General features: G+C 39.8%; 3 protein-coding genes across 3 annotated transcripts; 2 read left to right on the top strand and 1 right to left on the bottom strand.

Annotated features, from left to right (window-relative positions):
• Positions 1–18,821: 18,821 nt before the first annotated feature.
• Positions 18,822–21,092, top strand: LOC124272548 (homeobox protein vent1-like). Its single transcript, XM_046707758.1, has 3 exons — positions 18,822–19,221; positions 19,686–20,017; positions 20,817–21,092. Exons 1-3 carry the CDS (start codon positions 18,822–18,824, stop codon positions 21,090–21,092), a joined length of 1,008 nt encoding a protein of 335 aa, XP_046563714.1.
• Positions 21,093–36,711: 15,619 nt separating this feature from the next.
• On the top strand, positions 36,712–90,070 carry LOC124272549. The gene is given in 25 exon segments (XM_046707759.1): positions 36,712–36,789; positions 39,296–39,765; positions 41,901–41,954; positions 45,525–45,768; positions 54,277–54,422; positions 57,639–57,656; positions 63,135–63,287; positions 63,801–63,981; positions 65,393–65,562; positions 68,059–68,202; positions 68,849–69,038; positions 71,190–71,302; positions 72,855–73,016; positions 73,664–73,876; positions 74,867–74,997; positions 75,966–76,126; positions 77,666–77,808; positions 78,246–78,427; positions 79,205–79,322; positions 80,490–80,665; positions 82,119–82,161; positions 82,164–82,276; positions 83,386–83,601; positions 83,855–84,456; positions 85,407–90,070. Coding segments are annotated over 24 exon segments (4,353 nt in total). The 5' UTR covers positions 36,712–36,789; positions 39,296–39,344; the 3' UTR covers positions 85,666–90,070.
• A 5,914-nt stretch (positions 90,071–95,984) lies between these two features.
• Positions 95,985–104,663, bottom strand: LOC124272550 (chymotrypsinogen A-like). The gene is made up of 6 exons (XM_046707760.1): positions 104,614–104,663; positions 101,706–101,888; positions 100,134–100,230; positions 98,387–98,576; positions 97,785–97,918; positions 95,985–96,304 (listed from the first exon to the last, which is right to left on the bottom strand). Exons 2-6 carry the CDS (start codon positions 101,849–101,851, stop codon positions 96,137–96,139), a joined length of 735 nt encoding a protein of 244 aa, XP_046563716.1. The 5' UTR covers positions 101,852–101,888; positions 104,614–104,663; the 3' UTR covers positions 95,985–96,136.
• Between the last annotated feature and the right edge of the window lie 10,476 nt (positions 104,664–115,139).

The following is a 115,139-nucleotide window of genomic DNA, read 5'->3' on the forward strand; positions in this document are numbered from 1 at the left end:
GACCTCCCAGAAACCTGAAAACACTGTTATTCATTAAATATCTATATCGAAGAGCACCATGCTACATATGTGTATATATCAATCCTTGGTACACTATCTACTGTTATACCATTGTATGGAGTTGTGTAATCATGTTATTGTGTTATGTTGTATTAAGTCACACCATACTTTTATTGACGACATAATAAATGTTCGTAGTGTTTAATCCTACTTGTATTCTTGTCTGTTTCACCTGATGCATGGGCCACTGGACTGTCTGACTCGCACCCACCCCGATATATTGTCAGTATGGTATATTCCTCCCTCGTTAAAACCCGCCGCACGGGTGGCCCCGTCGTCCAAGGCGCAGCAATTAGCTGTGCAGAGTTGCGTTACCTGGGGATGCCTGAAATCTGTGTTCATATGTTCAAACTCCGATTATGTTTCCAGGTCTGTCAACACCATACCCTTCCTCGTGGATTTCATTAAAGTGGTAAACGTCTGAGATCTGCATTACTTCGGGTTTCCCTCCCACATGCCGGGATCTAACTTGAAGACTTTAACACTCACTCACTCACTCACTCACTCACTCACTCACTCACTCACTCACTCACTCACTCACTCACTCACTCACTCACTCACTCACTCACTCACTCACTCACTCACTCACTCACTCACTCACTCACTCACTCACTCACTCACTCACTCACTCACTCACTCACTCACTCACTCACTCACTCACTCACTCACTCACTCACTCACTCACTCACTCACTCACTCACTCACTCACTCACTCACTCACTCACTCACTCACTCACTCACTCACTCACTCACTCACTCACTCACTCACTCACTCACTCACTCACTCACTCACTCACTGGATTGCTCGGCCCGGACTCGATCATTTTACAGACCACTGAGTTGAGACGTTGCCGACCACATACTACACAAAATTCACTCCCATTCAATTTCAATATCCTATATAAAATGTAAATTTACCACATTTTAATCGTAGTATTTTTGTTCTTTTAACTGCCGGCCAAATTTTCCTACAATCGCCAGCGGCTGAAGGGATGGTGTAAATCCAACTAGTGTCCATGCAGGTAGCAAAAGTCCCCATGGTTCCTAGTATGGTGATCTACCTTCGGTTGTTGGTGATCTATAGCCAGTGTTTTATATTGTATTGTCTTCTTTAATTGGAATGTTTTAGCTTTGCTCGCTAGTTTTATATTCATAACTGTGATCTCTAGTATGTTTACTGTCCATCGTCGACAGGTTTTAATCTTCAAAATGTTTTCACTTTTCATTGCATAAATTGTTTTCGTCACGATATGGCTGAGATATTGCCGATGTGACGTTAAATATTCACTCACTCACTCACTCAATATCCTTTACCCAACTTTCATTAAAAACGGAATGCTAAGCTGGCACGTAGACAAGTAGGCTCATTTTGACCGCATTTAGAGATAAAACTTACTCACGCCTTCCATCTTCCGGCTTGTCGTGGGTCCAGTAGAACATGTGCCTATACATGAATGAGAGACGAATCGATTGGTTGTCTTTTAGAGTTGACTAAGTCAGTTCATGCAATTTGTGGAATCCACAAACTTGAAAAGAGGAAACGGAACTGGAATAAACCGATTGTGTCCCAGACAGCTGTCATCCAAAGTCACCAACAAGATTGTTGTTCCGGCATTCTCTTCCCACAGAGGTTACTCCTATCATATCTTCCTACGTAACCTCTGTTCTAATACGGCCCTTTCATGGTGTGAGCGTTCAAGACTCGTGATTGGAGGTAATCAGATTTAGTTGTGCAATCAGCAACGTTGTTTCAAAAGTGATCATTCGCAAGGCCTCGGTAATTTCCGTATACTTCGAGAAAACTAAACCTCTTCCCCTGCGCGATGCGCAAACGTTTCTTCTAGACAGAACTCAGTCATGTTATGGCGGATCAGTGGCGTCTCCATCGCCCTCGTTGACAACGGACAAGCTAGCCATTAAACGTCTTGTATGTAACATCAACACAAGTCCCCGGCAGATGGGGGATATTTGTGGCCTCACATTTGCTTGTGTTAGTCAAGTTGAATGTAAGTCGATATAACACGTGTTCTGATTGGATAGAAAGAAGGGAGATAATTCGTGTTGCGATCTTTTGCCGCTAGGGGATTTTACGAGAACCGGGAAATATGGCCGTATTAGAACAGAGGTTACGTAGGAAGATATGACAGGAGTAACCTCTGTGGGAAGAGAATGTTGTTCCGGCTGAGCGCAGGCAAATTGTAGCGCAAATAGGGTTGCGCAACAAAGAAAATGACCAGTCTTCCCATAAGACTGGTCATTTTTCTTTGTTGCGCAACCCTATTTGCGCTACAATTTGCCTGTGGACTGAGAAGGCCTCAGATTACACAACCGTTATAAACATCACAACATTCATTGATTGGTCAAGACCTTGATATAAGTAAAATATCAAATAATGCCACATATAAGGCCTGCATGTTAACGGAGGAAGAAACATGCTAAATAAAACACGCAAGGCATTTTTCTCGCAGGCAAAAAACTGATAGTATCCCGTCGTTAAACATGAATCAAACCCCGATACAAGAAGTCCAAAATCATAGACATCTAGGTATAACTCTTGATAGTGATTGTGCCTGGAAAAGTCATATTGAAGATATTGTTGACAAAGTCAGTCCCATGATAAACTGTCTTCGAGGTTTCAAATATCGCCTTTCTAGGAAAACGCTCGAAACCATGTACAAGTCATTAGTGTTGCCGATATTTGATTCCTGTTGTCATGTTTGGGATAACTGCATGATCAATCTCTTCTCCTTGAGCGGTTATACCATATGCGGCGAGGTTCGCGGAACTAGTCATGAAATATTATATCTTGAATCTAAATTTAAACCATTAAAAGAAAGAAGGCGTGACATCAATTTGGTAAACTTCTACAAAATGAAATAACAATCTCGCCCAAGGCTGCTTATGTGACCTTGTGCCTAAAACTGTCTCAGACAATAGTCAATACAATCTCAGAAACAATCCCAAGTTACAAACAATAAACTGTAGGACAAAAACATATGAAAAATCATTCCTACCAGACACAATTAGAATTTGGAATTCGTTACCTGACGACGTCGCGAATGCTAATACAATAGGCGAATTTAAAACTCTGTTAATATATTATTAATCCAATAATTATCTTGACCTGAATTATGGTAGTCGATTTTGTCAGATTGGACACAGTCGCCTCAAGCTCGGCTGCAGTGATCTAAACGCGGATAAAGTCAACAGATATACTCATGCCAATAATGGTTGTCAACCCCTCCCCACCCCAACCCCCACACACACCCCACATCCCTCTCCAATAAAATTTGTTGAAAGGGGTGACAACCATTATTGGCATGAGTATATATATCAACTTATGCTGAATGCGCTTGTGGATACCACAATGAAAATGTTATTCATTATCTCTTTACATGTAAAGTATATACTGCCGTTAGAAATAATGCATTCTTTTATGTAAGCGGTCACAGCTTCCAAACTGTGTTATACGGAACACCGTCCACAACCAATAATGAAAATAAGAATATTATAGAGTCCCTCCACCAATTCATTTGCAAGACTAAACGATTTGATAAAATAGTCTAAACCAAATAATAAATAACCATTACCTTAACAAAATAATGAAAAGTAACTGCAAGCGGGTTGTTAATTAGAATCTTCAATGCACATACGATGTTACGATTTTAGTTTATTTCATTTTGTCTATTTCATTCTGTCTCTTTTGTCTAGTTCTTGTGTGTTCTATTTGTGTTATATTTGTACTGGTGAGGTATTCACAAAAGCAAAGCTTTGTTTGTTTACCAAACCAGATTCTTTCATGAATAAAAATATGTTTAAACCAGAAAACACGCATAAGTAGAGTCTATTACCTTTTGACTTGACTCCCGCAGACAAGACCTCTATACTTCGGTACTGGATTCCAAAGCTCCATACAAAATCTGTACAAGGAGATATACTACTGAGTCCATCAAATGTGCCACCACATCACTGTCTCAGAGATTAACCATAATCCTTAATACACCAAAAGGAACTTAATTAAAAAATCACAGAAAGTGGAAACAAGTGGAATTAATACATGAACATATCTAACACTCAAAGGATTATATTTTTGGCATCTAAGAAACGACAAAATTTTAATCGCTTCAAATAAGCTTGTTTTTTCAACATTGTACACTGCTACCTCTAAAGACAAACAAACAGCATTTGTCACTAAAGGTGCTGATCGTAGTTATACACCAGGGCCCCGTTTCACAAAGCTCTCGTAGGCCTAAGATCTCGTAACTTTTCTCGTAGCATTCGCACTTCCTATGTTACAGTAAAGCAAGTACCAATGCTACGAGAAACGTTACGAGATATTAGGCCTACGAGAGCTTTTTTGGCTAATTTCGAAGCTCTCTTAGCGCTAAGATAGTCGTAAGTGCCATACCTTAACATTAACTTTCGACTATCTAAGCGCTAAGAGAGCTTCGAAAATCTAGGCCCTGGTTACGGTAAACATAACGCACCAGTAACTGAAAGGATATCTACCACACATGCGTTACCTGACTAGAACCACAAATCAAAGGAAACCTATACTGTAGTCTGGAAGGTAAATTATTATCATTAATTGATTGAGTTTAGTTTTACGCCACTCTTATAGCATTATTCCAGAAATGGGCTTGCCATATCGCACCCATGTGGGGATTCGAACTCGGGTCTTCGGCGTGACGAGCGAACGCATTAACCATTAGGCTACCCAACCGCCCCGTATAAATCATTAAACAATTGAAAATGAGTACAACACAAATACGCTACACGGAACATGAGTATGTCGAAAGCCATAATGGTTAAATTCGGTTGGGAGGCCAAGGTATCTATGCAGCATTTGAACACAGTAATGGCTTGTAAAACCCACAATGTATAGTAGCGACACTGATCCTGGTTTTGAAGACCCAACCCAACTTAAAGTCCCATTCAAAATACACGGTAAATCATGTCCATGAAATATACTGGAGGTTCGTTTGTATATTTTGTTTACGTGTCAAAAAGAGTCAAGCAGGGATTTATGTGATCATGTGCATAAAGTTTACATTTTAGTGTGTGTTTTTTTCTATTTCCGACAGTACTTCACGGTTTAGTTTGTATGTCGTTTAACGCCGCATCAAGCAATATTACATTGTAGTCTAGTTGCGGGTACAACAACGTGCAGTAAACTTGGACAAAGTACCAACACTATGTGTCCCAGTCCACCCAGCTGTGAATGGGTACCTCGTAAGGATGAGAAAGCCACAATAACTCGGTGCACCTAGTGGCTGCAAGGGAGTTGAGATTGATAATACGACGTCCCGTTGAGATTGACATTCAATAATCGAGGGAAAAAATACCAGCGCCTTGAGCACGTACTAAAAAAAAATACTTTAGTTACATGGATATGTGCACTATATAAATATACTATAATAATGATAAAAAGAATATTTTTTTCTTAAAATTGTCACCATATTCATAATTCTTTTCTTCTCGTGGCACGTTATTCCAAACACAAGTCACAATAATTATAATTTGTAGTCCTAAACTGTAATACTGTACGTCAGGTCATTGAGTACATAAACCACATACCCTGTGTGGTTTTCAGCCAATCCAGCTGACGCCAATCAACAAACGCCATGGTATTACACCTCCTCACCAATCAAGACGAATGTCAATTATCTTTCCATCATCCTATTCAATAGATGTTTTAATAGCATGGCAATCGGTGGACACGATTACAGACAATCACTACCAGTGGGCTTGTCTACTTTCTGATGACGCACTCAGGCAGGTTATTGAAGAAAATATCATGAACTGTTGTTACAACAATGTACACATGTCATATCTTGTCAGCTAAACCGTTACACCAGTTTCTCCAGGTTGTAGGTGCCAGCTAGTAAGCGATATATCATATGGAACACATGAACTAGTCTCAAGAACTATGTTCAACGTGGCATCAATCAGGACTTTGACATCAAACCTTGGTTAACTTCGACCCTATAAAACAAGGGCGGGGAAGGTTTCATGATCATTTACAGTTTAACACCTGTATACGATTCCACAGTCAAGATATCAAACAGATACGGAGGTAACACACACCATGGCTGGGCTTGTGTCGAACTGTGTGAAGATGATTCTGAAGATAATTGTACAGATCATCTTGTACTTTCTCCGATCACCGAACAAGAAATGTTTAAAAGAAGCGAAAATGCCACGGTCACGAAATCCGACTCAGCAAAGGCCATCGTCCCCATTTGAACAGAATCACAAAAGGAATGAAGAACTCGGTGATGAATTTTCGTCCGTTATGAAAGGTGGTAAAATGCCACAATCAGGAACCCTGGCTCCACAAAAAACATTGTCCTCATCTCAACAACATCACAGAAGGAACGAAGAATTCAGTGATCACGTCACGTCGATTACGAAAAATGGTGAAGCTGCCAAAATGCCACGTCCAGGAATCCCGGCTCCACAGAAAACATCGTCTCCAGTTGAAGACTATCACAGAAGGATGGAAGATGTCAGTGATGTCGCCTCCACCGTTCTCGATATGGGAACATTTGCCCATAACGACGTTCACGGAGAAGAACGACATTTGGATCGAAAGCAGATCCTGGAGAATCTGAGAAAGGAAAATCGTCGCCTACACATGCTAGTGATGAAGAAACACAACATTGAGTTTGACTTAACTACGTCTACTGTTGTAGTGAAGTCCCTGGATGTGCTGATGAAGAAAAGGAAAACACCACTGTGTGTTGATGTATTATCTGCCACAGAAACAGATGATGGTGATAGTGATGACTTTTCACAAGGAACACTGGTTGGAAATGGCAGCGTTGGACCCACTTCATTACAACCAACGGATGCAGTTCTCCTTGAACAGACAAGAAGAAGCAGAGGTAGTGTGGTCAGCAGTGTTTGTGATGTCTCCGCAGAGACGAGAGTTGACGAAGACGTCGTTTCCAGATTAGAAAAAAATGCGACCATAAGAGTGGAGAGTGTAGCTGAGGTCTGCACTGTCAGAGACACAGATAATAGTGATGTTTCACATGGACTCACAGTTGGAGATGTCAGTTGTGAAGCAACTTTATTGCCATCAGCGAATGCAATTATCCTTGAACAGCCGAGTAGAAGTGTGAAGGGTGTAGGTAATGTCTGCACTGTCAGAGACACAGTCAATGATGACGTTTCACATGGACCAACGGTTGGAGATGTCAGTGGTGAAGCAACTTTATTGCAATCAGCGAATGCAATTATCCTTGAACAGCCGAGTAGAAGTGTGAAGGGTGTAGGTAATGTCTGCACTGTCAGAGACACAGTCAATGATGACGTTTCACATGGACCAACGGTTGGAGATGTCAGTGCTAGATCCACGTTCATTCAGGCCACGGATACATTGCTTCTGACACAAAGGAGAAGGAGCAGAGGGTGTGTGGTCAGCAGTGTTGATGATGTCACCTCAGAGATCAGAGTTCATGAAGTCGTCGTTTCCAGATTAGATAAATTGCTACCAGTGGATGCTTTACCGCAAATGACAACCGCTTGGACAAGGAACATGTTTGTGAATGTGTCTGACGTCGGTGTTACCACAATCGCGGATGAGACACAGGGTGGAACCGCCAAACAGATAACTGGAGCCGGAACCAGAAGTGTTCAAGCTGATGAAAGAATGGACGAAGAAACCCAGACAAGAGATCACACGGGAGATAGCGACAAGACTCAAGCAGAGAGCAAAAACATCAAGGACATGACTCGAATAATAAAATGTCAACAGAAGGAAAATGCTCATCTGAAAATGTACATTAACACCTTTATGAGTAAAGTGCTATATCAACGGACTTCTTTGCTCCGTAGATGATCGACTCTTGTAGATTGTACGTTTGTAAATAAACATATTGTCTATATGCAATTCCGTTTCGTTTTAATTTGTTGTGTTCATACTACAATTCTTTTAATGATTTTAAAAGCACCTGTATGTATGTCACTGGAGAATAAGAGAATCGACGTTATTTCCTACTTCCCGTGACAAACATACCCGATCATGGCGTTGTCGGTTATGTTTTGGATAAACTTTACCCGAGATAAGGTGAGAAAATTTGAAACTGCTCTACACATTGATCACGTTTTAAAGTTTATATTTGATAGAGAAAGTTCGCAGTCAGTGCGGTCGTTCAGGCCTCTATGCGTGACAGATCGTACAAAGTGGAAGTAGGTGTGATGGCTTAACACTTCACGCCCAGAATTCTTATAATCACTTTATTGCAAATAGATATCAGTGAGTGAGTGAGTGAGTGAGTATGGTTCTACGTCGCTTTTAGCAATATTCCGGCAATATCACTCAGGGGAACAATAGAAATCGGCTTCACACGTTGTATCCATGTGGGGAATCGAACCCAAGTCTTCAGCGTTCCAATATTCCAGCTATATGGAGGCGGTCTGTAAGTAATCGAGTCTGGACCAGACAATCATCAGCATGAGCATCGATATTCACAATATTGGGATACGATATGAAAACTAGGTCAGCGAGCCTGACCACCCAATCCCGCTAGTCGCCTCTTACGACTAGCATGGGTTACTCGTGCGCGTGCGTGCGTTCGTGCGTGTGTGTGGCGGGGGTGGGTGGGGTGGGTGGTTTGGTGATGGTTTTCTTGGGGATTCATGTGAATTTGAATGACCCCAACTCCCCACCCACCTTAAATTTATGCACAAAGTAAGCGACCCCACCCTCCATGTCAAGTACAAAATTAATTAACCCTCCCTTCCTATAATTTTTAGGCTTCATTTTTTGTATATTACTATGTACAAAATTGCTGACGAACGCGACGTTGAACCCCATGCCACCTCACGATCTCTCATAGATACCGCACGACCCAACACAGATACCGCACGACGTGTGACAGATACCTCAAGACCTGTCACAGATACCTCACGACCTGCCACACATACCTTTCGACCTGTCACAGATACATCACGACCTGGCGCACGACCTGTCACAGATACCACACCACCCGTCACACATACCTCACGAACTGTCACAGATACCTCAAGACCTGTCACAGATACCTCACCATCTGTCACAGATACCTCACGAACTGTCACAGATACCTCAAGACCTGTCACAGATACCTCACCATCTGTCACAGATACCTCACGACCTGTAACAAATACCTCACGACATGTCACACATACCGCACGACCTGTCACAGATACCTCACAACCTGTTACAGATACCTAACCACCTGTCACAGATACCGCACGACATGTCACAGATACCTCACCATCTGTCACAGATACCGCACAACCTGTGACTGATACCTCACCACCTGTCACACATACCTCACGACATGTCACAGTTACCGCACGACCTGTCACAGATACCGCACGACCTGTCACAGATACCGCACGACATGTCACAGATACCTCACCATCTGTCACAGATACCTCACGACCTGTCACACATACCTCACGACCTGTCACAGATACCCCACCACCTGTCACAGAAACCTCACCACCTGTCACAGATACCTCACCACCTGTCACAGATACCTCACAGCCTGTAGCAAATACCGCACGACCTGTCACAGATACCTCACGACCTGTCACAGATACCGCACGACCTGTCACAGATACCTCACGACCTGTCACAGATACCGCACAACCTGTGACTGATACCTCACCACCTGTCACACATACCTCACGACATGTCACAGTTACCGCACGACCTGTCACAGATACCTCAAGACCTGTCACAGATACCGCACGACCTGTCACAGATACCGCACGATACTCACCCCGATCCTGCTTTGATCATCATTACTGCCTGGGTTTTGGGGTAGACCAAACTGAATACACCTAACACCAATATCACGGGCTTTCTTTTGGTAGTAACGGGGCGATGGGGTAGCCTAGTTGTTAAAGCGTTCGCTCGTCACGCCGAAGACCCGGGTTCGATTCCCCACAAGGGTACAATGTGTGAAGCCCATTTCTGGTGTCCCCCGCCGTGATATTGCTGAAATATTCCTAAAAGCGGCGTAAAACTAAACTCACTCACTCACTCACTCTTTTGGTAGTAACCCACAAGCCGTAAAATAACTAAAACACACACTCACTCATCAACTCTGCCAACGCTGTCAGTGCTGTCTTATTCGGTTTCAAGGCTTGATTAAAGAGCTGAAACTGTGTAGAACAAGTAAACTGTGCATTTTTCTATTATCAAACATACTTTCTACTTTATATTATCAAACACACTCTCTTCTCACATAAAATAGTTTTAATACAGAAGACACATTGCCACAAATCACCAGGATGATTGTGAAATCAAATTGAAGCGCTCTTAAAATCTTTCATACAACAATAAATTTCGTGTGTATCATTCATTGTGCCAACTACACTAAGTGAGTGAGTGATTAAGGTTTTACGCCGCTTTTAGCAATATTCCAGCAACATCACGGCGGGGGGACACCAGAAATGGGCTTCACACACTGTGCCCATGTGGGGATTAGAACCCGGGTCTTTGGCGTGACGAGCAAATGCTTTAACCTTTAGGCTACCCCACCGCCCCCTTAAATAAAATGAAGCCAATCAAACGTTATCTTTCAGGAAAATGAAGGGTTATTACGATAAAAACATAATTGTTGTTGTTGTAACTCTACTATGTATTTAAGAAATGCTTAGTGTAGTTGGGAGCGGTGGGGTAGCCGAGTGGTTAAATCGTTCGCTCGTCACGCTGAAGACTCGGGTTCGATTCCCCACATGGGTACAATATGTGAAGCCATTTCTGGTGTCCCCCGCCGTGATGTTGCTGGAATATTGCTAAAAGCGGCGTAAAACCAAACTCAGTCAGTCAGTCATTTTATTGAAGTCACAAAATACAATATGAAGTTGAAAATATATCCTGCACACTTTTGAGTAAGAGGGGGGTGCACACTTCATTTTCACGAGAGTTTCTATGGTGGTCAGGCTAACTCGCTTGGTTGGCACATGTCATAGGTTCCCACTTGCGCAGGTCGATGCCTATGCTGTTGATCACTGGATTGTCTGGTCCAGACTCGATTATTTACACACCGCCGCCATATTAAACATCAAACCAAGCATCATGTTGTCCGTCTCTCTGTATGTCTGTATGTCTGTCTGTCTCTGATATCACATAACACAGAGGCATCACGAATCGTTTGATTCAAGTGTTTTAGCATGCAATATAACATCAATTGTAGTACATTGTTTGAAGTCAACAACAGGCATAATTCTACAACTGATCAAAAACAAGAATAAAATATTTGTATTGAGTGAAATCTGTGGCATTGAGCGTCCTATTAAGATTGGAAAAAAATATAACGTTTTTATTGTATGTGACCACCACCTAAAGAAAGCAATTTCCCATCTACAATACACATACCAGAAATCGTATATCTCCTTGCAATTTAATGACAAATTCTAATCACGTGTATGGGCGATGTGGTCATGTTCACGTGTAACTTGCCCTGTGTAAGCGACAAGTCAACGCGAGCGTTATTAATCTTAGATGATTTCCGATTAGTGTACTTTGATACACATGTGTCTAATTATCATCAAATTCCCGGAGGAAACCTAAAATATATGTGTACAGGGTACCTGTTTCTTTGACATCTGATAACCTTTCTGGTTTTTCTTGTTAAATTGATATTTTAGAAGACCGAGTAACATTTGAAATTATCTCCGAGGGCAAAAAGAAAAAAAACTTCATGTTTCTAAATTTTTTTAACGGGGACAGTCGTGTACAATGAAGTGCCTTTTATATTGAATTGCTATGTTACATATGTGTAGAGATCTTTATATTCGAGGGGAGGTGGGGTAGCTTAGTGGTTAAAGCGTTCGCTCGTCAGGCCGAAGACCCGGTTTCGATTCCCTACATGGGTACAATGTGTGAAGCCCATTTCTGGTGTCCCCCCGCCCTGATATTGCTGGAATATTGCTAAAAGCGGCGTAAAACCAAACTCGATCACTCTATATATTTCCCCCCGCCCTGATATTGCTGAAATATTGCTAAAAGCGGCGTAAAACCAAACTCGATCACTCTATATATTCGACCCGTGAAGATCCGGGTTAGAATTGGTCTTCAGCAACCCATGCTTGTCGTAAGAGGCAACTAATGGGATCGGGTGGTCTGGCTCGCTGACTTGGTTGACACATGTCGTTGTATCCCTAATTGCGTAGATCGATGCTCATGATGTTGATCACTGGATTGTCTGGACCAGACTTGAATATTTACAGATCGCCGCCATATAGCTGGAATATTGCTGAGAGCGGGGATAACAACAAACAATCAAGCAATATTTATTCTCGTTTCTGTGCCTAGTACAAATCAATACATACACACATAGCGCTTGGTATAGCAAATATATGATATTACTTAAGATTGTGTGATAAAAGTTGCAATTTTGTATGGTAGAACTGTAAGAGAATTAACAAGATTACAGATTAAATTGACTCTGAAAAATAAGGTAGAATAAAAACTATCACAGTGCAAAAATCATAAAGTAACATAGTAAAGAAAATGTACAAATGAGAGAGGGTGTAAAATGTGAAATAAAAACATAAATTCAAGATCTAACAGTAAAATAGAACGAACGAATGAATGAATGAACATGTAGTTGATCTATCGCGTATTTTGTAGTTACAAGTGGAATAAACGTGCTTCTATAATGTCTTCATGCGTATCTCATAAATTGTTATAAACCCGTGAAGGTCTGGGTTAGGATGGACCTTCAGTAGCCCATGCTTGTCGTAAGAGGCGACTAACGGGATCGGGTGGTCAGGCTCGCTGACTGGGTTGACACATGTCATCGGTTCCCAATTGCGCAGATCGATGCTCATGCTGTTGATCACTGGATTGTCTGGTCCAGACTCGATTATTTACACACCGCCACCATATAGCTTGAATATTGTACGGCGTAAAACTAAACTCACTCACTCATAAATTGTAATACCGAGTGACAGTATTGTCATCATCGCGATATTGCTGAAATATTGCCGATGCTATGTAAAATATTAACTCACTCACTCATTTGCACGTGTGTTTACAGAGTCAAGACATACGTTGAGGTGGTTTGATAACTGACTTTGTGTGCTGGCGATTAGGTGATCTGAGATTATGGGTTCGAATCCAGGATGGGTTTCAATTGCTGGAATAATACTGAAAGCGGCGTAAAACTAAAATCACTCACTTATTTGGGACGGTATGTAATACTGGGGCGGTATATATATACCGTATTTCCTCTAATAAGCGCTCTGTATGGAAGTCAGTTGAAAATTATAAGACCGGGCGCTTATTAGAGGAAATGCAGTAAGTTGCAAGACGTCCGTGTATAGTTTATGTGTCTTAAACGTAGCCCATTTTAGTGAAGTTGTCATCATATGTTAAGCTGAGAAATTCGTTAACACAAAGTCATATATAAAAGAAGAAGAATATTTTATTGGGTCACATGCTAATACCCGGTACATAATGACACGGTCAAACATTCACATAGCAACCGACCATTTGGCCTATATTATGAGACACATGTGTGTATGACAGTAAAACATTTAAGATAGATAAAAAATGTATATTGCACAAACATCACGCATGCAACATCATACCAATCCTTGCACACATATACATACCTACAATCATGCATGCGACAGACTCACCCACCCACACACTCACCCATCCATCCTGACACCCACCCACATATAGACGCAGACCTACTCTCAAACACAGACACGCCGAATTACTTGCACAATCACGTACACACGTGCATTCATGCACAAACACGTCGACACGCTCTCACGAAACACACATGCTATTACAGAAGAAGAAGAAATATTTTATTAATGACTTAAACATATTTATTTCCAATGAAAGGAACCGGATTAGTAAACAAGGATAAGCGTATATGAATACCGCTCCGGGATACAATGGAAGGAAGAGTAAACATGTCATGATGAATGTGCAATGTGAATAACAGATAAATGTTGCAAAAACGAGAAATAACGCCAATCATTGTTAAACAGTTTATGTCATATAAACAAAAGATTTAAAAGACAATTCTACATGGAAATAGTGAAATATCTGATCTCGATAACTTAGCCATCTTACAATCTGTTTACATCTTCATCACTTTCTTGTAGATTTGATACCACATATGTTTAAAGAATTGTTAGCTTTAAGACATATATCATGAAATTGCTTTCGAATTATTAATTATCATTTGATTGTACATTAACCTTATGGTTTGTCATACGATTGTCTTATATGATAATTTTGGTTTATTTACCTTTGCAAATTGATTTGGAGCACCATTAATATAAGCCTCTAGCTCGTTTGCCAATCCTTTCTTATTTCACGAATAATATGTTCAAACCAGTCATACCAAAAACCACATTAAAATTTTCGTTTACCAAATTTCGTCGATATAGACATGACAAGTTTTTGTAGCTATGAACACAGCTTATCTATTGAGGAGAAGCAGGTAACTTTATTTGATAGGAAAGGTTTAACCCCAATTAATAATGTAGGTGAAGATGAATAATCTTCAGTATGTTAACAGGCGACATCCACAATGAAAACACCTGATCAGCTTATAATTACACTACAAGATATTGAAAAGGCACCTGTGTGTGGACGTCAAAAGATTAACTGCCACAAACTGGTGATAACATTTAACTGTCACGTCAAGTACTGTCACTCCTGACTGGTGGCAATGGCTATGTCAACACCGATATGTGCATGCTCTGGCTCGTGATTGGCTTGAAGGGAAAACAATTTTAAACCTTGCGTTATTGTGAATAATTAACTAACTTCATTATGAAAAATATCAATGAAACAATATGAATTTTATTACACAAAACGTTATTTCTTAATTTATCTGAACCCTGGCCAATTTCAAACCAATACATATTTTTAACAGGTGTCTTTACTGACAAAGTACAATATAACATATGTGACAGCTTTCTAAAGGTTTCAGTTTTACACATCAAAATATTTGGTTACGTTTCACGCTTTTGTCCATCTTTTGCAATACAATATGGTCTTATTATTTTAAATCATTATGGAGTGGTCCATGATTTTATCATCAAGACACAGCGCTTTGGATTTTCGCAGAAACATAATTAAATTATCTCAACAACAATCTTCATATGATTGCTATATTTGTTTACAAATGCTTGTTAGACACACGAAACCGTCACTCTCTATTTATGTTTACTTAGAGAATAGTTGTATTTGATAATAGTCAGTATCGATGACGTTGCATGGGAGTTGAGTTGAAATTGGGTTTTACGTCGTGCTTGAGAATATGTCGCTCATATGACGACATGCATGCGTGTGTATGTGTATGTGCGGCTGCTTGTACTAGCCCAGACTTAAGCTGGTTTTATAGTGCTAGCCCACTGAGATACCATGCCGCAGTGAAGCAGGAATACCCCACTCAGACACATTATACTGACTCCGAGCCGACCAGTCCTTGTACCCATTAATGCCGAGCGCCAGGCAGGGACCAAAGTACCATATTTAACGTCTTTTGGCATGACGCGGTCGGGATCGAACCCGCGACCTTCCGCTCTCCGGGCGGACGCTCTAACCACTACACCACGGAGGCGGTCACGTTGCATGGGAGCTGTGTTAACATTTCCTGTAAAGCTCGTTCACCAATCCCAATTCATTTACATGACTAAAAATATGTTTAAACCATAAGTTTCATCGCTTGTTATCTTACTCGCACGTCGAGAAATAGACAGTTTCTTTGTTTGTTAGGTGATAGGTGCACAAATCTATACAAAACTAAATTGATAAATTATTAATGATGTTCAATACGCAGGTTGCTTGCTTTCTTATCATGCTGCATATTATTTAATATTTGTTGTATTCATGCATTAATGTAATGGATAGGTATTCAAATAAGCCATTACGGCTTGTGTCCCGATCCTTGTTCAATTTATTTTGAATAAAAAATGTTTACACTACAGAAAACTAAACAGTCATCAGCTATGTGTGTGACAATTTTACCAAAATTTGTTAAAGACGATCTTCCAGAACAGTGAGTGAGTGAGCAATATTCCAGCTATGTGGCGGCGGTCTGTAAATAATCGAGTCTGGACCAGACAAGCCAGTGATCAACATCATGAGCATCGATCTAAGCAATTTGGATACGATGTGGTTGGGGTGGTTGGTGTTTTTTTAGTAGTGTGCAAGGGTAAGTTGGGTTTTCAGGGTATACATTTCTACAGCGGTGTGGAAAATTGAGGTGAGAAGATATTTAAACACTTTTAACATGTTGGAATGAAAATTCAGCGGACGGGATGTGGGAAACTTACTCACTCACTCACTTATTATTTTATGTACGTGTAAAACGCACACTATGCATGCACGTCGCTGGTGGTGGTCTGGTGTAATAAAAATCCGTTCATCATTCTACATTCAGTAGGACCCGTAATTCTATATTTCCAGTGTTTGGGATTGACAAGAGTGGAGCCACAAGTTAAAATACACTTTTATTTACAAAAAAAAAGACATTCACGGTAATCACTTTTCAAGCAAGGAAGGTTCTTGAGACATAATTGTTCCCATAATTTTGCTAATGTACATTTTTAGGTGAGCATTTTGATACTGGAGACGTTTTATGGTTCGAATCATGTCTCTGATGTCAGGGCTCCCTGTTTGCTTCTTTGTGTCAGCAGCCTTGAATGACCTCGTTTTGGTTTCAGGGGTCTGTTGGGTGTCCTCATCTAGTTCCTGGTCTGCTTGGTCACCTCTGGTTTGAGGGATCTGTTGGACGTTCTCATCCTCTGGTTCCTCCAGGTCTCTGGCAGCGGAAACATCACCCACAGTCAGGAACATACTTCTAGTCGTGGTAGTGATCATCTGCGGTAAGGCATCTACTGATCGCCATTTTCCTAATTTGGAAACGACATTTTCATCAACGCTGACATCTGTTTCACAAACTTTTGAGATGTCGTCAACACTTAGGAACATACGTCTTCTTTTCGTCGTTGTACATGGCAACGATTCCATTGATGGAGGTCGTTTGGCACAAAAAGCAAGGTCTGGTGTCATCCGTTCAAAGGTGGTTTGATTATTCTTCACCAGTTCCATCTGAAGACGCCTGTTCTCACCTGCCAGTCTTTCAAGAATGATTCTCTGTTCCTCAAAGTCAAAATCTCGTTCTTCACAGGGAACGTCGTATTCGGCGAATGTTCCCCATGCGCTGTCGTGGACGTCTGTATCATTCGAGTTATCAGAGTGAACAGACGACACTTCACCACTGAAATTCATACCTCTTGTTGGACGTGCTTCAACTGGGGACGAAGTTCTTTGTCGATCCTGGCATCCTAATCGTTTTCTTGACGACTTTTTATCAAGTTTCTTGCTTTGTGGTCGGACACAGAATAAAATTACTTTTAAAATTATAATGAGAACCATTTTTACACAGTTAAACACAGCTCCAACCATGATATTTTAAATTTTATAGACCAGTCTTGGAAATATATGGATAGGAAAGATGGTATGTGGAGTGATGCAATTGCAGACCAAATGCATGTTTTATATCTATTGCTGAAATAAACCTTCTGAGGAGATGTCACACTGAAGTTAATCGTGTCACAAGACTATCATGTCTAACCTCAATGTTCACCATTAATTATCACATGATCGCCTTAAACATTCTGGCTTGTGTTCTGATACCCCAAAGTAAAGAATAGGACCAGTCTCTTGTCATCACAACCGTTAGTAGTATACATTTTACTGACATGTGAGGTTTATCAAATATTCCCTTAACGAACCCGCTTATCCACTCCGGACAACAAAAACAGAGCCGAAATCACCAGCGTCCAGTGAGATGGACACTGCTTAATCTCAATCAGCAGATAACGTAATCTGGATTCACGTGTTACACCTGTAATCAAAACATCTTCACGTGTGTCATCAGGTGATTCGAAAAGGTTAAGGAATTAACAAGCGCCTTGATCTATCTGTTGATTACAAGAAACTGTCATGGCGGCTGCTGATTGAGTTTGTTTACAAAGGTGATTGGTGGCAATAGCTGAGTCTACTCTGGGCGGTGTCACCTGCTAACTGCTGATTGGCTGAACGTTGTCGTCTGCCATATAAACTCCTACTCCTACTCGGTAGTCACTATTCAACTTTTTTACAACATCTACATCGACTGTTGACGTTTGCTCGAGGAACTCAAGAACAAGAGATGCAAGTAAGTGGATTAGTTTCTTGGAAAACTGATGAGGAAAGATACTTTCAAGAATTGACCCTAAAGATATGCTTTAAAAATAACGAAAAAATAAGAAACACTATTCAGTATGAATTTAAAAGGAGTTATGTGAAAATGTGGGGAACTTCATGTAACAATAATTGTATTGAAATCTGTAAACGTTCGTTGAAGTAAACCAGTATCATCGATCAACGTTCTAACGTCTTTGAATCTTTTGAAAAAATGTCAATAAATGTAAATAATTGTTTAAATTCATTAGGTAATGAAGACAGGGTCGATTGCGAATCGTTCAATTTTTCAGTAACCTGAAGTAAGGTTACTTTCAACTGATACCACTGATAAATTTACTCATGGTTATTTCGTGTATTTCTATCAGACTATAGATCAGTATATGGTCTCTTGTTTTTATTTGTCTTTCAGTCTCACACTGTCCCAATGTAAAACATTTGTTTTGTTGTTGTATAGATGGCGCCTTTCGCCCATTGTCATTAAACTAATTATGTTTTATTTTATTGATAGCCTGCTCCACTGTCAGAGATGTATCAGGACGGTTTGAAAACCGAAAACACCCCAAAACGGACTTCCGCTATAGTCCAGCCCATGCTGAGACGTCTTGTGAACATGAACTCAATGCGCCAAACAGCAGACGACAGCGAGGGCTCAGATTCCGCCATCACCCCCGAGTCGTCCCCGGAACAATATCCCCCGACTGGTCACCTGCATCGGTCACCCACCCGCATTGACCTACCACCCAGACGGAAAACAGCTTTCAGTGTTAATGATCTCTTGGGAAAGTCCGGACCAATGAAACCGGAAGTCCACCCGTCCACCCCAGTGTTTCCTGGACCAGTGTATATGCCTAAGATGTCCCCCTACCCTACATACCCGAGTGTCCATGTGTTTCCAAATAGAGCCACTGATGAGAGAAAATATCAAGGTAAGAGTTTCGATTAAAGTTTTGTGTGTTTTTTAAGTGACATCATAATGGGGAACACAAGACATGGGCTCCATACGCTCTACCCAGGTTGGGAGTCTAACCCGGGTATCCGGAGTGACGAGGAAAGGCTTTAAGTAGGATATCCCATTGCCAATATTCCGAGAAACAGGAATAATTTCTATATTTCATAACAGAATAATAACATTTGTTTATAAACAAATTAAAAATCGTATGATTTGTTTGAAAAATATTCATGAAAAGGTTTCATAAAGTATACATTGTTACTCTGCTGATAACATCCACGTTTTTTAAAACATCTCCCTGGAACAAATCTAATAATGACTGTGAAGATACCTAGTTGAATTTGTTCATGAAACGGAACGCGTGGTTATAAAGCGTTAAGCGGATGTATCTAAAGACACCGGGTGCTTATTAATTATAACACATGGTAACTTCTCATCCAGACACCACAGTATTGTGTAAGAAGGAAGATGCGTTTTCCGTAGACGACCCGCCAAAGAGGATCCCGTCTCCAGCACGTCCACGACGTAGCCTGACGTCCTCCCCGGAGTCTCCCATCTCCGACAGCTCCATCTCCGAGTCCAACAGCTCCACGGATCGCGAAACGAGTCCCCACCCATACAAGACCGTCACGGACAAGAAGAGCAACCGCACCAACTACACACCCATGCAGGTGCGACAGCTGGAGAAGATCTTCCTCGAGACTCCCTACCCGGAACATGAAGTATACGAACAGTTATCCAAGGATTTGTCCATCCCGGAACCCAGACTGAAGGTAAGGATCCTTATTCATTGCTTCATGTTTTACAGAATAGTTCCTTAGCATACCATCGATGCTGGTGCCCATGTTCCTTAGCATTACATCGATTCTGGTGCCCATCAGATGTAGGCGTCGTAATTTTCAATGACAATTTGTTTTTATTTCATGCGATCTTTTTGGTTCAAATTCGGTATAGCCAGCCAACTTTACAAAACAACAACAAAAAGATAATATTGTTTCTATATCAGCGTAAACGCCGTAGCTGGCCCAGTCGTCTCTGCAATTCGATATCAGAGTTGTGTCCCTTGGGTGCGCCAGGAACATGGGTGTCCATGTTTGTCAGTACTATACCCGTGCTCGTGGGTTTCAAACGTCTGAGACATGCATCACCATGGCTACCCCCTGCATTTAGCTGACACTCTGCGATATGACAGGAATACTTATAAAACCAGCATTAAATCCACTCCAGCATGAGCAATGGTATATAATGTTCCACTATCTCGCAAGATGTCTATTTCTAAACCTTACACTGATAGCAGAGCTTCCAACTCCAAGAGAGAAAACACCTTGACATGCCATGGGGCACATAGAAAAGTCTCTGAAAACGATGTGTTCAATCTCATTTGTGTGATTTTTAACGGATTTTAATTTTAATTGTTCATACTAACCCAGTTTGTTGTGAGATTTATCAGTTGTGTCGTGAGAGCATGAGAAATACATGCGTGAGTCTCAAGCCAAATGCGTGAGGGTTGTCAAGTATGAGATTGTAAAATGTTTCCGACATTTTATCATTTTTATTTTGTGTTACTTTCAGGTCTGGTTCCAGAACAAACGCGCACGATGCAAGCGTCGAGCGGAGGACAAGATCGCGTATAATCCTCCCTACCCCTTCCCCGTGATGCCCATGGGGTTCCCGTACGGAATGATGACAGGAGCCTTGGGATCTCCCGCTGAATCAACCCATCAAGCCTTACCCAAGTCGATGTTCCCCTACGCCGCGTCCCCGTCCCCCTTAATGATGTACCCAGGGACCGGGTACCCCCCACACCTGTATCCCTACCTCCACCCCCAGATGTACGTTCAGCAGTGAATGAAGGCGAATGTCATCTTAAAGTGCTTACATCATTGACGCTGTAAAGTAGTCCTGTGAATAGTGATGTTGTCTATATACTAGAGACTGATGTACATATTTGCTAAGGCACCAGAAAGGATGGAAATGGTATCGTCAGCCACTACGGAATGAACATCAATTTCGCTGGAAGTGGGAATCTTACGATAGAAGGGGATACTGTGTGAATTCTGATGTCATTTCACCAATTGTATGTATCTGTACATATATTTATTTATGTTTACGCGATTAAAATCGTAATGACAAAATGTACTTATGTTTTAAGTGCAACCAATGGATCTAACGTATGCTATATTTGGGATTACACTTTCTCAGTAAAGTGTAGATTCTTGTACCTTTGGATGAATCCCATCTGGGATTTAAACCACCTTATCGCCAGTACACAAATTGTAATCCCAAATATAACATATGACAACATTCTAAAGGCATTGTGTAATCACAACGGGTGGCTTTTGGGAACAAAATGTATCTGGGTGTGGTTGTACAAACGGTCGCGTACCGATCCGTCGAATTTCTGATTTCAAAGTAGTAAAATGCATTCGACGGATGAGCACTGTGATCTTAGCTATTAATTAGTTATCAAAACATTGGATCATACCAAAAAAAATGACACAAGGGGTGTTGATGGTTTGACTCTCTTTATTTTTGTACTTTTGTACCTATCTTTGCCTACTCATATGCGCAGAATTTTTATTTTTTGTGTTTCTGATCGCCCGACCGACCCTAATTATATTGCCGACCAAAAATAAAAAAAACAACACCGCCGACTAGAACCTAGAACGTACCGACTCGTCATAAAAAATGTTACCACACAAAAAAAAAGTTATGACCCTTGACAACAGACCGACCATGATGTCTGCTACTCGCATAGCAAACATCTGGTCTATTTTGCAATTGAAGTATCACCTTAAGTGGGAGTAGTGTCATCTTAATTTGATAACCTGTTAACATTTATGAACTCTATAAACTCATTCAAGCACAATATTTTTGCGTTAGATATAGAGATTACTAAATGAGTGTCTGTCAGATACCATTTATCTTACGAGTTGTTTCAAAACGTACTTTACGAGCGAAAGCGATTTAAATACGTTTTGAAACAACGAGTTGTAAGATAATTGGTATCTGACAGACACGAGTACAGTAATCTGTTTCTGACACACCATACAAGCCGACCCCTTAATTAATGAACTTAGACTCTCCCAATTCTTTATTCTCATAAACCACCTTGGTGGTACAACAGCATATATTGTAAACATATCTACAAATACAAATTCAAATTCAAGATGGCAGTAAACAACATATTAACATTTTTTTTCTGACAAGAGATGATAGATGTAGGATATATTTTGATAGATTTACTATGTCTCGAGATGTTTTTACAGATAATATTTTCGTGAACTTTGTTTCATTGGGAAAAGAGGTTAGGTGGGAGGGTAAATACTCTTTCCTCAAAGTATCTAATGCTTTGCAATGAAAAATATAGTGGTATTCATCTGCGATGCTTTTAGAAGTGCATAGTTGACACGTTCTCTCGTCCCTTGGAATATTATACCAGCGGCCCGTCTCAATAGGTAAAACTATGGTTACATGTTCTAAATCTCAATAATGGTAAAGAAATCCGTTTTGGGAGGAGGAGATATACATCAAAATTGGGAAATGGCTTTAGGTGCTGATAGTGTATACCCTTGGGACTAGAAATAATGTCATTGTGCCAGTTTTGGATAAATTGATCTTTAAGAATATGTTCAACTTTTGAGACCAGCCACTGGGTGGTACAAATTGAGGGATTTTCAAAAACATACGAGAGTCCAGTATTGTCTTATATATTTTTAACGTGCGAGAGCCAGGGATTATCTTTTTTATCTATTGATCTTTGAAGGGATAAATACTTGTAAATTAAGTTCGTAAGCTTAAAAACACCTTCTTGGTAAGTTAACTTGTGCCAAAAGTTAAATAAACGTTTATAAATCATGATTCTAATTGGGAATCTTCCTAGTTCCCCACACAGCATGAAACGAGGGGTTGAATTTCTTAATCCTGTAATGAGTCTTAAGAATTTTAAATGAATTTTCTCCAAAATTTCAAGGTTTTCGAAAGACCAGACTTCTGCACCATAGGTCAAATGCTAACAATAAACAGTCTAAAGGCAAGTCCCAGTGTGTTAACACGGTCTGAAATTCGATTGATGAACCCAGAACCACTCAAGCATGATTCGACGGATCGGCACTGCTGACTGTTCCAAATTCGACGTATTAGGCCGTAACCGTACAAACAGCCTTAGCGCTAAATTACCTTACCTCTGTAAGTCTTAACCTTAGGCCTTTGCTAAAGTTGACGTCTTGTTGTACGAATATAAGGTAGCCATAGTTCAAGGCTAGTCCGACCCGACCCTACAGCGAACACCATATCACATCTAATTCCTGTTGTGTTTCATTTAATGAAGCAATAGATTATACTAACAAAGAACCGTTCAGTGGGAATCATATTCACGCACAATGGCAAGTAAATCATGTCAACCAATGCTGCAGCTGATAGATATATCACACAGTCAAATTTGTAAATTTCTTTTACTCTTGTCGACTCGTCCGAACACCCTTGTCGGGTTATTCTGAACACCCTTGTCGGGTTATTCTGAACAGTCATGTCGGGCTATTCCAACCAAACGGTGTGCCTTAATAGAGCAGCATTTATATTTTCTGTGTTTCCCATCGCCCGACCGATCCTTCTAATTTTATTGCCGACCCACCGAAAAAAACATTTTTTTTCGTTCCAACACGCCGAAACATATAATACTCAATGAAACGCTGATCATAATAAAAAAGGATCATAATAAAAAAATCAGACCAACTCTGTGATTTGTTTGCAGAATTTATGTCCTAAAATTAAAAAAGTTGTTTAACAAACTATCATTAAAATTTTGACACAGTTCACTATTTGTAACGAAGGAGGAGTGCAGAGAAAGGGACAGACAGGTGTTAGGGAGGCACGTGCTTAAGTGCCGACAAAGTTATTGATTCATTAACATGTGCTGTGCCGTCTCCATCCTTTCTCGCACACCTGGCAGTCCCAACTGTGATTTGAACGGCCACTAACATTCTGCTCAGGATAACCCTGATAGTCGAGTGCTTTTAAAATCCTGTATAAAAAGCAGCAAACATGATAAAAAAATTGTACTTTTTCAGTATTTTGTGAAATATAACCATAAATGCAAATTTAATTTGCATTGAAAATAGATACGTTTTAAGATTATTCTTACAAGAATAAATGATAAATATATTTCATGATTTACTATTACATCACGGACGAAAAATTGATTGACTTCTCGTCATTTGTTTGATGACAAATTTGTCCACTTATCGAAACATACATTTGGTGTGAAATTATTAGCATTCTAAGTAATATTTATCGATTGATGTAAGGCAAGCGTTTTCACCATTCGTTTATTTGGGTTTAAAAGATTTGCAGCACTTTCCTAATATCGCCCATGTTCTGCACAAATTGCAGATCTGCAGTACTTATGGGGTCGATCACAAAACTGACATGTATGTATGAGGGGTGGGGGAGTTATTATTCATGTAATTACTTATTTCAACATGGACATAATGATACACGGGCTGTTGTAGTTTAAACATATCTGATTCGCGGTCTAATAGGACCATGCAAACACGATTATGTTACATGTATGTTACATTTCCTCCATGTTAGACCGCCTCCGTGGTGTAGTGGTTAGAGCGTCCGCCCGGAGAGCGGAAAGTCGCGGGTTCGATCCCCGACCGCGTCATACCAAAAGACGTTAAAATATGGTACTTGTTGGTCCCTGCCTGGCGCTCAGCATTAATGGGTACAACAAGGACTGGTCGGCTTGGAATCAGTATAATGTGTCTGAGTGGGGTATTCATGCTTCACTGCGGCATGGTATCTCAGTGGGCTAGCACTATAAAACCAGCTTAAGTCTGGCCTAGTACAAGCAGCCGCACATACACATACACACGCATGCACGTCGTCATATGAGCGAAATATTCTCAAGCACGACGTAAAACCCAATTTCACCTCACCTCACCTCATCCATGTTATATGTATGTTACATTTCATCCATGTTACATGTATGTTACATTTGACCACTTTCTAAATGGCATTGTGTAATCATGACTAGCACCCACTATGTATGAAATTTGAGTAATTAAATAACATAATCGTATCTATAGTTTGGCATGAAATGCATGTGGACCCGTTTTTTTGTAAACTGCTTGCAGAGGGAGGGAGCCAATGACCTGTAACAGCGGCAGTGTTGGGTCATAAAGGTCAACGTTCGTCGATGTAGGTCAGCTATGCACGTGACAGGTATAAAGAGGTGTTCATTTCTAGCAAATAGCCGGCGAATGACATCTCTGATGACCCTGATGTCAAAAGAATCTAACTTTGGATGCCTACCTTTTTGTACAAGGTTTTGTTTATTGGTTGTTGGTTTATTTTTCACAATTTTTAGCACGATGTTCTTTTTTCATGCCAAGAGCAACAGTTGTACGTTTCATGTAATCCGACACCTTATAAATCGGTTTGCTACGTTTGCTCTCTTTTTAAAAAAAATTCAACACATTTCTAATTAAACGTTTAGCATCACCTGAATAATCTTTCATGATGAAAGCTAGAAGTAGTCAATGTGAATGATCCAAACGGTCTATCACTGTGCAGTGCACAGGTAACTATCATGAACTGCACGTGCATTTACCTTTATGACCCAACACTGCCGCTGTTACAGGTCATTGGCTCCCTCCCTCTGCAAGCAGTCTGCGGTCTGCTGTTTATTTTGTTGACAGTTACATAGACAGATTCTTTAATACAAATGCATAAAATCGGTGATTTACAATGTGATTAGGTTGTCTGACAAAACATCCACTTGCACAGTTTGAGATCGATTGGGTCATTGGATGAAGAGATATTTACACAAAAAACGGGTCCACATGCATTTCATGCCAAACTAATACATGACGTGCAATGTGCGGCGGTCAGCAGTGCACACGGGAAGGAAGGCACTGTCATCAAAGTCGTGAGATTAACTGCCTTTGACATCTACATGAGGCCACGGTGGGACATGCCCCACTCGGCATGTTTCTGATAAGGAAACAGACTTATTTTGGAATTGTTGTATCTATTTTTTAACTAATTAGTATGACTTAGGTGGGACAATGTGACGACATGTTTGACCTTTACACAAGTGTTAGAAGATGAAAAGTCGGCATACCTGCAACACGTACTTTAGTTCTTACTATATATATGTGCAATCCAATATCAATTGTTATTTCATACGAATAGGTTAATGAACAGTGATTAATTTAACCTTATAAGTAAAACTGACAATCTTAATGAAAATGATTGATACATTTTATCAACTGAATATGCACACATTTTAAAAGGAATTGTCTCGTTCATTGAATTTGTAAATGCCGTTTTATGGACAAAACAATGATGTCGTATAATGATTGGCCAGGTACGCGTTTGTCACAAATGTTTTAAGATTCACTTGTTGTTGTTGATACATGATTGGATCTCCTGTACTGAAGAGTGAAGATTTCAACCCCAGTAAGGTTGCCGCTGAGTATCCTCCAAACCTTAAAGGCAATATAATTTTCTGTAATAAAGTTACATTTAAAATGCTTATAGAGTCTAAGTTTATTCAAACCAGTTCTGCCTCCCTCTCTATTCAACAATAAAGTCCACGAGGTAACAAACTCATTCATAACCTTATCCTCAATAAGTGTATATAAAACAGATGTGTTAATCTTAATGTAGACTCCCGACAGTAATCTCCCAGAAGTACGAGTGTCCACACTAACAAGGACCGGCATTACGAGGTGTTGTGACTGAATGGACAGTCGTTCTTTGTGATTCTGTCATAAATTGGGCCCGGTCCCCCAAAGCCGTCCCAGCGCTACGACTATCGTAGGATAACGTAATAATGTGGGAGTTACCTGGGCCCCGTTTCACAAAACTCTCGCAGCGCTACGACTGTCGTAAGTGTATGTTACAGTGTTGAGGGTACGACTGTTGTAAGTGTATGTTACAGTGTTGAGGGTACGACTGTCGTAAGTGTATGTTACAGTGTTGAGGGTACGACTGTTGTAAGTGTATGTTACAGTGTTGAGGGTACGACTGTTGTAAGTGTATGTTACAGTGTTGAGGGTACGACTGTCGTAAGTGTATGTTACAGTGTTGAGGGTACGACTGTCGTAAGTGTATGTTACAGTGTTGAGGGTACGACTGTCGTAAGTGTATGTTACAGTGTTGAGGGTATGACTGTCGTAAGTGTATGTTACAGTGTTGAGGGTACGACTGTCGTAAGTGTATGTTACAGTGTTGAGGGTACGACTGTCGTAAGTGTATGTTACAGTGTTGAGGGTACGACTGTCGTAAGTGTATGTTACAGTGTTGAGGGTACGACTGTCGTAAGTGTATGTTACAGTGTTGAGGGTACGACTGTCGTGAGTGTATGTTACAGTGTTGAGGGTACGACTGTCGTAAGTGTATGTTACAGTGTTGAGGGTACGACTGTCGTGAGTGTATGTTACAGTGTTGAGGGTACGACTGTCGTGAGTGTATGTTACAGTGTTGAGGGTACGACTGTCGTAAGTGTATGTTACAGTGTTGAGGGTACGACTGTCGTGAGTGTATGTTACAGTGTTGAGGGTACGACTGTCGTGAGTGTATGTTACAGTGTTGAGGGTACGACTGTCGTAAGTGTATGTTACAGTGTTGAGGGTACGACTGTCGTGAGTGTATGTTACAGTGTTGAGGGTACGACTGTCGTGAGTGTATGTTACAGTGTTGAGGGTACGACTGTCGTGAGTGTATGTTACAGTGTTGAGGGTACGACTGTCGTGAGTGTATGTTACAGTGTTGAGGGTACGACTGTCGTGAGTGTATGTTACAGTGTTGAGGGTACGACTGGCGTGAGTGTATGTTACAGTGTTTAGGGTACGACTGTCGTGAGTGTATGTTAAAGTGTTGAGGGTACGACTGGCGTGAGTGTATGTTACAGTGTTGAGGGTACGACTGTCGTGAGTGTATGTTACAGTGTTGAGGGTACGACTGTCGTGAGTGTATGTTACAGTGTTGAGGGTACGACTGGCGTGAGTGTATGTTACAGTGTTGAGGGTACGACTGTCGTGAGTGTATGTTACAGTGTTGAGGGTACGACTGTCGTAAGTGTATGTTACAGTGTTGAGGGTACGACTGGCGTGAGTGTATGTTACAGTGGTGAGTGTACGACTGTCGTGAGTGTATGTTACAGTGTTGTGTATGTTACAGTGTTGAGGGTACGACTGTCGTGAGTGTATGTTACAGTGTTGTGTATGTTACAGTGGTGAGGGTACGACTGTCGTGAGTGTATGTTACAGTGTTGAGGGTACGACTGTCGTAAGTGTATGTTACAGTGTTGAGGGTACGACTGTCGTGAGTGTATGTTACAGTGTTGTGTATGTTACAGTGTTGAGGGTACGACTGTCGTGAGTGTATGTTACAGTGTTGAGGGTACGACTGTCGTGAGTGTATGTTACAGTGTTGAGGGTACGACTGTCGTGAGTGTATGTTACAGTGTTGAGGGTACGACTGGCGTGAGTGTATGTTACAGTGTTGAGGGTACGACTGTCGTGAGTGTATGTTGCAGTGTTGAGGGTACGACTGTCGTGAGTGTATGTTACAGTGTTTAGGGTACGACTGTCGTGAGTGTATGTTACAGTGTTGTGTATGTTACAGTGTTGAGGGTACGACTGGCGTGAGTGTATGTTACAGTGTTGAGGGTACGACTGTCGTAAGTGTATGTTACAGTGTTGTGTATGTTACAGTGTTGAGGGTACGACTGTCGTGAGTGTATGTTACAGTGTTGAGGGTACGACTGTCGTGAGTGTATGTTACAGTGTTGAGGGTACGACTGGCGTGAGTGTATGTTACAGTGTTGAGGGTACGACTGTCGTAAGTGTATGTTACAGTGTTGAGGGTACGACTGTCGTGAGTGTATGTTACAGTGTTGTGTATGTTACAGTGTTGAGGGTACGACTGTCGTGAGTGTATGTTACAGTGTTGAGGGTACGACTGTCGTGAGTGTATGTTACAGTGTTGAGGGTACGACTGTCGTAAGTGTATGTTACAGTGTTTAGGGTACGACTGTCGTGAGTGTATGTTACAGTGTTGAGGGTACGACTGTCGTAAGTGTATGTTACAGTGTTGAGGGTACGACTGTCGTGAGTGTATGTGACAGTGTTGAGGGTACGACTGTCGTGAGTGTATGTTACAGTGTTGAGGGTACGACTGTCGTAAGTGTATGTTACAGTGTTGAGGGTACGACTGTTGTAAGTGTATGTTACAGTGTTGAGGGTACGACTGTCGTGAGTGTATGTTACAGTGTTGAGGGTACGACTGTCGTGAGTGTATGTTACAGTGTTGAGGGTACGACTGTCGTGAGTGTATGTTACAGTGTTGAGGGTACGACTGTCGTGAGTGTATGTTACAGTGTTGAGGGTAATACTGTCGTGAGTGTATGTTACAGTGTTGAGGGTACGACTGTCGTGAGTGTATGTTACAGTGTTGAGGGTACGACTGGCGTGAGTGTATGTTACAGTGTTGAGGGTACGACTGTCGTGAGTGTATGTTACAGTGTTGAGGGTACGACTGTCGTGAGTGTATGTTACAGTGTTGAGGGCACGACTGGCGTAAGTGTATGTTACAGTGTTGAGGGTACGACTGTCGTAAGTCTATGTTACAGTGTTGAGGGCACGACAATCGTGACGCTACGATAGATTTGTGAAATGGAGTCAATATTACAACTTATGTTCCAGGGTGCGGTTGTACAAAGCGATTTTAGTGCTAACGTCTATTCCTTACGACAGTCGTAGCGCTACGATAGCTTTGTGAAACGGAATCATTAATATTACAACTTATTTTCTAGGGTGCGGTTGTACAAAGCGATTTTAGTGCTAACTTCTATACCTAACGGCATGGCGTTACGAATGCTTTGTACGACGGCACTCAAGTATATCATTTAAGATGTACGTTCTGACGAAACTAATATTGCACACTCCCTGGATATACACATGTGTGATACATCAATATGACAAATATGTGAAACCCTGCTTTTCCGGCCCTGTTAATCAGGAAACTGCAAACCTGCATAATTATTGGACGATTCATTCAGCCATGAGAGTTTCTAGCACAATGGTCCTGTTCAACACTAACGCACGTGTAAAACATCAATATACACGTGGTGTCTCATTTGCTATACTGTGATATAGCGACGGATGCCTTCATTGCCTGAGAAGATCTGAGAATTGGTTTACAGCAACCCATGCTTGTCGTAAGATGCGACTAACAGGATCGGGTGTTCAGGCTCGCTGACTTGGCTGACACATGTCATCGGTTCCCAAATACCTAGGTCAATCACTTGCTTGTCTGAGCTCGATTCTTTACAGGCTTACGTCATACAGGTGGAAAATTGCTGAGCTGTTAACAACTTACAAACAAGCACAAAAAACGCCATTTCTCACGTGGGAATGTAAGCTTGACAAAATAACATGAAACATCAACGACAGAATAGCCGGTCCCGATTGTCCAGTGAAACAGATTCTGTTGTGTTCAAAACGAAAAAATAGTGGCGAAAACTACATGAATCAGTGATGACACCAGGTGTTCACGGATATATAGGCATGTTCTGCCCCGTCGGCAAGAAGGGACGGTGGGGTAGCCTAGTGGTTAAAGCGTTTGCTCGTCACGCCAAAGACCCCGGTTCGATTCCCCACATGGGTACACTGCTCGAAGCCCATTTGGCGCCCCCCGCCGTGATATTGCTGGAATATTGCTAAAGCGGCGTAAAACTAAACTCACTCACTCACTGTTAGCAAGAACATTGCTGAGTGCCGAGTTAAACAACAAACAAAAGCTGGTTCATTTGAAATACAGTTGGGGTATTTGGGAAATTTACAGGTTCTCTGTATAGAAGCCTCTGGTCATCAATACTGCTTCCAGAGGAAATGATATTTAGGTGTATACATCTGGCAGTTATTTGCTGAAATGTTTATTCATCACCTGCAAGTCTGATCCCCCGATCACAAAAGTGACTTCTTACGACAAACATGGGTGTCTTTGTCTCCGCTTTGGGTTTACAATTTATTTTCACGAACAGCTCCAAGCTATACATAAATTTATTATCCAAGCATATAAGGTATTTGATCAAGTACAACCGACTGCATTACCAAAAGAGTAAACTGTTTCCAGAAGTTACCAGAAAGTCATTCCTGTGTTACGTTCAAACAATGATATTTAATGACCATAAATGATCGCATTTCAAACAGATCAGATGGCAGTTGATGATATCAAAATGATTGAGTTACGTTTATCCCCCGGAAACGTGTCAGATTAACTTTTCAATTTGAATCCTGGTTCTTGCCCAATCGGAATTTTTTTTTCCAAAATAAAACTTTCCTGTGACAGTTCTCCAATGTCTAATATCAAATGTCAAAATTGTGCGTGAACCTGTTTCGTATAGGTTGAAGGGAGAGAGGCTAGTTGTACTAAATAGGTATAACGTCTAGGTATTTTGGTATGCGCCTGACTCGTGTCCACTCGTAACTTACCGGGACGAGTCGAATGGTATTTACGGACAGAGGCGACTGATAACGAATGCCACCGGAGTAGGAACCAGCATACATCTGACTTGGTTCATGCATGCATAGAATTATGCACATATACTCAACCAAATTAAAAACTTGACATCTGTGGAATTGGCCTTATATACGTACGCGCGTGGGGAATGGACAGCAGCCTTCGGTATGACGAACGACTACCCCACCACCACAGGCCCTCGTGTCTTTGCGAGGATTAAAGATAAATAAAATATTGTTTTCGAGATGACCCCTGACTCGAAATGCTTCACAGTACATATACATTATGTCATAATGGTTTGTACTGTGAAGCATTTCGAATCGGGGGGTCATCTCAAATTTTTATATATTTTTTTAAATAATCTTTAATCCTCGCAAAGACACGAGGGCCTGTGCCTACCACCCCCTTTCCATTTTTTTTAGCTTTAATGCCTCGGAAACCACAACGTCAATAGGATTTACAACATGGCAGGGAATGTTGATACTGCAAAAAGTATGCGGACACTTGACGTCATTTCCATAGACTTACATGTTATTTTAGTGTAGCATGAATAATTTTCATGAATTGAGTTTAGTATGTTTCTTTGGCAAATTTGAAATTATCTCTGCGCACATAATTTCAGTTCAATTTTCCGACCACTATTTAACTAATGACATCACGTTTATCAACTTACCTATGGTTCTACAATGCACAATCCCATAGGCCGCCTTGTTAAAGGAGTTCACGACACTGTACATATGTTGATTAAATTGTTTCCATTCGATAAATAAGCAACGGAAAATTAAACAGAAATTTTGTGATTGTAGGCACAGGGGCGTGTCACGCTTAGAAACAGCGTTAGAAAGACATAGGTATATAGACCCTACCCTAGTACAATATAAAAGGATCCTTTTATATAGTACTAGGGTAGGGTCTATATACCTATATGTCTTTCTAACGCTGTTTCTAAGCGTGACACGCCCCTGTGCCGGCAACTAGCTTACCAACGCCTCACGTCTCCGACCCCTAGAGACGTCAAGACACCAAATGTTCAAATGCTCAAACTGTACAATTTGTTGTTGAACGCGACGGTACAAGAGTGACATTTGACATGTAATAAATGGATGAAAACAGTTTTTGTTTCTGTATTTCAGTAATGGAGGTATTACTGTTTGAATTCAGCGTTAGGACCAGGTCAGTAAAGGGCGCCAATATTTGAACGTAGGGCGCCAATACACGAGATGAAGTCGCCAATATACGAAGCTATGTCGCCAATAAACGAAAGATACAGGCTTCCCATTCCATCCTTATTGGAGTGATATGTTGTGTAATGGAGGCAAGTTTAGGTTTAAGCATAATCTAGATTTGTCAACAAAATTTCGTGCAGAGGTTTCAAGTACAAAGAAGTGCATCGATTCTGGGTTTCGTCCAACAATAAGCAGCCACGCCGTAATTTAACGTTAACCGGGTTAGTTGATATGGTTATAGCAATATTCCAGCCATACAACGATGGAGGATATCAAAAAGAGGATTTTACCCATGTGAGGAATCGAACCTGGATCTTCGGTATGACGAGCTAACACTTTAACCACTAGGCTACCCCGCAGCCCTGGTATAACTGGAATACTGCTCAGAGCCGTAATAAGCCACATGTCGGAAACGCACTTTAAATCTCTAAATCATCCTCTGAAGCCGCGTTTTACCCAACTCTTTCTCTCACTCACGGATTGCGTTTCAAAGTTATGGAAGATGGTGTTCATTTTTTATTTCAATTTCCTTATTCTTAACGCTATACGTGAGGCTTGGTTCTGATGTTGATATCTTTACCAGCGACGAATCCAGTATCTATTGCTATATAAATAATGCAACGGCTTCCAGATGCAACTCACAGATAATGTTTCAAAACTGCCCCAAAGAATTGTACTTTGTCTCCTGAAACTATTACACCCTACTCGAATACACTCTACGTATAATCTCGAATACACTCAATGTATAATCTCGTGACAATTAATAAGACCCGATTTAAATTGCGTCTAGAGACTTGGATGACCAAACAATTATTAATTTCGAAACAGTCTTGGGGCAAGGATAACTTTTCGCCGTTTTCTCGTTATTTTTAATAAAAAATGGCGAATGTATTTATGTGACGCTTTCTTTCCCGTAAGGCTCGAATCATGTTCATCACGGTGCTAATTGTACAGATAATTCCCAGGAGCGCCATCGATCTGTCTTTTCTTGCAGTAGCGCATTGGCGGGCTCAACATTTCATCAGTGGGGCCGGGATTGCAACAACAACAAAACAGATGGAAACATTGGTGTATGATTTGCTGGCTATAATATTAAATCCGTTCACGTATGATTACTGTTTGTTTGTTTGTTTGTTTGTTTATCACCGCAGTCAGCAATAATCCCACTATGTGGCGATGGTCTGTAAATATTCGAGTCCCAGGATCTGACAATCCTGTGATCGACAGCATGAGTGAGTCAGTGAGTGAGTTTAGTTTTACGCCGCACTCAGTAATATTCCAGTGATCAACAGCATAGGCATCGATCTGGGTTGATTGTGGTTTTACTCAATGTAAGAAGGGGACATTTTGTTGAGTTATTAATGCACAATTGTGGAACTGAGGAAGATATATATCCAGACACAAGTCATGAAAACAGAGAGACAATTTGGCAGCAGTCGCTTTGCCGCTGTAACAATGACAAAACGAAAAGAGACATGTTGGCACAGTTGTCTAAGCTGCCGTGATCAGCTGTGCAGAGTTTCGTCCCTTGGACACGCCCGATTTCTATGATTGTGATTTTCGAATCCAGGTTTCACCCGATCATGTCTCTACTTTTGGGGGCGGGGGTTAGCCTAGTGGTTAAAGCGTTCGCTCGTCACGCCCAAGACCCGGGTTCGATTCCCCACATTGGTACAATGTGTGAAGCCCATTTCTGATGTCCCCCGCCGTGATATTGCTGGAATATTGCTAAAAGTGTTGTAAAACGTCACTCACTCTAGTTTCGTCGCGTCGGTTTCACCACGGTGCATGGTAATGTTATAGGTCTGAGACCTACATCAAATCCCCCACTTTAAACTGACAAGTCCTGGATATAACTGAAATACAGCTTAAAGAGAGGCTTATGTGCGTGTGCGCGCGTGAGTGCGTGTGTGTGCACTGTTGTGTGAGTACATTTTGCAGCGTTATTTCGAGTATAAGTTGGAGAATATCTGAATCGCACATAAAATATACCATTACATAGAATTTGCCCACAGCAGGTCCGCCATTTCCATTCCTTTAGACGCCATCACTAAAATTACATTCGAAACGCGGCATATGCTCACGGATATGCCCATGAATTTCAGGAACGTTTACTCAGTGTTACTAAAATAGTCATTCACGTCTCAGCATGTTGCTGGTTATCATTATGATTGTCAAATTACAGTTTTCAATCTGAAGATGGTGTATACTCTTCAGAGAGTTGCGTGCATGAAAGAATTTATCGCGCGTTAACGCTCCTAACCAGTGAATTGATTAATTAATAGCCACTGTGTGTGGTCTTACTTGTATTCACAAACCACTTCATTGTTTATTGATATACAGCGATTAGCAAACACACCATCCGTATCGTCAGGGACAGGCGCTTATGGGAGAGTGTTAACTCCTTTAATAATTCATACATGTACATCACGCGAGGCAGATCGTGTTTCTTTACCTTGCATGCATCGTATTACACCCTTTGACAGTCTTTGCGTATGTCTTGCATATTTAATTCATATTATTGAACTATGTATTTTATTTAAAATAACTGTTTTGTAATGTATGCTACTCTTCCACAAGAATTAATGTGAAGCGCAGCATAAGAGATTGGCATAATATATTTTTTATTTGAAGTTATCAGTTTAATGCTTTATTTTTATTTTGTTTTGTTTTTTGGCTGTTGTTTATGGTTTTTTGTTTGCTGGTTGGTTTATATTGTTGTTGTTTTTGTTTTTGGTTGTTTTGTATTTTTGTTGTTTTCGTTGTTGGTTTGTTGCTTTTTTGGGGGGTAGGTGTTTGTTTGTTTTGTTTGGGGATGGGGTTTGTTTTGTTTGGGTTATTTTTGCTTTTGAGGGGCTGGGGGTGCGTGGAGTTGATGTGATGTATGTGTGCGTGCGTGTGTGTGTGTGTGCGTGCGTGAATTAATTTGGAAACTGATTTTTTATTATTGGGATGCAGTCGTGGGACAAAATGTTACATAACGTGGGTGTGTTTGCAAGATCAATCTCACCTAGCTTCAATTTGCTTATTCGCTTAAATATGTAGCCTGGCTACTGTACGCCTACATGTTTAGCGTCCATGATCGACTGCTCGGTGCAATGGGTTTGGGCTACAAACAGCAGACCTAGATACTTCTATTTTTCTAACAAACAGAATATAACGTAAACATCCTGAACATGTAACCTTCAACAACTAATAGAAATTAGTATCTTACTTATTGTTTTTGAGCCCTGCAGTAGGCATATAGCTTCACTAAATCTATATTATCAAACAATTTACAGCAACATAGAAAGCCGTATCTAAGCATACACCACGCAATTATACATCAACAATAGTTCCGTCAGTAGCTTGAACATGTTATTCTTCCATCGCAGCAGTAATGTCGCGAGACCCATTATCTTAGATCTTATTGATTTGTGACTCGACAGACTGTCAAACAACAATATCACCAGAATGCTAGATCTCGCACTACTTGCGCCTGTTGTAGCAACGGGACCAGTCACTTCCGCGGTATCGCTCCGCTGCTTGACGCTTGATAACGGTACTTTAATTTCGTTTTATTGTCACCAAACAAGGTATTTAGAATATACCGCTCACCACATATGACTCTAAATAATGCCTTAGGTCTTGTTAAAGAGTAAAACAAAACACCGTCTGTAAATGTAATTGGGAACTTAATTACGTGGCCCTAGGTTTCAACTTAAGATTTGTGAATGCATGGTGTCATGGAAGTTTAGGGTCCCAGGAGAGGAACGAGAGAGGACGATCGAGACCTTATTATTGTAAGTGTTTTATGTTTGTTTACAAATATCATAACAATGTAAGGCCTAATTTCACAGATGAGTCTGCAGCCTCGTAATAATTTGATACTGATACGAGAACAGTAACTTTTAATGGATTAAGTTCTTAGTTGAAATAACATAGATCTCTAAAAGGCCAAGCTGTTAGCAGTACAGTGCTGTGTAGGATCCTCGTGTTTAAATAGAGGGCAAAATGCACTTACAGTCAATTGTTGATGTTTAGACATTTCTCTGTTGAATTCATTATCTGCTAAACAACCTGCTTAATTTCTATAATGTCAGTACACGCTTGTATTCTCATGCCAGTGTTAGGTTTGTGCTCCAGTAGAAAGTGGTATACTCCTGATAATAACTGCTTGATAAGAATTCATCCTTATCGATTGTCAAATGTTTTCAATTATGTCATCCCATCGATAAAATGTCAGCAGGATATTTCTATATTAGACATACAAACTCTCCCATAGATCTTCCATTTATTTCATTTAAGCATAAGTAGCTGAAATATTTTCCCCTTGCATCAGAAGAGCAGCTGGTATTTTTCTAGTTAATGTTCAGGCATTTTCTTTTTTCAGCAATGTCCTTGATTGTGTTGAATTAAGACATGTATGAAATGCAATTCATTTCTTGACAATACTGAGTGAAATACAAAATGGCAGCATGGGTGTTTCATATTCTATAATGATGGTATTATTATATTATGATAATATTGCCATATAGATGATACACAAAGGATGGATTTGTATCAAGTGACATTCACATATATTCTGGTGTGCCTATAAAATTTTAGAGTTTCAGTTAGAAATATACTCTTAACGCATCATCAGACTTAGTGACCATCCAGAAATACTGAATGTCTTCACCCTGGTAGAATATAACCAGTTGTAACTTTGAATCTTTACCTATTTCCTTTACGTTTCAGTCTGCTTTACCTTTTTCCATTTCTAAACTTCCATGCATATTTTGTGAATCTATCATGTTTAAGTGTTTTCAGTGAGTCTGTCACATTTATTTGTGGTTTCATAATATGCATTGTCACAGGGTATTGTGGTAAAATTATTTCTAAGGGCTTCCATTCATGCACCTGCACCTTGTTTTTACCGCACCATTGCAATTTTAACTGTATCATGGGCACTAAAGTTAAGGAACCCAGTTCCTCAGATTGTCAAATAATGCACATGGTCCTCTCTTGAAGGAAATACCTCCAGACTAGCATAATGCTTATTTTATCAGTTCCTGTTTATGACTGCAAGAACTAGCATAATGCTTATTTTATCAGAACATGGACCGTTTTCAAGTTTATTGGCCAAATGTTGAATATAACCAAATTGTGGATTTTAATTCTTTGTATGTCCTGATAAAAGCATACATGCAACCCACTTAACAATTCGGTTAGCCATCATAGCTAAGCAGCATGTGTTGAAAAGAGCTGTGATGATATAATCCTTTGACTTGTTTAAACATTCTAAAAGCTTTGGTGACACTTGATTACAAATTTTGATAGGAGGAATATTTTTTCAAAGTGGATTTGTTGACTTAGAATTGTCAGAACAACCATTGTTTAGACTGTCAATTCGGGTACAGTTACCATGGTTACAGATGGCCGCTGTCATGCTCATAGTCACAGTGGAATAGAAGATGTCAAGAAATAAAATACTGTCACTGTACCACTGTTCCTCATTTGATGTTGTAATGTATTTTTTAACACTGTTTGACATGATTGACACCCCTTCTCAAATAACCTCTCCCTGTGTTGCCATGCAATATTTTAACAGAGGCCAGACCAATTATATTTCTTGTTTTGTCCTCAGAAAACCTAAGGGCAGGAGGGAAAAAAATAAAAATAGAATCACCAGTCAAACTAATATTCCTTCTAAATACTCAAAGCATGTTACTTTTGGCAATTTGTGAAGTGTTATGGGGCAAAAAACAACCTTAAAACAAAATTTCTTGTATGTTTACATTTTTAGCCAATGAAAACATTAGGATTTTTATTTTTTTCTTATTCTTGAAAATATATGTCAGGCAGATCCGTAAAACAAGAAATAAGATTGGTCTGGCCTAAAGATATATCCACCATTTCCCAGACTGTTGTATAATTATTCATAAATATTTTTTTCAAGTGTCCCTACTGAAATAAGAATGTTTAATTGTTGACATTTTTACCATGTAGGCATCCAATCCAAAAACTTGTTTTATGTGACAGACAAACTTTGAATGCTTTGAACGTCCATATTGTAACAAACCTTTTATGAATATCTACCAAAATTCATAGTCAGCTGTCAACTTTACCGGTAATTAAGTTTGGTAAAGTTTTATGATCTGTGAAATTTTTCTTAGGATGCAATTTTCACTTTGAAGGCAAATTTGAACCTGATGAAAGCAAAAACAATTTTTTTTAAAATCAACAAAAAATATTATATGTAATCAGTTATGAATAATATCATAATTTGTATAAAATGGGCAGTTATCATGCATTTTCTATTATTAGGAAACCTGACATGAAGTAGCTGGTCATAGAGTGTCTCTTCCAAATCAACATGGAGGAAGGTGAGAAGACCACTCCCGAGGCCAGTAGCAGGGAGGCTGAAGACAAGCAGCCTGGCCAGTCATCTGGACGATCACTGACCACACCACCACCCAGGGACAGTACAGAGTCCAGCAGTGACACCAAGGATAAAATTGTTAAAACCGAAAATGTTGGTGCGGAACCGAAAGTCACAGATAGCAACATGACCAACAGCAGTCTTTTGGACCCTGAGTCTTTCGAAGACTTCAATACCATGTTTCAGCCGGCGCTAGGAACAGCCCGCACCAAAAGCCCCGATTCCAGTCGTCCTAAAAGCAGCAGCAGTGGAGAGATTATGTTTGAAGCAAAGCGAAGACGACGTAAAGTTGCATCGGGACCAAACGCTCATACAGTGACATTTACCGTTAATGTTGCCATGGCGATACCAACAGGTCAGTGCCTCCTTTGGAAACTTGTCATTTAGACTTTTGAATATTGTACATTTAAAGAAAGGGGTCTGTTTCATTGTTGCATGCATATTCCAACCCAGGAAAAGATAAGCATTCCTCAATGCATGTTCAAAGTATGATAGTAAATAGATTGTGGGCACTTTTAGCTTAGTATGAAATGTTTAAGCCCCCAGAAGGATTTTCAGAGCAATTCATCAGCAAATCTTAATTTTTTCTACAATACTTGAATCATGTAACTTTAAAAGGAGAAAATTGTGTATAATGTTTTGTTCAATGTTGTATTGTTTTTGTATAAATTTTAATTAGAACAGTGATTAGTTTTAGAATTAGCTGCCAGAAGTGGTTTGACTGTTGTGGTATTTAGATATTGTGGGTGTGTTGAAGCATATCAGCAAACAATAGTATATTATTGTGTTTTGTAGTAACTGTTTCTTTCGTTTTGTGATCGAAGAGGTAGTACCTGACCCCTCCCTCTCTGTAATCTTGAAAACACTTTTTGTCTATTTTATTGTCCAACGTGTTAAGCTTGAGAACATGAGGCATGTTTTTCTCCACTGACAGATAAACATGTCATGTCTTTGTATTAGGTCTGTTGGGTTCTCATTATACAGACTTAAACTGTTGCTGGTGAATATATTCATATCATCAAATCACACCATGACTCTAAGGACAGTACGAATGACTTATGTCTGTCATTTTAAACTGAAAAGGGAGATATTGAAACCACTTGAATCTATCAGAGTTTTAGCTTGGAAAGATACTTTGCGATTTTGACCCAAATTGTGACAATAGACTAATGGTCCAGGGCTCCAGTTAATTTTTCAACATCAGGAGTACGTACTTCTTATGTTTTCAATATAAGAGTACTGGAAAACTTTAAGAGTACATTTAGAGTACTGAATGGAATTTAATGGAGTATCAGTAATCTTGTGTTTGGCATCATATATGCACCACAACATTGCTACTCTTGTGTAAACAGGTCAATGAACAATACTTTTTCTGATAAATACGACTGTAAATGATTCTAAGACCGTACACCATTGCTGTGGTGCGTATCTGCTACGTTTTCCAAAATATTTCCTACCGTATCGTGCATATTTTTTATCCGTACATACGCTGATACGGCCCTTATCTGGAGCCCTGATGGTCATAATGTTTTTGGTAATTTTGATCATTATTAATAAACATTTTGTCCTAATTATGATAATTATTTTCGCCTAATTCTGACTGTAATGATCATGATGAGTATAATGAACAACTGACTGAAAATGTATGATAATCTTCAGACATTCATGAAGTGATAATAATTCATATTAGTCACAATGATATATCAAGATCAATGTGAAAATGCTATACATGTATTTTGATCTCTTAAGCTGCTCACATTTAATATAAATCAAGAATGGTGACATAAAAATAAATTGCTACAAGTTTCTGTAAAATATTGTACAGGGATTTATCTAGATCTACTCAGAGGGCAATATTCAGCCCAAATGGCTGTAACTAAATGTGTAAGTAATCAAAAACTGGAATTCATAATTTCCAAATTTACATTTTTATAGAGAAGATGTATTTCACTGAAAGCAGGACTATTATTATAACGGAGGAGGGTTTTATTGCTAAGCTTTAAGATTTTTTTAAGAAATGTAGTGTTAAATTTTGATTTCAAAATACCTGTAAATATAAGAAAATATAATTTTGAAGAAAAATATGCATTTTACAGCCTTCAAATGCCATTGTGTTTTGTTTTTTTGTGGGTTTATTATTTTTGGGGGGTGGGATGGGGGGTGGATTCTTGAAAAATCCCTGTCATGGATAAGTTTCTATACAATGTGTATGCAAGGTAAGTCATGACATTTATTGTGTTTATTTCAAAAGTCAAGTTAATGTAAATGACAATGATAAAAAAAATCATGATTTGTTGGGTTTCTTTACAGCAGATCAAGAAATGAGCTGAAATGTTATCGTAAAAAAATAATAAAAAAAACAAATCATGATTTGCTGGATTTTTTAAAGCAGATCAAGAAATTAGCCAAAATGTTGTTGTTGTATCGTACATAGGATTTCACTTCCAGGAAGTGACTGTTTCTTTAATTGCTATTCCCTGTAATATGCAGTAAAAGACAAGTCTGGACACGCTCGTCGACAAGGGACGCCTGTCCAACCTCATGGTAACCAAACAGTATTTAGGTATTTAAGTCGCTGCACCCCCTGCTCTGCAGTTCGCCATTCTCTCTCATTTATCCCACTTCTACTTTCAATTACACCGCAAACATCCACACGCAAAGCTTGCATGTTGATATCTGTCAATTCTGCCTGAAGGGACTTCGCATTTCAGAGCCGTTTTCCTTCCGTTAAGCTGGGGGAATTTCCTTGCATGACTGCAAACCGTTGCCAGCTATTTTCATTCAGCTTGTCTGTGGGTGATTTCTCGGTGGTTGATGTTAACGCTTGAATTACAGTCCCATGGAATTGTCGTTTACACTTGATACTGATAAAATCTAGGGCTTAATTTTGATTGATGGAAATCACACTTGCTTGTATTGTGCGTTACAAGATCTATATGTGATAAAGTAAGGAATGGAGTCGAATCATGAGGGTCTATTGTGAAGTGAATATTGATTAAAAGTTGTTGTGTAAATAGTATTCATATAGGTCAACCAGTCATGCATTAAATATATATTAGGCTATCATGAATAGGCTTTTAAAGGGTATTACAAAGATTTGGAGGACATATATCATATATTGATGTAATGAATATTTTCTTGTTGAAGAGTATTCTTGGGTTTTTTCTGTTTTGGTTGTCATGGTAACAGAATTTATCTGAATGAATATATTATAATAAAGTTATCATCATTTGAAGGATTATGTTACCCTGGTTAATATAAAGAAATATTATTTTCAAAATTATATTTTTTAGACACATTTTTCCTCATTGAACATTTTGATTACAAACAAATGAATTTTTTTTATACAAAAATGCTTTTGCCATCTTACTTTAATTTAGTCATTCAGCACAAGTTTCGTGTTTAAATGCACACATGTAGAGCACAAACTGCTTTCCACAGTATTCTGCGATATAGTTTAGATATACATCTTCATCTTTGTAACTTCATACACATCTGCTGTCTTCCAGCAGAGACCATATACAATGGTCTCTGCTTCCAGGCTTTCTTTCCGATACACATAGTGGCACATCATTTCTTATCTACAGCATCTAGTATAATAAAACCTTATCTAAAAGTAGGAAAGTTTTCAAAACTTGATTTTAAATAATCAAAATAGTACTGTATTTACTGAAGAAATGCAGTTCGCTCTACTCCCATGTTTTTTGGAATAAAGTACAGTTTTGCCCTGAACTATTATATATAGTTAAAGCATGAGGATCCTTTCGTCCTCTATTACATAGTTCTAAATAATAGAATTTCGAATGATAATACAGAAAGAAATGGGGTAACAGTAATTACATTTCAAATTTGGTGTTGGAGAATGGCCCATTCTTTCAGTATGAAAAAACTGGTTGGAGGAAGGGAGGGTTGTTTTTTTATGCTTTTTTTTTATTATAACCAAACATATATTTAATTTGAAGGCCTTATGTCCTGGGAACCTCAATGACCATGAATACACCTTCAAGCGTGATGTTAGTCATATCTATTTGCAAATGAATTTTATGAATATCAAATTTATAAAATTCATATTTTTAGAACAATTAATTATTTGAGGATCTTGTCAATATTGAAATTGACTAAGAAATTAAAAGAAAAATTCTGTTGAAAATATTGATAGCATATTTGTGTCTGCAGAATGTGGCACCAAAGTCAAGATGCTGATTATGCTTGAGGACATGTTGTCATCGCAAGGATGTCAATTGTCACCTCTACTCTTTACAACAGATTGAATTTATGAATAATTAAACACTCTCTGTCCGTTTATATGTAGCTTTTTTCCCCATCATTTCCTGTGTCACCCACACCTTTCTCCCGTATAAAGGCCTCTCTCCCTGTAGTAGCGTGATGGTTGACAAAGCAGGCGATGTGGTACTGTTAGATTTGATAATTCCTGCTGTATTAGGAAATAATTTTTTGATGGCAATAAAGAAAGGTAAGTGGACATGTTTTTATTTTTTCTGTTTAAGTAGATAAGCCTGTGCTTTAAGTCAATTTAACATTGAAAACTTTTGTTTAATCATTCTCAGGGCTATTACATCAACATTATATGCACTGTTCACTATGCCTGATGATTTTTTTGTGTGGCATAAAAGTTTTGTGATAAACTTTCCTCCAGAAGGTGTTTTGGTGTCGGAAGTATTCCCATTGGAACTTTTTTGGTTAAAACATGGAACGCCAGTTACATGCAATTTACTGAACTCTGATCTGTTGATGCCAAAGTACGGAGGTCTATGTTTTCTAAACATTATTCCTGACAAACCTTGAGTTAACCATGAACACATTTTGTAATTTATTTTGCCACCTGCTTTTTGACACATTGAGTTAGAATGTCTGCTTACTTTATTTTCCATATTCATAATAATTATGATAATAATACAAAGATGATTATGGTTTGCCGAATTCCACTGAAGTGAATAATCAGAGTTCTATATTATTTTTAAGAATTGCTACCCTCTTTCACTGTTTTTTTCTCAGCTTCCTGAGAAGTATACACTGTCATCTCCTATCGTAGATGAACATTCTTGCTTGTTTTGATTTCTGTCATCTTTGACAATATGCTTTTATGATTTTTTGTTATTAGCTCAAGCTGTATTCTTTCTTTTCTTCCTTTTTGTTGTAGCTGTAAAATTGCTGATGCAGCAGAATATATTTATCAGACATTTCCTCCCTTATTTTTTAAAAGACAATAATATGTAACTGAAAGGTGAATGAATATGTAATGCATTTCCATTCCTTTGTAATAAACACTATCCTTTCTTCAGTCCCACTGAGTTACACTAGAGGTCTCTGTTTAATGTCAGTTTGTTGAAGTCCATCAAAGTACAGTAGAATACTTTTATAACGAACACGGATATAACAAACTGACGGCTATATCGAACTGTTTTAAAAGTCCCTAATAAACCCTATATTATCATATAAAAAAAGTGAATAGCGAACTACGGATATAACAAACTAATTTCAGTGGTCCCTTGGAGTTCGTTATAAAGGTATTTTACTGTACAGATACATCCTTAAAACATCATTATAAAACATCAAGCCTCATTAGTCAGTCATATATATCTCCATTCTGTTCTACAAATACACTGGACCCATTCACTGCCATTTCTGAGTTCCAGAAGTGTTGTCACGATCTGTTATCACTAACTTAGCAAACCTTCCCTGAATATACAGCATGAAATCAACAACCAATATCTATTCTGAAAACAAGTTCAGCATAGATTTACATTTAGAATTGCATCCTTATACAAGAGAGCCCTTGATATGCATAATAAAATTAACAAAATTTTTCTTTTTTTAAATAGATGTTTTCTATGAACTGAGGGGAAGGAAGTCCTTTAGCTACGAAACATTGGGAGTCGTTTTTGAGATGGCACAAAACATGAGTCAAATTCAGATTATGACAATGCTTGTTTAAATTGAAAAGGAAAACTGTAATTTGATTGGACAGTTATTTTTAGCTATGTTAGCAAATAGATCCAAGGTAAAAGATAATAGAATGGAGATAATATGATAATATGTTGGATAATCACAGATAAACAGCTTGTAGTTACACGGTCATATTGTGACTTGCAGTTGAGGATGATTGTCAGCCCGATATAAAGGAGATGATGAAGAAGAAGAAGCGTGTGTTTGAGGCGCCGCGGGCCCAGAACTACTACCATGTGGAGTACTACCTGCTTCCTGACGAGGAGGAACTCACCAAGACCGACATCGTCACATATGGCATGGCAGCCAAGATATACATGGAGAGACACGACCCCCGCGTCATCAAAACGTGGCAAGACGGTGACGTCACGTGGATCGCCTGGGCCAATACGTAAGTACTCTGCTAATTGTTTAATCAACATTTAGCAGGGCTCCAGATAAGGGCCATATCGGCGTGTATACGTATAAAAAATATGCACGATACGGTTGGAAATAATTTAGTAAATGTATCAGATACGCACCACGGCAATGGTGTACGGTCTTAGAATCATTTACAGAAGTATTTATCAGAATATTGTTCATTGACCTGTTTATACAAGAGTAGCAATGTTGTGGTGCATATATGAAACGAAACACAAGATACTGATACGCCATTAAATTCCATTCAGTACTCTAAATGTACTCTTAAGTTTTCTCCAGTACTCTTATATTGAAAAAATAAGGAGTACATACTCCTGATGTTGAAAAATTATCTGGAGCCCTGATTTAGTTTAATCATCGTTGCCTTATTCTAAACATATTGTTTTCTCAAATGGTTCCATTTACACTTTGTTTACCTTATCATAAACATATTGATTCTTTAAATTGCCTCTTATTCTAAATGTTTGGAGAATGATTTCTTAGTCTTAAGTATTTACCAAAATAAATATTGTTTACAAAACATGCTGAAATAATTCTGAATATAACGTTCCCAGAAAATACATTCTCATAACAAACATATTGTCTCCTCAAATGATGCGTATTCTAAAGTGTTTGTTGCGACAAATAGTTTTCCCAACATACACAAATAAGTCCTAATTTTAATCATATTGTTCACTCAAATAAATTCTTATTAAAAGTTATGTCTGCTTGAATGTTATCTTATTGAAAATGTAATGTAATTTCCTTATTCATAAAATATTGTTTATTAAAATTAATCCTTTATGAAAACATTGTTTACATAAATAAGTCATTATCCTAATATGGTTGTTTACTCAAAGTAAACATTATTCTCAACATAGAGTTGATACTACTTAACATTTTTCTGCATTGAACTGAAAATAGTTAAATTTCAAAATTATTAATAAAAATAAGGCCACTTATATGCCACCGAACTCTACACCGCTGGGGCATGCTCATATTGCATACAATTGAAAAGATGAACAATTGTCAGCAATTCAGGATGGGTTTCTAGACCAGATTTAAAGGCAGTCGCAGTCATGGAAGGAGCTTCTGAGGTGAAGAGAGTTCCTAAGCACAGCGGCAGTGTTTTAATTGCACGCGACCAGAGCAATTTGTCACCTGCTGATGACTCTTGGGATACACTTGGGAACAACTGTGACAAATTCACACTCTATTTCCTGGGCCCTGTTCAACAAAATGATCATAGCGCTAAGATGATCCTAACTCCCATACTTTAACATAGATTTACGACTGTCAAAGTGCTACGATCGCTTTGAGGAACAGGGCACTGGACATAGGGAAAACATTAACAGTGTTTACTGTTATAATAGGATTATAATTAATATAATATTAGGGTAGTATTATATAATATAATTAATTATGTAGGATTATAATTTGAAAGTATTTAACTTTAAAACCATTCAATTACCTATGGATAAAACGTTAATTTATTAGAAAAGCAACTCTGTATGTATGTTTGCTAATCAATAGAAACAAGCTATGCAGTGGTTACAATCTAACTGTCTGAACCCTGTGGTCTGTTCCACAACCAACTGGAAGCTCTCCTTGCTCTTGTCAAACAAGCTCAGAAGACTGTATGTCAACCAGTGCTTGTGCCATTGATCGAATAATTGGTCGATTGATTGATCTCGCGTGCATTAGCGATTAGCTCAGGAGATTAATCAGTATTCATAAAAAATGAAACAACAAATTAAACTTTAGAAAATATGTTTCTTATTGTTATGTTTGTTAAATCAAGACATAAACAAGTGATGCAGTTTCCTGACTCGTAAAACAGCAATGTAAACAACATACTCGTGTGTGTGTCTAAACAGGAAGTATATCAATAGTCTTGATCATGGTATTAATCGGTGCACGATGTTATGATTGTGTCATGTTATTGCCTACGTGGGTTTTGTGGTGGGGTTTACGATTACAATCAATTGTTGATCGATTTCTGAGCTCCATTTATGGATCTACATGTTTTGAACAATAACCAGCACTAGTGTCTACATCTGCAGGTGAACTATTTCACATTCTATGGGAACAGCACAAGTACACCCCCAGATATCAGATGTTTATCAGATAAGATTTACGTGTCATTTATTCCCACTTATAATATGTCAATGTACTTAGTTGTCAATTAGTTGTGGTGTTGTGTGGTCCTGTGTGTAGAGCTCAGGTCACAAATCAGTTGAAGTTAAGCAACGTCTGGCGCGGAGAGTCCTTGGATGGGTGATCGTGTTTGGCAGCTTGACTCCTGAGAGTTTCTAGGACTTCAGTCCTGCCCCACAATGAAGTAGATGTGATACATGTGGTCTTACCTTAGGCAACTGAGTTTGTTCAAACTTGCCTCTGTTCACCTAGCAGAAAATGGGTACCTGGTGGGATAAGTCATGTGACTAACCTTCTAGCGCCTCACAGGCAGCTTGGGTTATCTGGGGTAATAATAATCAGATTTGAACATGCCCCTCCATGGTGCGGAATTCAGCACATTACGAATGCCCTTATTATTATCATAATTATCATATTTCAATACAAATGTAACTCACTGCTGAATGTAATCAGAGTAATGTAGCCTGAAATATAACAACATTCATATTTGTTCTTATGTAGTAGGGGCTGTGGGGTAGCCTAGTGGTTAAAAATAACAGGCTAGGTTGAATCCCCACATGGGTACAATGTGTGAAGCCCATTTCTATCCCCGCCGTGATATTTGTCAGTCAGTCAGTCAGTCTTATGTAGTAAAAATGGGATGATGTGCATTCCAGTCGCTGAAATGTCTTGACTTTCCACTGTACATCAGTTGTATTTTACTAACTTTTCACTCTGCAGTGACAATATGTCCTTGTTTGATGAAGATAATTGATTTAATACATTGTATCTTCTTTTATAACTTGGATCTTTTAACTTCTTGTTTTTCTAATTCAATAACGATTTGTTGACACTCAATTTCCAAAGACTGATCATAATGAAAAGATGAATGAAGGTTACTAAGGTAACACAAATACTATGGGTCTATGTGTCTGGGTATTAACTTTGGCCTTGACCCAGCCCTAGTCTACACATATTTATGTCTTCATTGAATGTACGTGTTTTAAGGATAAGGCTAACTAGTATTATTTACCTAGTTTTGAATCTAAGACCAGGGAGGTTCTCATGAAGTATTTAACTTTTGAATTAGTGACTTTTGAAACAGGACTGCTTGAATGTCTTCTTCAGACCACACATACCTATCGGACAGTGATACTGCTTTATGTTCCTTCCATTGTCTTCTAAATGCTACTGTTAGAATATCGTGAGGACTTAGGTCAAGGTCAGGAAATGTTTGCAGTTAATTGGGCTTAAATTATTATTACTTTAATTACAGTGAAACGGGACCTTTCTTAGAAAAGGCTGAGGCCAAATTAGTGAAAAGGTCAAGGTCAAGGTGTTTGTGAGACATGGTTAATTTGTTGTTGTCAGTTTCTGAGGCTTAGCTACCACTGCATGCCAGAAACTTTATAGTTACATGTATATTTGCAGATTGTACGAAATCAAATGTGGCATATTTCTCAACATGTAGGTAATTGTGAGGTTCTTGAGAAAAGTGGTTGTACATTGCAAATAAATTACTCTTACACATTCAGTACAGTTCTGTCATTAGGCAGATGTCGCATCTGATGAAGTAGGTCAAGGTCATTGTTGAAGGTTGGATTAAGTAAGTAATCACAAAGGTGATTTGACTGCCTGTGTGGTTTAAATAAACATGGGATGGGATTTGAATAAAGATGGGAAGGGATTTAAATGATGGGATTGTGTATTGATAGTAGTGAGTAAGTGAGGTTTTACACCACTGTTAGCAACATTACAGCATATCACAGCAGGGGACACCAGTAATGGGTTTCGCAGATTGTACCCAGGTGTGGAACTCATCTCTTAAATAGGTATTGGTTGTAGTGTGACCATCACAGTAGACTCACTCTTGACATCATAACCTGGGCACCGTTTCCTCAAAGCGATCGTAGTGCTACGATTGTCGTAAGTCTAAGTTAACGTATGGGAGTTACGATCATCTTAGGGCTAAGATCGTTTTGTGGATTGGGGCCCAGGCTCTTTAGTGTGTTTGATGGTGTTATCACAGACATTTGAGTGGGTGTTATCACAGACATTTGAGTGAGTGAGTTTTACACCGCTTTTAGCAATATTCCAGCAATATCACGGCAGGGGACACCAGAAATGGGCTTCACACATGGGGAATCAAACCCGGGTCTCCAGTGTGACACCTTAACCACTAGGCTAGCCCACCGCCCCTTATCACAGACCGACACTGATAGGATACGTAAACCAACCTCAGGGATACATGGATCGTAGTAGTATTGAGATAACTTGTATCTTTTCTGTCTTGATTTCCCACGATGGTAATTCAATTCAAATTGTAATTCAAAGTGAAAAGACCTTTCCTCTTACATGGCTTGATTATGAAGACTTAGTAACATCATCCTCACCGTCAAATGGTCATATGTCTGAATATAATTTACATAATGATTCACTTAGAAATGTCAAGACTGTCCATGATTGTTTGAAATAGGTTTATCTGGAGGTCGCCTATCAAAAGTCCAAGAGTGAGTGAGTAAGGTTTTATGCCACTTTAAGCAATATTCCAGCAATATCAATGAGAAGGAAGTGTGCTGCACGTATTGTCTGTTTAAATTTGTTTGTTGTTTAAAGCCACACTCAGCAATATTCCAGCTTTATGGCAGCAGTCTGTAAATAATTGAGTCTGGGCCAGACAATCCAATGATCAACATCATGAGCATCAATCAACTCAGTTGGGATACAATGACATGTTTAAACCTTGTCAGGAGCCTGACCACCCAATCTCTCGCTTCTTACTGCAGATATTGTACCCATTTGGGAAATCCAACCTAAGTCTTCAGATTTAACCACTGGACTACCCACTGTCCCAAAAGTCAAAGAGATTTGTGACATGATTCAATAATCTGTTTTTATTTAGTCTCAGAAACAACTAAAAAGACAAACATTCAGTCACATAATCATGGAAACAAATTTATTCAGTGAAATTCGTGCAAAGATTATGGATATGAAGTGTATTTAAAATAATCTTAGAACCACGAGGTCCAGAGAGAGGAAATATATTCCAGCAATATAAGGACACCAGAAATGGGTACATCGCAACCATGTGGGGAATCGAACCCGGATCTTTGGCATGATGAGCGAGGCTGATGTTTATGAGTTTGAATCCCATGGTTGATGGTTTCTTGCCCAGACATCACTTTACCCAGACTCACAGGTTTCACTAATGTTGTACATTTCATTACTGTGATATAACAGAACACTGTTCAGTAATACAGTGACCCAGATAGCATTCGGACGTTGGCCCAACGTTGGCAATGTTGGCAAAACCATTGCCATCGTTGGGCCAACGTCTGAATGCTATCTGGGTCACTGTATTACTGAACAGTTTTTATGCTTCTCTAATGAAGCTTAGACTCTTCGTTGGTGTTTTTGTTTGGGTTTAGACTTATGTTCTCTGATGTGATCTAGTTATGTGCTGTGTTTTACTGATCTAGTTACGTTATTTACCACTAAAAATCACTTTACCTCAGAATCAATCATGTCTCGCGACCTTTTATCCCAAGAGTTTTAGTCACTTTGACATTTTCACCGTATTTGTTTTTTCCCATTCGCTCTACGTCCTGATGCTAAATTTAGCCATCAATTATATCTTTTTTGTGAAATAACGAACAATGAACATGATATTAATTGATATTAAGCGATATTGATTAAAACAAATGGCAGTAGAATATTTCGACTTGATCAGATTTTGATAGGACATATTGGATGTCAGTCAGTCAATGTCATTTTAACTTTTGTAGTTGGTCTTGGTTGTTTTACGTCGCACTCAGAAATATTCCAGCTATATGGCGGCGGTCTGTAAATAATGGAGTCTAGACAAGACAGTCCAGTGATCAACAGCATGAGCATCAATCTACCCAATTGGGATACACGATGACACGTGTCAACCAAGTCAGAGAGTGTGGCGTTAAACAACAACCAACTTACTCTCCGACAAACAAACTTACACTCATTTGCAAGACATCGATGTATGTTAATGTAGTTTCACCTCAAAACAAGATATTGCCTACATTTGTATGACTGATAAGTACTTAGCCTCCCATGGAAGGGATTGTACTGTAATAATGAAATCATTTAATGTTGACACTGCATGATGTCAAAGTATTGTCCACAAAAACTTTCAAGAGTCAGTTGTGCAACAGTACATTACACTTGTAGAGAACACACTTGTAATAAACTGATGGTTATAATTAACAGCTTTCCTGGCAATTTACCATGTCAACTGCTGTAAACTGTGTATTTCATACTTTGGCACCAAATGAAGCCAGACCACGCGCCAATGAAAGAGCGCCATTGAAGCTCAGGAAAGATGAGTTGCTCCATCAAGACAGTGCATCAGTCCACAAACCTATTGTTGCCATAGCTACAATCCACAAGCATGGTTTAAACTCCTTCAGCATCCACCTTTGCTTGAGTCAGCCTCATCTGACTTCACATGCTCTCCTGTCTAGACAGATAGCCATTTGGAATCAAACCATGTCGTGGCACAGAGAGTGATTGAGTGAGTTTAGTTTTACGCCGCTTTTAGTAATATCCCAGCAATATCATGGCGGGGAGACACCAGTAATGGGCGTCATACATTGTACCCATGTGGGGAATCGAACCCGGGTCTTCGGCGTGACGAGCAAACCCTTTAACCACTAGGCTACCCCACCGCCCCCATGGCATAGAAAAGAACTTTTACGAAACAAGATCCCTCAGACAGCAATGTGTTTCAATGAGGATGGGTATTTTGTTGAAAAATAATTCATTTTCATGTCGAAGGGGATTTTGTTTTTAATTTTTTTTTAATGTCTTTAAGTGTGTCGTTCTTTATGAGGCTCAGAACCTATCAGTCAGTCTTTATATTTCCTGGAAAAACAGGTAGTAAAAAATCTAACATCAGCTTTAGTTCACCTGCCAGTTGTAGTAAATGTTTTTCACATTTGAGTCCAAATGAGTTGACAAAAGCAAGTCTATCATGAAAATGTTGACTTTTTAGACACCTGTACTTTGTCAAAAATGATGTATAAATGTTTGATGACATGAGAGCACATAAAACATGAACCTGCTCAGTAGAAAGTTTTAATCATCTAAAATACTCAAGATGGATGCCACTTCATTGTGTCCACAAGGGAGGTCTCGAGACATGCTCTGGGACTGATCCCAACTTAACAAAATGAAACGATTCCCAATACATGAAAATAAATGTGTGCGATAAGTGTGATCTGAACATTATAAATACATGCAGCTAAAAACAAGATTAAAAAATACATGGATTTCAATTTCCTATATGGATCAGCCTTCTCTCTATGTGTGGGGCCCAATCGTCACAGCAGAACATGACTACGTTGGTTCTGTAACGGAGATGTTTGATACAAGTAAACATTTCATCCAATTTATGACTCTGTTGGAATCACTTGGGGAGTTCTTGACAATAATCCATACTAATGTACAGCTTCTGATAAGAGTGAAATTGGACTATGTTCAACTTTTATCTGATTGCATTTTTTCTCGATCCGTTGTAGGATCTCTTCCTACACTAACGTCCATTGCCCATTAGGTTATTGGATGATCATTGTAAGGCTTATATACTATTTTCTTTTACAGTTTTGGTAAATTCTCAGATAATGGAATTTAAGGTATAGTTTTCTTTTGGAAACGTTGACAGTTAAACAGTACAGAAGTCTGCCCTGTCTCGATGCATGCTAGATGTAATTAGTCCATAGAGTAACAAAATTAGCCACAGTCGTGAAGCCGAGATGAAGAAAGTCCTCAGAGTTTTATATTAGATTAAAGTTGGTTATAACCCTCGTGGTGATGAGAGGCTGTAGTTGTTGGGTTTAATCACCGTCCGTCTTAATGGAATCTATAAATACCATCAAATTTATTGCAAAAATTAAATTACTGTCGGTGAAATTATACAAGCTGTGATATGGGATTTGTTTCCTCCCACACCGACGTCCATTCTACATCGTGTGATTTTCCTGATCCGATCCCTCATCCCATGGGATGGTCTTCCTTAAAAGCCGCGACATCGGAAGTGACTTTTAGCCGTTCCATATGCATTGCAGTCTCAATGGCAATTCCCTCCTTCTAAATGATATTGTGTCATATCTGAGAGACAGGCTTCACACAACAACAATGAATACTGACAGTTATTGATTTTGCGGTGTAATTGCTATGATAAACATTCATTTCTCCTGGCCTCACGTGTGTCTCGGAGCAATTATTTTCAATTATTTCATCACAGTGTATGACTTTCCCCATCGATCATGCTAGTTATTTGTAAACGAGCCATAAGAACAATGAGTTAAAATTGACATGTTTACTTTCACAGACACGTAGTGACCGTGACCAGGGAGGTTCTTCTCAAAATGTTTAATCACAAGATTGAACTCCGTGTGTGGGACACAAAGGATAAAGTCTCAACGAGAGCCAGATTTGATCGGCCGAAGGCGTTCCGACTCCCACAAGCGAAACCAGGTAAGAATGGCAGACAGTTCCTCTTTTGGCGCTCATAGTTACACAAGGGAGACAGGCATGAATTAGTTGCTACTATGATTTGTGTATTGATCTTTGAAAGTATTTCAGAATCTGCCTAAAGCTTAGAGTGAAAAAACCTGTTAGTTTCCCTTCTCTGGTTAAACACATGCATGAATAAGATTTTCATTTCAAGTTTGTCTGGTTGTCCGAGACGTCTTACTGGGTAGTTATCAGTTTGTAGTTGAGGCAATTGATTTATATGAAACCGTGTAAATATACATAGGAATAGCTCAGTATGTGCAGCCTTGATCATTCATGCAAGTCCGCTGTATGGAGACTTCTAAATTGTTCCGAGGACCAGTAGAACTCCAATGATGTTAGTCTTCTTGACTAGTTGTATACAAGGACTGTTTGACTGATTGATTCTTGACAGTTGTCAGTTCTTCAGTCTTGCACGCAAATTTAAACTGAATAAACAGAAATTATCAACATTTTGTTTCATTCATTCAAGAAACAGAAAAAGTCATTTCCGCTATTCTTCTTGACTATTCTTTAAATACTTGATTTCTTGGATGAATTTGGAAGAATATCCGTGACACATAATATTACAAAATAGAGTTCAATAACTAAGCGACAGGTTTATAATTTCTGGCAACTTTAATCATCATGTCATGGAATTGTTGAGCTCAGTTCTTCAGTCAAGTTCTTTCTCAGTACAATATGTTGTGAAGATCTGTGTTTAGCACCATCAAATATTGCTCAGCATACTTCTGTGTATTTAAAGGGACCTTTGATATTCCATTGTCCAGATGAAACTGTTACTGGCCATGACCTTGCTAATGAGCATAGTAATTAACTTGACAGCAGTGGTAAATATCTAAGACAAGATCACTTCTGGGATTCCTTCCCCTATTGAGGTTACTATTTAACTTACACGTAAAGGTCCGGGTTAGAATATTGATCTTCAGTAACCCATGCTTGTCATAAGAGGCCTAACGGGATCGGGTGGTCAGGCTCGCTGACTTGGTTGACACATGTCATCGGTTCCCAATTGCACAGATCGATGCTCATGCTGTTGATCACTGGATTGTCTGGTCCAGACTCGATTTTTTACAGCCCGCTGCCAAATAGCTGGAATATTGCTGAGTGTGGCGTAAAACTCAACTCACTGACTCACTCACTCACTATTTAACTTAGATTAATTTCCAGTTCGAAACAGTGTTAAACCCGACTTACTCCTTCGTCTTGAGTGTAATGTTAAGTTTGAATTTTAGATCCTCTTCTTGTTTGTGTTACTTTGGAGGACTGTAGGGGCTACATATTTGAAGCAAATATTTTTAAGTGTTACGTCAGGTGGTAAAAATGTCATTGCAATGGTAATTTTATTCAAAACATATTTTTAATAAAGCAATGAATTTATCAGTGTTATTGTTATTGTACAGCTGGATATTAATATGTATAGCGTGTGACTAGTTTTTGTAAATATTGATTTCTGTAGTCTCAGTTTAATAAACTTTGGCCATAAACAAAACTTGAATGTATACAGTATTTTCTGGTAAGACAAAGCATTTATGAATATTTTTATGGTTTGCTTATGGGCTTATCTGAATATGAGATCATTTGAGCAGAGTGCATGAGTGAGTGTCTAAGTTGGGTTTTAACAATATTCTCGCAACAGTCTACCATTATCAATCTTTTACATTTATGATGACAAATCCTTTATATAAGAATGGTTACAGACTTTATACGTCAATGTTATAGGTGAGGAAAATAGGGTTTAACTTCACATTTAAGATTATTTCATGTATATAGCAGTGTACATGCATGTTTGTTCATGCAAGCTTGTCAGGCTTTGTACCAAGTTATAGTGCCATCCCACTGAGATACCATGCCACAGTTTTACATGTATACCTCACTCAGACTCTATTCTCCAAGCTGTCCACCAATTGCCTTATTCTTCTTGAGCATCAGGCAGGGTGACAACAAGTGCCATCTTTTGGTTGGATGTGGCCAAGGGTTAAGGCCAGACCAATGTTATGTCTTGTTTTACGGATCCGCTGGTCATATTTTTTCAAGAATAAGAAAAAAAATATAAATGAATTTTCTCCGCTCAAACAATTAATCCTAATGTTGTTATTGGCCACAAATGTAAACTTACAAGAAATTCTTTTTAGACTGCTTTTTGCCCATATACATTTCACAAATTGCCAAAAGTAAAATACTATTAGTATTTAAATGGAATATTACTTTGACTGGTGATTTTTTATTCTTTTTCATTTTGCCTCCTGCCTTTAGGTTTTCGGAGGACAAAAATCCGTAAAACAAGAAATAAAATTGGTCTGGCCTAATGTTCATACCACAATAGAACCAGAACGATTTTCTTGGAAAAATAAAATCAGATCCTAGAGCTGGTTACTGCTGCATAGAGATTTAATGATATCCCATTACAGGTCACAGACGACCTTTCATCTGACCAATCAGAGAGCATCATTTACAAGATCACAAAAGGAAAAGGCCTAACATGTTTTCTAATCAAGCCATCTCGAAAAGTTGACGCGGGTCATTCTGAATGTCAGTCATATGCTCTACAACCCAGACATTGGCTCATCACGCCGAAGACCCGGGTTCGATTCCCCACATGGGCACAATGTGTTAAGCCCATTTCTGGTGTCCCCCGCCGTGATATTGCTGGAATATTGCTAAAAGCGGGAAAAACTAAACTCAGTCAGTCAGTCTACAACCCAGATAGATGGAAATGGAAATGATATGCTAGACATTTAAAACAAAAGAGACTCTCCATATCCCATAGGAAGTACTGTCATAACATCTCAGCAAGCTGTTTGACATTTCAGGTTATTCTCTCTTTTTTTTCAAAAGCATTGCATGGTACGGAAATCACCATTTTGAAACAAGTGTTATGAAGCTTGAGAAAGCTGCTTTTCGACTGGAAATGTTGAATTCTCGTATTCATTTCAATGATTGGTAACATTTTGCAAAAGGTCATTGTGACAGGACCAATAACAAGCAGTCCGCAGATCTTTGTCCCCGGCAGCAAGCAGTAAGAGCTGATTGTGGTGACACTGATGGATGTCTGTCTGAAGGGAGCAATATTTTACTGATGATAAAATGGCTGTCATATGATCAGATATACTTTTTATGATGTTGTCACTCTTTTCCACTTTGTGTATATTGTTTTGATGTGTTTTTATTCTAAAGCCAAACAGCCACCATGTGGTAAGTGATTAAGCTAAATAGTAGATGTTGAAATCGTAGAAATAGAGTTGACATTTTCTAAAGTATTTCCGTAGTATCTGACGTCTATTCTGCAGCTCAAATACTGTGTAGCAAAGACTCATAAGCTTTAACATTTGATACTGGGACTGGAGAAGTCGAAGATACAATCGTCGTAATCGGGATTGTGTGCAAAACATTAAGTTTTTCCCAGCTAGGTTGACAAATATTTCACATGCTGTTTGCAAGGTTTCTGTGTCTGTTCTCCTGTCTGTGATATCTTTTTCCGAAAAAATTCTTTTCCTTTTTCTATGGATTCTATTGATTATGAGAAACCCCCAAAATGGTAACTTATCATAAGGATATCCATTGGCTGTCATGTGAAATAGATTCAACACATTAGTCATGGTAAAGGTTCCACAGTGCAGTGCCAGCTTGGAACCATTCTACATCAGTCCAGTATATAATACGTCAGTACAGCTGGATGTACTTGCAGAACCAATGTGTAATAAAAACTTTGGAGTCGACTAACACGAACTTGGCTTGTAGCTTCATCTTCAGTAGCTTGTAGTGTATTAATATGGACTCTTGTTAGCATACTGGACCAAACAGAGTTTTACCAAACTTGGACTTGGGACAGGTTGTTAAAGTCGCAGGCAGGGGTAGTCTGTGTGCACTCAAATCTGCTATGGAATGACTTTGTGGGCTCAGGCATAGACATTATACTTACCTTGATTGTCTTAGTACTAAGATGACTTTGTGTTAGTGGGCCCTAGCTGATACAACATCATGCTTACCAATGATAGTCTTCCTAAGATGACTTTGTGTTAATGGGCCCAAGCTGATACAACATCATGCTTACCTTGATTGTCTTAGTACTAAGATGACTTTGTGTTAGTGGGCCCAAGCTGATACAACATCATGCTTACCTTGATTGTCTTAGTACTAAGATGACTTTGTGTTAGTGGTCCCAAGCTGATACAACATCATACTTACCTTGATTGTCTTAGTACTAAGATGACTTTGTGTTAGTGGGCCCTAGCTGATACAACATCATACTTACCTTTGATTGTCTTAGTACTAAGATGACTTTGTGTTAGTGGGCATCCTAGCTGATACAACATCATACTTACCTTGATTGTCTTAGTACTAAGATGACTTTGTGTTAGTGGGCCCTAGCTGATACAACATCATACTTACCTTGATTGTCTTAGTACTAAGATGACTTTGTGTTAGTGGGCCCAAGCTGATACAACATCATACTTACCTTTGATTGTCTTAGTACTAAGATGACTTTGTGTTAGTGGTCCCAAGCTGATACAACATCATACTTACCTTGATTGTCTTAGTACTAAGATGACTTTGTGTTAGTGGTCCCAAACTGATACAACATCATACTTACTTACCAATGATAGTCTTAGTACTAAGATGACTTTGTGTTAGTGGGCCCTAGCTGATACAACATCATGCTTACCAATGATAGTCTTAGTACTAAGATGACTTTGTGTTAGTGGGCCCTAGCTGATACAACATCATACTTACCAATGATTGTCTTAGTACTAAGATGACTTTGTGTTAGTGGTCCCAAGCTGATACAACATCATACTTACCTTTGATTGTCTTAGTACTAAGATGACTTTGTGTTAGTGGTCCCAAACTGATACAACATCATACTTACCAATGATAGTCTTAGTACTAAGATGACTTTGTGTTAGTGGGCCCAAGCTGATGCAACATCATACTTACCTTGATTGTCTTAGTACTAAGATGACTTTGTGTTAGTGGGCCCAAGCTGATACAACATCATGCTTACCAATGATAGTCTTAGTACTAAGATGACTTTGTGTTAGTGGGCCCAAGCTGATACAACATCATACTTACCTTGATTGTCTTAGTACTAAGATGACTTTGTGTTAGTGGGCCCTAGCTGATACAACATCATACTTACCTTGATTGTCTTAGTACTAAGATGACTTTGTGTTAGTGGGCCCTAGCTGATACAACATCATGCTTACCAATGATAGTCTTAGTACTAAGATGACTTTGTGTTAGTGGGCCCTAGCTGATACAACATCATGCTTACCAATGATAGTCTTAGTACTAAGATGACTTTGTGTTAGTGGGCCCAAGCTGATACAACATCATACTTACCTTGATTGTCTTAGTACTAAGATGACTTTGTGTTAGTGGTCCCAAGCTGATACAACATCATACTTACCTTGATTGTCTTAGTACTAAGATGACTTTGTGTTAGTGGGCCCAAGCTGATACAACATCATGCTTACCAATGATAGTCTTAGTACTAAGATGACTTTGTGTTAGTGGGCCCTAGCTGATACAACATCATGCTTACCAATGATAGTCTTAGTACTAAGATGACTTTGTGTTAGTGGGCCCAAGCTGATACAACATCATGCTTACTCAATGATTGTCTTAGTACTAAGATGACTTTGTGTTAGTGGGCCCAAGCTGATACAACATCATGCTTACCAATGATAGTCTTAGTACTAAGATGACTTTTGTGTTAGTGGGCCCAAGCTGATACAACATCATGCTTACCTTTGATAGTCTTAGTACTAAGATGACTTTGTGTTAGTGGGCCCAAGCTGATACAACATCATACTTACCTTGATTGTCTTAGTACTAAGATGACTTTGTGTTAGTGGGCTCAAGCTGATACAACATCATGCTTACCAATGATAGTCTTAGTACCAAGATGACTTTGTGTTTGGGCCCAAGCTGTGTTAGTACTAAGATGACTTTGTGTTAGTGGGCCCAAGCTGATACAACATCATGCTTACCTTTGATTGTCTTAGTACTAAGATGACTTTGTGTTAGTGGGCCCAAGCTGATACAACATCATGCTTACTTTGATTGTTTTAGTACTAAAATGATTTAGTTGACTCTATCTGATACAGCATTAAACTTACCAATGATAGTCTTAGCATTAAGATGACTTTGTGTAACTGGTCCCTGGTTGATATAGCATGTGATCAAACCCTGATGTCATAGGCAGCTGATCTGATACTGCGTGGAAACATTGTACACCACAGTGTCAAACCACCACCAGTCTTTCGTCCCATGTGTCGTACCTGGCATAAGTCTGAACCAATTTTTCCATGATCTCATATCTGATGAACCAAAAAAATGACTGTGATTTCCCAGAAGGGCCATTACTTCACACAATATGGCAATTTCGTGACACAACATAGATTTACCCAGACAATTTTTAATAAACTGGCCACAGGAAAGTACAACAAAAAATCAGGGCTGGAATCAGTCTTTAACAAATGTGCCAACATTGCCCGTGTTTATATGAAACATCCAGTTTATATCGTGCATTATTGATTCCGACTTCATGACCAAGCCGTGACTCCCGTTTGTAGGACGGTTGTAACTTGCCCCTCAATCTGCGATATTTATCTAAATAGCTTCTTGGAGAACACTTTATTATTGACCAAGCGAGAATGTACAACTAGGTAGCCCCTCCAGGCTGGGAGGGACATCGCTTGATGGCAGGCTCGGAAGATGAACAGCAGCGTAGGATCGATATGTGCAACAAGTTTTGATTTTGATTTGTTGTAGTAGAAGATGCTGGGATGGGTGCGAAATTGTTGTGTTTGGCATTTTGTAGTTTTGATTGATTAGAGTTGGGGCAGATGTGGATAGCGTCATATGAGGTAAGTTTTGGATCAAGATGTAGTCTGCTTTCATTGTCTTTGCGTTGTTTTTATATGTAGAGAGGGTATTTATGTATATCTAGATGTGTGTGAAATCTGGTCTTTTTTCTAGAAACTGATTCTATATTAGCTTTAATTCTACATTTCCTAGTGTGGCTCTAGATATGCTCGAGGAAATTAATTCAGCTTTATTAAAATGAGCATATTTTGCAAAAGTAATTGAGATCACCATGATTGTTTTTGCAACAGTATTTACTATGTATGCCGACTTTACTTTAGTGGTGTTAGCAGTAAGTAATTCATTTGCTGTATCGTGTCCTGGTTAACTCCAGCTCATACAACTCATGCACACATATTGTGAGGGTCAAGCATTGCAGCCCATGCATTTGGTTTATACAGCTCATGTTTACCAACCATGCTTGTAGTTAATGCAACCATTCATATAGATTATGCATCTCATTCCTTTTACAGGCATGAACACAGCTCATGCAACTGGCTCGTCCATTAACAATTCATGCCAGTGGGTTATGCAGTTCCTACATAACTCCATACAGTATATTCTGTTACTACAGCTCTATACCATCCTTACATACAGTTCTGTGTCTTACATCCCACTCAGCTCATGGTGTTCCTACAAGTGTTCCTACAGTTTGGTGTTCCTACCATCCTTACATACAGTTTTGTGTCTTACATCCCACTCCCAGCTCATGGTGTTCCTTACATACAGTTTTGGTGTTCCTACATGGTCTCTATACCATCCTTACATACAGTTCTGTGTCTTACATCCCACTCAGCTCATGGTGTTCCTACATGGTGTTCCTACCATCCTTACATACAGTTCTGTGTCTTACAACCCACTCAGCTCATGGTGTTCCTACATGGTGTTCCTACCATCCTTACATACAGTTCTGTGTCTTTCAGCTCATGGTGTTCCTACTACCATCCTTACATACAGTTCTGTGTCTTACATCCCACTCAGCTCATGGTGTTCCTACATGGTGTTCCTACCATCCTTACAGTTCTGTGTCTTTCATGGTGTTCTGTGTACAGTTCTGTGTCACCCACCCACTCACATACAGTTCTGTGTCTTACAACCCACTCAGCTCATGGTGTTCCTACATGGTGTTCCTACCATCCTTACATACAGTTCTGTGTCTTACAACCCACTCAGCTCATGGTGTTCCTACATGGTGTTCCCTACCATCCTTACATACAGTTCTGTGTCTTACATCCCACTCAGCTCATGGTGTTCCTACATGGTGTTCCTACCACATACAGTTCTGTTTCTACATACAGTTCCTACCATCCTTACATACAGTTTTGTGTCTTACAACCCACTCAGCTACCCTACCACCCATCCACACAGCTCATGGTGTTCCTACATCTCTATACCATCCTTACATACAGTTCTGTGTCTTACAACCCACTCAGCTCATGGTGTTCCTACATGGTGTTCCTACCATCCTTACATACAGTTCTGTGTCTTGCAACCCACACAGGTCATGGTGTTCCTACAGTGAGTGAGTGAGTTTGGTTATTACACCGCTTTTAGCAATATTCCAGCAATATCACGGCGGGGGACACCAGAAATGGGCTTCACATATTGTACCCATGTGGGGAATCGAACCCAGGTTTTCGGCATGATGAGCGAACGCTTTAACCATTAGGCTACCCCATCGCCCCTGGTGTTCCTACATCTCTATTCCATCCTTACATACAGTTCTGTGTCTCCACACAAACCATGATGCTGCCATGTTCCAGTGATTCAGAGTGTACATGTATGCCACATTGCCACTTCCAGGCGAGGACCTTGACGAGATCGGTGGGGTGAAGGCCAGCGTGCTGAAACAGAGTGGCAGCTTCTCCAAGATGCAGCCGAAGAAAGGGAGTGCGGTCCGTCCACTGCCAGTCACCATCACCTACACCAAGTCAGATGGAGCAGCCAAGAGGAGAGGTAACCTCCCATCAGTTAAATACCCCTTAGTTGGACACCTTAGACACCTGTGAGTTTTCCAGCTTAACACAACACAATGTACTTTCGAGTGATGGTCGAGTCCATGTTATTAAAAATATTTCATACAGAAAATATTTTATTTTTGACCTTTTCAGTTGACCTTTTGCTGTTTTTGTTTTTATTCAGTTTGTTAGATTGTGATTATTGCTTCATCAATAAAGCTTTTTTATGAAAGATAAAACACATGCTAATTTCCCTCTGTGGCAAAAAGGGTGTTCAGACAGTTTGACCTTCCTGAAAAGATGTCTTTCATTACAAAATGAACGTTGACAAATAGGACTTAATATGTTTGAACGATCCACAATGACCCTAACTTGAGACAAGAGAGCTAGTATGACCCCCAAAAGCTGAGGTCACCATCTAAGAGCAATGTCTCTTACAACAAGAACCCACAAGAGATACAGCCACTTTAATTAACTTTCACTAATGAAAAAGTATCTGCTTTCTTCGTAGGCCGCTTGAGAGGAGGGGAGGAGGATGACTTTGATGAAGACAAGCTGTCTGACGCAGGTCAGCGTGACCCTGACAACAAAGGGGAATCCCCAAACAACGTGTCTCAAGCAGAAGAAGCTGCCCCTAGCCCCAACACTCTCATCGCCGTGGCTAACCGCGATGTTGGGGGACAGGACATCAGGTACCGACACATTTAATAATCCCGCAACATCCAAAACAAATTGGATTCAATTAGCAAAGACATTTTCAACAGAGAAGGAACGATTTGTGAAAAATTCATATCAGAATGCTAGTTTGAATTTGGATAATTGAATAAATATCATTTGATCTCGGTTTGTTTTATGACTCACAGATGTTGTTTTGGGGTTCTAGTGACCTATTAAATCGATTTTAAATGTCAGTTTCCAGTGAGCAAAGTTTTCCCAGAGGAGAATTTAACATTTGCAAAATCGTTTTATAACAGATGTTTAGTTAGAATTTGGTTGATCTTGAGGTTTGAAATATTTGGATTTGAAGTGTCTCAGATGAAATATAAGGAGCCCGTAGGGATTTTTGTCTCCAGCAACTGATGCTGGTGTTGATGCTGGCTGTGAGAGAGGTGAGGTGAAATTGGGTTTAACGTTGTGCTTGAGAATATTTCGCTCATATGACGACGTGCATGCGTGTGTATGTGTATGTGCGGCTGCTTGTACTAGCCCAGACTTAAGCTGGTTTTATAGTGCTAGCCCACTGAAGGGCCATGCCGCAGTGAAGCATGAATACCCCACTCAGACACATTATACTGACTCCGAGCTGACCAGTCCTTTTTGTACCCATTAATGCTGAACGCCAGACAGGACCAACAAGTACCATATTTTAACGTCTTTTGGTATGACGCGGTCGGGGATCGAACCCGCGACCTTCGGCTCTCCGGGCGGACGCTCTAACCACTACACCACGGAGACGGTCTGGCTGTGAGAGATGACTTGATGGGTGATGAGGCTGGGGACGTGATAGATGTCATTGTACGCCAGCGGTGTGGACCATCGCTGCCCATTTAAACTGTCTGGTCTAGACTTAAATATTTACAGCCTCCTGACATATACGTGAAATATTGCTGAGTGTGGTGTTGAACAACATGTAGGACTTCTTAAACCCTGACTACATTTGTTTAGCCACAGGGTGATAAAGTGGTGAGGCACACAATCAGTGTATTCGGTAGAGCACCATGCCCCTGTGTAAGTGAGCTGTGAAGATCAAGGTGAGAATTGATCTTCAGGAACAAGTGCTTATTCTAAGAGGCATTTTACGGGACTGCGGCTTAAGGCTTGCTGACTTGGTTGATGCTTGTCTTCATATCTAAAATGTGTAGATCAATTCTCATGACGTCAATCACTGTATTGTCTGGTCCAGATTCAATTTACAGACTGCAATTATATAGCTAGAGTATTACTGTGTGTGGCATTAGACAACAAACCTATGTCAGTTTCGTATAGTTGGTTGGCTTGTTGTTTAATGCCATACTCAGCAATATTCCAGCTATATGGCGGCGATCTGTAAATAATCAAATCCAGTTTCCTATGAGGTTGTACAGAGAATCTCTCCCCCTACAGGACATTCAGTCGGCTGGGGAAGCTTGCTGGAGCGGAGAGTCCGACACAGTCCCCCAGCAAGGAGTCCCGGATCAGTCGCCAGAGTGCGGAGAAGCTCCCAGTCGGGAAGTCCAGGAGTCCGTCCCAGTCATCCAAGGTCAAGAAGAACCAGGGGCAAAGTAGTCCCCGATGAGGTCGCAATCTGCCCTCCGGTCTGGAGACATGGATGGTAAGTCCACAGATAAAATATTGTTGTATTGGATGATAACTGACTTAAACTCAACTTAATATCTGGAATGTATTTCTTTGGAGAGTGAGTGGATATACACCAGAAATGGGCTTCACACATTGTACCCATGTGGGGAATCGAACCCAGGTCCTCAGCATGACACGCGAATGCCCCATATTTGTTTGAAAGTTAAGTAATTGTGAATATGAGATAAATATCAATATTGGTATATAAGTCCTCAGGTAAGATATGTGTCATATTGGCTGTTTTAATAACCTAGTTGATGATCTCAAAGTTAATATCTGGAACCTTTCTCTTGGGAAGATAAGTAATTGTGAATATGAGATAAATGCATTTAGATCCGATACAGCAATAGTCAGTACTTAACCAACTGATATAAAGAGTGAGTGAGTTTGGTTCTTCACCGCTTTTTGCAATATTCCAGCAATATCCCTGCTGGGGACACCAGAAATGACTGATTTAAAGAATTAAATCTACCACCATGTAGTTGATTACAAATGACATGTTTCTTATTGCTACTATTATTCAAACTGATAATACAAGATACAAAAATAGAAATATATGATCCCCAGGGAGTTGAGATTGATAACACAATGTGCCATTGAGATGACATCCAATGATCGAGGGGAAAAATACCAGCGCCTTGAGCAAGCACTAGTTGCCTGGATATGTGCGCTATATAAATATCATATAATAATAATAATAATAAATATAAAAGTAAAATATGTGTCATGTTGGCTGTTTTAGTAACTTAATTAAGAATCTCAAAATTAATACCTGGGAACTATTCTTGGGAAGTTTAGTAATTGTGAATATTGATATTGGTATTAATTTTTGTGTTGTGTTCAATGTTTGCGTGTGCACTTCTTACCTATGTTGGGATTAGTGATTAGTATGTGAGGCAGTGACTGATCACACAGATTGAATGTAGTTATTCACTTGCAAATATTATTATTATTATTATTATTATTATTAGCCTGTTATGCTCCTGGTACTATGCGTATTGGCTGTTAATACACACTATAAGAAGCCAGGCCTTCATACAGGACATATTCAAGAACTATCTTGTGACTTTGTTGAACAGATTTATACTCATAGGGCATATTCAAGAACTATCTTGTGACTTTGTTGAACAGATTTTTACTCATAGGGCATATTCAAGAACTATCTTGTGACTTTGTTGAACTGATTTTAACTCATAGGGCATATTCGAGAACTATCTTGTGAATTTGTTGAACCGATTTTTGCTCATAGGGCATATTCGAGAACTATCTTGTGAATTTGTTGAACAGATTTTTACTCATTGGGCATATTCGAGAACTATCTTGTGAATTTGTTGAACAGATTTTTACTCATAGGGCATATTCGAGACCTATCTTGTGAATTTGTTGAACAGATGTTTACTCATAGGGCATATTCAAGAACTATCTTGTGAATTTACTGAACAGATTTTTGCTCATAGGGCATATTCAAGAACTTTTTTTTTTAATTTGTTGAACAGATTTTACTCATAGGGCATATTCAAGAACTTTTTTTTTTAATTTGTTGAACAGATGTTTACTCATTGGGCATATTCAAGAACTATCTTGTGAATTTGTTGAACAGATTTTTACTCACAGGGCATATTCAAGAACTATTTTTTTTAATTTACTAAACAGATTTTTACTCATAGGGCTTATTCAAGACATTTTTTTTTAATTTGCTGAACAGATTTTTACTCATAGGGCATATTCAAGAACTTTTTTGTACATTTGCGGAACAGATTTTTACTCATAGGGCATATTCAAGAACTATTTTTGTGAATTTGCTGAACAGATTTTTACTCATAGGGCATATTCAAGAACTATTTTGTGAATTTGCTGAACAGATTTTTACTCATAGGGCATATTCAAGAACTATTTTGTGAATTTGCAGAACAGATTTTTACTCATAGGGCATATTCAAGAGCTTTTTTGTAAATTTGCTGAATAGATTTTTACTCAGCTCTTAGTAATATTATGGTGAGGAACACCAGAAATCAGTTCACATCTTGTACCCACATGAAGAATCAAATCTGTGTCTTTGGTGACACAAGCAAACCACGAGGCTACCTCACCACCTCTCTATGTTTATGTATAATGTAAAAACTCCTAGAAACAATTTTTACCTTTATGGGAATCAAACACTGGTCTTCAGGCTAATAGAACACTTTAACCACTAGGCTACCCGTCACTATGTATAATGTTATCAACCTCCAAGAACAGGGGCGGTGGGGTAGCCTAGTGGTTAAAGCGTTGGCTCATCACGCCGAAGACCCGGGTTCGATTCCCCACATGGGCACAATGTGTTTAGCCCATTTCTGGTGTCCCCCGCCATGATATTGCTGGAATATTGCTAAAAGCGACGTAAAACTAAACTCAGTCAGTCAGTCCAAGAACAATTTCTCTTATACAACCAGGGAGCACCTTACAGCCAATGGGTCGCAAGAGCGCCGTGAAGAGACGTAGCAAGAAAGCAGAAGCAGCAGCTGCAGAAGCTGCTGAGAAAACCAAGAAGTTAGGGATCTGTGTCGTCCCAATCAGGATGTCGCTGCTGTTTGCAGGTTCGTGTAGTAGCACAATATCCCAGAGTGGTAAGACAGTCACTGGTAACAGACTGACCAAACAATCCACAAACAACAGGATACTCTGATTTCCTAGAACATGCAAAATAACTTCAACCCCCTCCATGCTGCAGAGTATCTGATCCAAACATCCAGTATTAACTCCATGCCCTGCTGTTCACACTGTGGTTTAAGTTGTGTGGACCCTGGCTGAGTTTCAAGCCAGTGCATTAAATGGTTGCTATCCTCAGTAGGAAATGTTGATTAGCTCTCATGATGATGATGATGATGATGATGATGATGCACAACAGTTCTGCAACAATCCATCCAAACACAGGTTTTAAAACACCTTGTACACAATTGCCCATGACTTCATGTGCTTGGCCAGTCATCATTAAACTGATGTCCTGTAGGGGTTACCTAATCAGTCTGTACGAGCGTATTTCAAGCTATATTTGTTGGAGGAATTATTTATATCGTCAAAACTTAGCAAACTTTTGAGAGGTATATAATGCCTGTGTATAAACAAAACAGTGAAACAATGGGCATTCTGTGACCATAATTAATTGAAGGACTTTCATAGAAATCATATCAAATGTGTCACCTACATGCTTGATGAGACTCTGGCTTTGTGCGCTGTATACAGGTATGAAGAGCTTGACCGGTCGCCTGCAGAAACCTGTCCCTGGCATAGAGGACGTGTTCATCTCTGTGGCGCTGGACAGTCCACTGATGACAGACAAACAGAAGGCAGACCTCAACCCCATGATCATTAAGATCCAGTCGGCCACAAACCTGCCAGAAACACCCATGTCTTACCAGGAACTACAGACAAGGTGGGTGGTAGCAAGCTCAGACTGGCTGGTTGGTTGATTGGTTGGATGGCTGGTTGATTGGCTGACTGACTGGTTGGTTGACTGGCTGGTTGATTGGTTGACTGGCTGGTTGATTTTTTGACTGGCTGGTTGGTTAATTGGTTGGATGGCTGGTTGGTTGATTGATTGGATGGCTGATTGATTGGCTGGCTGACTGGTTGGTTGATTGATTGACTGGCTGACTGGTTGGTTGACTGGCTGGTTGATTTTTTGACTGGCTGGTTGGTTGATTGGTTGGATGGCTGGTTGGTTGATTGGTTGGATGGCTGATTGATTGATTGGCTGGCTGACTGGTTGGTTGATTGATTGACTGGCTGACTGGTTGGTTGACTGGCTGGTTGGTTGGTTGGCTTGTTGGCTGGCTGGCTGGCTGGCTGATTGACTGGCTCGTAGGTTGGTTGCCTCAAGTTAATATTCCGGCTGTATAATGTCAGTTTGTAAAACATTAAGTTATATATAGCTTAAAATTTGTCATGAGACAAATGCTTGTTATTCAACCTTTCAAATTTGAAAAGACTAATCAATTAATATGGTGATATATTATTAGATGTTGTATTAAAGTAAAGGCAGTTTGTCTTGACACACTAGACATGTGTTAAATGTCCATGAAATCAGAAGCAGGAAATACCAAATGTGGCATATTTTGATAGGAGGGCATGTCAAGCATCTGACACTGTGAAGTGTTGTTATGCAAGCAAGCATGTCAAACTTTGAACATAAACAAGCTAAATTTTATAAGCATTGCTTTTAGCGTGCCTTTAATCCAAAGCTTATTTGACAAGATTGCCAGGAACAAAGACACGAGAGGCTGGCAACTGTCACATTTTCTTCATCAGCTTGTTTAACAGGACCCAGATGTAACACGTTCCATCACGCTAGTGTTCTTGCAGAGCCAGGAATTGACTGGCGGTTCTGAACCTGCATTTAAGACAAGTAAAACTGACACAATTATTGGCCACCATTTAAAATTATGGAGAGATTATTTATTAACCACAAGATGGTTTAACTCAGAGAGTCTGTTGATTCCAAAAGTTCAATACTGAATCTCCTGATCTTTCGTTCGTTACAGAATTACAAAATCTGTTTCATGTAGATTTACTGAGTGCTTTACTGTGTGGTTTATAGTGAGTGAGTGAGTTTAGTTTTACGCCGCACTCAGCAATATTCCAGCTATATGGCGGCAGTCTGTAAATAATCAGGACCAGTCAATGCAGTGATCAACAGCATGAGCATCATTCTATGCAATTGGGATACAATGACATGTGTCAACCATGTCAGCGAGCCTGACCACCCGATCCCGTTAGTCGCCTCTTACGACAAGCATGGGTTGCTGAAGATCAATTCTAACCCGGATCTTCACAGGTTATATGTGGTTTATGTGTGTGTGTTAACTTAGTGTGACAGATAGTCAAGATAAAAATGTATCGTGTTATAAATGCATGCATGAGACACTTGATTTTGAATTTTTTAATGTTGTTATTTTGGGGTTGTTTTGTATATATAGCACAGGGTTCAAATATGTTCACAGCCTTAGAGTACATTTGACATTATTGGTAGGCTTTGAGTCATAAACCAAATTTAATTTTCAAATAAAATGCTCAATTTTTTTCTTGTTTGTGTTTTTGCTTCACCGACATGGAAATTTCATTTAATTGTTTTGCTCATTCTTGTAATACCATTGGAGTGAGTGAGTGAGTTAGTATTGATTTTTACCGCTTTTAGCAATATTTCAGCAATATTATCACGGGGGGACACCAGAAATGGGCTTCACACATTGTACCCATAATACCATTAGAGCATTAAATAAGTATTAGTAAAGTCAGTTTGATTTTATTTATGTAACACAAGTATGGATTTTATTGAAAATGTTTTTTGGATCCATTGGCATAAAATTTTCATTTAATTGTTTCTCTCTTTTTAATATCATTAGAGTATATGGTATTAGAAAAGTACCAGAAAAGTCATTTTAATTATATTTTCATAGCAAACTGAAAATGAAATTCAAATGTCTTTTACTTGAATAGAAAAGTTCAGATAACAAACAAACACGAGATATTACATGAGATATAATACTATAAGTATATGTGTTTTAGCAGATATTTCTGTTTTCAGATGCAAGCCAGTGTACTGTAAATATCAGTTCTTCAAACAGCCAGCACATGTCACCATGGGGAAGGACCATGCTCACAACATCTACTGGGACGACATCAGCGTAGCCCTGCTAGGTATGTCACATGCAAACCCATCGGGTATGTTGTCAGAACTGGGTGAATGTATGGGAGCATAGGCCTCTAGCACTGACAAGATCTGGAGGCAAAGGTGTAGGTAGAATAGGACCATTAACAGAACCCCTTAATGTGTCTTGTCTTGTCATGTTTTTCCTTGTCAGAATGGCCATTTTTTTAAGATTTACCGACAGTTTTGCCCTTTTCAGATTCTGTTAGCATTAAAGCCTATGCTGAGTATAATTAGGAGATAAACATCATGTGTTGGCCAATTTCCGGGTGTTATTAAGTATTTGAAGCACGGCAATTCATTTGGAACTGACGACATTAGCCGGAGGTTTCAAATGAAATATTCCCTTGCTTCAAATACTCAATAACACCCAGAAACTGGCCAACACATGATGTTTATCGACATTGTAAACACAAAAGTAAACCAAAAGATTCACACACGTTATTGTGTCTGCACTCATTGACATCGAGTACGAGTACATCAGTGAAATACCATCAGCCAGCCGTTTCGGCTGTCTCCCATGGTAGCATCTGGTAGCATTTGTGACGTCATTCGGACTTTATGTCACAGTACGATTTGAATGACGTCACCAGTGCTGACGACGTAACAATACAATGGTGTATGCGATGTTTGTACGCATTAATATGCAGCGAATGGTTATGCAATTGCCGGGAATCTAACACCATTCGATCATGTTTTTTTAACCAATAAGATTAAAGAACATGATGACTTTTGGTTTACAATGAATATTCAGTACATCTGATACCCTTTGTGACCTGTGTTACAAACTATGTGTCTGGGAGTACTTGTCAAGTGCTAGTGTTTGGAAAATAGTGATAGTTAGAAAAAATGTGGATAGATTTAGAAAGAAACAACTTACTACCTGAAACCTCCTGAATTAAATAACCTTAATGGTCTCAGTGCTACTGTCAAACATTTTAAATAGAGTGTGTCAATAGCTGTGCACATGCACACATTTGTCTGGCGAACAGCAGGACATCCTTAGATGAAGAAGGAAGGACTTTCTTTCTTATGAGAACAAAATCTGAATGGGGATGTAAGCTTCTTCTTTTTGGTCTGACCTGAAATTGAATAAGTCTAAAGCATAAAACCAAGAATTTATGGATGTCAAGCCTCAATGACCTGATGAAGGAGTAAGATTATACTCCGAAACGTTGTGTTCCTCAAAATATAGAAGTTGACTTCCATAAACTTGCGCCTTTATATGTATCAGATCTAATCGTCATTCAAAGTTTAAAGCAGGTCAGCATTTCTCATACTTTGATCTTTTATCATGACTAAACTAAGGCATACTTGTCCACAGCATGTAACAGAAAACCAACAAATCTCATGTTGGAAATGAGACATTGTTTTATAGATTGTGGTAAAACTGCTTCAAGTACAGGTTTTTATGAAAGTCCTGCTTCCTCAGAAACAATTATTGTGCCATAAATGAACTAGATTGGATTAATCTGCATGACCAGCCTTGAAGTACTGTGATAACATGATAAGTTGACTAAAGACATACTTAAACACCTTCAGGCACCATGGAGCAGTCGGAACTAAGGGAGTACCTGAATGGTCCGGCGCTGGAGATCGAGGTGCATGATCGCGACAGGAAGGAAGAGAAGGTCAAGCTGAAGGCCACATTGTTTGGGGATGACCTTGAAGATGAAAAGATCAGTAGTGTTGGCACAGTTACCAGTAAGTTACCTTTGTTCTGAAGATTGTTACCAGAGATTAGGTTACCATGGTTACCACTAGCTTATTGTTAGCCAGGTATTGCCTTTTTGTTCTAGTCAGTACAGTCTCGGCATTTTGTTAGCATCTGTTCCCTAAAATCACTGTTATGTTGATGTGATCCCATATGAGCTAGATACAAATATTGATCTCAATACAGACAGGCGAATAACTTTTGTTGTTGGTCTACTCAAGTTTGTTTTGTCCTGTTAATGTCAGTTGTCGAAAAAGAAATAATTGTCTTGAAATATAGAGTGTGAGCTGCAGAGTCAGTTGTAGTGTCATCTGTCCTCCTTTTTTAAATGAATTTAAATTTCCTGAAATTATGTCCCTTGTTTGCACTCACAAGGCAAATGCATGTTGCCATTTCCCTGAATGGCTGAATATGTAAAGAGTCATAACTTGATCTATATCAGTCACAATGTGCAGTACACTCTTGACTATTCCTAGTGGTTAAAGTGTTTGCTCGTTACATTTATGAATCATGTTTGATTCCCAACATAGGTACAATGTGTGAAGCCCATTTCTGGTGTCCCCCCCTCATATATTGTTGGAATATTCCTGAAAGTGGCATAAAACTGTACTCATTCATTTTCTTTAAACCTTCACAGGTCGTAGAACTCTGCACAACCCGTTCGAGGGACGCAACAAACCCTGGGACCCGTTTGGTTTGGCCCAGGTGGACTTGTCTGAACTCTTGTTGGGTCATCGCTACCTTCACCTCAAGCTGCCCATCCAGAACTCCGCCATCCCTGACATGCTGGGCAATGAGATGAGGCCAGACGGACGGGTCATCGGCATCGCTGGAGCTGTGGATGGACCAGGTAGACATCTTGTATCTTTTTGTACACTTAGTTAGTGGGTAATCACTGGATTGTCTGGTGGAATATTGCTGAGCGTGGCATTAAACAACAAACAACAAACAAACAAAACGTTGTTGGTTAGCTTGTATTCTGGAAGCTAATAGATGTTTTGAAGTACACATAACCAACTTCATTGGCCGAGTGATTAGTGATGTCATTTGATTGTGATGTGAGGGCATCTGATGACCTCACAATGGTCTGCATGGTATCCTGAGACAGTTTCATTTTATTTGTCTCAGAGCTACAGATAACTTTTTGGGTCATTGATTTATGTACTCGCTTGTGTTCATCTCAATTGGGTATCCTAATTTTCCTTTGAGTAACGAAATAAATTGTACTCACCTCACTCAAACTCAATTGGGTATTTTGCCATTTTCCATTAATTTTAAAAATATAATAAAATTTAAATGTTAGTGTTTGTGATTTACATTTGATCTGTAAGATGGGAAACGATAAGAAAGACTGCAAGTTGTCAAGTTCATATCCTGAAATAGAACCTCTCAATATACTTCAGTTATTTTATCTATCCACCGGTACGCAAGCTACGCTTTGACATTTTTGTGTGTACGCATGTAAGATCACATTTATTGAGTATTTACGAAACTTCAAGCGTACATGTACACAATAGACTTAATAGGAATTGAGTTTTCACATAAATATTTGCGTAATTTATGCAGATACGCAGCTTATCTGTACCTCTGTGTCTTCTAGATCTTGCTTGACCTTACTAAACCAATATGTCAGGTGGAAGTCAGTATTGAATGATCAGTATATGCATCCTACAGCTCGATAATATATTTGGAAGGAATAATCATTTAAGCTTGTGTTTGTTACCAAAAAAGGCTACAGATATGGCAGATTCATGTGAACCCATACAAAGGGAGACAACTCTATGGTACTTGTGTTTAGTTTGTGGCTATGCTAACCATGTGAATTTTCTATACACATCAGTTGACTGTCCACTGTCCACGGGTCACTATATGAATGCCAGTGCCACACTGAAGGTAAAGATTGAACTGGCACATCCTCTGACAACACCATCTCGGGTCTCTGCCAAGGAACCCTTACTCAGCACTAATGAGGTGGGTATTACTTGTTTGAGTGGCATTTTAGAAGTTGAGACGTACAATATTTTCAGTACAATATGGAACAAGTTTTATGGATAACAACCATTAAAACTTGTTTATGAATCAATAGGTGCGTCACATGTTTGTGGGTGGTTTGTTTATCAATCAATAGGTGACCGTTTGGTGTGTAACATGAGGAAGTAAAACAGGCCCCAAAAGTCAAATACTTCTAACTCAGGAAAAAGCTTGGATTCCCAGTGTCTTAACAGTCTGAATGACCTACCTTGCCTCCTCAAAATACATAAACATGTAACAACATAATGATGTTTTTCGTCTTTTATGGCTGATATAAATACCAATCCATGGATAGCGTCACTTGAAAGTAGGGCAGACTAGTCCTGGCCAAAGCATAGCCTCTCACATGGATGTCCGAGGGAAAGTTAGCCCTACTTTCAAGCAGCATTATTACTTTATCAGTTTCTATGCCACCTGTTTCTGCCTGGCTGGAATTGTTCCCCAAGACCATACTGGTTGTAAGAGATGAATCAAGCTAAGAATGGCCTACTGCATTGGCTGCCATTGTAGAAAGCGATCTTAGTGCTAATGTGACCGTAACTCCCATACCATAACATAGAGTTACAACTGGCGTAGTGCTGAGGTTGCTTTGTACAACGGCACCCTGGTCTCCTTTCCTCAAAATAGTGGACAACAGTCACACCTATGTTAAAGTATCAGGAGTTACTGTACAATCATCTTAGCACAACAATCACTTAATGGAATGGGGCGTTGGTTTTGATTGCTCACATAGATTCTGTTTGTAATACCTGTTTCTCTATCCCTGTTTATAAACTTGTATGACTGATGTTGTAAGCACCAAGCCAAGTCCATGTTGTTTGTATACCAATATGAACCATAACATGTGTCATCACTGGAGTGTGAAAACTGGAAAGTTTTGAGAAGGAAACTGCTGTTATTTGTTTCAGTGTCCCTTTGGCCGCATCGTCTTCCTGTTCGACTACAAGAACGTGTCGATGCTACACAAGCTACAGGACCTCATCACCAGCATCAACGCCCACGCCCTGGAGCTGGACGACATGCCGCAACACGTCATCAACGCCGCGCTGTCCACATACAAACTCTCAGCGTCAGTACTCTCAGCATTAACTTAATGAATAAAAGAAATTATTTTGACCATCACGGGGGACACAGTCAGGCACCTTAATTTAGCTGTGCAGTGTTGCATATTTGGGCACACTAGAGGCCTAGATGCCATTTTTTCAGGGTTTTGTGAGCTTGTCAACACCAAACCTGTACTCATGGGTTTCACCAAAGTGGTTCACATCTGAGACCTGCATTAGTTCAGGCTTTCTTCCCACATTAAGCTGACACACTGTGATATAACGCACATAATGTTCTCGGTCACTCATTAGTCCAGCCTATTCTCTCAATGTGATGTTAGATACGTACTGTCTATCTGTGAAGAGAGCTACAACTATCACTGCACTGTGATCGTGTCGTTTTTGTAGGCCCTTCTGAATAAAATGTGGACACTTATAAATAATCTTAAATAATCTAAATGGTAAATAAAGTATTTTTGTTTCTATGGTTTTGCTACATGAGAAAAATATTACACAGTGTTTTCTGTTGCTTTTCTAATCCCTCATCAGAAAATGTAAAACAAGATGAGCAGGCTGTCAAAAACTTAAAGTTCCCCCTTGCCAAAAGGATATCTTTAACCTGGCTCTGATACTTCTGACATGTGTGGTATATTTATCCTATTGAGGTGAGGTGAGGTAAAATTGGGTTTAACGTCGTGCTTGAGAATATTTCGCTCATATGACGACGTGCATGCGTGTGTATGTGTATGAGCGGCTGCTTGTACTAGCCCAGACTGAAGCTGGTTTTATAGTGCTAGCCCACTGAGATACCATGCCGCAGTGAAGCATGAATATCCCACTCAGACACATTATACTGACTCCGAGCCAACCAGTCCTTGTTGTACCCATTAATGCCAAGCGCCAGGCAGGGACCAACAAGTACCATATTTTAACGTCTTTTGGTATGACGCGGTCGGGGATCGAACCCTCGACCTTTCGCTCTCCAGGCGGACGCTCTAACCACTTCACCAGGGAGGCGGTCTTATCCTATTGACACCAATGATGAAAATTGGCTTATTCCTCACCCGTTGAAGATATCACTGTTTAATAAATCTACAATGTTATTACACATTTTATAATAACACTGCGAGGTGCCTGACGTATGATGGCATCATGTTTTACAGTTATGATGTCACAATGCTAATACCTCTGTCACAATGGTATTAGACTTTGCTTGACTCCCGGAAAGCTGAGTCATCACACTGTAGGCAGGTTCTATCAATTTATGTTGCAGAGTAATAAACAGAATACTTAACTAGCTTCTGTGAAATACCATTTTTATTAAACTGAAAGATTTAGCATCAAATTTGCTTTCGCGTTAATACGTTTTAACTCGTTTAATAAAAATGGTATTACACAAAAGGTTGTTTCCTCTATTTTGCCCTCGTATGTAGAATGTTCACAAGCTTGATAGGGTTATGTAGTTATTGAGATTTAAGTTTCATATACAAGAAATGATGTTTGTATGTCAATAAATACTTGTTGAGTTTTGTGTGTGTGAAGATGTAGGTTCTGTGTTTTGCTAGAGAGCAGCAGCAGAGTCGTGAGTTGGACATCATCACCGGCTTCCAGGTGCTGGACGGGAACATGCATCTGTTTGTGTTGGAGGGACTCCGTGACAAGGCCATACATGTACTGTGGGAAGCCCTGCCTCAACCACACAACTCAGGTCAGACCTTCTCTCCATAAGACTCGTAAACATTGGGTTAGAATTGGTCTTCAGCAACCCATGCTTGTTGTAAGAGGCGTCTTATAGGATCTGTTGGTCGCTGACTTGGTTGGCACATGTCATCGTATCACATGTGTAGATCGATGCTCATGATGTTGATCACTGATTAGTCTGGACAAGACTCGATTATTTACAGACCGTCACCATATAGGTCGAATATTTCTAATGTGGCATTTAAATAACAAACGACCATTCGAACGAAAAAAGAATCACTCCATAATGGCATATGTCTTAATGAGGCAATAGAACTCTATACACTTACGTTCACATTGTATAATAATAAGTTAATTTAGATTCAGCAAATTCTTTTCTTAATATTTTGCAAATATTATTTTCTTATATTTGTTCAGTGCATTCATTGTTTTGTTTGTGCACAGATGTGACGGTGCTCTTCAACTCGGACATGTTGTTCAGCAGCCGACTGTACGGCCCCCTGGACGTGGACCTGTGTCGTGTGAAGCTCCATGAACCACTCTCCATCATCACCCAGCAGTCCTTGCTGTACGTCAGGGACATGGTCCCCAAACCATGCTTCCAGGCCCTGGTCAAACTAGAACAGGTCAGTGGTAGAAGCCGTTCACCATGATTACCGTGGTCAAACTAGAACAGGTCAGTGGTAGAAGCCGTTCGCCATGATTACCGTGGTCAAACTAGAACAGGTCAGTGGTAGAAGCCGTTCACCATGATTACCGTGGTCAAACTAGAACAGGTCAGTGGTAGAAGCCGTTTGCCATGAGTACCTTGGTCAAACTAAAACAGGTCAGTGGTAGAAGCCGTTTGCCATGAGTACCATGGTCAAACTAGAACAGGTCAGTGGTTGAAGCCGTTTTGCCATGAGTACCTTGGTCAAACTGGAACAGGTCAGTGGTAGAAGCCGTTTGCCATGAGTACCATGGTCAAAGTAGAACAGGTCAGTGGTAGAAGCCGTTCGCCATGATTACCGTGGTCAAAGTAGAGGATGTCAGTGATTGGGTGGAACCATTCACCATTGGTTACCTTGGTCACAGGTCCTGAGTAGAAGGGAAATCATATACTTTCAGTTGGTTATCAGTCAAACTAAGAGTCAGTGGTACAATTTGAACCAAAAGAAAAATTAAAATCTTCGAGTAAATTACATGAGCACTTATCTGTTTTATATTGCCTGAAGAGGTTCTTTGGAGTCAAAAGTGCTCTTCTGAAAAATTGTTCTTATTTATATATTAAACTTCTATAGTATATTAAACTTCAAATTTTGACATTGGTGATATTCCCTTCCATTATATATAAAAACCTAACTTAAAGGTCACTTTTGGAACACTTTTTATAAGATGTTTTTAACATTTTGTGTCTCTTACAGCTGTGCAGACTGAAGACGTTCCGAGATGCTGTCAGAAACAGTTTGTTCCCCTCGACGGAGATGGTGATTTCCATGAGTCGGGAGTTTGGTGTACCTTTCACTTCAGAGGACCTCCAAGGTAAATATTAACAATATACTGTAGATAAGCTAATCTCATAGATAAACCAAGATACTAACTTGACCCTTAAAATCAGTATCAAAATGGTATGTACCGTAGATAGGCTCAACCATCACCCTTCGCTCATCTTTTTGTTGTTGTCAGTCATTGGAAACAGAGTGTCAACAAATCCATATTGAATTACACAAGTTAATCCTGATGTTACACGATCTCATGATATAACATGTACTTTGCATATCTGGACTTATGTTTTCAATCTAGTATATTTATTTTACTCTAAATGTCAAAAAAGAATGTTTATATTTGCTGCGGTGAAATCTTGTGTCCCTTCGGTCCGCATTATTCACACGGATCACTATCATATTGCATCTACTCACCCCTAAATGAAATGAAGTTGACAGAAAATGGATATGACACATATTTTGTTTCGCTAAAAGCATATTTGTTGTAGCTGGACAATCACGTGTCAACAAACTGTTTTCATAGTGGAAATAGCGAGATTGCGCAAAGCGTCATCAGTGATAGATCAAATTGTTCCATGCATAAAACTATCTGGCAATACACCAAAGTGCTGTCACATAGCCTTAGTTATGATTATAAATATTTTACCTGTAATTAAATGGCACAATGCTGGAATATATTTGTCTTGGTAAAGTAATAATTTCAGATACTATATTTTCCAATCACTGCATAAGAATTCATCTTGTTATATCATTGGGTATGTTTTAACTAAATCACTGGTAGATCTGCGGTGAAACGTGTGCACAGCTGTTTGCTCTGTATACAAGACAAATACACACGGTAATCTTAATCCCTGCATATAAGACAATAGCTAACTAAAACAAATTAGAACTGAAAAGGTAAATAATCTTGTCAAGTGATGTTTAATTGCAAATTTGACATCTTCACTGACAAAGTTGTTTTCTCTTGTGCATTCACATGAAGCGATAGGATGTCGTTTTCTTACCTACTGAAAAAAAGTTTGACGAAAGTGTAACTTGTAGAGAAGCCAACCCTCTTCTACAGACTGCTTTTTTCATCCTCAAAATTCTGCTTATCTACGGTCATATATGGTACTTTCTATGGGATACTTGAACTCCTTCATCTATAAAGCTAGGGTTCCTTGGAATTGATGGTGACACTAAGGCCAGCCTTTTTTTTCTACAGAGCTGCAGCCAGTGGTTGAGAAGGAGGTTGTTGTCGCAGAGGAGAGGCCTGCCGCACCCCGCCCATTCACGACCCGAGAGTGGACCCCGATCGACAACTTCAACCTGGAGTATGTGACAGGTATCGCTGACAGGGACAACCAGAGACTACAACATGACTTCCTCAAGGAGAACATGGTCAGTACTCTGCTATACCGTGTACTCAGGTTCTTGTGTAATAATCTGTATGGAATGGCGTAAAACGTGTTTTCAGACAATTGAGGTACTTTCAGATTTAAAGGTCACATGCAACCCAAAAATCAAACATAATTAAAACACAATTATTACTTATTCATGACATATAATATACATTGCTGATTATGAAATAACATATAAACAAAATTATAAGCGTACAATCGCAAATCAAAAGTGCAATATTTTGTACTTGGGTTTACTTCCCTTGAAACGAAGCACCCGGGATACCGAACCCAGTCAGAGCAGGTGGGTGTGCACTCAAGTGTAACGAAGGTGACAACTGGAAAAAACATTACCCGCCGCCACAGTAACCGCCAAGCTCTCCGCCGAGAAGCTGAAGCGCTAACAATCGTATGCCGTCATAATATGACGCATGCTGTGCCCCGGAGTTCGAAAACCGTTTGATCAGCTGTTTTAGTGTTCACTTTGTACAGATTTATTTTACCGACTTTCACTGCTTTATTTAAGCTATTTCATACATTGAGTGGTTTGTTTGCACACTCAGCTTAAACATAATTGACAATTTTTATAGCAGTTTTATGCGTGTCAGAATATGTTTCACTGATGTTAAAAATCCAATCGAGAGGCAGACGCCATATTGTTTGCATGTCATATAGTCGGTAGCGATCTTTAACATAAAATAAAATGATATCTTGTACATATAACATGGCGGTAAGATAAATACGTTATATGCTTCTCCCTCGGGTAATACGGTCTGGCTCAGGTGACACTGCTACAAAGAGGCGTACATCAGACCGTATTACCCTCGAGAGAAGCATACAACTTATAATATGTGTTCAACACACAGATATTTCATGAATTTCATTTGTAATGTTTAAACAATGCTAATTGTGAAATGGGAGTAAATGAAGGAAGGATAAAAGACAACAAAATGTAAAAACTCAGTTGGTGTAGTTTTGCAGATTTTCTGCAATCATCACAGACATCATGTTTAATACTGTACAATAGTATAAATCAGTATGTAACAAAATTGAAAACAGCTTGTCCTGGCTAGCTGTAGTCTCAGATGGTCATAGACTAGATTACCCATGAAGATCCGGGTTAGAATTGGTCTTCAGCAACCCATGCTTGTCGTAAGAGGTGAATAACGGGATCAGGTGACTTGGTTGCCACATGTCATCATATCCCAATTGCGTAGATCAATGCTCATGATGTTGATCACTGGATTGTCTGGTCCAGACTCGATTATTTACAGACCGCCGCCATATAAGCTGGAATATTGCTGAGTGCAGCGCTAAACAACAAACAAACCAACCAATCATAGACTGGATGACTAATTATCTTTGAGCCTGACTGCCACAATATATTGAATTATTTCCATATGGATCACTTGTATCACTATTTGACATCTATGGGCATCTTTTGCTGTGTACAGGACGATGTTCAGCAGCAGAGCATCAAGAACAAGCTGGAGCGTGACGAAACAGACCTCTGACCATCAAGGCCGATGTCACCACAGCCCACAACTACAGCTCTCAGACTCTCAACTCCACAGACCTCGGTCGAGAGAAGCTGCGTCAGATCCTGGCTGCTGTAAGTCCTTTAGAGATGGAAGGGTTCGGTGGGGATGGGTGAACTGGGAGGGTTGGAATGGTGATGAGGATGCAGTCAGGTGGGGTCAAGTTGGTGGGAGGGGCAAGCTGGTGGGAGGGGGGGCAGCAGGTGTTGGGATTGTGGGAGGGGGCAGTAGGGTGTGTGGGAGGGGATTGTGTTGGGATTGGGCAGAAGGTGTGTGTTGGGATTGTGGGTGGGTGGGTAGGTGTGTTGGGATTGTGGGAGGGGGTGGGTGTTGGGTGTGGGAGGGGCAGTAGGTGTGTTGGGATTGTGGGAGGGGCAGAAGGGTGTTGGGATTGTGGGAGGGGCAGTAGGTGTGTTGGGATTGTGGGAGGGGCAGAAGGGGTGTTGGGATTGTGGGAGGGGCAGTAGGTGTGTTGGGATTGTGGGAGGGGAGGTGGGGGAGAAGGGGTGTTGGGATTGTGGGAGGGGCAGAGGGGTGTTGGGATTGTGGGAGGGGCAGTAGGGTGTGTTGGGATTGTGGGAGGGGCAGAAGGGGTGTTGGGATTGTGGGAGGGGCAGTAGGTGTGTTGGGATTGTGGGAGGGGCAGAAGGGGGTGTGTTGGGATTGTGGGAGGGGCAGAAGGGTGTGTTGGGATTGTGGGAGGGGCAGAAGGTGTGTGGAAGGGGTGTTGGGATTGATTGTGGGAGGCAGAAGGGGTGTTGGGATTGTTGAGGGGCAGTAGGGGTGTTGGGATTGTGGGAGGGGGCAGAAGGGGTGTGTGTGTGTGTTAGGATTATGGTATTTTTACAGTATTTATTTTTATATATATTTTTACAGTAGTTGTGTGTGTTGGTTTTGAGAGAGGGTGCAGTAGAGGTGTGCATTGGGATATTCGGAGGCTGCAGCATGGTTCAAACATCAGGCATTAAGGGGATGCTTAGAGGGTCAGATTGTGGTCAGTATATTGTGTACAAGTAGGGTATCCATATTAAACTGTAGCATGGCATCTAAGTGGTCAAGCACTATAAAACTATGAACATGTTGCTACATAACGGCAAAACGCTTTTAATCGACCCCGAACTCATTTCACCCCACCTCTACCACGTAATTACATGAAACTGATGTTCCCATCATTGTCCTCCAGAAGCCTGACACCAGATACACCTACTGCCAGGACTACCACCACTCCATGACTGTCGTCCCCATCAACCCAGAGGCTCTCCAGAAGGAGGCTGAAGAAAAGGCCAAGGCTTGTTGGAGGACCGAGTCTGGCTCCGTGTACCCGGGCATGAAGAGCATGCAGGATAGCAACATCCACCCAAAACGCCCCGATGACGCTCGGACTCAGGAACTGCATAGGGTAATAAGGATGTATTCTTTAGTAAGGATGTATTTCCCCATCTTGACTACCATATTTCCCCTAATAAGCACCTGGGCAATGTGTGTCACAATAAATCTTAATACCAGTCCCTCTCTAAGGTCATGCCATTTATTTACTCATGAACTCCACATACATATGCTTCAGAGTTTACATTTAGTGGCCAGTTTCATCATTTCATTATCAAAATATGTTAAATATTTTGGATTGATCAAAAAATATTCTCTTTACACAGCCCTGGAGAGAGAACCTGCTTCATGTAAACATCCTGCAACCTCCACTGTCTCGGGACAACTATCCATGGGACTACAGGCTACTTGACCTTGACCTCTACCGCCGCCCACCGCTGCGTTTTGGTAACGAGCCAGTCACCATTCATCTTGCTGGAGAGAAGCTTCGTCAGGAGAAACTAGCAGCTAAGAGCAAGGATCTGTCTACGTGGAAATCCAAGATCATTGTGGATGACATACGTCACCATGCACACAGATGCCTACCGGAGACGGAGATGAAAGGTCTTGGGTTCTACTCCAGCAACCAAGTGGACAGACTCAGAGGCCTTCTCAAAGACTCCCCTGCCAAGTTCACTCTGAAGCGCCCTGGCCTCGCCCTGAACGAGATCCCTCCTCTCAATGTTGTCCTCAACCCTAGTGTGGACACGGAGGCACGGGCGGCAGGGCTTCCTATCTACCCAGCAGTGAGAGGAGAAGGGATGGAGAGTACCAAGGGATTCAAACCTGGACCGTTTGAGGGAAGAAGGTGGCAGCTTGAGAAGAATAAGATTCCAGTGTTTGACTATGAGCATCAGAAGTTTGCCAGAGTCAAGGGCCGGGATTTCAAGTGAGTGAAATGTTGGGTATCATTGTAAATGAATATCATGTTCATGTAGAAATGTTGTTAACAGATCTTTAGGATTTTTTTCCATGAAGCCAACATTGCTTTTTAGCAGCTAAGGATATAGCTGGAATATTGCAATGCTATACAACAAACACAACAAATATCCCTCATGTGGCATAGAGCCCAGGTCACAAGTCAGTTGAAGTTAAGCAACGTCAGGTGCGGAGAGTCCTTGGATGGGTGACTGTGTTTGGCACCTTGACTCCTGAGAGTTTCTAGGACTTCAGTCCTGCCCCACAACGAAGCATGCTTGACACATGTGGTGTCACCTTAGGCAAGTGAGTTTGTTCAAGAATTGCCTCTGTTCACCCAGCAGAAAATGGGTACCCGGTTGGATAAGTCATATGACTGTTAACCTTCTAGTGCCTCACAGGCAGCTTGGCCGCCATATAGCTGGAATATTGCAGAGTGTGGCGTTAAACCAAACTCACTCACTCACTCACAGGCAGCTTGGGTTATCCGGGGTAATTATGTGTTAGCTCCTAGAGCATGCACAAGTGCATGGAAACAGGCACTTTACAAATAGCCATTATTATTATGTGTAAATGACGTAGTAGTTATATCCTAGTTTTATGGAACTGTCCCACGTGAATGGTACATGCAGCATATTGTACAAAATTTTACTTTGTAGAGTTGTCTCCCTTTGCCATTATCATTTTGCTGGTGGCAGTTGTAGATTTTCGAAGCTCTCTTAGCACTAAGATAGTCGTAAGTGCCATACATTAACATTAACCTACGACTATCTTAGCGCTAAGAGAGCTTCGAAAATATGGGCCAAGGTTCACCCTACAGTGTTTATGAACAGCATACTGTTCTTTATGTGTTTCAACAAACTGAGAAATATCGTATCCTTCCTGATGTGAACTCACTCATTAATATCTTGTTTCTTGCAGTGTCTACCACACAAACAGGAACAATCTGTGGAAAAGAGAAATCAATCCTCTCTCAGAGGATGACAGAGACAATCATCTCTTCCGCATGCAGGACAACCCAGACATCTGGGGGCCAGTAGACAATTCAGGATTTGACCTTCAGAGGTCATACACTCAGCCAATCATCAGCCACACTGCAGGGATGACCTTGACCTCCCAGTCACCTGATCTCATCCACCATACAAAGGTCAAGAAGCAAATGGAAGCCATGGCTAGTTGAGGATTTTAACCTCATTTAGCTATATATATTTTGTATGTTTTTACTTTTTAACTGCTGTAAATGAGGTTTTGTACTTACAAAGTGCTTGACATTTTACTCCAAAGATTTGCTGTAACCGTTGAATGTATTTTTATGTTTTCTGCTCAATTACTGTACAATTGTATGTATGTTGTAAGTATTTCCTGCAACAAGTGTACTTAAAAGCTGTTTGATAAATCCTGAAGTTAAGTGTGATTGTGTGCAATGTACAGAGCATTACTGTGATTATCTCAGTGTGATATGTGATCACCGTATTCACATCACTTATGTGATACCTGTCAAAAGTAATTTGAAAAATTGCAATATATTATATCTTTATGTTCCACTGCTGAAAGATAAGCATGCTGGGACAAATGTCTTGTATTGAAAATATCATACTTTCACAGAACCATTTAACAAACATTAAACTATGTTTGATCTTATTTCAGTATTATTTTTTTTTATTATTATTATTATTTTTATTTTTTTTGTAATTGATATTTTATTTTTGAGTCCCTATTATAAACAAAACCAGATACCAAAGCATTGCTTGGCCCAAATCAGATAGGACAAGGTAAATTTCACAGAATTTATTGCTAATTTATGAAATAATTTCTGATATACATCACTGTTCTTAATTTCAAAATCATTTCAATTTTAACCAAAAAAAATAATTAGATATCTTCTAATCATGGACTTTTTGGTTATTATTACTTTTAAATTTATTATTGTGTTGTCACAATTTGTTTTCTTGAAGCACAACAATATTTGTTGTGTGAAGTCGTGTACATACTGCTGACCTGTCATAATATGCAGAGTGATATTTATTGTGATCTCAAAGAGTATATTTTTGGATTGTGTACATTGTGTATATAACTACCCTGAGATAGGGTGCCCACCCTTGATACCAAATCTGTGGTACCATACTGCTGATGTGTATAGTGTCATGTACACTGTGTGTTATAAATAGATGTACTTATACCACTCACACATTGCTAAGGATATGTCACCTAGAACAAACTTCGATAACAGGGTAGAGGATAGCCAAGTGGTAAAAGTGTTTGCTCATTGCACAGAATTCTGGGTTTGATTCCCTGCAATGGTACAATGTGTGAAGCCATTTCTGGTGTCCCCTGCCGTGATTTCGCTGGAATATTGCTGAAAGCTGTAAAGATAACAATACTTTGATCAGACATACAAATAAACAATTTGTGTGTTAAACTTTTATAGTTAAAACATTTCTATTACATCAATAGTGAATCAGCCATGTAGTGAAATATCTGATACAGTGAATTATTCATGTACACAGAATGTGACAAACCTAAATTTTCTGTTGAAGTTTGCTGTGATATTTTTTAATCACTCATTCTCTAACATTCGTCATTAGTGTCAAGAAAAGGTCACATTGTCTATAACATTTCTATCACTGATTTGATGAAAGAGTCGTAAACAGTTGCCTACAGAGACCTTATTTTCTGTAATGAAATTCTCCCTCAAGCAATGTGCACTTCAATACATCCATATCCTTATCAATACTTGAGTGGAATGTAATACTCCTAATACACATGTATAGTTAGTTTGTATATAGAGTCTTAAGCCCATCTGTTATATATTAAAGCCTTGCAACTGTTATGGCTATACAGCCCCTAACTCCAGTGTGTATGAGATGCACAAGTAACTGGTTCTTCATTACATGTTAAGTGTAAGGCAGCAAAGTGGTGAATATCTGAATGTCTAGTTACTCGGCATCATCTGACTGAAACTACATCAAAGTGACACAAAATACTGCATAATCAGTAATTAATAATAACATCCTGAAAACCTGAAAATAATAATTAAATGAAAATAAGTACTTCAAAAAAATGCCAGAGCAGAACTTACATGCAGTGCATTCATAACATATCTTAAATCTTCCTTCAAAACTGGTGTTGCATTTCATATATTAATACTGCACATGCATTATGTGCAGTTTCTCTAACAAAGTGATATGTCCAGGGGTTGTATAGTTGTGAAGACGTGGAGGGGGATAAGATTAGGCCATTACTCCAATCTTTGTACATTTGTGTCTGTACATATAGACTGAAAGTAACAAGACCCAAACCACTGTTGTGATAATCAGGCTGTTATACAGTAATATCACATGTATATCTCATACTCTTGACTGTAGTAAAAGGCATGGAATTCATATCTATGTCTATCTGTGTGTTTCTGTTGTCTGAAGTTACATGCAGGTTCATTCATGGTCAGATTGATATCTATATATTTATGCTTGTGTGTAATAAATTATTGAGAGTATGATAGATGGTTTGTATGACAAAAGAATAGAGATTATGTACACATTCAATATAACATTGACTATGCTCAGAGTCCCGTTTAACAATGTGATCGTTGGTTACGAGTGCTGGGATTAAAGGTATGGAAGTTAGCATTGCCCTAGCACTACGCTTTCTTTATGTAACATGGCCCTTGACATTAGAATGAGTTTAAATTTCAATTGTCACAAGTCCCAAACCACATCACAACATTGTCGGACATTGCAGCAATGTCAGTCAGCACAACAGTGTATGACATTACGACAGTGTCTGACATCACAACAGTGTCTGACATCACATCAGTGTCTGACATCACAACAGTGTCTGACATCACAACAGTCTGACATCACATCAGTGTCTGACATCACAGCGGTGTCTGACATAACAGCATCTGACATTACGACAGTGTCTGACATCATAACAGTGTCTGACATAACAGTGTTTGACATCACAACAGTGTCTGACATCACAACAGTGTCTGACTGGGTCTGAGTTACAAGTCAGTATTAGTAATACCCTTTGTGTGAATACCCCATGTATAAATGACTGTGATATGAAGTGTAGCTGTTATTTGTCAAATAAGAGAATGAACATTTACAGTGGACTGTAAACATGTAGATAGAATTCTCATGAAAACATGACCATCATCGCATCAAAGATTATTTTATTGGTATTTTGTGAATAAGATGCAACTTAGCATGCCATGTTACAGTAGTTGTGGCAAGTACATAACTCCCCTCAAAAGCTACCATTGGTTCTTTTAAATGCAAAATGTCTTCAGCTTAATTACCTTGATGTGAAACTATGATTTGAAACACTTGATGTGAAACTATGATTTGAAACCCTTGATGTGATACTATGATTTGAAACCTTTGATGTGAAACTATGATTTGAAACCCTTGATGTGAAACCTTGGATGTGATTAGTATTGATGAGAAACCATGAACATGAAACCTTGATATTAAAACTTGATGTGAAACCTTGATGTGAAACCCTTGAAATGAAATCTTAATGTGAAATCTTGGATGTGATACCTTGATGTGAAACCTCGGTGTGAACCATTGTGTTCACCACAATGGATATCTTCCACTGTAAAGTCTTTTAAATCTCTTAAAAACCTTGTGTAATGAATCGTAGCTACCACATAATGACATCTAGAATAAACATATACATATGTCATTACATCACAGTTTTTGATCTGACATCACTTACTTGTCGCACCTCACTTGATGCTGTTTACAGTTTAGTTACCAAAGTCACAAGATTATTATGATTACAAGTTCAGTCATTGATCAATTTTGTACAGTCTGCTATTGATGTTTCTTATTCATAATGCATTCCTTACTAGATAGTTTGGAATAAAGGTTATACTACTGAGTGTGCATTTAAACTTTATGAAATCATCACCGGGAACCTAAACTCTTATATGACTTATTTCTGCCGAAACTCTATAAAATACATAGCTTTAAAATAGTAATAGGACATTTCATGCATGAAAATTTGAAGAGATTTTCTTTTTATGAGAAGGAGGTCTTAAATACAGTATAAACTGAGTCCATAGGTTGATTCAGAGAAGGGGGTGCAGGGGTGCGGGGGTGCCCAACACCACCCACGCTAACACCCACACCCCTTTTCCACATGTAGAGAAGTTCTTCATACTGGGAGAATTTACCAAGTAAAAGGTACTGAATATCACATGCTGGTGTATATTTGTGTTAAGTAAACTGTCAAGATATTTAATTAGGAGGTCATTTTCTTCATTAAGTTTGAGAGAAGCAGTGATGATCATTTTATGACAAAATATCTTTATTAACCTCTTGTGTTTCTGGGAATATTGTGGGTACAATGTGTGAAGCCCATATCGTGTGTCCCTTCAGGGATATTGCTGGAATATGGCTCTAAGTGGTGTCAAACTAAACTTACTCACTCACTCATTTTGGGAATATTGTTTGAAGGTTTCTCAAGTAACAATGTGTGTGTGTGTTAATGCAAGGTCATTAAATACATACTTGCGGTGAAAAGAATGTTGTACACTGTTCTTAATCATACTGAGGGCATAAACATATATTCACACTTTATTGCTAGTTCTTGTGTTTTTGCTGATTGTGTGATGCCATTTCCTTGCTTGCAGGCATGTTACCTGATTGTGTGACACCATTTAATATAATATGAATGTGTTCAGCCCCACGTTGGGCGCCAATGTAGTGGCCATAAAATTTCAAAGTCCCGTGCTGGGATTCGAGCCATGGACTTTCTGATCCAAAGTCGGACGCCTTGTCCGCATGGCCAAAGAGGTTAACCTCATCAGCAAGCTCACAAGGTAAGGATACCATCTGTGGGATGACTCCACACCCTGCTACATACTCCCCCGTCAACAGAAGGCACGTCCCAGGCCGCATATATATAGCTGGGTACTGAGACTTACTTTGCTCAAATTTAATATAAACATGATCGAGCCCAGTGTTTGGTGCCAATGTAGTTGCCATAAAATTTGGAGTACCGCGCTGGGATTCGAACCACAGACATTCTGATCTGTCGGACGCCTTGTCCACATGACCAAAGGGGTTACACGCGTCAACAACCTGACAAGGTAAGGATACCATCTGTGGGATGACTCCACGCCCTGCTGCACTAACACACTATCAAACCATCGTAGGAATACACCGTCTCTATGTATACCTAGTGATAATGTCAGTGCTACCAAATTATTTACACTTAGATTAATATAAATCCTGCCCCAAACTGAGCAAATGTGGCATCTCCTTTGGCGAATTACTTTGCTCATGATATGTTTCTGTTCACCCATCAGTGAATGGGTACCCGGAAGGATGGCTGTTAACCTTCTAGTGCTTCACTGGCAGCCTTGATTGAATACTCCACCGATAAATGATAATTAGAATTATGTGATCGCTGATATATTGACTGGGATAATGAGAACGTATGGCCACAAGTATTCACTGGGTGGTTGGAATTCGGTACATTATATATGCTTTTACTGTTACGATTGTGACATAAGGAAACCGTCAGAATGGATCGTGGATTCATGGATCTACTTCATAACAATGATGTCATAGGTTTCCGACAAACCAAAACCGATATATGTGACTATATACTTTCTAGGGTTCTTTGCACAAAGGATCGGTGCTATGGAATGGAAGGTATGGGCTTTACAGTCAATGAAATATGTTGTAAATATGCTGTGTGTCGGGTAAAAATACGCATAGAAAATTTCCAATTACGCATTTAAAATGTTAGATACACAAAAGTTTAAAACAAATGCGTACGGAATATATTTATAAAAATCGCTTGCGTATTTAAACATAGATACATTACATTTAGGAAATAATTGAGTAATTTAAAACAAATGCGTACGGAATATATTTATAAAATTTGCGTAATGAAAAAGACATCGATTGCTATCAAGTTGTACTGTTAGAATAGGACTAGTGTTGGATAAGTGATTTTTTTATGAAATCATTTCCATTATATTTAAGTTGGTTTTGATTAGGTATGACATAAGGCAGAACATATAGTAAACTTACTCAATGACATAATACTTAGGTGAGTAAAATACTGAAATACGCACATATACTCATGCCAATAATGGTTGTCATACCCTCCCCCCCCCCGACCCACATATAATGTGTCACCCCTGTCCAATTAAAAATTGAAGGGGTGACAACCATTATTGGCATGAGTATATTTGAAAGCAGTGGGTAACGGAAAATGAAATACCCACTCAACATTCATAATACCCACTCCAATAAATTACAGCGGGTACGGTACCCACATGAGTTAAATCTTATCTGGAGCTCTGGACTGCCCATCACATTTAGGAAATAATTGAGTAATTTCTAGAATTGTATATTTGACACTGAACAAGGTCTTTATTTAGGAGTTGCCTATCTTCTCCCATTCTCGATAATCTCCAGAGTACGTGCCGATAAATCTATACTATAGTGGAGATTTATCGGAACGTATGCCCTGGAGATTATCGAGGATGATCTTCTCCCTGAAAGTTCAAAGTGTTTTTAAGACAATGTGTTCTGTGAAATTGAAAACACCACATAATATCGCAATGATTTATTATGCTGAACCACATAACCTGTATGTCATATCATTATACACTGACAAGTGGGGAATATTATACAATTCACATAATTATACACTGACAGCATGAGAAAATACTTGCCAGCAGGTTCTAGCAAACTCAGATTTCAACACTTTAAAAGGATTCCTCTTTCAGTAACATCAAAGATGTCGTATTTAATCAAGAATCAAGCCAGTTTCCTTGGGTGTCCACGGTATACTTGTTTAAACTTCCAAGTCTAAAATCTTAATTTTGCTCGATAAAAAAGCCCCAACGTTATCCACGGCAAATCTCCCTGTTAATTAACCTTTGTTAGGTAACAGTTTACAGAAGGCTGATAAGCCTCAGTCGGGGTCGCCCTGGCGGCATTTGAAGCCCTGATCTTATTAACATGGTAGGCTCCGCGGCATGCATTTCATTAAGGCCGCCTTACAATTACACTAGCAATGTGACTTGCCTTTTTAGGATAATTAAAACCGACGGAGTGTTGGGATGCTGTACATGACTAAAGAGGACCAGCTGTATCGCGAATTTTATTTTAAATTCTGGATAATTCAACGGCTGAAGCTTCAGCATGTTTTGTGACTAGTGATATACCAAGAAATATCTCATGGGACATTTAATAATCTTACTTTCACGGAATATCATTAATGTAGGAGAGGTTTGGTATTATACTTAGTGGTTGGATTTAGCGCTATATATATTTCCAGTATTATTAGTAGTAGTATTTAATTATCACCAGGGATATTTGTGTTTTTATTATTGTTATATTCCGTTATAATGATAAAAATTTAAACGAATCTTAAATTTAAAATGCCAAATACATATCGAAGCAAGTGGCACTATTGGTTCATAAGTATATTTGGTGAAAGGATTGGTGGAACTTTCTCATTTTGCAAAAACGTGTCGTGTTGGATTCGCACTGATCTAATGTCGGCCGAAGTCTTGACTACTGTTATCCAGATTTATATATGTTAACAGTTTCATATAACTACCCCTCTATACGAAAACTGCTGAGATGGTAAGATGGTATCGAGTGTCAACAAAGCTGTATAAAACAGGCCGGACCCAAGACCACCCAAGATCGGGAAGACCGAGAGTCACGACACCGGCCGAAGACCGCTACATCCGGCAGATCCACCTCGGGAACAGATTCGTGACGGCGAAAGCATTTAGGACAAGCCATCAGCAGACGAACAGTCCTTCCACGACTTGGTATGGCTGGTATACGAGCCTACCGCCCCTTCCCTGGAATGGCCTTGACCCGCCTGTAGACACGGACGTCAGTGGCAACGGAGTGACTTGCGCTAAACTGCGTTCAAGAAGTTCATCCGTTAAGAAGTTCATCCGTTAGATGGGGGTGGCGTCATGGTATGGGGGGTACATTTGTGTCCAGAGAACAACAAGACATCCGAGGAATTCTGAATGTCCAGCGATACGGGGATGAAGTATTGAGACTTTTGTTAGTACCCTTTATTCGACAACAGCCAAGAGGAGTTATTTTGCAACCCGACAACGCATGGCCTCACACCGCCAGAATTGTTCGAGAAAACCTGCACAAGGTTAAACCAACGTATAGCCTTGGCCAGCGCGTTCTCCAGACTCGAAGCCCTTTAAAACATCTCTGGGTTCTTTTTTTTTGTCAGCTGAGACAGCGTGTACCAACTCCAGCGAACCGACAGGAACCTGAACAGACTGTTGGAGTTATGGAACAGGATTCCTGCTGATCTGCCGACTAACGATGTCAATGAGGAGGCGTATGTTGGCGTGCATGGGTGCCCAGGGTGGTTACATACGCATTTGATGACGTGTCCCCTGACACCCATCTCATTATGTGACTTTATGAACGTTTTGAATGAACTCCATGTGACACAACCTCGAGTCTCCGCATCACCTTTCTATTTACAGACTGCCGCCATACAGCTGGAATATTGCTGAGTGCGGCGTAAAACAATTAACCAAACCAAACCAATCAAGTCTCAGCATCGCTATGGAGTATAGACCAATAATGACAGAACCAAGGACGGTTGTTCGGCCATTTATTAAAACACACAGGTTGCACAATAACATGACTACAATGATATAACGAGTAATCGCTGTCGATACATGCGTGTTCGTGCCACGATAAACCTTAACATACGCTTTCCCTTACGATTGATTTTTCTCAGTGAGAAAAGGTCGTTGATCAGTTTGTTTTAGGTTCGATGTGAATCAGTCTGGGGTCAATCATCTGCTTTTAGATCAACGAGATGCCACAGTTTAGAAGTAAGGTCATAATATAACCGAATGAGATAATGGAGCCATTTATTAATCCAAAATCTATATGGTTCGTATGGTTCAGTGTGTGTAATGAACATACATCGTATGGCTGTACACGTGTGTAATAACTCCCCGTATTGCAATGTTCAACACAACTGTGAAGGTAAAAGTAGTGCCAGGGTACTGCAGCTCACCGGAGGTATGTATAGTCCGTTTGGCTCAAAATCGGACCGATGAATTGCAATCTAACTCGAAAACTAATAAACATAAAATACTCAATGAAACGCTGATCATAATCAAAACATCATACCAACTCTGTGAGGTTTTTGCAGAATTTTTGTCCTAAAAATAAAAAAGTTGTTAAACAATCTATCATTAAAATATTGACACAGTTCACTATTTGTTACGAGGGAGGAGTTCAGAGAAAGGGACAGCCAGGTGTTCGAGAAGCACGTTCACAGACAAAGTTATTTATTTATTAACCTGTGCTGTGCCGTCTCCATTCGGGTATGTAATCAAATCACAGAGTTGGTATGCGATGTTTCGATTATGATCAGTGTTTCATTGAGTATTTTATGTTTATTAGTTTTCGTGTTAAATTGCAATTCATCGGTCCGCTTTTGAGCCAGACGGACTATAGTCAACAGTTTAATGTGTAGACAATGATGGTCACTTATTGGATGTTGCAGTCAACAACGTATCCTGTCGTTTCTGTCATGCCGCTATAGTTAATCTGCCATGGCATGACAAATTAGGTATAGTAACACTCATTTTGGTCGTGTTGCCACAATCTACTTACATAGATAATGACTGTCATTTGAATTGCTTTATATATTACAAATATGCCGACCTGTTAAATGTGTATGAAATGCTGTACCCAAATACAAAAGAAATAAAGTGATAAAAAAAACAAAACATCAATGAATATTGGTTGTTTTTTAACATGCCTTGACAGACTACCTTTAGTAATATGAAAACAGTCGGTCTTCTTCAACTTATTTTGGCTAGTATATCACTTTAGTCCCACTACACAATACTCGTGTGCCAAGATTCGGTTTATAAGCCCCAGTAGCTGTCCAATGGCTACAAGTGGTTAGATCAAGTTGACTGACGTCCCGGACATATTGGACATCGGATCTAAATTCCCCGAAATGGTCGCATTTATTCATACGTTTCATTAACTAAAGTCATTATTACAACAAACTTAACCACGGGTGATTAAAAGGACGTAATACTTGAAAATATCTAAGTTGTACTGTGCGTTTCTTTTGGATTTAAGTATACAGAGGTACATTTGTTCGGGTTTATAACTGATACAGTTTTAAAAACGATTGAGATGGAAAATATGAAAATATACCTTGGATGAAATTGAAATTATTACATGCTTCAGATGCGATAGTAATATCAAATATTTACAACGCTATGATACAAATTGTAACTGAAATATGCTGGTGAATACCGGTACTTTGATTATGATGGCTATGCGTTGTTTCATATCCAATCAATTCAGTGATTGGTTGTATATTGGTCCCTACAACTTCAGAAATGTTAATTTCACATTGAGGTAGGGTTTTCTACTTCCATGACAATGGGGCGTCTTTTGATGCATTTATGTGACATTGTCATCATAGATTTCGCACACTTCATGGGTCTGTTATTTCGGAAATGGCAACACTTAGAATGTGGTCGACTCTGAAATTCTGACAGTCAACCGTGCTGCCGGCGCCGATAAGCGCCCAAGATGGCGTCTAGTCAAACGTCGCCAGCGAGTTCTAAAACTAAAAACGCGGGATCAAGAGTTCTTCTTCATGGTGTCAGTGATCCAGTTCATGTAGTTGGCCACCCTGGTGAAGATGTTGGGGTAGCCGAACTCCGAACACGTTTCCTCACCCCAAGATGTGATCCCCGCGAGGTAGAAGCGGCCGTTCTTTGAGCACATCATAGGTCCTCCGGAGTCACCCTGAAGTATCATAGTGAAGGTTTATGAAGTAAACACAGAGGCATCATGGGTATGTACATAGCAGAATACAATATACGTCATTACTAATGGGTCACGTGTTTGATGTCAAACATAAACGTATGCCAACAAGTGCGAGTATGGTTTTACGCCGCTTTTAGCAATATTCCAGCTATATCACGGTGAGAGACCCCATACATGGGCTTCACACATTGCACACGAGTGGGGAATCGAAGTCGGGTCTTCGGCGTGACGAGCGAGTGAGTGAGTGAGTATGGTTTTACGCCGCTTTTAGCAATATTCCAGCAATATCACGGCGGGGACACCAGGAATGGGCTTCACTCATTGTACCCATGTGGGGAACCGAACCCGGGTCTTCGGCGTGACGAGCGAACGCTTTAACCACTAGGCTACCCCCCGCCCCGCGTGACGAGCGAACACCCCCGTATGCCAACAAGTGTTAATAGGTCAGCATGTTATTTCTGCCTGTTTCTAACTGGATATTGTTTGGTGTGTTTTTCTACGATCCTGGATAAAATCCACTACCTAGTTCAATGAAAAGTGCCAGATTGAAGGTTATTAAGGTCTACCCGAAACACACGCCTGAACGCAACCAGTGGTTGCACGTGCATAACATTACAAATTATAGCCAAAGGGTATAATTGGACGACCGAACTGCAGTCTCACAGCGTAATTTGTTTTCAGCGATTTAAATTACAATCGCCCTTTTCTCATCGCCGTGATTTGTGTTAAATTAGTCGGGATTCAGGGATGAGCAATGACGCTCAAGGTGACAATTAAATTTTATTCAGGATTCAGGAAAACTGGGATGGCCCTCTCATTTCTGAATTGCCTGATGACAGTCAAAAACAAACAGGGCTCCAAGTGAATTGATCTAGTTGACTATAACAATCAAATAAAACGTAAGCGTGGTGCATTGTGTTTAGATGTAGCTTTACATATCCTTTAATCTTGTTTCATTTAGAAACAGTAACATTTATTACCTTTGGAAGGTCGCGGGTTCGAACCCCGACCGCGTCATACCAAAAGACGTTAAAATATGGTACTTGTTGGTCCCTGCCTGGCGCTCGGCATTAATGGGTACAACAAGGACTGGTCGGCTCGGAGTATAATGTGTCTGAGTGGGGTATTCATGCTTCACTACGGCATGGTATCTCAGTAGGCTAGCACTATAAAACCAGCTTAAGTCTGGGCTAGTACAAGCAGCCGCACATACACATACACACACATGCACGTCGTTATATGAGCGAAATATTCTCAAGCACGACGTTAAACCCAATTTCACCTCACCTCACCTCACCTCACCTCACCTTTGCCGAAAGTTGTCATTCAACGAAATTCAAACTAATTGAAATTCATTTGGCCCCGACGCACGCGGTAATCGACGAGATAGGCTGTCCCTTCAGAATAGGGAACGTATTAACTACTGGCGTTAAATAATCATTCTACAGACTACACTCACTCTGCACGCTCCCTTGTTGCCCATGCCCACGCAGATGTGGTTGTTGTTGACGTAGCCGCGCCACAGTTTGGCGCAGTAGGTGTTGTTCACCAAGCCGATGCGAACTTCCTGTAGAACATCGCTGTATCTCCACTCTGGAAAAGTGTACATCCGTTTAACAAATTGTTGAAAAGAGCATGAAGATTGGGAAACCGGCTGTGACTTAAGGGCGCGAACACAACAACGGGTGTTAATGGGAATAGCAGAGAATAATAAGTCTTGTTGATTTAGTTTCATATATTATGTTGTGGTGATTGAATTCTGGAGATAAAAGGAGACAAAAATGATCAATCATGAAACGAAGGCTGAATGTGAACCCTCTATAAATCGAATCCTGTTATGGAAAGGGGCGCAACTCTGTACAGTATGTTATAACGTCTTAGAACACCATGCCAGCAGTTGAAGAGGATAGGGTTGTAACGTCTATTAAGTAGTAACACCAAACCAATAACCAAAATATGATTTTTATTATTATATTATATTTATATTATTATTTAGACTGAACTGTATACATAATGATTGTGATGTGATGTGATGTGATGTGATGTGATGTTTCAACTCACTTGATGTCAATCCCCAGCCAGTCACCCAGCAACCCGTCTCCCGGGAATAAGCGCTCTCGTCGGCGATGACTTCATATGGTTTGGGCAGACACACTTCACGGATGAAGCCGCTGTTCACGTCCACGGGGTCAGCTAACTTGATCAGGGCGATGTCGTTGGGGTAACTCCCCATGTTCTCGTACTTTGGGTGCTGTCAACAACGACAAACAACTTTTAGAGGGCTGTAAAACACATCTTCGTGTGCGAGGACTGACTGACTGAGTTTGGTTATACGCCGCTGTTAGCAATATTCCAGCAATATCACGGCGTGGGACACCAGAGGTTGGCTTCACATATTGTACACATGAGGGGATTCGAACCCGGGTCTTTGGCGTGACGACTGAACGCTTTAACCACTAGGCTACCCCACCGCCCCTCGTGTTGGGGAGCATGTGGAAGCAAAGAAACATGGGCTCAGAAACTCAATATTTCTTTCAATGTGGTTTAATCCAAACCGATGAAAATTCTCAAAGTCACGGTTGACGACTAAGGGAACTTAACAGATTAGTCAGTATATGAGAGATTTAATTCCAGCGACAGTGTGGGTGTGTCTGTGGCTTTTGTGAATACAAGTAAAACGGGAGCACTGAACAAAGCCCATAATCAGGGCGAATCTTGATAAAATGAATTGATAACTGGATCCGGGCACACCTAGGGGACACAACTCTGTAGAGCGAATGGTTACAGGTATGGTTGGTGCCCTCTAACCCTGTGAACACGATGATCATGGGTGTGGAAACAATCGTTAGTAAACGTTGAGCCAATATGATGCTGCGCATCTTCATAAGAATGGATATTGTATCAAAGGCAGACGCGTAGTAAGCCAATTTTTTCGTGTTTGTTTGAACATATTTTATTCAGTGTTGAAATGGATTGGGCACAAGTTACGTAACTTATTACCGCCCGCTCCCATCAGAAACATGAACAATAATGGTTGGACGTAATGGATGGACATAATAATATTGAGACATATTATTGATTAATTGAAGCGTTTACTTCGTACAATGTATTTATGCACATGTCTAAAGATATTTTCATTGATAGTATTTGGCAGAGCAGGGTTGCCGTAAAATATGGTAACAATGTCTAACTGAACTTTTGATAGTTCAAAGTCTTGTTTTAGATCAAAACGGCAACTGACAAATTTTGGACATTTTAAGAAGAAATGGTTAGCATCTTCCACCGGAGCACCATAATTGCAAGCTCTACTCTCTGATAGATTAACACGTGTAACCCCGATATGTTGCAAAGCTTTATATTTAGATAGTTTTGAGGGCTTGCCCAACTTTCATAGTGATCTTCAACAATAACGTGTAAGCCCGGGCTTTTTTCTATAATGATAGCTACGCCCCTGAGTGTGTGTGTGTGTGTGTGTGTGTGTGTGTGTGTATGTCATACACAATGGCTTTCAAAACATGCATGCAGGAAGCAGTACCCCTTCTCTGCCCCTCCGAGAACGGCGCCCGATGACGGGATGGGGATAGTGTTGTAATGAGTTGGAGGGTTATATTCAGGGTGGATCCAAAATATCGAATCCACGATCACTGGATACTGGTACACCTTAAAGGGACACAACTCTGAGCGAATCGTGGAGTGATAAGCAGTTTAGCGCCCCGTGCCCCTATGAGCACGGTGGTCAGCTGTATAAGGGTGCCGATGGTGGGGCAGTGTTGTCATCAAGCTGTATGGCGGGGAGTACTTAACTTACCATGTGTAGAGACTCGACCCCGACCTTGACCTGGAACCGACTCGTCTTTTGCAAGTTGTGTGCGCCGATGACGACCTTCATGAGGCCGCTCAAACGTCTGTCGCAACAGAAAGACTGACATTATACATGACCTAAATAATTATTTCGTGTAGTGATTCTTGTCATCCACACATGTCACAATTTAGCAAGTTTTTCCTTCTTAGTGTCACGGGTTCAGGTCTTGAATTGTCCGAGGACAATAAAATTAATGATGAGACGGGTAACGTCGCTTAAGATCCAAAACCAGTTTACTGCCTATGAAATAATAAGATTATAACATGAGAAATATGTTGCACGTCCGACATGGTCGGGGGCATCAGTGGGCACATACCCGTGAAAGTCCGGGTTAGAACGAACCTTCAGTAACCCATGCTTGTCATAAGAGGCGACTAACGGGATCGGGTGGTCAGACTCGCTGGCTTGGTTGACACATGTCATCGGTTCCCAGTTCCGCAGATCGATGCTCATGCTGTTGATCACTGGATTGTCTGGTCCAGACTCGATTATTTACAGACCGCTGGAATATTGCTGAGTGAGGCGTAAAACTAAACTCACTCACTCACTCACTCACTCACTCACTCACTCATCAGTGAGCACGGGTTGCCCAGTCTCTTAAGCGGGACAAAATAGGTTCGAATCCCGGTTTATGGGTTTGTCAGCACCATGTCTGTGTTTATGGGTTTCACGAAGGCTGTAAACATCTAATATCTAAATACATAAACTGAAATACTGAAAGACACTCGTTCCCTGTTCCTTAAATGGTAACTGACTGACTGATTAAGTTTGGTTTTCCGACGCTTTTAGCAATATTCCAGCAACATCACGGCGGGGGACACCAGAAATGGGCCATGTAGGGAACTGAACCCGGGCCTTCGGCGTGACGAGCCAACGCTTTAATCACTAGGCTACCCTACCGCCCCATTTAATTTTAGGCATCGTAATTCAGCGATCAATATCTCCATGATGTGCACATAATTAGAAGGTGAAGGTTGTTTGGACTTGGACCGGACAGTCTAGTGGTAGATAGCATGAGCAATGATTGCCATGGTGCCGTGGCATACAATCAGCGTGGTCACACACTGTGACCACCCGCATCTGATTTTAGTCGATTGTTACGATAAGCATCAGTCGTGAAGATTAGATTAGAATTGGTCTTCGGTAACCCAAGCTTGTAGGCGTAAGATGCGACTAACGGGATCGGGTGGTCAGGCTCACTGACTTGGTTGACACATGCCATCTTATCCCATTTGCGTAGATCGCTGCTCATGATGTTGATCACTGGATTGTCTGGACAAGACTCGATTATTACAGACAACCACCACCATATAGCTTCAGTCAGTCACTGGATTGTCTAGTCCAGACTAGATTATTTACAGACCATCGTCATATAGGTGGAAAATGTCGGAGTGAGGAGTTACAAAAAACGAAATGCTGAGAATATGAGCCCGGAATCCCAGAGAGGAAGTCGAATTGGTTAAACATATGTAGGGACTACGAAAGAGGATTTCTGATGTAATGGCTGCTTCCACTGACCTGATAACACAGTGAGCTGCTGTGAGCACCCATCGGTCCTTGATGAGGACACCCCCACAGAAGTGAGCCGACCTTTGGTACCCGCTGGAGTATTGGAGCGACACCTGCCACGCCCACTCCCCTTCGTGGGCGCTGTTTCCGCCCATGATGTTGGGGAACTCTTGATGCCGCACGACTGGTACACTGAAACATTGCAGTACAGTATACTAATTAATTCCATACAGTCCCCGAAACATTGTCACGCGGTACATTGAGAAACATTGCCATGCGGTACGCTGAAACATTGCTTTGAGGTACACTGAAATATTGCTATGAGGTACGCTGAAATAATGCTATGATTTACACTGAAACATTGCTGAGGTACGCTAAAATATTGCAATGAGGAACGCTAAAATATTGCTATGAGGTACGCTGAAATATTGCAATGAGGTACGCTAAAATATTGCCATGAGGTACCCTGAAATAGTGCTATGAGGTACGCTGAAATATTGCTATGAGGTACGCTGAAATATTGCTATGAGGTACGCTGAAATATTGCTATGAGGTACGCTGAAATATTGCTATGAGGTACGCTGAAATATTGCTATGAGGTACGCTGAAATATTGCTATGAGGTACGCTGAAATATTGCTATGAGGTACGCTGAAATATTGCTATGAGGTACGCTGAAATATTGCTATGAGTTACACTGAAATAGTGCTATGAGGTACGCTGAAATAGTGCTATGAGGTACGCTGAAGTACTGCTATGAGGTACGCTGAAATATTGCTATGAGTTACACTGAAATAGTGCTATGAGGTACGCTGAAGTACTGCTATGAGGTACGCTAAAATATTGCTGTACGCTGAAACATTGCTATGTTGTACGCTGAAATAATGCTATGATTTACACTGAAACATTGCTGAGGTAAACTAAAATATTGCAATGAGGAACGCTAAAATATTGCCATGAGGTACGCTGAAATATTGCTATGAGGTACGCTAAAATATTGCCATGAGGTACCCTGAAATAGTGCTATGAGGTACGCTGAAATATTGCTATGAGGTACGCTAAAATATTGCTATGAGGTACATTGAAATATTGCTATGAGTTACACTGAAATATTGCTATGAGGTACACTGAAATAGTGCTATGAGGTACGCTGAAATAGTGCTATGAGGTACGCTGAAGTACTGCTATGAGGTACGCTAAAATATTGCTATGAGGTACGCTGAAACATTGCTATGTTGTACGCTGAGAAACATTGGCACTAAGTACATTGAAACATAACCATTGACCACCCTGAATGGGACACTACAACGAAGTACCCTGAAACATTGCCTTGAGGTATAACACGTTCTACGAATGGCTATATTTTATCATATTTGAAATATATATAAATATTCAAACGTTTTCAGTTTCACGGAGATGACGGCGCGTCCCCTGGCGGTGTCATACCCTCTGGTCGTAGATTCGAATCCCAGATTCGCATTGAACCAATTGAGAGCCTTTACACGCATTGATACAATTGAGAGCCTTACACGCATTGATACATGCTCTCTGAATCGTTCAACTAACTTATTTTGTCTTTTCTTCACACTGGAGCCGCAGTCAGTCTCCATTTTGAAAACAAACCAGAGCTTTGTATAAACATTTATAGGCCAAAGAATACCGTAGCGTTGACCTATGGCAAATGGCTTCACCCATGGACAACAGTATAGAGGCCAGACCTATGTCTCTCTATAGACACAGTGACGAAATACACAACAACCGACACATATCACAGATCACCCCTAAGTTAAATCATTCACCCTCGAATTCCCCACCTATTTCAGGTGTTTAAACAAGGCGACCTAGGATGACTACAGTTAACAAAGCGTCAAGGCTATGAACAGTGTTAAACTCTTGAAAACTACAGGTTATCTGTTCTGTATGTTTAAGAATACTGTGCTTTAAATGCAGCGCGTATTATCTTGGACTTGCTTTGTTTTGCTTTTTGTTTTATACATCTGGTGGTGGTGGTATTGTGGGTTGTCCTTCTTTTTGAATTTCTCTTTCAACGTTTGATTCTGCTTGTCGCAAGACAAACGGAATCGGGTGGTTAGACTCGCTGACTTGGTTGACACATGTCATCGCATCCTAATTGCGTAGATCGATGCTCATGCTCAGACTGGATTGTTTAGTTTGTTAGCAATATTCCAGCTATATGGCGGCGGTATGTACATAATCCAGTCTGGACCAGACAATCCAGTGATCAACATCATGAGCATCAATCTACTCAATTGGGATACAATGACGTGTCAGCCAAGCCAGCGAGCCTGACCATCCGATCCCGTTAGTCGCCTCCTATGACAAGAACGGGTGCTGAAGACCAATTCTGACCCGGATCTTCACGGGTTCGCACGGTGTCTGGGGGGGTTCCAGCAAATTGGGAATCGTCTAAAGAGCTACCTTTGGTTTATAGCGTATCCGCGGTTGAGTGTGTACAACATCTGCCCAGTCAGCGGTTGGTACGCGTCATCAAAAGACATTAAAACATGGTATTTGTTGTTTCCCTGCCTGGCGCTAATCATTTTGGGGATCCAACAATGACTGGTCTGATAGATGGTACGATACCCTGGTCGTGTCATCAAAAGACGTTAAATATGGTATTTTGTATTTCCCTGCCTGACGCTTAGTATTTTGGGGATCATAATGACCGGTCGGCTCGGAGTCAGGACACTGTGTCTGAGGAGGGTATCAATGTTTCACCGCGGTATGGCATCTCAAGGGGTTAGCACTAGAAAACCAGCATAATATGGGAATAGCGACCACATGCGAGGTATAACAATTTTTAACGGTGCCAAAAAAAACCATTTCACCACTCACGGTGAGTTTCACACTTCAAACCAACGTTTGACCGCTCATTTACCGACTCTTTATACACTTACCTGGCGCCTTTGTGGGACGGACGTAGCTGGGTCGCTTTGTCCAAATATTGTTGTTGTTGCTGTTGGTGTAGGGACAGTCGTTGGCGACGTCGTTCGGAAGGACACATCCGTGAGTGATGCCGGAGAAGACCCTCCCTGATGAACACCGCATGTTGCGCCACTTGACGCCGTTGACGCAGTAGTAATACCGAGAACAATCATATGGGTAATCTGTTGAGCGGTATTTACGCGAACGACAGTCATTTTTACACATCTTAGTCCTCCGACATCCTTCAACAGTGCTGATAAAAGAAACGGAAAATAATGCCAGTACAATCAGACAAAAATACAATTCAATTCTTGGAGTCATCTTCTCAAAACCGCTGTAACAAAATCCAGGAATTGTCTGCTGTAATCCTTGTGAAAGATAGACCCGAAAAAATTCTACCGTTGGTGAGACTCCTAATTGTATGATTCGACGGACTAAATGCTATCGGGTATTTATCCGGGGTTTAAATACCCCTTAACATCCGTTAATACCCGACGACATGCGCCGTTAATCGACCATGTTTCATATATAGTCAGATCACGTGCACTCATCACTAGACATAGGATACTGTGCACGTATTTCTCGTGCACTAACCCCCACCTTTACCCCATCAAAGGTAGATTCACAGACATCGTCTTAAAATCAAATTTCAAGTTGCGTTTTGGTAATAAGACATTACGCGCGTTTGTAATGAGAAACATGTTAAAAGTTTATATGATACACTTTGTTTGAGTGTATTCATGAATTTAACACTACAAATTTTCGTTCACTTACTTGAGGAGAAATTAAAAGAAGTTATTGACATATTTCATTGGGAAGCTAATTATTCAAGTTCGTGTTCGACTTGTTCGCGGCTGTTTTTCGAACAGCCAAAACGCACCACCAACCTCAATTAACTTGGCGTATCCAAATCAAACAGGTAAACTAACGCGAGCTCTACGCGATCAAACAACGCTTTGAGAACTAGGCAAGTAAATAATTACAACACACTGATTGTCTCAGTCATAGCAGATAAAAAGAACTTCAACCAGCACATCAAAACGACTGTACCTAATTTGACAGTAATCGTCCATGGTACGTTATGTAGTTCACCTGGGAGATATGGTTCCAATACTCCATGTTTGCCGTATGAACATCCCTGTATGGTGAATAAAATTTTTGTGTATTTTATCATTTCTTTAATCAGGGCTGTTGGTTCTGAGTTATTCAAAAGGAAATTAACAAAGCATTTGAGTTTAATTGTTTGTTTTGTCGTTGTTTGATGTCACATTCTGTATAAGGGCCACAACTGACAATTATCGACACTGTTCTGGTTTATTAACACCCATTCTCTTCGTCGTTAACATTGAATGATTAACTTCAAAAAAGATGTAAGATTTTTATGAAATTATGAATACATGTACATTGTAATAAATTAATTATGTTGATTTGTTTGTTTGTTGTTTAACGTTGCACTCTCCAATAGTACAGCAGAAATAATCTAGTCTGGACAACACAATCCAGTGTTCAACATCATAAGCAATTGCAGTTGGGATACGATAGCATGTGTCAACCAAGTCTGCGAGCCTGACCGCCCGATCCGTTAGCAGCCTCTTTCGACAAGCATGGACCAATTCTAACCCAGATGTCGAAGACCAATTCTAACCCAGACCTCAACGAGTAACACCTACGACTACTCAGATTAGTATGTGATAAAAGCTCACGTGGTCTACGACAACCCGTATAGTCTGAAAGAATGCAGGTTACCACAACCATACTGAGCTCCGATCACCCTTTGTGTGTGGTAAAGAATCATAAACTATGACAACCTTACGTCTGAGTTCGTAGTAAAGAACAGGATTTGCAACAAACATACAGAGCTACGAGAACACTTAGTCTGATTTTGAATGTAGAATGGGACGTACGACGATTATGCATGAAAACCAAGTTTGAGACTGTATTAAAGAATGGGACTTGCGGAAATCACAGACCTACGAGAACCTTTAGTCTGAAAGAATGATGGTTGCAATATTAATCTTATAGATCTACGGTTGTCCTTCGTCTGTAAAGAATCTTAGAGCTTCGGGCTTAAACTAAAGTATCCTGATGAGCGGTGGTATAAGAACTGCAGGGGTTGATACAGCTTTTTGAGAGGGTTGGGGTGAGGGTTGGGGTGGGGAAGGTGCACTGAGTTCATTTTCACCCGTTCGTTTTCACGAGAGTTTCAATGGTCAATTAATAATTTTTCAGGACAAAAAAGGGGGTTGGGGGTCCGACTATTTATACGAATCCAGGTTTTTCAAGCTAGGAAATGTTACGCATCACATCGTTAATACATCGCTAACGTTAATATTTGTATTTACAATAATTTACAAAGATTAAGTTTCGTTTTATATTTTAATGATCGAACGTGTTTTGAAAGGGTAGAACCTGGGTTTGCGACATGAGGTGTAGCAGAGTTGGTACGGGAAATGTCAAGAGACAATACAAGTGCAGACATTCATGTTCCTAGGAACGTTACTGTCTTCGGACTGAACACAAAGTCAGTGCACTTTGGCTAATTAAGTGCATGTACTTCCTAGGAAGTGAGAGACTATTTAAAGTTAAATGTCGATTTACTTAGGGACCGTTCATAATTTATGGCTAGAGGGGAGATGATGATTTTTATGGAGAAGCATGTACAATGTGAACGACCCCCTAAAATTGATGTACAGTATGTGCCCCACCCCTGCATGTCATGTACAAAATCAATGCCCCCCCCCCCACTCCCCCCTTCCCAATTTTTAAGCATAATTTAAAAATATACTTATGTACCAAATTGCTGACCCACCCACCCACCCACCCCCAAGCATGTGTACAAAATTTATGACACCCCACCTCCGAGAACAAAACCTCCCCTTTAGAATCATCATCAACCCCACCCCCACACCCCTCAACCTACCCAAGCCATAAAATATGAACGGTCCCTTAATACATGAATTTCAGTTCTGGACGTGTAACGTTGGACTGAGTCATAACTGAGGAATAAAATCAACAAAACCCTTCACACAATCCAAAGAAATCTCTTCTGACAGCAGAGAAGAAATATATTTAGTACGTGATTATCAAAATATGACCCATAGTTAAAATGGTGGTAAGGTACTGAAAGCTGCGAGGGTGGAACATAAAATGCTGTAAATGGACAGTAATCAACTTCACTAAAGGGCAGACAACTGTTACAAGTAGAAGTTACTTCCCTTTACGATGAGACGCCATTTTGGTCCCACGTCGCTAAGAGACGTTATCCCGTATTTAGTTTTCGTTTATGTAGTTAATGCTGATCCTTGCTGTATAACATTTATCCTTTCAATGACCAGTTTAGCATTAATACAATTACCTGCAATATTAAACTGCCACAGGTACACACCAAGCGAAATTACAAAACACTATATTCAGGTGTATTAAAATAGTAAGACGTTGCTAAGGCTCTTCTTTCGAGTCCTTCATTTTGTTTGAAGTGTCTTGTTGCTTCCCACTGCGATTTGTTGCCTTCATTTTACAACTGTTTGCCTCGGTCAAGTGATTCCTTGTTGCCTGCAGGTAATTTAGTTATATATTCAAACGTTGAAACACTTTAATTGTAATATTTATTGAAAATATCCGTTCTTTAGACTAGTTTCATCATTATGAAATGTTTGCCGCGATTGTTGCTATATCGCCATCTTGATTTTTGTTAAATGTGTCTGTATTCCAAATCATCAGCTACCTTGGAACTTGTAGAGAGAACGCGAAAACATCGTCTTGACGTCCTTTCAGTTCTGCAGTTAGTGTCCCAACTACAATTTTCTAGCATTCACCATTCAGTTGTTAAAACAATAAGAAATTGGGCCTACCCGTCTTACCCGTCTTGTGCTAAAACGCAACCCAAACATCCTGTACAGAGTAGCCTAACTGTTCATAGAAAAGACTACTGCATATCTTCAGAACGTACCCTTCTTATTACAGGCTTGAACAACTCGTGAGCCTGTAGACCTATTGCGTTTACAAGGAGTGTTTGCAAGGTAACGCATGGATCTAATGTGATAGAGTGACGAGTAGTAGATCTAAATGACAGTCTTTAATGAAATATTGTTATCGTCTCACTATATATAAGTTTACATTTCAGTATATCCCTGTATGTTATTACATATTGGAGCACATTGAGTCCACTAGTAATTGAAACTATATTATTACCGACTGATTACAACACTGGTTGTAATGTTGCAGACATCAACCATGATGTACCCTGATGACCCCTGCCTTGGTATCCCCACCGAGGACTGGAGTGCTTCCCCCCTCCCACTTAGTCCCTCCTCCAGTTCATCCAATCTCAATGATCTCACCCAAAGTGTGTCCGGCCAGTTTCTCTCATCCTTAACTTCCAGCAGGAGCTCCTGCACTGAGTTATCCTTTGATTTGGACCCCACCCCAAGCTGCTCAGAGCTTAGTCAACTGTCTGGTAGATCCTATCATGGTAGCCCTGAAGCTAGCTTCCTCTACCCTGATTATCCCAGCTTTGCCTTTAGTTCCTCTCATTTCAGAGTGTCACCTGGCACAAGCTCCACCGACCTCAGCCCAAGATGCATTGAAAGCTGTTCTGGTCTTATCCACAGTGATGACGAGCTTAGACATACCACAAGCTCCACCTGTCTTCTTTCTGTCCATCAGTCAGAGAGCATCAACAGATCCGAGAGTTCCATCTCTGTAGGAGCAGAGAGTGTCATCTCCATTAGCAGCTCAGAGAGTGTCATCTTTGTCAACAATTCAGAGAGTGCGGTCTGCATTACCAGCTCATGCTCTGTCATTTCTGTTGCCAGCTCATCTTCATGCAATGAGACATGTGCCTACCAGCCTGTCAGTCTTCAGACCCTGTTCTACCATGACCTGCCCTACTATCAGTGGACCTCCTTCTCCAACCCAGCTAGCCCCACCATCAGCTTCACTGACCTCATCCTCCCAAATACATCTGTGAGCTGTTCCGAGACCCCTCTCACTGAGATCCCACTCTGCAGTTACACTCCTGTTGCTGGGTCCATGTCAGTCATTAGGGATGTGACATACAGAAAGAGAAAGAGGGATGATGATGATGATGATGATGATGATGATGATGATGATGATGATGATGATGATGATGATGATGATGATGCCGGTGGTGGTGTGGTGGTGGTGGTGGTGGTGGAGGACTGCCTTCAAAGAGGCAGTGCCAGTAAGTGAGTTGAATGGGGTAAGTTGGTTCAACAGTTATCATTAATGCTGATAGTTCTGTTGAGCCCATATACATTGTACATACTCATCATTATCTTATCATACCCGTACCCATACAAATCCACCCCCTTTCCAGTCTTGCATCTATCTCTTCTCATCCTTTGCTTTTACTTTCAGTTAAACGTTTTACTTTCAGTACCAACCTCAACCTCACCTTACTATTGTAATAATAATATATAAAGTATATACCTGTCTCTTATCATTTTACTTTTCAGGAGGGATTACAACATGTGTAGTTGAATTATATTATTTGGATTAAAAGTAGTGATTTAAATTCAGTAATATATCCAATACATTATTCTACTAAATAATGACAGTTTAAAAACTAAGGTTAGTTTTCATGTGGAAATTGAAAGATAATATACAAATGTAGTTAAATTAGGAGCATGATAAAGATTATATGAGTGTTCTGTGATAGTACACAAATGGGAAATTATTTATGAATCATAACATTATCAACACATTTGTCAATGATCTCTGATACTAGAATTTGATTTGAATTTCCGGAAAGTTATACAAAATGTTTCAATCAATGTTTTTGCATTCAGATGTTCAAATTAGAACAGATCATGAGATGATGATAGCTCAAAAGTAGTTTGGATGCTCAAGAAGTAGAATGTTTATCAAATAATTGAGCAATATAAAAGGAATGGCTTTCTCATCAACACTTGGTAGATAGGACCAGTGTGGCTGTAAGTCTTTAGATTTATTCCAGGTGTTAAAGAGACATTTAGATGATTTAATGAATTGTATAGCATAGTAGAGAGTGAGAATGTTCTGATAATAGCCCTTATCAATGTATGTACAGTGAGGTCACTCAAAGAGAAAGGAATAATGCTGAACATAAAATCAAATCAACTTCAAATCAATAACGACTGCCACATACTATAGTCTGTTTGCAGTGAAAACGTACCGATGAATTTCACTTTAAACAGAAATGTAAATGGGATAAAGTGAAATTAAGATTGCGAATCCTCATAATTATACCTTGCCAATTGAACATTTAAATCTCAGAATTTTATTCAACTTAGGATAAAAGTTGTTTAACAAACGATCATTGTTTCAAATCGCTATTATTGGTTTTATTACAAGGGGGCATGCACATTAAATGAAACACGAGACCAAGTAGGGTTGGTCTAAGTTAACGCTCATCACGAACCCGTGCATTTGTTTCACTGTTCCGACTAATTCGCTTACACCCTTGTAATACAAACCAATAATAGCGATTTGAATCTATGATCGTTTGTTAAACAACTTTTATCCTAAGTTGAATAAAATTCTGAGATTTACATGTTCAGTTGGCAAGGTAAAATTATGAGGATTCGCAATCTTAATTTCACTTTATCCGATTTACTTTTTGGTTTGCAGTGAAATTCATCAGTACGTTTTCAGTGCAAACAGACTATAGGTACATGGTAAATAGTGACCGTTTAAGGACAAGAAACATGTGACTTTGCAAAAGGTAAATAGTTGCTGATCAGTAGCAGGTGGTAGTTCCTGGGAAGGCCATATGATATTTTGAAGAATATAAACACCGATATTGTGAGATACCATAGTTATGAGTCAAAACTTTCCAATTAGCAAGTGTTACCAGAAATGTGTTCATGATAAGATTACTCAATAAGTAAACATCAGTCTTGGTAGAAGTAAAAATGTTCTAATCATTAGCAGTTGTAACAGAAATGTGTTCAAGATAAGATTACTCAATAAGTAAACAGTAAAAATGTTCTAATCATTAGCAGTTGTAACAGAAATGTGTTCAAGATAAGATTACTCAATAAGTAAACATCCGTCTTGGTACAAGTAAAAATGTTCTAATCATTAGCAGTTGTAACAGAAATGTGTTCAAGATAAGATTACTCAATAAGTAAACATCAGTCTTGGTAGAAGTGAAAATGTTCTAATCATTAGCAGTTGTAACAGAAATGTGTTCAAGACAAGATTACTCAATAAGTAAACATCAGTCTTGGTAGAAGTAAAAATGTTCTAATCATTAGCAGTTGTAACAGAAATGTGTTCAAGATAAGATTACTCAATAAGTAAACATCAGTCTTGGTAGAAGTGAAAATGTTCTAATCATTAGCAATTGTAACAGAAATGTGTTCAAGATAAGATCACTCAAAAAAAGTAAACATCCGTCTTAGTAGAAGTAAAAATGTTCTAATCATTAGCAGTTGTAACAGAAATGTGTTCAAGATAAGATTACTCAATAAGTAAACACCCGTCTTGTAAGGTGTAAAAACGTTCCAGTCGCTAGCATTCAGTAGTGTAATAGATACATGTTTAAAATAAGGTTACTTAATAAGTTAACATAACTTTAATGAGGAACAAATATGTTCTAATCATCAGGAGGCAGTGTTGAATAGAGAAAGTAAACATGAGCACTACATGTAATAAAGCCGGAAAACCCTTTAGTAGGGAAGGAGGCCAGTACTACTGAGGCCACAATAAAATACCTCATGTCAGCACAAACAGTAAGACGTTATTTCTTGTCTTAGTTTAATTTTAACCACTCTATATATACTTTAAAAACAACAGGTTTTTGTCACCAGTGTGAAGAACACTCAAGCTGACACACTTGTTAATGCAGGGGTTTGGGTTATTTTATGAAACATTTGAACAATAAATTTTATTAATTTTATTACGTGGTTTGTGATTTGTGCAGTTATTTATATTTTTATTTATTTAGATTACCTGTTATTGGTTGATGGTTATTCACCTGTGCATTGAAAACAGGTTAATTCTGCTGTAGAATTGACAAGTAACCACGGGATTATAATGTCCAAGGTGGACTGACCACCAAGTTACAAGTACCTATCTCTATCCGCACGCAAGTTGATTATGGATTTAAATTTTTATTGGAACATTCAGTACAGATGGAAATTACTTGCCATCTGCATCACTTGATTAATCAGCTATCTGTACTGCAGGACCTAAAAAGTCGCATCGAAAGATTATAAAAAGTGATTGTTTTACAAAAGACGTAATTTCTTCCTTATGTTTACTCTGTGCGTCAGGCCCAGTCCCAACATCTTTGATGTAACTACACGTCAATATTGAAACTGGTCTTTGATGATGGACGTTAGAAAAAGGGTAGTTTGTTTTCCTTCTTGGGTCAACGTGTTCTGAATTCAGGCAGCTGATGATGTGGTGTCTTCTTTCAAGTCTCAGATACACTTACCTGTACGGAGCAGTGATTACTGATGTTTCTCAATCCACCCTTATAGACATCTTTACAAACATGTATATACTTCCAAACAAAGGCCAATTTTACAAATGCCAAAATGTCATGCTTTTCTGATCCTGCCTTTCCTGTTTGTACTTTGTGCTTCTTATTAAACCGCCGCCATATAGCTGGAATCTTGCTGAGTGCGGTGTTAGCAACAAACAAATCTTATGAAACCACCGCCATATAGCTGGAATCTTGCTGAGTGCGGTGTTAGCAAGAAACAAATCTTATGAAACCACCGCCATATAGCTGGAATCTTGCTGAGTGCGGTGTTAGCAAGAAACAAATCTTATGAAACCACCGCCATATAGCTAGAATCTTGCTGAATGCGGTGTTAACAACAAACAAATCTTATGAAACCACCGCCATATAGCTGGAATCCTGCTGAGTGTGGTGTTAACAACAAACAAATCTTATGAAACCACCGCCATATAGCTGGAATCTTGCTGAGTGCGGTGTTAACAACAAACAAATCTCATGAAACCACCGCCATATAGCTGGAATCTTGCTGAGTGCGGTGTTAACAACAAACAAATCTCATGAAACCACCGCCATATAGCTGGAATCTTGCTGAGTGCGGTGTTAACAACAAACAAATCTTCATGAAACCACCGCCATATAGCTGGAATCTTGGTTGAGTGCGGTGTTAACAACAAACAAATCTCATGAAACCACCGCCATATAGCTGGAATCTTGCTGAGTGCGGTGTTAACAACAAACAAATCTTATGAAACCACCGCCATATAGCTGGAATCTTGTTGAGTGCGGTGTTAACAACAAACAAATCTTCATGAAACCACCGCCATATAGCTGGAATCTTGCTGAGTGCGGTGTTAACAACAAACAATCTTTATGAAACCACCACCATCTAGCTGGAATCTTGCTGAGTGCGGTGTTAACAACAAACAAATCTTTATGAAACCACCGCCATATAGCTGGAATCTTGCTGAGTGCGGTGTTAACAACAAACAAATCTTATGAAACCACCGCCATATAGCTGGAATCTTGCTGAGTGCGGTGTTAACAACAAACAAATCTTATGAAACCACCGCCATATAGCTGGAATCTTGCTGAGTGCGGTGTTAACAACAAACAAATCTTATGAATCCACCGCCATATAGCTGGAATCTTGCTGAGTGCGGTGTTAACAACAAACAAATCTTATGAAACCACCGCCATATAGCTGGAATCTTGCTGAGTGCGGTGTTAACAACAAACAAATCTTATGAAACCACCGCCATATAGCTGGAATCTTGCTGAGTGCGGTGTTAACAACAAACAAATCTTATGAAACCACCGCCATAGCTGGAATCTTGCTGAGTGCGGAGTTAACAACAAACAAATCTTATGAAACCACCGCCATATAGCTGGAATCTTGCTGAGTGCGGTGTTAACAACAAACAAATCTTATGAAACCAACGCCATATAGCTGGAATCTTGTTGAGTGCGGTGTTAACAACAAACAAATCTCATGAAACCACCGCCATATAGCTGGAATCTTGCTGAGTGCGGTGTTAACAACAAACAAATCTTATGAAACCACCACCATCTAGCTGGAATCTTGCTGAGTGCGGTGTTAACAACAAACAAATCTTATGAAACCACCGCCATAGCTGGAATCTTGCTGAGTGCGGTGTTAACAACAAACAAATCTTATGAAACCACCGCCATATAGCTGGAATCTTGCTGAGTGCGGTGTTAACAACAAACAAATCTTATGAAACCACCGCCATAGCTGGAATCTTGCTGAGTGCGGTGTTCACAACAAACAAATCTTATGAATCCACCGCCATATAGCTGGAATCTTGCTGAGTGCGGTGTTAACAACAAACAATCTTATGAAACCACCGCCATATAGCTGGAATCTTGCTGAGTGCGGTGTTAACAACAAACAAATCTTATGAAACCACCGCCATATAGCTGGAATCTTGCTGAGTGCGGTGTTAACAACAAACAAATCTTATGAAACCACCGCCATATAGCTGGAATCTTGCTGAGTGCGGAGTT

The sequence above is a fragment of the Haliotis rubra genome, unplaced genomic scaffold (genome assembly GCF_003918875.1).
Source record: "Haliotis rubra isolate DU_JTF1 unplaced genomic scaffold, ASM391887v1 Scf170, whole genome shotgun sequence".
NCBI classification, from domain to species: domain Eukaryota; kingdom Metazoa; phylum Mollusca; class Gastropoda; order Lepetellida; family Haliotidae; genus Haliotis; species Haliotis rubra.

Bases quoted from the DNA above. Each gene is read 5' to 3' on its own strand.
- LOC124272550 (XM_046707760.1), bottom strand. From the start codon at position 101,851: ATGGGCGGAAACAGCGCCCACGAAGGGGAGTGGGCGTGGCAGGTGTCG. The intron at 100,231-101,705 runs GTCAGTGGAAGC...CTGTTGCGACAG, and splicing joins GCAGCTCACTGTGTTATCAG to ACGTTTGAGCGGCCTCATGA. The intron at 97,919-98,386 runs GTGAGTTGAAAC...ACACTTTTCCAG, and splicing joins TGGCTGGGGATTGACATCAA to AGTGGAGATACAGCGATGTT.
- LOC124272548 (XM_046707758.1), top strand. From the start codon at position 18,822: ATGTATCAGGACGGTTTGAAAACCGAAAACACCCCAAAACGGACTTCC. The intron at 19,222-19,685 runs GTAAGAGTTTCG...CTTCTCATCCAG, and splicing joins TGATGAGAGAAAATATCAAG to ACACCACAGTATTGTGTAAG. The intron at 20,018-20,816 runs GTAAGGATCCTT...TGTTACTTTCAG, and splicing joins TCCCGGAACCCAGACTGAAG to GTCTGGTTCCAGAACAAACG.